The sequence below is a fragment of the Falco rusticolus genome, chromosome 10 (genome assembly GCF_015220075.1).
Source record: "Falco rusticolus isolate bFalRus1 chromosome 10, bFalRus1.pri, whole genome shotgun sequence".
Lineage (NCBI taxonomy): Eukaryota > Metazoa > Chordata > Aves > Falconiformes > Falconidae > Falco > Falco rusticolus.
This window is the reverse complement of record NC_051196.1, coordinates 28,340,371-28,443,201: the sequence shown is the minus strand read 5'-3', so window position 1 is coordinate 28,443,201 and position 102,831 is coordinate 28,340,371. Positions and strand designations below refer to the sequence as shown.

Sequence of the window (102,831 nt, the reverse complement as noted above, 5' to 3'; positions counted from 1 at the left end):
CTCCAGATCCTTCCAAACACAATCCTGACTAATTTTTCTCCATGCCCTTCCACAGGAAGAAACAGTGACAAAACCAAAAAGCAGCAAGGGTCTAGAAGCAAGGAGTCGGTCGCACTGGCTATACCCTGGCTCCCCCCAGCAGCTGCAAGATGTTGCAGAGAGTATGAATCATCATTTTGTCTAGACACATTCTTTAAATTTTTCCTCTCCCTGAGGAAGATCAAAAGAGATGCTATGTAGCACATTCTCTTTTTTTTTTTCATCTCAGCTACTGGATGTCATCCATCAGTGGCAACAGTTTCATATGCTTTTGCAGTCACTCTCTACATAGGCTTGCTAGGGCAATAACTGTGCTAAAACAAACATCCCGGCCATAATTTTATAGTCCAGACATGGGCATGGGCAGAATGTGTTATCTGCATTGCCCTGCCTGGTTTTCCTCAGCTTGTCTCAAGGAAGATACGGTGCAAGCTGAGAAAACAGCCTGGGAAAAGCCAGAAAGTGGTAGTTAGGTGAAACACGCACGTGGGGATTATCCAGGACGAAGGAAGAAAGGCATCTGACAGGCTGAGATAAGCACTGAGGGTGAGAATGGATGGATCCTTCATTTCTATCCAGTGGCACTAGATAAATCTGGAAATGACGGTACCTGAGGGGAAGCGTCTGCCTGCTTTTAAGCAAGTACAGAGTTAATTTTGAGTCAAACACTGTTACCTGGGCTTTTAAAATGTCTACCTGCTTTAAGTCACTAATACTATAATACTTACAATTTCTGTGCAAGCTAGGAATATTGTTGTGCGCAGGCTGTTGGAGGTGGTTCAGAGGACAGCTTTCCCCGTGAGTGATGCTGCCAAGCTGCAGCGTGGTCCTCCACGCCAGGTGTCATATAAGCAAAACTCCAGCTCTGGACTAGCAACTGAAAATAAACCAGCGGGTTCTGTGTGCACATGCTAAGACAAGAGCGTGTCGGAAAGGGAGTAACAGTTGCACATTTCTAAAGACTTAAGTGTTACCCACATACCATAAAAAGGTGCAACCTTTGACAAAAGTCCAGTGCAGAGTTTTCTCATGAATACCCTTACTCAGGTCAATGGATATTTTTTTTCTGCTAACTCAAACAGGGTTTGTGTGAAGACTTGCGTGTGTCTGACAAGCATGGCTAATAAACTTTTCCGCATCTGATCACAGACTGTGTCTCTCTAGGGTCTTTTTGGCTGTATGAACAGAGAAAAGCTTCGCGGGGCAGGGTGTCTATCCAGTCAATCAGAATTTTGGTGCAGAAGGAATTAAGTATACCAAGAGCATATCTGTGGAGGTGTATAGTGTACCTTATTTTTTCACACACACAGAGTATCAATAATTTAATCAGCATCTGCAAAATTTCAGATGGCTATCATTCATGCTGCAATCATTAATCAAAGAGTAAATGAGCATTTACCATATAGCAGAGATATAAAAGTCTTTTGTGGAAAGGATGTGTTTTAAAAGCAGGCTCAAGGGTTTCTTGGATACCTTCTGCTCAGAGTGACTTTGTCCCAGGTTTTTTCACAATTTAGTGTTAATTGGGCCTGATGATGCTGTGCCTGAAGATGGTTGGAGGGAGCTACTTTCTTAAAATCAAAACATGCCGTGAGATTAAGGCAGTTTTCATGAAATGGCCTTTCAAGATGAAAATGAAGAGTTGTTGACATAATAATGTTGAAACCCACCAGTTAGGAGCTTGACTGAGAGAAGAATCTTTGTGCCGGCATAATTTCTTCTAACAGCACTATTACTTCTTAAAAAGAATTCCAAGTCTTTTAGAAGATTTCTTTCCATAATATTTGCATTCACCCCATGTATTTTCTCTCTCCTGAACTTGATTTTGTTAAAAAGGTCTTCCTTTTCATTTCATTTCATTTCATTTCATTCAAATTTCCAAACACAAAATAATTGTAAGTTTCAAGATGGTCCAAAAATGTAGCAAACCTCAGTCCCATCCTCCTTCAGCAGCAATGAAAGACACTGGCCCTGTGCAAGGTGTGAGGGCAGCGGGCTCTCAGCTCCGGCACACAGTGCACAGAAGTGCAATGCCCCTCCAGAAAGCAGAGCACCAAGTGGAGGAGGTTGAGCGTGGTCGGCGTTAGGCACGTGGCTTCACAGGGCGGCACAGTCACCTCACTGTCCTGTTTTGAGCATCCTGTGAGGGAAGACAGCAGATGTTTGTGCTTTGACTAGCACATTACGGCTGTGGGAGCACGTTTTTTGGCAGTTTAACTGTCCCTGTGTGCCTGTGCCATGCAGGTCCTGCGCCACCTGCCTTGCCAGGGCGTCCTGCCCCCAGCCAGGCGATGGGAGCTGTGGGAGCTCCCAGCCCCGCTCACCGAGGGTGCCCAGGCTCCCGCGCTCGGGCTGCTGGCTGGGGCAGGCAAGCACAACATCCGTCTCCTTTCATGATCCCCAGCATTTTTGTGCTGGATCTCTGTTGAGACAGGCATGTTAGCGATTGCTGTGTGATCTGTCTGAACACCCTCTGCTTTAACTTCCCTTATGAGCATGTTATTTCCATCACACAGAATTCACAGCTTTATTTACGCAGGAGCTCTGATTTTCCCCAGGACTGCCAGTTGCTCCTTCTATTGTTTTCCCTTGGATCCCATTGACTTCTGTATATAACACAATACTCTTAATGTCCTCAAAAATCTGTTGCCTTTTCCAGTGAAGTACACTGGGTGCCAATGACAGCCCAAGAGGGGCTTGGAGGAAGCAGTGAACTCCTGAGGGGCTACTGAATATGCAGAAGAATGCGTGCTCTATTTTTCTAAGGGCACCTGCCAGAACCCTGTTGTTGGATGAAAGCACAGATCACATATTTGGCATCAGCCATACCCCTCCCCAAACATCTCCACTGCAGGTAGTATAATATGTTATTTTAAAATATTTATTCCGTTCATTTGTATCTACGCATAAATAGAACTTTCCCCCCATGCAGTGAACGGTGAATATCCGCACGCCGTTGGCTCATGGCTCTCTTTGATTCCCCAAGGAATGAGCTGATCTAGTTTCTTTTTTAATTCTGCCTTTGGGCAAGAAAAACTTTGCAAGAGTTATGAATCAACTGTATTTGAAGCTACCCTCCTTTCTGGAAAATGTCCTCAAGCACATGTTCCCATGCATCAGCTGCCAGACTTCCCTCTGAGTGTGACCCTTTGCTGGAAGTTTGTTTTGCTGTGGCTCAGCAACAAGGACATATTTTGCAATTCGTTCTTCTTTTCTGATTTGTTCAAAACAGAAGGAAACTTCTTCCTGCGAGGTTCTTCCAAAAATTCTTCTGGATTTAGATGGCTTAATTTCACCTAAATATTTAAGAACCTGTGGGTCTGCATCTCAAATTAAATGATTCTGCACCCGTATTTCTCCTAAGAGTGATCTTGGGAATCACTCCCTAGGTTGATCTGTGCAACAACAGCTACAGTTCCGTGGTTCCCTTGACTGGAGCTCAGAAAGAGTGGTCTTGCCCTTTCCAGCTCCATGGTGCCATCCCCCAGATTCCTGCCTGTGCCATTTTCCTGCTGTTGACTCTAGCAATTTTGTAGCCAAGAGCTGAGTCAGAGCAGCTCTCTGATCCTACTAAAACCAACTCAGAAAAAAAGGGTTTTGTCTGGATCAAAGTCTCACGGTTGAGAGAGAGCAGGAGACATGGTCATGAGAGGGGTGGAGGACAACAGCCCATAATTAGTCTGTGAACCCACAAAGTTCCCTTGGGGCACAATCTCCATGGGGCTTTTATTGCAGGTTAGCTAACCACACCTAAAAAAATTTCACACAACTGCCCTATCTATTTTTTTGAGCTGGGGTGAATGGCTTCTAGGGACAAGTCTTTCCATTTTCAGAAGAGTCTGCAGAGCTTAACTCTCATTGACAGCTGGTTAATGTAATTGAAGCCCTAAGTGTCTAAATCAATGATCAAAGCATCATCATTTATAAAGAGGCCCCAAAAAGTAAAATAACCTTACAATTATGTAAATTGTTCTTCTTCTAACTCTACTGCACTTTTCCCCCCTGAAAAGTCTTTTCCAACCTGCATGTCAGTAGGTATTTAACAGACAGGTAGGTTGAGCAGAAGCCTCCACAAAGATGCAGCACTGCTTCTGGACTTAATAAAGCTGATAAAGCAGCATTTACTTCGCTGCAAATGTTTCCTACGCTCTGCACTTTTCATCAGTCCTTTCTAGAGAAAGCACCTAGATGCAAACTTTGAAATATTAAATTTCCTTAGGGAAAGTAAATGCCTGATACCTTATGAGCCAAATTCCCATCACACGTCTTGAGTAACACCTTTCAATTTCTCTCTTTACTGCGAGTTGCTGAGAAAAAATTAATCTAGTTATTCTTAGTCTAATTAACTTTTTTTTTTCTTTTATTCAAGCTTTGGAATGGATAAATCATGTTTATTGAACATTTGTATGGAGTACTGTTTTGAATTGAGTTGGTTTCCATTAATACCAAAGTGTACTTGGATCCTTGTTCCTTAGAATGGTAACATCTTTTCACTAAATAAATCGTTCATGGCCAGAAATGATCTTTTCTTTTGAAAATGTTTATTCTCAGGCTTATCTTGAGGGAGGTATAGTTTTGACCTCTACCAAAATTTACTTTTCAATACCTTCTTTGATGACAACCCAGCAATATTTTGCATTCTCTAACAAATTTCTGTTTCTCCTATGATTTGTCTATGTTCTTCAAAGCTAAATGTCAGACGCTGCTGTACACTTCCCCCACTAAAAACAATGACCTTCAAAATTCCTTTTCATCTCACAAGTAATCTCTTCCTTATTTACTGGTAAATAATTTGTATTAAAATGTAAAAGTGAAAATTTTTAGCAGAAATTCCATTTCATAAAAAATTATTTGGACACTAGCCTTGCTTAGAAATATCCTGAGTTTTTACCAAGTATTTTTAGGGATGTTATCCATGCTTCATTATAGACCTTCAAATTTTTCATACACGCACACAAACACACACGTTTCATTGACTGTGATTTTCAAAAAACATCATCAGTGAAGCACTGTTATGAGACAATATGTCTGCTTCATCCTGTAAAAATATTAAACAGAGCATTGGTTTCAATTTAATTTTAAAGTAGAAAAACTATTTTTTCAAAGCTAGAAATTAGAGTTAGCACTCAGAATTAGTATGCTGTTTAATGTAGTAAATGTATATTGCTGTGGATCAGTCATCATTAGCAATTCAATACATGAAGTATCTTTTTTTTTTTAAAAGGAGCAGTTAATTTTGTCCTCTTTGAAGTTATTTAAAGATTTCACAATTCCACAAGCTGCACAACCTTTCTCCATCCAGTAGAAAATCCAAGATGGTCCAGGGTTTAGCCTTTAATGATTAAAACCACCTTTCTATGGCATTCCAACCTCTTTCACACTCACTAAAAGGAAGAAGCTACTGTGGAAGTTCCCAGTAAGAATTTAATAATATTTCCAGGGTGTCCAACTACTTGAGAAATATATCTCAGTGTGTTCAGTGAATGCAAGCCAGATGTCTCTGGCTTTTGTTGTCTTGTTTGTTTGTTTTTAGTGGAGTGTGCTTTGAAGATTTTAATTTGCATTGAAATGAGATACTCTTTGTCACAAGGAGCAATGCAGAGTTAAAGCTTTTCTTTCCTGTTGCTCTGACTTTCAAACATAGCCAGGGGAAGACAGGATCGTTCTGGAGTACCAAAGCTTGGCATCTCCTGAACAGAGTGAAAGATGCGTATGAACCCAGCTACCTTCGGGTCATCCTGCCAAAAATCTTGCTCCCAAAGTCTTGTCTTCCTTATTCTACTTATGCTCTGCAGGTCCCATTTAAAATTACTAAAATTTAGATCTTAGCTAAGGCTTTCTCCTGTGCTTTATGGTAGGACAGCCAGTTTAATCCTATCAACTTGCAACCTCAACATAATGACTGTGTTGACAAAGTGCAGTTGGGTATCTGCAGCCTGTGGTTGAATGTTCCTGCAAAGCCACCAAAGCAGGTCCCAGATTTAGGACTGAGGATGGCCTTTGACCATGGATCGAGCTGGCTCTTGGCTGACCCCCGATCAGATATGTGGGTACCTTTGCCCTGAACCAGGTGGGACTGAGCTTGATTCAGGTATTGACCTCATCTGCAAATCTGTTTGTGATCCCCATTGGTCTAACTGAGATAACAACAGGGGCTTTTTTGTGGGAACTTGAAAGTCTAGATAAGTGCAACCCGTACTGCCTGAGGTATGAGTTTTTCAAAGACTTCCTTCCATTATTTCCATTAAATTTAGAAGAAGTTTTTCCTTTCTTCACCTTCAGCCAACTCCAGGCTGCTGGAAGTCCATCTGGCAGTGAGGAAACCCTTTATTTCAAGGTAAGCAAGGCCTGCACCATTCTCCTGCTTCTCTCCTATCTCCTGCTTTTATGTGGAACACAGTTCAATGGCAGAATGAATCAGATGTGATTTGTTTGATTTACTATCAAGCTTCTAGGCACCTCAGTTGATAGCGGAGGGTAAAGTATCATAAACGTGCATACCAATTTGGGAAGACCAAGGGGTAACTCTCGTACTCAGAGTTCCCCTTTATTGCCTTGTTGCGCTCCCTGCCAGCAGCTGCCCCTTCCCTTCTCCTCCGACACGCGGTGCCTGGAGTTCATTCAACACACTTAACAATAAGAGGCAAAGAGTTCAAACTTGTCGAGAGGAACATGCCCAAGAAAGCAAAGTATAATTTACCCTGATTATAAAATGCATTCCATTCCACACTTGTTTTGACATTGTCCCTTGGAGAAAAATATTTTTAAGTCTCATCGTTGCTTTCCTTGTCAGGAGGAGGGTTGCTCCATAAGTGTTCAGCTCCATCCAAACCCCACAAGGTAAAAATGTCTAAATCTCCTTCTGGATCCAAACATTACAGCTTAACTTTAGCTTTTTATGTTGTTCCAAAGCCACAGGCTACTGATCTTACAGCTGAGGCAAAAACTGTCGACAAGAGCTGAAAGTCAATGTAGTCCTTCCTCTGCTAGCAAAGAAGGATATAGGAATATAGGTGAGGTCCAGATAGGTATTGTATGCGGTGTCAATGCACTTCTGTATAAACAGACAAGAAAGAAGTGAACAGTAATATCCACACAAAGAGTTGGGCTGTCTTGGAAAAAAAGTACACTGTAACGCTGAACCAGATCCAAGCGTGGTCTCCAGCCATACCCCTTACACTTCCCTGCCCAAAGAATTGGACCGATTCTGTAGTGGCTGATACCAGTTTCATGTTAGTTTATATTTCTCACTGTCAACAAATGTATTCCTGATTTTTTTTTAATACCTCACTGTACAAAAGGGTTTAAGGCAGTGGGGCTGCAGCCCTGAGCTGCAGTAAGAGAGAGCGGAGAGTCAGCAGTATTGGCAGGATGGTCAGGACTCGTGCTGTTTCTGTGACAAACCAATTCAGCATCTCCTTCTTTTTCACTCCCTTGAAAGCTGATACTCAGAAATACCCAAGGATAAATGTAAGTGAATAAACACAATTCTCAGTTTCGTAATATAATATTCATACTTTTTCCCAAGCCATGCCTGGAAGGACACATTAAAAAAATATTTGAATGCATCCACCCACACTATGGTACATCAATCCACAAGTTATCAGCACAACACACACATCCAGGGTAAGAGATTAATGAGACTGTTTGTAGTTTCCACCTCAATGGTCCCTTTGTTTCAATTAGCTGAAGTAAAAAGGCAGCTTTTTCTTCTAAAGCTACAAACCTTACAGGAATTTTGAATATGTGTGCCACAAGTGACATGCTGCAAATTGTTAAACTTTCTCCTTTTATAAAATGTGATAATGCATTAAGAAACTCACACATACACATGCAGTCCCACTGAGGTCAATACAAAGTTTCACATATTTAAAATTAAGCACATGCTGAGTTGTTCTCCTGAAAGTTGTTCTGAAATGATCTTTAGCTATGAACGTTTTGCAGGATTCATTTTGTGGAGCTTGGGTTATTTTGCCCCATCAGTTAAAGTCAGCATTGACACAGAAATGAATTCTCCTGGTTGAGAACAAAGATCCTTCTCAGTATGGAAGAAGACAAACTAGAACAAATTATCTGTCATCTAATCACAGCACCAAAAGGTGTATGCAGAGACTGACTCAGAGCTTACTGTATAACAACCAGCTTATAATGAACAGAACATATATGAAAAATGCCAGATTGTCAGTCCTGAAAACTGGCATTCTTTATTCATAAAAAAAAGCACAGATTAGTTGGCTCCAACTTTGTCTATATCATTCCCACTGACATGCCTAAAGCCTGAACAGAATTAACTTCCCATTGGGTAGGTAAACCTTGTTCACTTCCTTATTGAGAAAGTTAACGTGGAGGCCAATTAATTCCATTCATTTTACGATCCAACCATCTTCCTCTGAGGAGTAACTGTAGGAAACGATAACAGGGAAGAAGTGTTGTCTTTTCTTTCCAATAAGTAATTCTGAATGAGCAAATCATTTCAAAGCAGCGAAGAACTGAGGTTATCCAGCTGACCACAGGCAAAAGAGTTCATAGAGATTTATTAATCTCAGAAGCATCGTGCTGGCTTTTGTACTTCTGAATGAAATACCAGAAAAAAAAAGCCATACGGGTTTCTTAATGTGAAAGTCTGGCTTGGTCATTCATTATCTGTGTAGTTTGATAACTGCTTTGGACATTTACTTTGGGGTAGCAGATTAACGAAGTTCTTTGAAAACTTCAGGACTTGACAATCTACAAAGCTTCCGGAACAAAATTTTCCAGGTCAGTGGTTATTGTACTTTTAGAAATCCAGAAGGCAGCACACAGTTGTACCTCAGCTTGTACAGAGTTGGTCCAAACCTTAGTTAGAGCAACATCTTTGAGTCCACTGAATTTAAATAGCGAAAATAAGCAGCCCAGTAAGCATGAGTCCACTGAATTTAAATAGCAAAAATAAGCAGCCCAGTAAGCATGAACCTGTGATTTACTATACAGAAGCAATAAAAGATTTCGAAACAGCTGATAACTAGGCTGTCAAGGTCAGTTCAGCTACATAGCACCTCTTCTCTTTGGTTGTCTTTAAAAGATAAACTGTCAGAACATTTGTGAGCAATGTGATACACGTGGAGTTGGACAATAGTCCTGACTTTCTATTAGAGCTTGCTTCATGTTGGCACAACTTCATTGTCTCTGATGGAGTAATATTAGTTTATTAGACTATAAGGAGAGACTTAGGGTGTATTATTGTTGTAGCAGCTTGAGTAGATCTCCCCACAGTCTTGCACTTTAGCACAAACGGCCCAAGCTCCCCAGATATTGGGTGAGCTCCGAGGGTCTCCCAGCCCACCCGCCCTGGGCTCTGGGACCCAGCGCTCCCAGCTGTCAGATTAGTTTCAGCAGCACAAGCTACAGTCGCTCTGAAGTGCACGTTACAATATGATTTTCAGAAAAGTGACATTCTCACACAGCGCTGTACGATTTTTCTTACACCATCGTTCTCTCAGCCGGAGGCAGCCTTCACTTGGCAAGGACAGCATGGTTTTGATAACTGTCAGATTTGCTCTTTGCGCAACCATCAGGCTGTCAGTCACAGTGCTGGGTGGATGGCATTCTTTTTATATACAGCATTTCTTTTGATCCTGCAAAGGCTCAGACTATTTTCATCCCTCCTCAAAACTTTATATTGATTTTTATCTTGTCATAATGGCAGAGCAATGTAACAATCCCATCCCTGGGGACCTCAGTACTGTGCATGCCGGGGAGAAACACGTTCAGACTGCATTATGGATGCAGAAAGTCTCCTAACATTAGTATTCACTGAGGTCTCATAGGATTATACAGAGGGAAAGTAGGGCTGTAGGCACGGATTTAACACATTCCTGAATACTAGGCTAGCCTGGATTGAAGGAATGGCAAGATTAATGGCACAAAAGGAGTTTGGCATCAAAGCCCTGTGCTGCAGGGTTTAACTCCCCTGGACTTGCTAACCTGGGATCTGCCTGGCCGCAGCAGCGCCCACCGTACCCTCCCACCAGGAGCTGGGCTTTGCGAACTAGTGTGTCATTACAGCACAACCAAGCATTTTGGGGGTAGCATAAAGCAGAAGGTTTTCACTGTTGAATTAAAGTAACTTGATTTTGTAGAATTTCAAGTTCCAGCCCGTTGAGGCTATTAAGCAGAGGGATGGGAGTATCACAGCAACACTTTGCAAGAAGTTACGATGAATGACAAGATTTTTGTAATGCTACAGAGACTTTATAATAAACTATGAAAAACTGTTTATAGAAAAAAAATAGAAATCTTTATTTTATTACAAAATTGACTATTATCAAACTGACTAGAAAGACGCAGATAATGCACAAATTGCTTTACACATTGTAATATGGCTACATTTACATGTCTTGAGTATAACAAAGGAAAACAAACAAAAAAACCTGCAGGAAACAGACCAAGAAATGCTAAGAACTTGTATCATTTCAGAATGTAAAAAATTAAAAGTAACCATTCATGATTATATATTTAAACCTGTACTTGAAACTGCATTATGGGGAAAATACACTAGTGACCATAACAGCTAACATACAGTATTACATGCAGGGCAGTGACAACTTTAGACACAGAAACTGAAATCTCCACAAGAAATAGACCTATTTGAAATGTTTAGGATCCTTATTTCCTGTGGTTCTTTGAAACATACATTCTGTATTTCTCATCTGATGAAGTAACTATCCTGTTAGGATAATCATCATTTAATAGTGACAGAACCCATAGGATTCCAGTGATTCCATTTATGGATAAGGCCTTTCATGCAATAAAAGACCACTAAGGTTTTACAATAAAGGTGCGATAAAATGGCTTGTGTAGGAGTTGGAGGCATGAGACGCTGGGTATGAGCAGAGTATGTGGCAGGCACAGTACTGCAACATTTCAAACTGAAGCACTGTGCAAGCATAAGGAATAAATCCTGATGTATACATACCTTTTCCCTTATTTCCCTTTTGTTAAGGAAGTGAATAACATTAGGGAAAGTAAACTTTTTAAATTATCCTAATTTTTAAGCCCTGTTGCTAGCCTTATTACAGGCTGCTATCTTACTTCTCGGTTTAATTCATGATGTTGATAATTTGTTAAGTGAGTTTCTTTTCCCTGAAGTGACTTCTCAAAGCTCTTCAACTCTGAGCTAACATGGCCAGTTCAGATGTGACAGTTGTTCCCCCAGGTGTCCTATATGACACCCACAAACTGGAAACCAGCTCTTTCCAAGCTAGCCTGTTGAACAGCTTGAGGCTATAATAATTTCAGTGTACACCAACAAGAACTGTATGTACATAACACGCCACAGCTCATTATCAAGCTCTATCCTGTACAGTCCCCCAGCTGCATTAAATCAGTGTATTTGCATAGGTATATGAACGTGAATGGTATTTTTCTATCCCTTTAACATTGCTAAGTCCAGCTGAACTAACTAACCACATTTTCCCAATAAAACAGTATGGAAGATTTCCTTGGTACTTTTTCTGGCTCAGCAATTGTTCAAGGGACAGGTGTTGCCATTTATCCGCTGGTTACCATAGGCTTTGACTTTCCCAGTCGATGTATATTTTTTCCGAGGAGGCAGCAGCAGGTTTGTCATTTATTTTCTGCAAGGTGGATTAAAGAGAAAAAGAATCCATATAATGATGATTATTTAAAAGCAAATAGCACTGACTAAATTTCAGTTAAAGGAGTTACTACCCTTACTCAGATTATATTGGGTGATTTTTTTACTGTGATGTTGGCCAGCAAAAAAATATCTCCCACTGTATTTAAATGTCACTTGACTTCTAACTTGAGGACTTAGTTCTAGGTCAAATAACCAGTTTTCCAATTTAGATTCTTATACAAATAAGCTTTTTTTGTTAGCTTATTTTTATAAACCTGGGAGCAAAGAAAATCTTACATTCTTTTTTATGAACCAAAAATGTATAGTAAGTTGCAGCATTGCATGAGTATTTACAAATAGATAGTTCTTTTCTTTGTCCTTCTGCCTAAAACTGAGTTTTCTTATCTAAACTCTGTAGTGCTGGTGTACTGGTGCAAACTGGTGTAATGGTCCTTCACTAGGGCATTTTCTTTTTAATCTGTACAGTGATGCTCAAAATCAAATGCTATCTTTCAGGAAATATCTTCTAGAAATGCAGTGGAGAAGTTATAATAAAATAATGGCTACTATTTTCTCCAACAGTATATACATTTTGATTTCCCCATTTCTGGTCCGCATCATACCCAGAAGACACCTCTCTTGGAGTTTAAAACTAGACAGCTAACTTCATAGCCATAAGCTGCACAAAACTTGTCTTCTTAGTACATGGAGTCTTTCTGTTAAAAGTAATCAAACATGATGGCACTTAATATATCTCACATTGTGAGAATAAAGCTTAGAAAAGCACCTGTTCCTTTACACTCACAGTTTTATGAAAATTTCTAAATGAGGTTCAAAGAAAAATCTCATGTACTCGGGAGAACCTTCTGCACGTACCTTGTCGTCTGTGAAATGCAATGGGAAGCTCCCGACTAGGAATCAGTATTCCCGAATGGAGTGTTTCTACTGGTTTGTTGTCAGTTGCTACAATTTGGTATTTGCGAATGAGCTGAAACACAAACATTTCAGTCAGCATCCTTTAGCTTCTAGATCTTCCGATTAGGTTACATGGTGAACAACCAGGCACTGTGTACAGAATGCCTTTTAGAGTATTTACCCAGCAAAGGGCCAAGTGAAGCTGCAGCTCTGCTATGCGGCGTCCGATGCACATCCTCTTCCCAATGCCAAAAGGAACGTGAGAAAATGGATTTATTAAGTCCTTCTGAAACCAGCGCTCTGGTTTAAACTGAGTCCAGCCATTAAAGTACTCTTCATTGCAACCCAGGGCATGGCTATTTATCATTAGTACAGTCTATAATCAAAGCAAGAGAGAGAGTCTCATTACAAATTGGCTTAGAGCTACCAAGCGAATCAGCTTGGTAATGGAAAAAAATAATGCAACCATAAAGGCGAGGCAGTTTCCTCAGAAGATGTCATGTAATTCTCTGAAGATTAATTCAATTACAGAAAAGGTCATCGTTGCCTCCAAAAATCATGGGAAAGTTTGAAAAACATTTTTGAAATAGCACACCAAAATATTTTTGTCTAAAACCAACAGCAGTGCAGGCAGGTATGGTTTTCAGTTTACGGGAATTCTTGGCGTGAATTCCTCATTCCTTATCCTGGGACTAGTCGTTTGGCAGTCATTTTGAGACTAAAATATGACCAGCTTCAGTGGTTTACAGGACAGTTAATCAATGACAAAATATTGTGGTAAGCTAAATTAATTGACTTACCCCTTTGGGCAATACGTAATCTCCCAGAACCATTTCTGTGTGGATGGTGCGAGTGGTAAATGGCACTGATGGTGTTAATCTACAGTGAAAGAAACAAAATGGGTTAAATTTCCAGCGTTTTTTCTTCCTGCATCTATCATAGTTCACTTTAAACACCAAGGTGAATAAAATATATACTAGAAAATTCTTTCTCCCTAGTACATCTACCTGGTAAAAAAACTTTTTGTTCATGTTGCTTTTTGCAAATTATTTGAGAATTTTACCTCATAGATTCTTTCAGACATGCTTTTACGTAAGGCATATTCGTCAAGTTCTCAGCACTTGGACTCTCATTAGCAGCCAAAACACTCTGTATTTCCTGGTAAAGCTTCTGCTGAACATGTGGATTGCGCGAAATGTTATACAAAGCCCACAGTAAACTGTTGGCTGTCTGAAACAAACCAAAAAGAAACACAAGACCTCCACTTGGTGACAGAAACAAGAAGTTGCCAGAAGTTCAAAGCAATATTTACAGCTGGTCCCTGCCTTATATTTTGTAAGCCTAAGGGATTATGAGCCATCCCAATTGCTCTCTAGCAGTAACAAACAAAAGAAAGAATCTAGTGATTACAGGTAAAAATCCATTTGCACTTAGGCCACTGAAGCAGCTAGAGGGTTAGCTTACTCGGGTGTGGAAGAAAGCAGGGAGCTGGAAGGATGCTAATTTTCACAAGCTCTTGGAAAGTCAGGTTTACCGTTTCAACTCCTGCAATCTGGAGCTCTGCGATGGCAGCGTACAGCTCCTTCCTGGAAAGTTGTCCTCCAGCATAGATGTCACACAGGAAATCCTCCTGAGGGTTTGCAGAGTGTTTTTCCAGCCGACAGTCAATTGAGTGCTTGGCTGAGGAGGGAGGAGCAAGAGGTAATTAATGGTTGGACTTGATGATCTCAAAGGTCTTTTCCAACCTAAATGATTCTATGAAAAATGCTATAAAAAAAGCAAAAGTATGTCTCACATGCAGGATTTTGAAAGAAGATACCAAACTGTGCTCTTTTTTCAAGCAATGAGAATGATACTGAATAAATAATAGTATTTTTACTTAGACAAAAAAACTCAGTCACAGAAATCACTTCTGAACAGAAGGAGCTCCTGCAAACCATTAGGAATCTGCTTTCTTAAATTAGGAAAGGAAATCAGTGATGTGTTGAGTGAAATATTTAGCAAACAGAAATACAAGTGTATAAAATCTATTAGCTTGGCTTTTCAAAGGGGATCAAAGTGCTAAAAAAATCAAAGAAACTTAGCACCCAGACTCCCTGAGGGGAAATTTAAGCCTTTGATTTACTGGGAGAAGGCAAAAATAGATGCCAAATTTCTACATGCTGTTTTTTTGTATATATGTATATTTAATAAAGAGGACTAGATTTTGCCCACCCTTTCTCATGAATATCCCAATTGTCAAGACCAGTTCCTAGTAAGGAGCTATTCATGTCACGTGAAGGTGTCAAACTGGCTTTTCTGAACAAAACTGTTTTAAAACATCTTTCCTAAAACCTGTAACTTAAGCAGCAATAAAATAAATGCACATGTGGCTGGCATAACCAAAAGTCCTGAAGTATCAAGTACTCAAATGCCTAAGAGAAATATATCGTTCAGCACTACAATTATCCAAGTGCCAAAACCTTTCTCAGTCTTTAGCTAGTCCTGTCACTGTCTAGCAAGGCACTGAAAAATATAAACTTAACTTCATACCTGGAGTTAGTTTTTGTAACCTTGAAGGCCAATTCATCTTAAATAGACAGAAAATGTTGTCAAAAAGCCAAACTGTACCTTATGATTTAAATTGCTTCTGTTTTTAAGACTTACGACTATATTCCAGGTTATTCAGAAAACCTATAATTTCTTTTTTATTCTTGTTTCTCAAGAAAACAACTCCGAGGTCCCTTTTCTCACTTGTATACCCTGCCTTTAAAGAGATTACACACTTTCTGGCTATTTACTTTTATGACAGGTTAAAGTGGACTCATGACATTGCTGGGTCCAAAATTCCTACGGCTTCCCTGGGGGTTGGGTACGGCCCCACAACCAGACCTAAGTGTTAGCCACAAGGAAACAGAGCTCCCGTGCTTGGAATAGGTTTGTGGTTAGCTGCAGCAAAGGGCTCTCAATCTGTGCTGAAGGCAGCAATTAACAGCAGTGTAGGGCAGTAGCAAGTATGAAGAAAGTTAATTCCATGAAGTAGGAAACAGAGACAAAGAGAAAGGAATCGTGTTTAAAACAATAACCTGTTTTAAATATGTCATCCCATGCTTTAGTATGAGCTTGCCAGACTTTTGTGTTCAGACCCTTGTGAAGTTCCACAGGGGTCACCATCATCATTCCAAAAGTAGACATCATCTGTGGTGGAGAAAGAGCTTTTGAAACCTTTCTTTAATCTTATCTACTTACAATCTCTGAAAAAAATTAGACTGTAAAGTAGGAGGCAATTTTCAGGAAGTCAAGATTTTGGCAGATGTTTCATCCTGGGCAGAAAGTATGGGTCTCAACCTACTTCGACCACATCCAGCTAAAAGTTAGGGGCATCCAGTGGAGAATAGGAGGCTTCTCCAGTGGGTGATTCATCCTATCTATTTTAGGCACTTGTTTTAGAATGGGACAAGACACCTTTTGGCAGTGCCTCTCTCTCTCTCCCTTGACAACAGATGGAGCTAAACTGGGCTAGGCTAGATGCCCATCTTTTAGGTGGCTAAAATTAGGCAGATATGTATCACCAGAGTCCAAGTTGCAGCAAAATGCACAGGAGGTGTGCCTGCAGGAATGACTAACCTAAAATCCGGCATATTTGCATAATCCCACACAACTCCAGGAGTCCCACCCAACAAACAGCACTGTTGCACAACAGGTGTCTCAGAGGGAAAGTTAACCAACCAACCTGACAACTCTTATTTCCAGGATTACCCAAATGTCTATAGAGCTTTTTTCCCCTACAGATTTAGGCATTTCATAAATGAGACAGTCAGATGTTCAGTACGAGCTCTGCACAGTTAAGTGTCACTTTGAATGTGCAAGGCTGCCAATACACATGTAGTACAGAAGCTTAAGTTTCTTTTTTTAGGTGACCCATTCCCCCTCTCATTAGCAGTAGGGGTATAAGATCCCTACAGCCCCAATAAAGACTCTTCCATACCATTTTTACAGCTTTGATGAAGTTCAAACTTTCTTCTTCAACATCCTGCTGTAGGAGACCAAACCTCTTTCCATACAGCACCAGGCAGATACCTGTTGTTAAGCAGTATTGTCATTAAATGATATAAACAAAAGGGTGCATGGTGTCCACCATTTATTGTCAAGGAATGGCTTGGATTATCCTTCTGAAAAACATTCTATGATACACACTGGTGAGAGCAGCACTTCAAAACACCTTCTGCATGTTTGCCTCCGACCCACATAGCTGTATATCTATCTAAGGTGCCCTTTGGTAGCAATTTCTTCAAAAATAAGAATCATTGCTGATCCCTTCAGAAGCAGCGGGACCATTCTGCCAAGCAGGGCTGGCATATTAGCTAAATAAGCTGTTAGATAAAGCTATCGAACAGAACTGAGTCACAGGAAAAATGGGCCTGAAAGAGGCCATCTATTCCAGCATCTCCTAGCCCCTTCCACAGCCAGAAACCACTTGCAAACAAACACTGGCAGCAGCATCCCACACTCCACCAGCTTCCACCTCTTTCCACTTGCCTTTTTATTTTTTTTTTAAGCTGTCACTTCCTATTTCTCCCTTTCCAAAAGCAGCCATCGTCACTGACAGTGGAAAGAAAAACCACTTTCAGGAACTCACTGCACAGGTTGTTGAGATGAGCCAGCCAAGAGCAGACAGGTCTGGCAGAGCTCGTTCAGTTAGGCAGTTACACACTATACCCAGCTACGCCTCCCCTTCAGGAAATCACTGGTGCAGTTTCTTCTGCCCTAAGTCATTCCTGGCAGATGGCTCTTCAGTGTACTCTGAAAGGTTTCTAGAGATGGAGGCTTCTGTTTTGGTAACTCATTCCAGTGTTTCTCAATCCTAATGTAACATTTTAAATGTGATTTTCCAACCCTTATCTAAAATGACTACTCCACTGTTATTGGGTTGTTGCATTGATCTTGTGCTGCTGATAATTAACAAATATTGGATGGACAAAACTGGTCATGTACTATCTGATCCCACTCTAGATAAATGCACTTTGATTCCCCCAAGTTTTGAATTTAAAAGTCACTATCATGTTTTAATTTTTTTTAGAAGCCATACAGATAGCCAGAGCCAGACAGAAGCATTTCTATAGCTGCTGATGAATTTTGCACTTGTACTGATAGTCCCCTGGCTTTTCTGCAAGCCACTTTCCATGATAGGTGGTAGTCTGGAAATACTCAGTCTACACTTTCAACCCTGATTGTACTTTAACTGAACCGCCATGGCAGGTACAAAATGCATACTGTTCCCAGGCAGAAACCAACTTACTTTCAAAGGACCATTTGTTGAATTCTGAATAGACGTCTTCCATTTGCCCATTGTGATTACAAACATCATCTATTCTGTGCATGAAGTCCTCCAGGACCTAAGTGGTAGAGAGGGAAAAGAAGAGAATAAAATCACATTAGCTAATAAAAAACTCAAGTAATTTAGCATTTCAACTATCTTTTAAATAGATAACAACCTCACATAAGAGAGGAATACTTATGTTGCCTGTTCTTTGAAAAGTTTCTATTTCCCCCTGTGTTAAATTATGTTTGGGTTTTACACGACTCGTATGCTATTACTGCTTATGGTTCAATGAACTGAGCTTTCCTCCACAGGGACGAAATGCTTCAGTCTGATGCTGGGATAATACTGGGTTTTCGCAATAAAGAGGATTAAGCTGTTTATTGCAGATGCTCCTCAAAATCAATGAGGAACACAGAGGTTAAAGAAGGATGTGTTCCCTGACAGAAGGAACCTAAGAATGAAGGGGTAAAGGCAAAGAAAACCTGAACGCCAGAAAAGTAAGCAAAAACTCTGTTTGCAGGAGCCCGTATAATTGTGAAATAATCTTATTCTGTGGAGACAATCTAAACTACAGGTTCCTGTGTGGTCTCACATTTGGTCAGACTCTGATAATCAGTTTGTACTTATTATTCTATGAATGATTTCAGGGTATGAACTCATGGTTGTATCACTGGTGAGCAAATCAACAGGTAAACTGGACCATCTGATCTGCTTTTGTTTCCCAGGTTTCCAGTGGACTGGAGATGGATAAGGAGTTTCCCAAAGCGCAGTACCTCATTGATGGTGGTATCCAGTTTCACAACTTCCCGGGGTTTCATTAGTTTCTTTTGAAAGGCACTTCTCACCCTCTGCCAGTCCTTTCCTTCCCTACATTGAATGAAAACCAGTGAGGCTGAAAACAGAGAGGCTAAAAGAAGGAAGAGGGGCGACCCCCCGACCTCGCAGCATGTGAGACGAGGTACGTCGGGCAGCGCCGGGCTCCGGTGCCCCTCTACCGCCCCGACGGGCGCAACGGTGCCGCCGCAGCCGCTGCTGGGCGCAGCGGGGATAACGGGACCGCCGCCCCGCCGGAGCAGAGCCCCGCGGCATCCCCGCAGCATCCCCGGCCGCCCTCCCGCAGCTTCCCCGCAGCATCCCCGGCCGCCCTCCCGCGGCATCCCCGCAGCATCCCCGGCCGCCCTCCCGCGGCATCCCCGCAGCATCCCCGGCCGCCCTCCCGCGGCATCCCCGCAGCATCCCCGGCCGCCCTCCCGCGGCATCCCCGCAGCATCCCCGGCCGCCCTCCCGCGGCATCCCCGCAGCATCCCCGGCCGCCCTCCCGCGGCATCCCCGCAGCATCCCCGGCCGCCCTCCCGCGGCATCCCCGCAGCATCCCCGGCCGCCCTCCCGCGGCATCCCCGCAGCATCCCCGGCCGCCCTCCCGCGGCATCCCCGCAGCATCCCCGGCCGCCCTCCCGCGGCATCCCCGCAGCATCCCCGGCCGCCCTCCCGCGGCATCCCCGCAGCATCCCCGGCCGCCCTCCCGCGGCATCCCCGCAGCATCCCCGGCCGCCTCGGAAACAGCCCTCGCCCACCCACCACAGGCTGCAACCGCCCCCTCTCCGCAGCCCCCGCGTCCTGCGGGTGCCACTCACAGGATCAGCAGCCCGTAGCCCTCGTTGCGATAGTCCCGATAGGCTTTCCAGGGCTTGATCTCCAGGCGCTGAGGGCAGGCGCTCTCCCGGCGGTACAGGGCTTCCAGGAGGCAGGGGGCTGCGATGTGCACCGAGTCGAAAGCCCCCAGCTTCATGCGGAACATCTTGCCAAACCTCCTGTGGTACTCAGCCTGGGGGTGCAGAAGAGACACACACACGCCCCCCCTCCGCGGTCAGCGCGCGGCGCTCCCCGGCCCCCCCCGCCGCAGCATCCCCATCCCTCCGCCCGCCTCACCAGCGTCTCGTGCTGCCGCTTGAGCCCCCCCTTCCAGAGCACGTCGGGCAGGCTGCCCATCAGCGGCCAGCGCGGGGGGCCGGGCAGCGCGGCCAGGGGGTGCCCGCGGCTCCGCAGGGCGCGGAGGGAGGAGGCGAGGCGCTGCGCGGGGGCGGCGGGGCCCATGGCGGCGCGGCCGCAGGTGCGGGCGGGGTGCCGGAGGCAGATGCCGCCGCCTGCCATAGCGCCGCGGCGGGCCCCGCCGCACGGATGCACGTTTATAGCAGCCGGGAGCCTCGCTGGACTTTCATCGGGGCCAATGGGAGCCCTGGGTGGGGTGAGGTGGGGCCGGCGGCACGGCACGGCCCTGCCCGGGGAAGCCAAGCGCTTCGCCCGACGGTTCGGCCCGGCGCCCCCCCGCGGGGCTGCCCGGGGGCCCGGCGCCCAGCGCGGCAGGTAGCGGCGCCCTGCGCAGGCTGCGGAAAGCCGCTGCTCCCCTCTGCCTTTCTTTCTGTGCTAAATTCGGCTTTTTAGAGGGGTGAGGTGGCCAGGGTGCACCCGCACGGAGTGGGGAGGCAGCGGGGCTGGGGGGGGGGGGGAAATGTGGTGTTGACACCACAACGTACAGGTGGCTGAGGCTTCCCTCACTATTTGCACTTTGAAGTGATGGAATAAAAAATGCAGGGAGCTGAGGAATAACACGTTTTGGCGGGCGGAGCACTTGTACCCTCTCTGGCTGACTAACCACCTATTTATGAAAAGGGCATGCGAGTGCAGCACCTGAGAAGGCAAAATTCCCTTCACTGTTAGTGTTGGCAGCCGTGAAATTTAACAAAAATCAGTTATTGCTATGAGTCTTTTAATCTGGAACTGTGCAATAACCGGCAGAGAGAGCCAAAGGTTTTCAGGCTAAGCGGAGGCCGAAGAGGTGCTACACAGATAAAGCAGCTCAGGTCACCTGGGTGCTGGGTACTGGGTGCTCTGCGGGAGCCTCTCCTTGCAGGGAGAAGTCAGAGAGGCTACAGGTCTTGCTGCAAGACAAAAGCTACCCATAAACCAGAGGATTTCCAGGAAAGACAGGTATGCTACAACAAGGACTTGATTTTCTCCCATCCCACATTAGCTTTTTTCATCTTTCCCAAGTTGCGTTTTGTGACTAAGCTCTTAATTCCCTCTAAGCCTCTGACAGTGAGAGGCTAGGTGTGTGAGATAAGGGACAAGCAAAGGGAAAATCAGGAGATGGGTTTGACGCGGAACCTGAGACGCATAAAGGCACGTGTCTCAAAGTCAAATAAATTAATAACAATAAAAAGACCAAGGTAGCAGTGATCAATACACAGAAAAATGTACAAAAGCATGACATCTCACTGCAGACTTTGTCTGTGATTTTTGTACATCCTTCCCAATCTTGCCCCTCTATTTCAGTGATTTTCTTCTATGGGCTCATGCTCATGCTATGTGGGCCACAAGATCAGAGCACTTTCTGGACAGGCTTTAAAATTGAAGTGGTTCAAAGATTTGCAAACTTTTTTTAGGGAAACACCATAAGAAGTTGATATTCTTGTGATATGTTTTCTTTGAACCAGTCCTACTGAAAACACATCTTGCTGTCCTTGTAGGGCGAGTGCACTTCGGGCTTCGTTCAATGATAAATTCTTCTGGGAAACTAGACAAGAAGAGACAATTTGTGTGCTCTGTGGACACCTGTCTATTTAAGGAATCGAAACGAACTCATTTAAAGGGTCACAGCTTAGTGCCTGTGAAATGATCTCTTTGGAAGAGTCAGGAATAAGCAAGTCAAGACTAAACTGGGCTCAGGTCATATTTTCCATGTTCGTTGCTGCTATGGGGAAGAAACCACCCTTTTAATACGAAATGTTCTCTATTAAGCTGTTTTTAAATTACAGAATGGAAAAGGTTTTAGTTAACTTCCGTGGTCGTGATGTAAGTCTCTGGCAGGGAAGCTAGTATATTTGTAGCTCAGCTAGGCCTGGAGCTGGGAAAGCTAATGATTGCCTCAATTTCTGGTAAAGTGCAGTTCTAAGGGCACTTTCAGCCTTCACTTCTTCCTTCCCTCCCTTTTAAGACATCTCAAAAACAAGCCTTTAATTTTCAGCAAGATCTTTTCTTGTGACCTTTAGAATGTATCAAGGGTTATCTTAAGAGTAAAGCGACACTAGTTACAGGGTTCCTGAACTGAGTATCGGGGCATATCCTCACAGGAGTATCGCTCCACCGAGGTACCTGTAACAGTGAAGATGTCACCATTGTCCCCCAGATGTCTATCCACAAGACTTCCCAATATTTTCTAATAATTGTAACAGCTAATTGCAACTGTGAGCAAAAAGCCCTCTTCACTTCTATACAATGGCAAGGAGTATTTTTAGGTCAAAGACCAGGAAATACCTAAAAATCAAAACTAAATAGCTTCTGGTACATATTCTTCTATGCTTCTCTTTTGCTACTGGAAAAAAAAAAAAAAAAAAAAAAAAGGTTTTGATTTCTGCAGTCTCAGATGTCAGGAGAGAACGTTGCTTGAAAAATAATCTGCCAGCATGATGCTTCTGTAGAAGACCTGACGGGGACTGATGTAGAGTTACAGAAAGGCTGGATCACAGCATATCTTTTTCATCCCTAAAATATTTAATCAGTACCTGAAATGCAAGTTTTAGAGCTGCTTCCCAAGCAGAAGTAATTGCTAGTTCTACCTCTTGGGAAACAATAGTAACATATTCTTTAGATAAAGCTTGGAAATCCCATCAAGCTAAGAACTCCTCACCAGGATTTAAGAGACCGAGGTGTGCTTGGAAATCTCATTGAAACACAGTGACTGCACTTCCAGTAAACGTATCAAAAGCATTGAGCTCAGGCAAAGGGAACTGAGTGTTTTTCACACAGTGCATTTCAAATACACTAAATATTACCAAAATAATTCCTCAGTGGGAAAGAGCTTTGGATTGGTAGTTAATTTTCTTTCTTAATATCTGTAATTCCAGGAGGTTTGTTTTGTGACATATTGCACAATTCCTGTCTCCTGACCTCTATTCTATCTCCTTGTCAGAAAAAGCTCCTTGTTATTTTTGCCCTAAAATGCTGTGAAGTCTCCTGCATGTTCTAAAATGTTGCCATGTAAAAGTGCCATAGGGGAATGTGTAGACTACACAGGGAGTATCTCTGTCACAGGCAAGGTATTTCACAATACTGAGGAAGACAAAATGCAATTAATAAAGTCCAGTGTCAAAACACAAAGTTGTTATTCCAGGTTTTTGCTTGTGTTTGTTTATACACTTCAAGTTCTATGTCTCTTTCCAGCTGAGGATCTTAGGGTTTTGTAAATATTGATGAATTTATCCTCAGCTTAGGAAATGGGAAAGTACAGTGATTCCCATTCTACAGAAGAGAAACTGAAACGTATTAAAAAATTGAGATCTCAAAGTTGTTACGTAGACACGCACTGTAAAATGAAATAAAAAGAAATCTTTATTATGTTTTTACTCAAAGGGTTGGTTTTTAACACCAAACTCTTCCTATCTTACTGCAGACTAGATGATTATACTCCTACAAGATGGCAGTAGCAGTGCAGACATAAAGGTCTGCTGAGCAAACTGACACCAAGGTAATCCTTGGAGAGTGATCTAGAAAAACAGAAAGCTGGATGAACAGCTCAAACTCCACCAGCCAAGGAATCTTATACCTGGCCATGACCTGTTTGAGGTATCTACCTCTGCAATAAACATTGCGACATTCAACTACTGAAGGAGTGTCTAAATAAGTAAGTATATGATTCAAGAAAATTAAGACATTTATTGACTTAAATTAAGCACAAGTAATGTTTACTTAAAAAAAAGGTGGAACCATCTTTTCTGTGAATAAATATTTATTATCTGCTTTACATGCAAAAGGCAATGTTCCATGCATACCTTATTCTTGAGAGAGGTAAAGTTTATAGGGGGATAAGTCAGGGAGAAAGTGGTGAGCACAGACCAAGAAACTGAGGTCCACTACAAGATGTTCTGACAGCTTGGAAATACTCAGGACTTGACTGGCTCTTCCCTTTTCTTCTGATAACTAGAACCACCCTCTGGGCTTTTCAGTTTCTTGTCTCTTCTAGCAATCTTGTCCTCCTTGAGCAGGGAAGGAAGTTGTAGCAAAGGGCTTGTGCATTAGGATGCTGCAAGAATGAGTTTCTGTCCCAGGCTGAATTTTCCTCCTTGGAGAGAACTGACGGAAGTCTAGAAGCTTTCTTCACCTTCCACACAACACTAGTGAAAGAGAGATTAATTTTAAAAAGCAGTAGCATTTAGGAATCTGTCAGAACACTTCATTTTTCAAAGCATATGGTTCAGGTTCAGGAGGTAGGAATTTCACTAGTGGATATTGTATATGCTTCCATGGATATTGTGCCGTGAAGGCGATAACTGGAAGTCCTGGTTTCTCTTTACTGGTCTTCAACACTTCCAGGGGAAAATTGAGGGAATTCGGAGTGAACTAAATTCCTCAAGATGGCTCAGAATCTGGAATCATGATTTATGACTGAGCAACAATTGTGGGTGGATACCTTATACTAAGCTAGTACAGGACATGCTCTGTTGCTTCTCTCAGTCTTGTTTCTCCTAGATTTCCATAACCCATCTTTTTCCAGTTGACACCCATCTTATTCTTCTCTGTTCTGCAACTAGTAACAGGCTTAATGTACAATCTAACTAATTTTACATTTGTCTCAATGAGTAGGGATGTAATTTGGTTATATACTTGCAAAAGAATTATGTACGTTTATGACAGTGTAAAAAAAAGTGTCAATTTATTGCTGATGTTATCAGCACAACATGATGTGATGCAAAGTAAATCTTAGAGGATACAGAAAGGTATAATGTAAATAGTATTTTCCTCACCACTTGAACAGAGTGACTCTTTTATGCTGACTAATGATCCATGACATGTAAGCACTGTGCCTTTAGATCTAGTCTTCACTGAAACATTTATAGTTTAGCAGTATCAGCAAAAGTCTATAATTATATAGATTCCATAAATTGTCATTAAACTCCTTTATTTTTTGTGGTGAGTGTTGGTAACTTCAGGTGATGTATCTAAGAATAAGGCCAGCTTGCATACAATTCAGGTTAGATGTGCAAACAGTCCTGTGTAAATGCACGGTATCTAAATACCTGTATTTATTAACTGATCCTAAAGGTGTAGAGGGCAGGAGGGTCCTGGAAAGTATTAGGAGGGACTGTGAAAGATTCCATCAAAAGTCTAAAGAAGCATTTGTGTGGTCAAGTTATACCCAAGACTCAGACCAAAGAAGACAGTTTAAATTTGCTGTATCACATGGAGACATGGAATGTTAGATCTCTATACAGTTCAAAATGCAGATCTTCAGGCATCCCAGATCCAAAAGGCACCTACATTCTGTAGGTATTTATGTACTTATGTTTCTGTAAATATGTTTACAGCTATCCATGTTCTGAGACAGTAATTCTTGATGATTTTTGCCCATTGGGAAATTAATCTTCATTTTAGCTCTTGCAGAAACAGTGTACTTAAGAACAATTGTGTATATTGATTGTTATGTGCCATTATATTTAGCCTTCTGCTAAGATATTTTACATGTGCAGTTGCCTTGTTCACATACAGTTAACATGCAAAATAGCACTTGTATTATGGTTCTGAAAAATTATGAAAATATTTTCAGTTTTAGTGGCAATAATAACTCTACAATGCAGATAAGTAACCAAACCCTGTTTGCTAAAAACAAGGAAAGCTTTCAGAAGCAGGAAATGTTGAGTGTCCCTTTAGTTCAAACAAGACTTGGAATTTAAAATAAAGATCTACGAATCTGAAACTTTTAGTTGTTGTGTGACTGTCTTACTTGCCTGGAAAAATAGTTGTTATATGACTTCTTGAGAGAATTTGCTAAAGCTGGTTATACAAACACATGAATCAGACTCAAACTCATGCAATTTACTGGATTTGTTGATTAAGCCTGTAATCTGTCTGCACAGATTACTTTCGGTTTGATGGATGTGTTTCTGCTGAGGTGAAACTAACCTCATACCAAGTCTTTTGAAAGCAAACAGATGCTTGTTACTTGCTAGGATTTTGAAGGCTCTATTTCTGTGAGCTACTAGCCAGTTTGTCAAAGAAAAGACAAGACCAATATTATTCTTACACATTTTGTTTACATTTGTCTTATAATAATAAATATTTATCTTATTGTGCCTGTACTATGTTGTTATAAAATCTCATAAAGCATAATTGTGTCAATATAGTATTTCATGTTATTTTTGTATTATACTGTGTTATAGTTCTAGAATAAGTTTCACAGATAATAATATTTGGTCTCTAAATTCCCCTGAAATACCAAGATAATAATTGATGCTCTCATGAGGTTAGCAGCTTGAACGCTTGCCAATATATGAGACAGATGGTTTAGGAGACTAAGTTAGTGACCAAGTAAGTGGTGTCTCCCCTCTAAGCCAGTACAGAACTCAGAGCCCCAACAAGCTCTTAGTAGCCTCTATGGCATTTGCAGCCAATTCCTTCTGAATGATATACAACACCATGGCTACAACCATTTGCAAGTGTTCAGAGAGGAAGAATGCTGGTTATTACTATTGTCATCATCTTGTCCATGAATACAGTTTGGTAATAATATCTGGTCTCAAAATTTCCTAGGAATGGGAAATAAATAGGAGATTTTAAATTTTTTTTACTATTATGGAGCCCTGCTGTTCATCGCAGGGAGGAGGTCTGTGAAACAATCCTTGTCTACGGCCTTGGAGTATTTTCTGATGAAAGGTCTAACAGATATGTAAAAGATACTATTAATCCAGCAGTACTTCTGTAAAACCACAGAGATGAGTTTGAACTTTAACTAGTGAATTGCTGTGAATTGCATGCTTTTTGCTTCTATTGTCTTCATTAGAGCCGTAAGAAAATATGAAATCTCTATCTCCCTTCACCGTTAGTCAGGCAAAAGGCACTCAGGCTATGCTTCACTGAACTCAGTACCCTCTGGGCCACATCCTGGTTACTCCTATTCATTGCTTTTGGAGGGATTAGGGCAGACTGCATCAGCAGTTCGTCTGACAAAGCCTTTGCCTGAAATCCCGATGTTTATTTCCTTTCAAATGCCTGGCCACAGACCTCCCTAGGGAAGAGTTTAGTTTCCTCAGATGTATGACTGCTGAATGCAACTGTGGCCCTTGGGAAAACATTTAATATATTTATTACTCTATTTGGTAAAGTATCAAATGAGCACATCTGATACTTCCCTGCGGAAAACTCTTCTCCCCAAACTCCAGTGTGGTTCTGCCCACACTCCCCCCCCCCCAAACAAAACAAAACAAAACAAAACAAAACAAAACAAAACAAAACAAAACAAAACAAAACAAAACAAACAAAACAAAACAAAACAAAACAAAACAAAACAAACAAATAAAAAAGACAAACTTGTGCAGGTTAAGAACCGCTGAGTAACACTACAGACTTGGCACATTACTGACAGTAAGTTTAGAACCAGCCACCAGATTCAGTGGCAAAGAAATTTGTAATGCTTTAAGATGAAAGAATCCAGCAGGGTGACGGCTGAGGAGGAAACAGGACTCTACTCGTCTTTATGTATTTTTCAAGAAATACATACCAACTGGCATGTATTGAACCTGACACTAACAGTGCTACTTTTAGAAAATAAATTATTTCTACCTGTACAGGTATAATTGAAGACCTATTTTCAGGTAGTTTGTGAGCAGTTCTTATTGAACTTAGTGTTGATACCGAGACACCAGGTAGGATGAGGAAGGGCAGGGTTGCAGAGATAGCTCTTACCTTTTATTTTAAATAAAACTAGCATGAGACAACAACTGTTCTGCTGGGCCAGGACTATGGGTGTATAAAGCACTATGCTTACAAAATAACCCATCCACAAAGGTGGAGTAAGGTCTTCTACTGGGCTTAACCAGAAAGGGATTTCCCAGCAAAAGGGAATCTCCAGGTTCCAGCTCAGGCACAAACAGCCAGCAGAAACTCCCCTTGGCTTCACGGGTCCAGCTGATGCTGCAGAACTATCTGCAAAGTTTCCTTCACAGAGGGTGAAGTTCATTGGGATGACTTGCAGAGAGGAGTTAATGCAATTTAATAATTCTAATGCTGGATATATAGGAGCGTAGGGGAAGGCTTGAATGATGAAATGTTGATGTTGCTTTTGACTAACAGGAGGGTTTTCTTTCTTTGGAAGGACAAGGTTAGAAATCTGAGAAAATCTGCCTTCCTTTCCTCAGACCACAAAAAAAGAGAAAAACTAAGGGGGATTTGTCATATAAATACTTAAGACTTGTATCATTAAGAGCTGGCATGTTTTTATGGAAAAAGAAGAGCACACCCTTAGAAGGGGATTATTTTTCTTCAACCTCCATTCCCCGTGCAATGCTGCTACAAGAAGGACAGACAGGCATTCTGGCATAAGGACCATTATACCATAATAAGTCATGTTGTGTAATATTGGAAATGCCATGCTACTGCCAGCTCTGCACCTACATGACATTGAAGCTGTACCCCTTTGGTATACTGGCACAATTAAAATAATACAACTTTGTGCAGCTTTTGCTAATAGGGATCCTCTTCATAAACACTAAATCTAGATAAACCAACCACTTCATCCCCATTAAGATTTCTCCATTTCTAATGCATCTTGTATTAACAAACACTGTTGATATGTGGTGTTTCAAGATGCTCAAAGACTGAGAAAGAACTCTGTGTAACTTCAGGGAAAAGGGCAAAGAGTTTGGTAATTCAAAACAACTCACTTAGGCAGCAGAGATCATGGGAAGGCTTTCTCACTGAGCTGTATTGCAAAAGGCTACAGCAAGTAACATGAAATGAAAATGTGAAAAAGAACCACAAAGAAGATGTAAGATGAAGGGTGTGCGGGTTATACACACCATGGAAGGGATCCCACCAAAGTGCAAGGTGAAGCTAACCACACTTGCAACAGTAACAAGGACCAGTACAAGAAAGAGCAAGTTCTTTTATGCAACTGAAAGAGAAATGATGTCACTGAGTTCAATGAGTTTATCTTACTCCACCACTAGATGTTTGCACTCGTGCACTGTTTTCACTTTTATTTACATAGGAAAGGTCTGCAGTGAGTTACTCTTGGCAACATGCTCACACCACAGATCTTGCCTGAGCATGTGGGAGAAAAAGATTTATTTTCAAAACCTTCAAGTCATCACATTCTTACGAAATCCACTCCTTTTCTCTTGAAGGAAATTACATTGGCTCGGACCTAACGTGTTATTCAGCTAACTCATCCATGGAAAGAACCATGGTTTAGGCTATATTCTTTCATACTAGAATCTTTAAGAAGAGAGAAGATAGCTGACTTAGGGAAGAGTAGGAGAATGGACAGAGACATGAAAGTTTTTTCTCTGAGAAAAAGAGAGAATTACCATTATATTTTTACATAAATTAATAATTTCTAGGAAGAAATTTTGTGATTAATTTTTTCCCTCAGTGGGAAACAAGTCAAAATTCTGCACTAAAATAAAATGTGATGGTTAGTCTGGGGGCCATTCAAAATATTTTCTTTCCTATTCTGTTTTTTCTACTAATTTGTAACAGGAATTTTGAAATGAGCAGTTATTCTGAACTGAAAAAAGCAGAACTTTTTTATTCAGTAAATATTCATTATAGAATATTTTGATAGTTCTGAAATTTTTGCCTCAACTAATTTTTAAGCTAGAAACCTGCTGCAATCTTTCACACAAGTAGTGGTGACTTTCTTACATTTAGTCAGCAAAAAGCTCTGTACTGAAACAGAGCTCACAAAGCAGCTCTACTACGAAATGAAGAGCTTACCCTTGATGTAAGCTCCATCTCTGTAAGTAATAAAGCAGGAACCCAGACTTTTCATTCTAGCAGGCAGTAGGGCTGCTGTACTTTTCCATCTATGATGGACAAAGTCAAGGACGAGAGAGAATGATGTTAGAATATGCGGTAAGACTTGAATGGAGCGTGCCGTATTTCAGCTCTTCCTATTAAGGCCTGATTGCAAGAAATTAATAGGAAACTTGAAATACACACCTCTTCTTCTGTCGGGTGTTGTCTTCTTTTTTTCTTCATGGATTCCCTTTGGAATGGACTTTTATGAGCTACCATGGAACAACGACTCCTCTGCAGCTGCAGGGCTGTATTCTCCCTCAGCAACAAGAGGTTCTAACAAGCAAACACTAGCACTGTTCCATTCATTGTTCCTATATTTTCATTAAAATGGTCATTTGATAACATGCAGTTATTTATGGTTCAGGTGATAGGAGAGGGGTGAGAGATGTCAATTTGTATGCCATCAGATAGCAAGGAAGTGTACATCAGCATCCTACATTGTGAATAAGTATTTGAAGAACAAGACCATTGCATGCAAACAAGGTATTAGGTTTTTTAAAGCGTGGCTTGAGAAAGAAAGGTTATAAATTTTGCCTTCAGGAAATGGTTTTGATCTTTGGACTCCAAACTGGTGGAGGTGATTCTCGGCAGCTTTGAGGAAAGGTTCAGCAGTTTTGGCGGCTGGGACTGAATGCGCTGACCCTAGACAGCTCCTTGGTTGCAGGGCTGTTTGGTTTTCTTTCTGGAGATCCAACTCTCCCCAGACACTGCTCAGTGAGCTGCAGACTCTCACTCAGCTTTCCAAATTCCTTTCCAAAGCAAGACTCTTTAAAAGCACGCTGCCCTGGGCCCTGGGCTTTCTGCACCCAGATACTTTCTTTGGGTCTAACTCTAATGCCTTTCAAGCGCAGCTCGCAGGAAGGCAGAGTGAAAAGATGAATCACAGCAAAACACCTGAAGATGTTTTTAAACACCTTTTTCGATCTTACAGTGCAGGTTTGTTGCCATCCCCACCTGACACTGGCACAACAGTATCACTTGGAAATCTTTGTAGCTGAGGTGTATTTAAATTTTTGAAGGCTGCTGGGTGCCGAGGATGCTGATCATTCTTCAATAAGGTTTTGGCAGACACAGGCAGGAGCTGATCACAGCCTTGAGGAACCTCCGCCACCGCTGCCAGCAGAAGCAGCTGGACCAGCCTTGGTCGGTGTGATACCTTCAGGAATCCTGTCAGTTTGAGCCCTCATGTCCTGAATATCCCCCGGGCCCAGGACTGCGGGCCATGGGCCTTGTACTGCTGCAGCCGAGCATCAGGGACACGCGGTGCCAGGCCTCTCCCCCGTGTCTCTGAAATGCTATGATGATCTGTTTATTTTGCCCTCATTTTTGTTTTTTTTTATTTTTGCTAAACAAACTGAAGCATGTGGAAACAATTACACAGCATAAATGCCAACGATCCCCGTGTCTGTCCAGAAGCTGTCAACCAGCCTTTGCAGAAAAACATTTATTTTTGCTTAAAAAGTCCCTCTGCAATAATTTGAACGTGAAGGCCTCTGCCATTTCAGAAAGGCGCCTGGTTTGGCTGGCGAAGGCTGGGGACAGCTCGGACGAGGCCCCGGCCCCGGCCTCAGCCCGCCCCTGCCCGGGGCCGCCCCCTCGGGTGGCGCCTCGTACCCTCCCGCGCTGCGGCCGCTGCCCCGGCCCGGCCCGGCGCGGGCCGGAAGCCGAGGCCCCATCTCGTGGCGCCCCCTGGCGGCAGCGCGGGCAGGCCGCAGCCACAGCCCCGTGTCAGCGGAGGGGCGGAGTCGGGGCTCTTCCCTTTTAAACAGGACGTACCAAGCGCTACCGGGGGGTGGTGGGGTTTGAAGATTATTGTGTGTCCTGTGGTCTCTCCGCGCAGCTCTCCCGACTAGGGGTAGATGGGGAAGGGGGAGAAGCCCCGAGCCGCTCAGGGCTGGCGCCGCTGGGCGTTTTCTTTCGTCTTGCCTCGTTCCTCCGTGCCCCCAGCTCCTCCTCTGTGGGGAGGGTGAGTAGTTCAGTCCTACCAACATGGCCGCCACCATGAAGAAAGCGGTGAGTGTGGGCGGAGGGTACCGGGCGTTGAGTCCCTTCCCGGCCGTTCTCTCCCGCCGCGGGCTCCCCCCGAGGGGGGCTCAGCTCCTCCCGGGGCGGCCGGCCGGGCCCTTCGGCCGTCGGGTGCCGTCGTCTCTCGGTGCTGGGGCGGCGCGGCCATGTCGCCTCAGCGCCGTCTCCCACCCCTCGCTCCGGCACCCCCGAGGCACCTCCCTGGCCGCCCGCCCCCCGTTGGCGCAGCCCCGGGGCGGCAGCCCTGCGCGGGCCGGCGGGGGGTCTCCTTCCCTAGGCCGCTGCCGGGCCGGGCCCGGCCCTGCCGACAATACCCCGGTCCCCTGTCGGTGCATTAAGGCCCGGGCGCTGTTATCCCGGCTCTACCGGAGCCGCTTACCGCGCCACCGAGCGTGCGAGCGCGGCGCTGGTGGCACCGGCGGTCGCGGAGGCCGTGCCGGTGCAGGGTGCGGTGCAGGGTGCTGTGCACTGGCAGAGGGGCGTCCTGGCGGCACAGGCCGCCTGTCACGGGGGGCACCCGGCCCTCCCGTAGCCCCGCCGCCGCCCCCGGAGGTCTGGCGGGCTCTGTCGGCTTCGGATCTCTTACAGGGATCTCTTACGCACGTGACAGCTAATCAATTACCGTTAATTGATGGTGCTGACAGGTCACATCGACGTGGTACACGGTACCCTGCGCTGATCTTGGAGCAGAGGTGTCCGGTGCAAGGTTCAGCTGTCAGTGTTGCCAAGGAGACGACCTTTGGCATTAGGATGCCATGGGCAGCTGATGCATTAGGTGGGTGTTACTAGCACCTCTGCCCAGCTATTTTATTTATTTATTACTGATGCCCTTGAGGAGGCGCCTTAAGGAATCAAGTGTATAAGCAGGATGTAGTGGCTATAAGACTTTTTCAGAAGCTTTGAAGGAGTAACCTTGGAGTGAGCTTCAAGTTTCGGTAGTGTAAGAAATGAAGTCTTCATTTTGACCTCTCCTCCTTGCAGGCTGCAGAAGATGTCAATGTTACTTTTGAAGACCAACAGAAAATTAACAAGTTTGCAAGAAATACTAGTAGGATCACAGAGCTGAAAGAGGAAATAGAAGTGAAAAAGGTATATTTGCTTCAAATAGCACTTATTCTTCATTACCCTGAATTAATTTTCAGCTGTAACGCAGAAAATGGGGGTTGTGGATTACTGTAAGTAATGCTTTGCTTCTAATACGGGATTTCTGATGCTTTGGAAATAGCCAGAGAACATGAAAGTGGAAAAAGTCATGAGAAATAAAGGCCAGTGGTATATTTCTGTGTGCAGTTCTTAGAACTACTTAGTTGTCATATATGAAACACTATCTACATATGTAGTGGCTGTTGATGTTCCCTTGATGGCTTAAGGTGTCGGGTGTTTGAGCAGTCCTACTTTAGCAATAAAGTAATTGATATTTGCCATCTTTACTACTTTTTTCTGTTCTCTAGCTAAATTAAAAAATTCCTGTGTAAGAGCGTATCAGGTACTAGTGAAATTTAAATCTGCTGTATTTCTCTCGCCATGGCAGTTAATTATCCTGTTAATGACAGATAATGAGCGTAGATTAGAAATTTCTACTGGTACAGCTCCATTGAATCTAATACTTATGCTAAATTACAGCTCTGGAACTGTTCTGCTAAACGTATTGATATCATGCTGGAGAGTAGGATTTTTGCCCAAAATGTGGACTCACTGAGTCCGTTATTCAGCTGATAGCATGACAATGTATCCATTGAAATAATTTACCTAATACAAAGTGATCACTGACCGCCTTATGTCTTGATAAATAGAAACAACTTCAGAATTTGGAAGATGCTTGTGATGACATCATGATGCTTGATGATGGTGATTCACTTCTGATACCCTACCAAATTGGAGATGTCTTCATTAGTCATTCCCAAGAAGAGACGCAAGAGATGCTGGAGGAGGCAAAGGTTGGTTGGGGCAAAAGGGAGGTCCTTTACTGTACTGGCCGCTGTAGTGCAATGAGCATTGGAACGGGATAACCTGTTCATCTTTTGAACCTTTCACTTTCTAAAGTTCTGTTTGATTTAGGATTTGAGGAGGGGAATGTGCATGCACAGTCATAACTGTGATGGCAGTATACAAAGTCATGCTAGCCTTTGTTTTGCCCTGTAATAAGTCTTACAGCCTGACTTAGCGCAAAGCTGGCAACGGGGTACCTCTGTATATGTTACTGACAAACATGACTCTGCTTGTTTTACGTAACTGGTTGATTTTTTTTTTTTTCTTTTCAGAAAAGTTTACAAGAAGAAATTGAAGTATTAGAATCCCGAGTGGAATCAATTCAGAGGGTGTTATCTGACCTGAAAGTTCAGCTCTATGCCAAGTTTGGAAATAACATAAATCTTGAGGCTGAGGACAGTTAAAGGTGTTCTAAATATACCATACAACTTTTCCTTGTTTTATTAAATATTTTGATAATATCCTTCCAATTACGTTTTTTAAAAATCCACCACTTTATTTTCTTTTGTTTTTCACTTTCCTGTCTTGGGATCCATCTATTTAATGAGAGCTTTCTTATTTTGGTTATTGCAGTTATTTATTTGTTCAGGAAAGAATTAGCTTCATACTGTTGGTAAAGCATCAAGATTGGAATATTTGCGTTGTTTAATAAAGTAATGGTCAGGCACATGTTGTAGTTTCCTTGGTCTTGATTTCCACTGATGAAAATGCTTAAGTATAGAAAAAATAGAAATGAGGAATTTTTGATTTGCACTGTAATGGCTGTTTGATAAAAGCTTCTCTGTAATATATAGGGCATTATTTAGCTGGTTTTAGCAGCCTTCCTGGAAATACTAAATCTATCCTTTGTCTTTCAGTCTTAGCTCAGATAGCATAAACACTGTTAGCTCAGTGCACAACGTGGCAACAAGTTGACAGGGGAGAAAGGAGGGCTCGCACTGGTATTGAGGAAAAGCTTTTGGAGTTACAGTCATGTTCAGTGATTTACTACTTTGTATTTGGGAATCACAAAAGATGCTGTAAGTCAGAACGGTGAGTCTTAACTTCTTCTAATTTTCCTGAACAGTCATTTTCTAAATCCACATCTATATACCAAATTAATGCCATAATTGTTCATTGATGATATTGCTATGTCAGTGTAAATCCCTGAAACTATGCCTCTGTTGCTGTGTGGAGTTGAATGTAATCTTAAAATGTCTTAATTTGCTGACTACTTAATCCTTAAAAAAATATGTACTGTCTCCTTGTAATTCTGCTTTTGGATTTTTGCCTGCTTTGATTAATGTATTGTTCCATGGAAATACCTGCTCATTATGACTTTGCTTTTAAAAATTAAATCTTAGCATACTTTTTAAGATATTTTCCAAAACAGTGTGGACAGAGAATTCAGTTGGCCCAGTATTAATCTACAGGCATTGTCTTAATATAAATAATCAGAGTGTGACATGAGTATATTTTTATAAACTGATTAATGCCTAGCTATCATGTCAATTGCATATTATCTCCAAACAGTGTGAATGTGGAGAAAAACGGCCCCTACACTTGGTTTCTCTATTGTTGAAGTAGTTTTAACAGGGTAGTGATGCTGAACTTGATCTTCAGTGCACCTGAGCAGCAGCTCACCAATGCGTTGTTATTTATGGATTACAGCATTGAAACTTACATAGTTGTTTACGTAAGTTTATTAACACTGTATATAAGTTGTAGCAGAGCCATAACAGAAGACTCTTTGACAGTGAAGATCTAATACCTCAACACAAGCACTTAAGATACATTGGATGTAATACAACTGATGGCTGTAAATTTCCAAGGCTGGGTTAATGTTCTGTTTACCCCTGGCATTTCCCAGGGTGTGTGTGTAGGGGTTTTTTTTTTGTATAATTCCAATGGTTTATATGCTTCTGCTGCTGGACATGTGTATAAATACCCTGGCTATAACTGTAGAGATTTTAAACCTTCTTTTCTAACTGGTTGTGATTCCAATTCAAACCTATGTCTCAGGAAAGAATTCAAGGTTTTCCTTACTTCCTGAGTGAATACTCCAGCTACTGCTGGGTAAAATGTGGATATGGGCGCTGTGGCAACTCTGCTGCTCTATCTGCCAGCCAGTGCTTGTAGCAAATCGGGTGTGTTGGGCCTTCAAGGAGGTATAGGTGTTCCTTTACATAATTTCTGAACCCTCTGTACAATTAGGCAATTGTTTGGCACCAAACTACTTACAGCAGTTCTGGGTGGACTTGGAGTTGTTATTTTAGTCACGAAAGGAAGAAGAAGGTACCCAGTTATTTGATAGCAGCTGACAGGAGTATTGCGGACTTAGGTGACTCAGCTTCATTATCTTATCCTGCTTCATTAGATACAGCTCTTAGTCCAAAGCTGTCTGAGAGCAAAGTTATGGTCTTAGGAGGTGCTGGTATCTTGAGTGGTTTTCGAAACAGCAAAACTACTCATTGGGTGTGTTAAAGTAAACCATCCGATGCACTCGCCTTTATAAACCAAACTAAATGTAAAAGACTTTTTCCGGGTGAAAGCTTGAGCTAGGGGTGGAGTTTGACCTGTAATGAGAAGCAGCCAGCAGGTGGCGTCAGAGACCTGGGGAGCCTGTTCTACAGGGCGCCCCTGCCTAGGCGGTGAGCGCCGGTGCTGGTTTTATTAAGGTGAAACTTTGGCTGCAATGATCACATTCTCATTAATTGGTTGGTAACACTTCAGAATTCACTCCTAAATGACTGTTGTGCCAGCTTTGCTGTTCTGAGCATATTCGTGGCTGTGCAGACTGCAGTTATTTAAAATTATTGTGATTTCTAGATAGGCCATAGTATGGATGTGGCTTCATTATCAAAAAGAAGGCAGCTAATAAGATCTAACTGTGATTCCAGTGGCAGCTATGAAACCAATGAGGACTTTAGTTCAGTAAAGGACCCAAAGGGAGAATGTTAGCAAAGTGTGGAGAGCTTGCAATATCCCTGCTGTTCTTTGGTATCCTAGAAGTGGAATTGTCCATGTATGTATAAAAACCATACCCTGGTGTTTATGGAGAAAAGAAGGCTGTTGGAGCATTCTTGGGAACGCCAAAGGTCTTTCCTCTCTGGTGCTGGATTTCAGTCCTTTGGTGTTGGTTTTGTAGCCCTACCCCCTTATTTTCTTTCTTTTGTGTCTGGTTATCATGGCGTTGGTGTATTTTAGGCCATTTCACTAGGGCTTCCTACACTGCTAGAGGTTAGGCTTTTATGTGTATCCTGTGTCTTTCCTGTTGGCTTAGTCCTTACTACAAATTGTATGTCCATGCAGCCTTGAAAAATCTAGGTGCCTTTTTGCACATGTAATTATAGTTTCCTTGTATGATTTGGACAATTGTGTTTGCACGTCAGGCAAGTAATTCTCCAGAAAACTTTTTCAGATTAGTCACTGGATTTTTACAGAACTGCTGTCCCAGGCTATCATTTGGTATTTTTTTATGCATAAAATAGAACATGCAGGAAATGCCTTTTTGTTCTTCAGTTGTCATTGCAGAAGTTAATTTGCAGATCGTCCATCAGTTATTTGAAGGTATCTGACAGAGTCCTAGCTTTTGCTTTTAATAACCTTTCTCATTCCTAGTGAATATATGCAATTGTTTTCCAGTTGGCATTTACTCTGTGTAGGGCCTCATTTTCTAAGTGCTTTATATTTTTGGTAGGTTGGAAATTTCTGTTATCTCTAATGCTGTTTGCCTTACAGCTGTCTTGTTCAGATAATACAAGTCCATGAGAAAACCCTGATCCTCTGTGCACCTCTGTACATGCCACAAATCATTTAGCTGCACTTGACAACATAAATTTTTTTAATGTCGTTGTCAGAATGCAAATAGTTTACTGTCATTCTCTGTATTGTCAATGAGTGATATTTGTAAAGCACTTGAAAGAAGGGATACACTGTAGAAGTGTTAAGTGTTACTTTAATCTAAAGGCTTCATTTAGAGTGTTGGGCCAGTGAACTTTTATGATCTCTTAGTGATGGAACTTGCTCTTCAGCTCCATCTTTGTATTAAATAAAAGACAGTTTCCATACTGTTTTTGTTTTGCAAGTTGTAGAGCCACCAGTGGCTGGCTTTTCACTTGATTGCAGCAATTAAAGCGGGTAAACTAGCAAAAATGCAGCCAGTGTAATACAGCTCATTTCGGTGCATGTTGTCAACGAGACTTAACTTACCAGTTTTTCAAAGTAACCTGCCAAAACGTCTGTAAAACATAGTAGAACAGAATTATTGTGCTTATGATATTTTCAGGGGCTTGGTTGTGACTCGTATCTTCTCAGTTTATATGAAAACGTTTTCCACATGATGATCTCTACGTTAACCTTCTCCAGTGGAACCTTAGTTATTGCTCATTGCTTCTGTATAGAAGATCCTCACATACCATTACACTCCCTGATACAAATGTGGTTGATAATTATTCAATAATTTTAGGAAGTGGTGTGTAGCTGAAGTACAGATAATTTTGTGGTATTAACTGTCACTTCGAAGAGCAAAAAGATTGAATTCTGAATACTAAAGCCATATTTTCTGCAGGAGCAACAGAATTAAGTAATTTGGTTTGCATGAGTCAGTGGTTCAGATAATTCATCTAATGTTATTCTAATAGTCTGATTCATGAAAGAAGAGAAAAAATGTGGATGTATATAGGCATGATAAGGCCTGACAGAAATTATTTACAACCGAGTTTGTCCTTATATTGATTGTATGAGTCATACAGAAAAACAAATTATTTTGTAATTAGATGTTAGCTGCTGATCAGACTGCACAGAATGCAGTGCACCAAACACAGGCGTAAGTGGCTGTGAAGGATTTCACTCAGCAAGAGATGAAACAGGTTTACAGTTAAAGGGGACTGCATTCAGCTTTTAGAGATGTAATAAAAGGAAAAAAAAAAAAAAAGATAAACCTGAGCAGAACATCAGCAGTTTATTGCAGATTTACAAAAACCTTTTGTTTGCTTCTGTTCTCCAAAGCTGGTTAGTACACTGTGACTTTGATCTCAATTAATAAACTGCAGGTATCGTTAAGTGGCCCTCTATACTCATGCCAGCAAACACCATGCTTGGGGGTGCTGAGTGGTGTGGTGCAGGGTTATAATGTAAGGTCGCCAAAGGATTGCTTCAGGATAACCTGTGGTCAGGTCTGGCATTGTTACTGCTTGTACAGGGGAGAGGAGGGACAAGATGTACTTGATGTTGAAATACAGGCTTGGCCAGTACTACACCTCGCGATTTCCTGAAGGTGTTAGGAAAATTTCGAGTTTGCTTTCTTAACACAGCCCAGCACAAGTAAGGAAAAACATTCTTCAGTGGATTTTTAGATTCTGTCAAGTTTTACCCCTTCAAGCACGGTACAGATGTCCATCATATCGCCACGTTTTGATGATTTTCTTGCCTTGTTAATTGTAGCTAATATGATTGTGCATACCAGACTTGTAGTGCTCTGGTAAAGTTAAACCGTTTAAAAATTATGTTTACAGTTGAAATTTCTATTGGCTGTTAGGTATCTGGATAGAAGTGTGAATTAAACCACCCCCACTGGTAAGGGCTAGTAATTGAATAACAACAGCCTATAGCACACATGTATAAAACCTGACTCTTGACTACTTTTGGGTACACGATAGTGGTAAATCAACATGGATAAAAATTACTAATCTCATCACACATTGCTAAAGACTGATGGCAACTCTACACACAAGACTGTTTTTTATTAACACTTTTGGGGGAAAATAATAAAACTTTCAGTTTCATTCCTATTGTGAAAGTGCTTTCTTCCACAGTTGCTTAATGTTGCTATTAAGATTTCATCCATAAAAGCTTTAATTTGCTTTTGAAAATGTCTCCTAGCATCAATGTTAAACATGTCTATGCTCTCAAACAGCCTCTGGGGAAGCTTTTAAACTTGAGACTTGTCTCCCCTTTGTAGGGATTAGAGAAATGTTCGTATGTTTTTCATGCATGTGCTACCTAAGACAAATATGTTACGGTAATTCATGCTCTTGAAAAGGAGAGCAATGGATGTGTTTGCGGTGTTCAGGATAGCATTTATAGTGGTTGACTTTTGATGAAGGAAGCAAGGATAGTGTCAGCTGCAGATGGATATCCTGGCAACTCCTGTGCTGGTTATGTAGATAGCTGCGTTAAACCTTCTGTATAAAATATGCCCCAACCATTTTACATTTATTTTTTTTTCTTTTGAGGTATAAAGTCAAAATTGTATTAAGGATGACAGTACGTTTTCCCCCTCCTTGGCTTGTACAGTTGCTTACATGAAAGAAACAGCAATTGGGAGGTAAGAATTGTAAACAGATACATGGTTAAGTAGGTTAATAGGTTAATACAAACATCTCCCTCAAAGTCGGTAGTTGTCATGCATAGTCCTTGCTGTATCTGTAATTATTCTGCAGATAGAATTAGAAAACTGTTAATTTCTTGTTTGTGGTCAAGATCCTTCAAGAAGGCAGGCCTCTTTAAACTCCACAGCATTTCTGCTACCTCCTTCTTCCCCCTCCAGCTGTTTTTCCTGCTGCTGTAGAGAGTAAACCTGGTAGGCTTATTGAAGCAAAGTAGGAGTACGCAAATACTTATAGACTATCTAAGCAGATGGGACCGTGCTGGTACAGTATGCACTTTGCAGAAAACTTCTCTACTGTGCAGGTGCAGACAAATACAAACCTTGGGAATTACTATTTTTGAAAAAAAGGAGCAAAATGGACTTCACTTCAGAAGAGTTTTGACCATGAATACACATTTTATTATGGTCATGATCTTTGATTTTACGAAAGTGGTAGCAAAATCAACTGTAGAATTTATATGACTAGTTAATTTGTTCTGCAGCATTTGATGGAGCTACAGTTGAGGATTCTTCTTTCCGTTCTCTTCACCTTCTAGCTTTGGACACTAGGGATATGGAATAACTTTATGATTGCTTGCAGATGTTACTGTGAGATCACCATTGCAGAGGTTTTGCAGCTATTCTCTCCCAGATTATCCTCCCTGCAGTTCATTCCTATGTGATGTAGCTGTCGAGGAGGTAGAAGTATTTATTAATAGCCAAGGAGTGCAATATAGCACTTGTGTTTACCCATACAGTCACTTCTCTGACACCTCACTATTGCAGGTACAAAGTATCAGGGGATGAAGAATTGGATATGGTACAGGTGTGTGTGGGTTGGTTGGTTGTGGGTTTCTTCTTTTTGTTTTTTGAGTTCTTGAAGAAAAAGTAACTAGAGGACATAAAGTACAGGTTTATAGTCAGATTTGCATTTGGATGCAGTAGCTGTCACACTTTAACAAAGTTCAGAAACCCAGTATTTTACCTATATGATATTGTTACTTTCTACTGTGGTAGCCACCTTTACCACAAATGAGTATGAAAGCTCCATTTCTACTTTTAAGGCTCACGAACCAGTATTTTGCATTTCAACCACATGTACTATAAGTGACACTTAGCTGGTGCTTTGCATTTTTTACATCTAGCTTGGGCTTTGTGTGCTTTCACTTTTCCAGACAACAGACTGCTAAGTAGCTGTATGTATTTATAATGCTGTTTAGTGACATCAGTGCAAGAATTTCATATCGGGTTGACTTTTATTTATTGTCATTGGCTAGAACTTCTTGACACATAATTTTATTGCCGTTATATTTGATATGACAAACATCTAATAAAATAAAATTGCATTTCATTTTATATCAAAGCAAAGATTTATTTAATATCATCATGAAATTTCAACTGATGCTTGTTGCTATGACAACATGCAGGAACTTTGTGGTTAGCATAGGAATTATCTCAAGAATTTCCTGAGTTTGATGTCAAATATGAATAGCCTTGCAAAGCTTTCCTTATAATTAAACAGGACATGTGGGAGAAAGATCACAGGCTCTTTCCCTCAGCTCCTTAAATGCTGGTTTCAATTCCCAGTTATTTCAAAGGTGAAGTTCTTGATCTCAAAGTTGATACAAAAGTTAGGAAACTTTGCAGAGTAATTTGTCTGTAACCTCCTATTTTCATTTGTCCTTTGTACTGCAATGGCAAATACAAAGTTTGCTTTTTATTCCACAGTAGATTTGATGCATTGATAACAAGGTCTGGATCAGGCTTGGCTTTAGTTCACACACTTCCTGGCACGCTGAAAAATTTGCATTTAGGCTCTTACGCTTCTCTGCTTACATGATGACCTGTAGCTTCCTGTTGAAATGTTTATATTTCAATTAATGGAGGTATAATTAATTGATTAACACAATTCACAAATTGGAAAAGCAAAACAACAAAAAAAGTAAAATGAAAAAGTGATTAATTTGGAGCCAAAAGAAATAAGTTCCTCTTAGCTGTCATAAATTCTGGAAGGAGCAAATAAGAGAGAGTCTCTATAAATGCAACTTTTCTGAAAAATCTCAGGTATTGCCAGTGACTACCTCTTCATTATTGTGTACGTCTAAGTTTATTCTGTACTATTTTTCAAATAAGGCTACAGAGTTGGTTGTTAGCATCAATGTACCAGTTACACCTAGCTGAATTATATGAACTAGATTGTGTCACATTCTGTGCTGTTAATCATCATAATGAAAGGAGAAAGTTCTAGTTCAGCTCTGAAAATGCTGTGCTCTCGGTCTTTTGGTTGTGAAATAGAACTGAATTAATGAGCTATAGTAGTCTGCATAATTATAAAGGAATAATTTAAGGCACAAAGCAAACATGGTAATTTGCAACAACTAGAAAAATTATTTCCATTTCATAGTGAATATGGTTCATTTGGAAGCAGTGGATAAGAAAGATCTAAGAATCAACGTACAGCTTGCTGTGAAAAGGTGACACCCGCAATGTTTGAAATGTCTATACTGTCTTTATAGACTACAGAAGTGTGGTGGGGTTTTCTTTTCACAGTGCATTAATGAGTTCCATTCTAGCTTTTTCTAAAGGGGTTCTGAGCACACGTGATAAAACAAACAGTGCTTTAGAAAAACACCTGAGCTTCACTTTTACATATACTTGTGCAGATTTCCTGAATTCGTTGCTGTTGCATTTGTACAAATTTACCGTGTGTGGAATTAGGGGTTGAAACATGATGAGAAAATGTTTCATTTTTGTTTGCTGCGTTGTCTATTGGGATTTTGTATCAGTGTTAGTGCCTTCAATAAAAGTAATTGAATTTCACAGCATTTGGACTTTCTCCCACACAAAGCAAGCTGTGGCATGCCCTCTAAATTCTTTCTTTTACCTACCTAGATGTGGAATGTATAGAGTTTATAGGGAATCTTTTGATTGTAATTGGGAACAGGAAGAGTTGATATATTTGGACATCTAAGCCTTTTGTATGTCTGAAACAGTTTTGCTGATGAACTTAGCTGTTACAGGAACAGCAGTGCAGCGCAGGAAGATCCTCAACAATGTCTGCTTTTCCCATGGTTAACATTTCAGTTTTGTTGAAGAATTAGAGTTGACCCCTATCTGCTAAATCATTACTGAGTGCCCCAGACACTGGGCCAGAGGAAGGAAGTGAATTAAACATAAACTTTACTACATCTATAATGTGGTGAATATAAGACCACAGATGCAAAGATCTCCACATTAGTAGAGGCAAATGTCCTCAACTCAAAGTGTACAAAAGTTGGATGTGATTTGCATTGAGCAAACTGTTTTTCCTAGACTTTGTATTAAAGTTGACTCAAAATTAGTACCAAAGCCTGTGAGAAATACTGATATAGAGGAAAAAGCACTAATTGGTCTTATCTCTTAAGAGACAAGACAAAAGCAGAAATTGGAAAAAAGGTGACTGGCATATGTATACATTTTTTTTTTATTGTCTCTGCAATGTATTTTTCAAGATTTTATTATTATTTTTCACAAATGGAAAATCTGAAAAAGCACATGTCATTACTTACCATGTTTTATTTCTTCCCTGTGGCTTAAAAAGGGGTACAATCAGTAGGCAAGGCAACATCGCTAAGAGAAGAAGGACACAGCCATTTTATAAAGAATAATGAGATGAAAAATACAGTAAAGCCTACAACTGTCCCTTCCTTGCTTATTGATATTCAGCTTTATTAGAGCATTTAAAAGCTTGGAAGGGATTACAGTGATAGTACTGGCTACCATGGAAATACCACTTCAAATGATAAACCCCTTAGAGTGACACTGGTATTTCAGAGGATATCACAAGTAATTATTCAGGTGAAGAAATGAATTTTTAGTAGCTCTTTGGAATTGATTTTTTTTTTTATTCTCCCCTGCCCCCTTTTCTCCTGCCTTTAAAAAGTGCTAATCTTATTTCATCTCTTTTTTTGTGTGAAGCAGGTATTTGGGATGCTTATCTCGGCTTTCCAAAGCAGTATACAGTACAGTGATTGCAGCTAAAAACACACCTGTCCCTAGTGCCTGCAAAATGTTAAAACACAAAACCGTGATTGTTTCATAGTCCCTAAGGAGAGGGAAATTCTTTAACTGTTTTAACAGCATAAGTGGAACAGAGCCAGACAGTGGTGATGTCCAGTCTATCATAGCTAAAGACATAAAGTGCGTATGGTTGTCCTGGTTTCAATTAGCCATTTGTCCGGACCAAGAAAAGCTGGATTTTGAACGTGAAAGTGTATTTGGAAGAGCTGGAGATTTGGATGCCTTTTAGCCAGAGCCTACTAGGTACAGCAGTCATTGAAAGAAAGGGCAAGGTGAAGACATGCTGACATTTATAGACTAATCCTTTCAGGTTTACTTTTCAGAGGAAGTTCAAATTGTGTTATATTGTATCTAAACTAGCTCATAATGATTGAAGACAGGTAAGTATTTGGGCACACAGAGCCTATCCTTTTGAGTACTGTGCAATTTATAAGCTGAGAGAAGTTTAAGGTCCGTAATTCTGCTGGCCTTCTCTTAGAGGTTGCATCCATTATTCTCAGACAATAATAACAAGCCTGTCTCTCGCATAAGGATCCAGTCAGTGCTAGAAGCTTCACTAAACCAAAATATTTATACCCTGTGTTGCAGGGACATCACAGCAACTGTCCAAGTATTTTGTGAAGCAACATATTCACATTCTCCAAACCAAGAATTAGTCATGAAAAAGTAATTTTTAGGCCAGAATTGCAGTTAAGAATAAAGAAGCTAAATCCACTGGAGTTATCTATTTAACAGTAATGTCATCTGGTAACTTAGAATTGAAATACGTGGATTTAAATAGAAAGGATAAATCTTATCAGAGGGTCTTCCTTTCTGTTATTAAACACAGTCTGCTTGCAGATTGTGTAAGTGTGGGGCTGAGAATTCACCATTGTACAGAATTTGGTAAATTAAACTATGGAAATGAAGATCCTCATGGGAGGACTAATAATTCCTCCATTACCAATGCAATGAAACCAACACTTGAAACACAAATGAGACCTCGAGCTCCTTAAAGTCTATCTTGTGTCCTCAGCAGAGGATGAATTCCAGCCATTTAACCAGGAGCAAGGACAAGTGTGTTCTAAAACTTCAGCGGGACTTTTGCCTGACATGTACCGACACAGTTCTCTGGACAGTTTACCCACAGAGGATTCAGAAATGTTGCAGACACTCTTTTTGACACATAAAGTAGTTTTGGTGTATTCGCGTTAGCCATTTCAATAGAGACTACGTAGGATGACAGAAAACTTTTAACTTCCCTCTTTAGTTATAGTAAATACAGAACTATGTGCTGTTTTAATAATGTGTCTCCTTACAATTGACACAGATGAAGAAAAACAGCCCCATGCAAAGAGTTACTAGAACTGAATAAATAATTCATAATGAACAGTTTATTCAAACACATTGTTTCCCATTCTGTTCGCAAATTGGCCACAAATAGAGTGAGTTTTTTATTTGTTCAATTATTCAAGAAATTCACTAAACAATTCTTGGTCTCCAATGCTGTTGTGTCAGCTTTATTAAAAATGGGAGAGGTTTGTGAAGCAACCTGTTTAATTGGGTACAAATCTCGTACCATAGTTCTTGTTTGAACGATGGAAGTGTTTTAGTGGTGGACTTGGCAGTGTTATGATAACAGTTGGACTCTATGATCTTAAAGTTCTTTTCCAACCTAAATAATTCTATGATAGCAACCATTAAGTCTATTAGAATCAGGGTTTTAGTTAAAATGACTTTTTTTTTTAATCTGATATTTGATTTTTGTCTAAGCAGTTCTGTAATTTGCTTTGAATTTACTTCTTTTTGTTTAGCTACCAGTATTCCTGAAAATAAACTCATTCCCGGTGGTGGCCTCCAGAGGAACACTGCCAAATTCTCTGAGATAAGAGTATTACAAGTGGAAGACAAATTCCCAGTGAGACTGCAGAGTGTGCTATCAACAGAGTCAGTCCAGCTCTTACCATTAACTTCATGTTTTAAGGCATAAGCCAACCATTACCACAGAAAAGAGAAATTTTTTCTACAGATAGGTAATTTTAGTAATTGACTAGAGATTTTTAAAAATCACAAAAATAACACCTTTGATTGAGGAAGTCAGGGCAACTGTTCTCCAGGCTGAGAGGCTATGCAAAGAAAAAGTTGCCACAGGTTAGTTTTGTTCTCATACTCACCTGTGTTATGACCACAGTGGATTGCTCTCCAAGGGGTGACATGGGCTAGAAGGATTTTTAAGCTAAGCTGCTGTGGCCTTTCTGAGACTATCATGAGCCCAGGGCATTTCAGGACAGCATTCTGACTCACTATAACCATAACTATTCATTGGATGCTATGAGAACATAAAATAAGCTTAATCTCATTTTTGAACATTTAGCTAAAATTGGTATGGTCTTGAAAATTTTTAATAAATTTCAATTTTTAAAATGAAGTTTCTGTTCAGTTCTTTTTCTCTTTGTCATATTAGCTAGATTTATTTACTTATCTGTGTCAGCTGTTGCAAGGGTGAACTAGTCAGTGTTTTCAGAGCTTTGTAAAGCATCATGTAGGTGTCAAGATTTTAAATAATCTCTCAGCATTATTACTGTATTTAATAGGCTTTCAATTAGAATGCCAATTTAAACTGATTTGTTTTAAAGAAACAGACATATTTTTAATTACAGCATGCACACTCAGACTTGTGTTTAATTGCAACAAGATTGCTGAAATGCTGTCTTTATTCGTAGATGCACAAGGACAAAGCTTTTACTCAATTCTCTGCAATTAGGCTGAAGTAGGAGCATTATCTCAGCAGGTGCGGAATAACTGAGAAGGGAACAGCTAGGAGCAGATTTTTGTGTCCCTGCTGGCTGAATGGCTGTAATATTCTAGAGATCTGCCCAAAACCAGGATCTGGTCGCTTGCATTTATTGTGCTAAAGTCCACAGACAGAGGCTCAGGAGAAGCTGGAATTGTGATAGCTAGATCTCCCTCTTCTACTGCAGGGTTCACCATCCTGTGTTGAAATTCTTCACAACCAATATGACTAATGCCTCAAGAAAGCGACACTGTTGCAGACAATCACAGCACAGATCCTTGGCTCCCCTTCAGTCTGCTCAGCGTGACTTCTGTGGGACCATAAGGGCGTGATGCTCTAAGACAAGAGAAGTATTAATTTTGTTCATCTGGGGCTAGCATCTGCTTTATGCAAAATGCTCTTGACCCTGCTGGAAGATAATGGTGAACTGGAGGAAGGGTTTAAATGAGACTGCTTGGGTTATACTATATTATGCCCCAGAGGCAAGAAGGGCAGGTTCCAGCCCCTAGGTTCTGGTCCAACAAGGGCCTGAAGGGTGCATGCAATCCCAGCCTGTAAGCAGTCCCACTGAAAACAATAGGACTATAAAATATTTCAGAAGTTTGATAACAGCAAAATGCTTTCCTAAGTCAGGTGTTTGATATGCAGTATCTGCAAACTAGAGTCCATCTTCAGTATTACTTCCTTTCCGTCATGCTCTCAGATCTCACTTTGCAAGTTCTATCTGTATTTTCTTTTCCCTTGGAACACAGTATACTGGTATTACAAGGTGGTCTGATGTTCGGTTTAGATTTTCTTGTCCATTTGTAAAGCACATCAAGTCTTAATATGTCATGTATCAGCACTGTAAATCTCATGCTTCGATATTCTGATGTCAAGGCAAACTGCAGTCTTTGAAGTTTTAATACAATAAACCCCTTACCAGTGAAAGGAAATGTTTTGATAATATCAATTTCCTTCAGTTTTTCAGTGTGTTACGACTATACATAAAAGCTGTGCTCCACTAACTGCAGTTAGAGGAAGTGCTCCTCTTACAGCTTATAGCTAAGGATTTTACACGTAGATTTGGAATATAGCATTATAGTGACACTGATCACTGGTGTGATCTGAAGTATCCTGTAAAAATAGTTAATTATCTTCTCACAAACATAGGAGCCTGAGTTTGTCTTAGTGACTTACCACTTGTCAGCCAAGCCAGGATAACTATGTGTGGCATTTTGCAACAGCAAAAATAAATCATTAGCTTAAACCACCACAGAGCTTTCACCATTGGTCATTCACATTAAAACCCATTTGACTTCAGGTTAGTCTTCTTGCTACTTGGTGTTAATATTCTCATATTCCTTTAGAAAACAGTGGTTAATCATTGAGTTCATAGGTTCTTAAAACAATGCACAGCATATTACGTATAGTAACTGTAATGGTGGTCCATCCCCACATAAGTATTTTAAGTACCTCTTTTCTGTAAGATCTGAAGTAAAAAAGCTGAAGATCGAAGTAATTTTTGAAGCAGAATGTGACAAATGTCTGGACTGTGTGCCATATGCAAAATGGAATAGAAAAAGCTTTTTAGCCACTACTATAATTAAAGTCAACAAGGCTAAAATAAATCCAGAGTAGAAAATAAACTGAGCTGAGGATATGATTACATCTAATTTTCATGGGCTTCGTTTCATTCTACATTCACAGCATAGCGTTCCCCTCTAGCACAGCTGTAAACATTTTGTTGTTGACTGGTCATTGATTCCTCTTCTCCTAAGGCACAACTTTATCCATAAGCATCAAGAAGAATATGAATGTCCAGCCCCTCTCCGTGATAAATGCCATACTTCCGCGGAAGAGCTTCATTTGAGCTTTCTCCCTGCTGCTGTAATATTCTTAGCACATACTCCAAATTTGAGCAAAAAAGACAGACCTAGTCTTATGAGTCATTTTCTTGATTGATCTAATTTACCTTGAAGGTTAATGTATTCTAAACTAATTCAGAGATTAATAACCACTTAAAGATATATGAAAGACATTTAACTGTATACCCGACAAGTGTTGTAACCTAGTTTATTATCTCTTCAATGACTTTGGGAGTTCATTTTATGAGATTTAAGAGTTGTTTGATTGTTTGATACACAGAGTGGCAGGTGCAAAGCAAAAAGGTGTTTTCAGAGCTCGCTAGGTTAATTCTGAAAACAAGGATGTAATTCTATTTGCTTATACTGCATAATTCAAATAAAACATTTATGTTCAAGGTGATAACTAAATGTTTTTTCTTACAGCGCTCATTAAAATTCTTTCAGTGATTAAATAATTGCTTGGATCAAAACAATGCTGGATCTGTCCATTCTCCAGCCTGCTTTTGACTTCTAGGACATCAGAATTGATGACGCTGCTCTTCCACTTTTTTTGCAAGACTACACCAGAATACCAATACAGACATTTGCCTTTCTCTTAAGGAACCATGTCAAGGTTAGGTGTTACCTTTTTCAAATCTAAAAAAAAATGCAATTCTGTTGCATGACTAGTGGTTTTGGATATGTCCTCTTTCTGCCGGAACAAAATTGTCCGGTAATTTTCTGAAGAATTTGTGGCTGACCTGATAGAGCTAGCAGATGGAAATGTGAGACAGTACTGTATGTGCCCAGGAGCTCTCACTGGGCTGCCGTATGTTCCAAAGTCTCAGACATTTTCCAGTGTAAGTGGAGGTGCTACTTGTTGCTTAGAGGTATTTGTGCTGAAGTTCTGCATATTAAGTCCAACTTTTGTGGGAAGCTCTGTACATCTGCACTGAACAGAAGCATTCTTGGCTGCATCGTTATTTTGATCATATATTGTGCGGATAAAAAAGAAAAATTATATGACATATATGCAATAGGTCCAACTCTGGACAGAAATATTCTACGTTGGGTCTATAACATACTGTGTTTTGGCTTGGCTGGTCTCAGCAGAAGGTCAAAGCCACTGAAGGCTGAGTTCTATAGGTCCTTCGGTAGTCCAGTTCCAGACTTCTTCCTACCTGGGGGAAGGAACATAGGCTGCTTAATCTGTGTTACATAGATAATGTGAGAGCTTTACACATGACCTTGTGGCCTAGGTACATTTCTGACTGGTGCTAAGGATCTGCTTCCAGACCAGGAACTCTGTTCTGTATAAACAGGGGAGAGAGTTGTTTGATATTTACAAATGCTGAACATCTTCCGCTGCCAGAAATTGGTGAGAGCTGCAAGTAAGGGAGTAAGCAGTAGAGAACAGATCAGGCAAATAGTGTCTGTTTACTGTAAATATCTTGTTTTATATTTACAGCCAGATAACGTACCAAAATTGTGAGCAAGCTGTTAGGCACATTAATACCTCTGAATATTGTGTGTGTGGTTACATTCACTGACTTTTAAAAATAACAAAGAAGATATACAAGATGTTTTGTTGCCAAGAGTATAGTATCCTACTGTTTATAGAGCTTGTATCATATTTTATCTGGCTTTTTATCTCAAACCATTGTTGCGTGAACAATGAATTCAGAATGAGCCCTGGCTACCTGATTTATGTCTGCGAGCTCCTGATGACTTCATGAGTGTCAGAGCAAAACTGAGCCCAGATTGATTTATGAAGGGTAATCAAAAAGAGTGGAAGAAAAGGACTGATCCAGAATTAGGGCTGTTTATGCAACATTGGGCTAGACAGGTACACAAATAAAACTGATTTCATACCTAATCTAAGCCAAGCAAACAGTTACAGAGTTAGAAAATAATTATAAATGAAGAAAACCCACCAAAAGGCTTTGTGGAGCTTCAGGTAACATGGGGATCTGTGCATTAAGTTCTATAAATATTACAAAAGCTTTTAATTTTGAGGGTCTGCTGAGCTGTCAGAGGGACCTAACAAAAAGAGACAGGTATGTTCAGAGTCAGTAAAAACCTCAACAAATACTAAGAAAGAATCAAGTGCATGAACTGATGAATAGATATACAAATTTATTAGAAAATGCAGCGTACTGGTGCCTTGCTTAAGACGTATCCTGTCAGCAATGGCTGTTAGCTGTATGTATCCCCCTACTCCCTCAAAATGGCCTATGAGGGCTTGTGGTGCCCCTTCAAACTGGAAAACATAAGAAAGGCAGGATTTCAAAAGTGCCATTTTCATTACCATTGACAATTAAAAAAAAGAAAAAAAAGGCAAGAATTATCCTGTCTTGGATAGCACACTACTGGAACGCTTTCTGGAGAATAATATAGCCAGTACATGCTGTTTGACTCAAGATATAGCTTAAAATACAGAGGAGATGCAGCCCGTGAGGTATTTGTCAGAAAATTATAGAATAGCGTATTTGTTCTGTTTCTTACCAGTGAATTTGACCAAAGCATTGGACACTATCAAGACTGGGACTTCCACAATGACCTACAAGTTAGGTTCCTCAAGAGAAAAATCCAAAACACCTGTAAAATTCCTTCAGGAGCCTTGGGGTTTTTTTTAGCATGCCCCAAGAGGGAGAGGATTGTTTCTCAAGAATGCAACCAGACACGGAATCAGATGCAAGCCAGGAAAGCATCCGCAGTGACTTGAGTAGCTGTAAACAGTATCATAAGATTGTTCTGTGACAGAAAGCCTGGCAGATGGTGTAAGCTGATCTGTGTATCATCGAGGGGCCTGCAGTGTTTCGTGAACACAGTTGAACAGACTATGAAGTTTTACAAGCACTGAATCACATCGATTTGCTGATAAATGCCCCATGGAAGTAAGCACATACAAAAAAATATCATGAAGCTGATGACGAGCTTGGTTTGAGAGGTATGAACTCATAATAAACTTGGGGAAAAAGGACATTATGCATGCCATTTTGTATCACTGTCTGTCATTAGTCATTTTAATGCACAACATATGTTGGCCATGAAGATTTTTGTTTTTGAAATACATTATCGGAGGGTGTTCTTTTGGACAAAGAACTGTCAAATATCATTAGCACAGTCTGTCCATCTTTTGTGGGTTTTTGCTTTTTGCTTTTTTTTAAGAAATAAAGCTTAGAAGCAATGGCCTATCAGTCTCTAGATTAAATTAAAGGTCTGCAAAGTAGATACTTTATCTAATTTTCTATACAAGAAGGAACAGATTTGCTGCTGATAATGCATATAGCTGAGGAGAGATTTCATCTGCTCACCATACTGTGCATTCAAGGTAGGAAGAAGTTGACTTTTAAATTATTTTAGAGCATAGCAGTCTTCTAGGGAGCTGCAACTGCGATCAGTACAGTAAACTTCACTGGGCTGGTCTTATATCTGGGATGGAAGACAACAGTTCTAGAAGGTTGCCAAGGCACATGTATTTGGTGTACTAAAAGGAAGAGTATGTCAGCAGGGCAGTCAGATGAAAATCTTCAAGGAAATACTGAAGCACAACCTCAAGCAACATGACCTTGATACCAACACAGCTGGGAATTACTGACAGCAAAGAGGGCGTGTGGTGTTGGGGTGGTGGCAGTTTGTGTTGGGATGGTTTGCTCTGACCAGCAAAACATAGCTGATGTCAGAGCAAATGGCACTGAAAACTGACACATTCGCAAGGCAGAGGTTCCAAGACTTTCTGACTTTAGTTCCACCTGCTCATGGAAAGGAATGAATGCCATTCATACACTGGCCTTGTCAGGATTTGGCGACCCAAGATGCTATAAAAGAGTGATTAAAAAGTACTTATTGCTATAATGCCATTGATTACTGCAGCGTGTCCAGATGCAGCAAAATACAATGTGATGCTTATCAGAGAGGGCCCTTCAGATGCCACCATGCACCTCTGAAGCCCGAAAGGCTTGCATCTTAAATACTTCTTTTTCAGTCTTACCATGATCCAGCGTTGCTCTGCACTTTGAGTTTCTGTGCTGAGCTTTTGTGCTGCTATCTTGAATGCTATTAGCAACAACTGTAATGATCAGATGGAGTATCAAAAGATCAGTAGTTTCTGCTTCCAATTCATGAACATACAGTTTTCGTTGTCAAAAAATCTTAATTTATCATTGTTATTTTTTCCCGGTAGTATCAGTTTGGTTTTGATGGCAGTTAAACTGGAAGCAGACAAATTTCTGAGTGTAGAATGTAGCTGGATACAAAAGCAAACCTATTCCCACTGTCAGAAACAGGATTAGATGATGTCTTTCATCCTGCCTTCGGTCAGCCTCCAGATCAGTTTCGTACTTTTAGATTCTTTATAAAAAACTGTTACAGTTTTTTTATGAACAAATCCCTTTTCAGTGAGAAAAAGGCAACTTTCTGAAAAAGTGAGATCTATTTTTGTGCAGTTCTAACAATGTGATAGTGGCTGGCAGCATAATTATGAAATCAGAGTATCATTTGTGAGGCACTATGGACCTAACAAAAAGACTTTCACTGTATAATGTCAGTAAGAAATGTGTTACAGTAACACATGTAGTAAGACTTTCTCTAATGTCTGTGGACTCCAGCTCAAAATCTTATTTTGACTTTTCTCAAAATAGTTACGCTGCATGAGATCCATGCACTGATATATAAATTGCGGTTCTGACATTTCAGCATTAACACTGAACATTCTTGACTATCTCAGCTTCCAGTTTGAGTTCATTATTTCACAAACTCTGTAACATTTTTTTCCTTAGTGGCTGTAGTCTCACAGCAAGTTCATTGATAGTCATGAAACGTTAGGTTCAGGGAGCCTGTAGATAGGATTGATTTTCTGTTTGAGGTCAAATATTTTAATTGCCACTTTAAAAATCTGTCTCTCTTCAAGTACAGAATACTTTTTTTTTGTGGGGTTATATTTTTTTTGGTGTGCAGAGCTTTAAAAAAACCCAACAAACTCCATGTACATTACTTGAATTTAATTGAGGCTAGCAAGTCTGTTCGTCACCTCCAAATTGTAAATAAACAGGCAAATTTTACATCTTTAGTTACAGTAAGCACACAACATTTAGCAGCATGAAGGTGATAGAGGAATCTCATATTTCACCATTTGTGCTGATTGGTTGAAAAACATGTTTAACATTTTCTGTAAAATAGAAAACGCCTTCTTTTCTTTGTCTTTCCTCTTTGATTTGCTTTGGTATCTATGTCCATTGCATTTTTTTCCCATCTAACTTCCCAGAATGATTCTGTAATTCTTATGATTAAATGTGCAATTAAGGCTTAAGCACTATTAGCACAAGGGATTTTGAAATTCGGATGAGAGTGTAACATTGACATCAAATTTAAATGTCAGCGCTACTGGAATAGGAAGTGTGACTTTCAGTTAAGAGCTATGTAGCTCTGCCATGCAAATTGCTAACGGGTATAAAGCACGATGAGGCGTCAGGACTCAATGTACCCAGCAGCAGTACTTAGCAGACCTATAATGGATTTACCCACGGTGATTTTTGGAATTATATGTACGCTGACAGCATACAAATGACGCAGTGCAAATTATATTATTTTAACTTGTTTATCAACTTGTCATCATAGCCCCCCCCCCCTTTTTTTTTTCTTTTTCCAGTGCAGCATTGTAAATCTGACTCATGCAGAGAAAGTCACCAAAGATGCAGTGACCTGTCTAGACTTCCAGCAATATTATTATGAGAAATGCATTAATTTGTCTGTATGGAAAGGATTTAAAGGTTGTTGCATCCATTTGTTACCAGAGACTGAGCACTTAATCACACAGACTCAGTTCAGCAAGAAAATTGTCTCTTCTTCTCAAGTCTGTTAACAGTACTTTTACAGAGTCTTGAGAAATATAAATATTGGAGGATATTAATGAAAATGACATCTATACCTGATGTATTGGTGCTCAAAAATGTGATTAAGTGCCCTGTTAATTAACTTTTTCACTATGATACTTGTAAAAGTATAGTCATTTTTTAAAGCTAACTGAACTGCTTAGAAAAAGGCCAGTGGGCTGATCTGGGTGAAATGTTTTCCCATCAATGACTGAATTTTGAATAACAACAACATATAGCGTACCCCAGATATGTCACGCTATATAAAGCAAAACACTGAAGTCAGTATTTTATTACTACAGCAGCTCCTCCATGAGCACTCCTCCTCTTAGTATTTTTCGGCCACCGAGCAGAACTTTGTGGTGGCAGTGACAGAAAAACATGTATTTTCCCTTTAAAGATTGGAATTTTAGGCATAGAAAAATGAAAGGTCACACACACACACAAAAAATAAATACAAAGACCTCCCATTAAGCAGTGATGTTTTTCCTGATATCAGGACAGTGGGATTGGAGCTGCTTTGAAGTTCTGGCCCTCAAGAGCTTAGGAAGGATGCTCAGAAGAAACATGAGATAGCCAGGGACTGACCCCGTGTCTCTTGAACGCATCTGTAGGGCCATCCATCTCAGTAGCAGTTATTTTCAGTCACTCCCCTGGCCTCAAAAGGACTTTTAATAACAAGAGGAAATCAAATAGCTCTGAAATACTGTTTTCTTTATGAGATCTGTTACTATTGAGGTTTTCAGTGAGTTAAGTGGAAGCTGAAGGACTGCAGGGTTTGCACGACCAGGTGACAAGATGCTTGTCTTGAACAGATTGCTCAGCTGGCCAAGCAGACCTGAGGTTTGAGGAAAAACCCCTCTGATGTACAGTATATTATGCAACTAATTATGCATAAATCATTCCAGTTTTTCCACAAGTTTTTCTGTCTAACCTCTATCCATGTTTGTCAAAGTTCTTTTAATGGGATAATTTCGGTGAAAAGACACAGGCAGTTTTTTCCTGTAGTACAATAGGAAAAAAAAGGGCAAGATCAGTATCTATAGAAACAGCCCTTTAATTCAAAAAAGAAGAGACACTAACGTCCTGAAATGTATCTTTTAGAATAGCAGTTAATTCCCTTACCTGTCTGGTGGCTGGGTTTGCTATTTAATAGGGAAATATTAATTCTTGTTAGCTTTCATAAATTATTTTTTTTTAGGAGCTTCTTTCACTGACAGAACCACTCTAATAACAGTTGTAAAAAATTATCACCACAGCATTGGAGCATACTTCACAACCAAAGAGACATTAAATTCACTCTGTGTCACTCCATTTGCATTCTGTGGTTATTAATGAGTTAATGATCTGCACAGTTTTAATGAATAGAACATAAATGAAGAGACAGGAAAGGATATTAGAGTGAGTGAAGTCCTGAGTGAAGGCCTTAATTACACTCCCATCTTCAGGTCATTAGCTGCATAACTACCTGTGGACAATCTGATAATTATTCTTTCATGGCACTAATAAATTTGCTTTTTGTTTGGATTGGTAAAAATGTGAATATCCTTTCTATGAACAATTAAACTTACTGACATGAGGTGTATAAAATACTGCAGGCAACATGCTGGACCATACTCTGCATGTCTTCCTTCACCCCCCATGCTGCCGCATACTAGTTTTAATTAAATTTTTTCCAGAATCACTTCTTATTAATTTTACTGCAGTTTGGATAGGAAATCTTTGTAATGCCTTGCAAAAAGATAAGCAACAAGCATTTCATTTTTCATAAAAAAGTGTTCTGGGAGAATTTATAGATACCAAAAGTGGTTACGTTATTCTTGAACTTAAAGACACCTGTTTGTTTTCTCCCATAAACGATAGGGGCATACCTGATGTCCTTTTTTTTGGAGGATATAATGTGAGGACTACTTAGAAGCAAGTTCTCTTTGACTTTGTGAATACCAATGGGTATCACTCAGCTAGCATTGCCACATGCCAAAGGGCAAACACGTTTAAACATTGGATAAAAAAGCCAACATGTTATGTGATGCAATTTCCAAATACTTCATAGATTTTTGTGGGTTTTGTTTTTTAATGATTAAATACCTTATGGAATTCCTAGGCACATAACAACTTGGCCTGAGTAAGGAAAAAAGGCCATAAAGAAAAAGCCATGTCTTCCACAAAGTGACGCCCTTATGCTTTGCCACAAAGAGCATATTTTAGTGTCGTCTGGAAAATAAACCAGCCATACTGGTCTTTTGTAAGATATTGTTCTATTAAGCAGAATACGTATTATTTTGTCACTGTTACGATAGAAAGTGAAAAGACAACATTTAGCAGGCTTATAAAATGCTTGGAGATGGTGAGTCCCAGCCCCGCCAGGTGAGAGCTGCCCCTGCATCGCTCTCGCAGGGGTCCCTGTCCCGGGGCACTGACAGCCTTAAGCCAAGGCGCAGCTGCCCTGCTGTGGACCGGTTCTCCTGTTGCAGTGCTTGGCCGACGCTTGCAAAAGGTTGAGCTCACTTGCCGCTCATAAATTAGCACCGCGTACACTGAATTCTGCATCACCTTTTTGTGCCAACTCCAAGTCATAAAGCATTTGCTGCCTTCAGAAATTACTTTTTTTTTTTCCTAAACAGACTCGGTTTGAATTCTTGAGGCTTCAGACCCTGGCAAACTAAATTCCATCAGAAACTAGAGGACTGTTACCTTGGGGTCAGTTTTGAAGACCATGAAGAATTTCAATAACCAAATTAAAGTTTTTTGAGCTTGAAAGAGAGGTGTTATCAATCAGGATGCTCAGAAAATTAAAAAATGGCTGGCAAATCCAAACCATCACCTTCCAACTGTTGCATTTATAGATGCGCTATGTTCTGCAGGCACTGAAGAAAATTTCTTAATGCTTTTTAAAATAGCTTCCATGCTATGGCAGGCCTACTTTGAACTGAAAACTGGTGTTTCATCACTCATTTAACACGCATCAGAATTAGATAGATCGTTTCACTAGCCTTTGATCTCGTGCTGGATGTGTTAATTTTAGATTAGAAAGGACAGGAAGAAGGTGTGCGACCCATCAAAGCAGGGTCACTGCAGCATTTGCAGATGACCTGGTAGTGTTGAATAACCCATAGAAAAGCATAAAACATAATGTGTGATTAAATTATTCGATACACTGACTATATAAAAATGCAGGACAGAGCCTCATGGCATTTTTGCTGTCTCATGACTTAGGTCCAGTTAATAACTGAAGCAGATTATCGCTCTTAGGAGTGATACCTGCACTGGACAAGAAAAGACAAGTGTTATTTCTACCCTAGAAATTGGCCTAGCCAAAGAGCTCTTAGTCCAAATTTAGAAGGCTTACTGACATAATTTCTGAAGCTATTTTGAATCTATTGTACAGTACACTTGTTTCTGCACTAGGGCAATTAGAACAGAGTTAAAGCAAATACCTTCCCGCCTGTCTCCATCTATTTAAGTTTAAAGTTTTTTTTTCCTTTTTAAAAAAAAACCTTTTCTGTTTAAACTGTTATTCTGCTTATTTTACTTCAGCGTTTTGTAATGGAGCTACAAGTTAATCATGCTGAGTACATCAATTTTGACTACAGTTAATAAGGCATTTGCGTAACCCCGGTGACTCAAACAAGTCCCCTTGGGAGTCCTACCGTGCCTGCCACCAAATGGTACGAAAAAGTATTCTTCAGAAAGGGAAATGGCAGTATTAGCATGAAGTTAAGCATATTAGGCTTCATTCAAAAGAACTGTAAACTTTAGCAGCTAGCTTTTGCCCAGCCACAGGGATTCTGTATCCTCAAGTTGCAGGGCTGACCTCCCGGCTTTGACACACTTCAGTCCAACGTTGGGCTGAGGAAGGGGGCAGCAGGTTACTGAACTGATGGGACATTTGTTATGTGGATACTGGAAGCTCATATCAAAATTTAATGTACACTTTCTTCCATAACAAATATGTATTCATAAATAATCATGACATAAAAGCCCACTGTGACCAAATAGCCTTTTTGTTCTTTTGAGACCGTGTTCTGTGTAGTATTTTTATGGTTATGACAAGCAACAAGCCCAGACAGCTGTCTTGTCTGACCAGTACGTTTTAAGTCTCAAGATATTTTACTGTATATTGTTTAGCTTTTCTTCCTGAAAAAATAAAGACTACCTGAGAGGTTCTGACTGCTATAAATTTCATAATGGTTCAAGTCTGTATTGATTTTCAAATTTAACAAATGCTGAAGAACACAGCCAAAACGTTGAATAGGTTATACCTTTTCTCAGGAAAATCCACAGGCAGTATTATTATGAATTTCCATAACAATTTTTTGAATCTGGATTTTGTAAACCAGAACAGAAACGAGTTCCAGAGAAAAATTTTTGAATTTATAAAAAAAATGAATATATGAAAACCAAATTAAAACAAGTGTATGTCTGTGTGGTTTGTGTATTTGATTGCTCTTGGGGTAAAGCCGGTTGTGTTGTACAGACATACGGGATGCAGCTGACTACAAAATAAAGATACAACTGCAGCATATAGAGATGTAGCTGTCTTCTGAATCTGCCTAACATAAGCTAGGCAATTTTAACCCTTTCTAACTGAAAGCATCACGAGTCACCTAGAAATGTAAAGACTTTGATCAAGAGAAGCTTAAAAACGTAAATTACCCACTGAGATGAGAATAGCTACACACTTGTGAAAACAGTTACTTAAGTGAGCTTTTAAGAAGACAGATGTTGCTCAGGCCAATATCAAGGAACATAATCTATACATTTTATATTTTTTATTGCTATAATTAACTCAGTATCATCATCACAATACCTCGTTTGTCTGAAGCAGCCAAAGCTTTTTTGAATTACTAAGCTTCTTAGTACAGCAAGGTCTGTGTAATGCATCAGTTATATTAAACAAATCAGAAGTGTTTGCTTACAAAAAAATGAAGTCAAAGTGTCATAGAATAGAAATTTATCACAGGGTCTTGGTTCAATAATTCAGAATATGAAGCATAAAAAATACTAAAGAGTTCATTGTATAATAAAACAGCCTTGAGGAGATGTAAAATTAAAGTAAAAAATTGGACTGTGGAGTAGGATCATCAATTTGTGTAAGCTGATTTAATTTTATTACAATCAAAATGCAATATCTAGATTCATCAAGAAGCAAGCATAAAATTTATATGGACAAGTGGCTGCTTCAGCATCTGTAAAATGCATTCCTGGTTCAGTGTTAAGAAAAATATAACCCAGGAAAAGAGTCACGTAATCACAAATGTGGTCACACTTAAATACATAGTTTAGGATGATCATCTCGGTCCACTTAAAAAAAAAAAAAAAAAAAGGTAAAATATCAGTAGGTTATCCAAAGCTAAGCCAGAATTAATCCAGACAGTAAATCTCCAGTAGATTCAATTGCATTATTTAAGCGAGCAGAACAGTATTGCTTTAAAATCTCTACTAAAAGTCAAATAAAACATTCATGTTTTGATCAACACCAATTGTTAGATTTTACAGTTTCAGTCTATATGTTTCTAATTCCTTTGTGCCCAAGGGAGCAGAAAGTTGTATACCACTGACTTACCCAGCAGATGGGAGACTGACGTCAGGTCCTGTCACCTTCAATAATCATATTGATAATACAGGACTCCAGTCTGCTCCTTCAGGGAATGGTGCGTAGCGTACTCAGTTACTCCAACCTCTTTTTACTTCTGGGGAAAGAAAACACTTGTCTAGGCAAAGAAGAGTCAGAGTTCCTTCATTTTGTCTGAAAAAATACCTGTATCAAGGGAGAAATTAGATGTTCGTTTTTCCTAGATCTGGAAAGCATCTTGTACTTCCCTTATTTTGTTTCCCAGCACCCTTACAACGTGGTTTCCTTTATCGGACCTGCAATGGTTTACATTTGTTTTGTGATAACTTGAATCTGTATGTGGTTCCAGTGTTTGAATAATTTTTGGCATGCAATTCTCGTATGTGCAAGTGCAAATATTCTCACGCGTGGCCATTTTGCAAGCAGACTAGTATTGCCCCATGTTTTCTGTCACACCAACCTTGGTCTCTATAGCTTTGGTAAAAGTTCACTTTTATGAATTGTGGTAAATGGTTTGAAGGAGGCAAAGCAACAGGTAACTTCAGCACTAAGTATAAAGAGCAAGTACGAGCAGCCGTAGCTAGGACATTAGATGTCTTCACCTTAGTGTTCTGGTGGCACAACAAGAACTAGGAGCACACGCAGCAGGGCTTTGGTGAGGAGATGGAAGATAAAGTTGACTGCTTCAAAAAATTGTCATGGGATCTTTAATGTCTGCTGTGACAGGAAGAACATCTGTTTACTTCTCAGCCCTGAAGAGGTAAATTATAATGATATCAGCTTTAGCAGCATATTTGGAGTTTCATAGATCCCACTTCAAAAGCCCATGTAGGGAAAAATAAATAACAGGAGTCCGAGGGGAACCTATGATCTAGAATGCAGCTCTGGTTTGTAGGTTAATGTTTTTATTGAAGAAAATGCTATATATGTAGAAAGTGTCATCGCTGCACACAGCTGACACTGTTGGAGCCTAATTACATTTGGGCTGTTAGTATTGGTTCATCCTTATTCTTTCATACAAGAATCTCAAACCACTTTAAGCATTCCACAATTATTTGTTGCATCAACTGAGGGTAGAAATTACTTTTCTACTTTATTCCTTTGATCTTTTGTTTACAGAGAAAGAACAAAAGAGGTTCATTCACTCTGCTCAGGCTCACTCAGAACAATGGAGAAGAGCTCAGACATTACAGCTCCCACGGTTCCTCTGCTGGATAATTCTGGAGAGGATACTTGGTAAGTGGAATACATTTGGGTAGAATCTATCTGTTCTGAAGAGGCTAGTTTAAAACACACTAAGGGTGAAATTTTTTCGAGAGGCTCCAAACCTGCTTGATGTGATTTTCCCTGCACTTTACACATGTAGTTGCACTTGCATGCAAACTAGCATTTGAGTGAACGCGCAGATCAAATCAGCTGACAGCTCACATACACGAATCCTGTTTGCTTCTAATAGAGCTACAGGGCTAAGTATTCGCATGCACAAATATGGCTGATTTTTAAACGTGCTGAAGTTACACTGAAATCAAATGGTATCAATCACATTCTTAAGAGCTAATCATCTTCTCTGGTCTCTTTCTCTAAAAAGCCATGGGATATTTTAAAATTATCCTTACAGAGTATCAAATATTTCGACCAAAGAAAACAGGCAGAGCACCAGGTCCTGTAACTGATCTGCCACCTTTGTAGCTCTGTTGGTTGTCTGAAGGAAATGTCAAGGACTGAACTGACTTAGAAATTGTGACAGGAATCAAAGCAGCAGCCAAGACATTCAGTACACAACCTTCATTGTAATATAACAGGCAAGAAGCAGGTATCACACGAGCCACTGCACGGAGAGCCACTCCATGCAAAGTCATTTGATTGTAGCGTCATCTTCCCATCAGCCGGAAAGAAAGTCTCTGGTAACTACACCAGCTCCTGACTGATTGCAGGTCTAGTCTTTACATTAAGTAAATTATCTTGAAGCCAAAAATAAATCTGGATTAATTTGCCTTCCTGAAATGGTTGCCTGATTAGTAGAAGCCACAATTTGTCAAGTTGGGGGAACAGGTTAAATTAGAATACCCATTGCATTTCACTAAACTCTTTCTGGTTCACTGGCTCTGAAGAAGCAGTGATTCTCCAGACAGTATCATCTAAATTTAGATACTTCTGCCTTATAACTCTTACTGTAACGCTCCCCCTGATTCTATCATCCAGGGTGTGCCTGTGCAAATGTGATCTTCCTCTCTACAAATTTATCTTTTCCTTTTGTTTACTTCAACATGAATTTACTATCTGTTTGGTTTGCCACTGTGCTGGATATTATATAAGCAATTTAAGTGAAGTATTTAAAGATCAGAGCTGGGTAAGATTTTCCAGGTCATAACATGAAAGATGGAGAGATGGTGACTGTTTCCAAATTACATCTAATTTTGACTACATCTAAGAATGACACTAGTTTAAAGCACTGAGAATTGATTCTTCAGATGAACTGAAGTTAATGTTTAGTATGTATTGAACATAAAACACAGGTGATGCTGTGTTTGTAGGTTACATCTTGTAGATTTGCACAGTGCAGGTTCTGCCCTTATTTTTCCTGCATTTCATAGATCTCTTCAGCAAACCAAAGAGAAAGAAAACAGGCACAAGTTGATCCTGGCTGAAAAACATAACCCTCTGGAAAAGGGAGAACAAAACCTTTGGTTTAAAAGCAAGCAATCTGAAGTATGTTCTTTTTAGATACAGTGACTCCCACTTTTCTGTTTCAAGATGTGAGAGTCTGCTTACTGTCTGAATTTTAAAGAGATGCAGCTGCATCCACAGATGTAGTTTTCGATAAACTAGTATAGCGTAAATAAGACTGAAAGCAGATTCCTGAGCCTAGACTCTTTCTGCCCTCTTCCACAGCCTGTTCTACCCAAGCTACTACTTCCCAGCTACAGCCAGTAGTAGCACTAATCTTTTTTATCGTTTTAGGAAATTTCCCTAACAACCATCTAAGATTTTTAAGAATAACTCTTACCTGAACTCTGTTGCTACTCTTTTTGACTTGTTTGTTGGAAGGCTAGCAGGCTTCGTATTCCCACTAGGAAGATTTGATAGGAGATAAGTTTCTTATTTGTCTTTTAGCATTCATTGATTGACTTAGTAAAACATTATCAAAACTAATCCATATAATATATGCAGAACACATATTTTGGAAGAACTTCTTTAAATAAGATTAGTGTGTTTGGATTTTTGCATACCTGAAGGTGTGTGTAGTTACTTAAAGGAAGATGTAGATGCACAGCTGGAAATCAAAACAGCTTATTTCTGAACTGCCCAAATGGAACATCTGGGTTTTTTTCTAGCAGATATTATTTGCCAAGCTCAGAATGGAACAAAGTTTCTTACTCTGAAAATATTTTGCATCACATAATAGCTAGATAGCTATAGAAAATTCATTGTCAGTTTAGAAGCGTTAAAAATATATTAGCAATATTTTCTGAAGGCATCACTTATTAATTACATAAGAGCAGAAAGTGCTCTTGAAAAAGCAGTATTAATTAACTGAAAAAACTGAATATTTTTCTTTATACTGATTATCTGACTTTTCCATAAAAGTATTTGTTTTCTTATTAGGTAGGCTACACTCAAGCAAAAAAATAAATAAAAAAAATAAATCAATTCTTATCTTAAATTAGCTTACCAAATACAACAGTCTTTTAATTGATGCTCTACTCAATACTGCTGAAGCTCTTCCCTACATTTCTATAAACTTAAGATATGCAACAACCTCAAATATAAGAGTTTTTTTTTTAAGGCAGGATGTATTTATAATTAGTCCCAAGTTAAGTGATCCCAGCTGAGCTTATACATCACCCCACCCCACCCCACCTGCTTTATTTTTGCCCCTATAAATTATGGTAAGATGAGTTTTAGGGGTTTTTTTGGTGGTGGTTTTTTTTTTGTTTGTTTGTTTTTTGTGTTTTTGGGAGATGGGTGAGAATGTGTGGTGTGGTATTTTGCTCTGAAGAAGAATATAAGGTAATAATTTTTTTTTTTTTGAAGCAAAGCAAAAATAGAAAGAAGTTATTAGTATAGCTTTTGCTCAATTGAAGAGGATTTTCTTTCCTGAAGATGTGTCTTTCAAGGGTTGGATATAGGTCTCAGATTGCTTTTCTTCTGCATAATGGGGTAGTTTATAGTTAGGTTCTTCCATGTAGATGTTCAACTGTGTATTTGCAGTCTTTTCTAAAGCCTTATAAATACAAATGCTTTACCATATTCTTTCTATGTCTCTAACTAAAAAACAGCAACATGTTTCAAAGCTGTGGTATAGATCTTAAGTGGAAAAAAGAAGACAAACAGTTCACTCTATCCTTGCATGAAATTCTGACTACTATCAGTAAGGAAATGTATTGATTTTTTTTTTCTCACTTTTTAGCAGAAACTTTTGCAGAAGTTCTCTTAAGATATTTTTTTACTGAACAATCACTTCTATAAACTTTAAGAATTGTTAAAAGTCCCCTTTCTATTAGCTGGTGCGGGTACTCAGTCTGGAGTTTGTGGAGCCCGTCAGAAAGCAAGAAGGGAATAAAAATCACAACTTGGATGTGGGGGAAGATGATTCCAGATTTTTTGGTCTGCTTTGTATGAAGCTCCTTGTTATGAGATAAGGGCTAGGGGACTTTTTATTATTTGAAAAATAAGTCTATTTGTGTTCTATTCTTCTGGCCTGTTTTGAAAATACATGAAACATTTCAGCTAACTGCTTGGCACAGACAACATCTGGAGCCACATATATGGAGGTGCCATATAGTTTGTGCTGTCTCAGTCTTTTTCGCAAAATATATAGTACTCACTCTCTTACCAGGGTTATTTTTGTCTTTTAACGAGCATTGCGATATACCCTGATAACTATACTTGTCTCCACTGATCTCTCAAAACATAGACTAGAGCTATTAAAGGCTTCTAGTACAGCAGTTGGACCTGCAGGGGTGAGGAGGCGGTGCCTCCCACGCATGTCAGCACAGTGGGGCTTCGCTGACTCTTGAATAATGGGCCATATACGATTTATTTAAAGAACGATGTGCTGATATTTGTCTAAAGGTTGAAAAACATCTAGACACCCTTATTGCTGACTTAAGGATGTACTAAATCAGAGACCCTTATTGTTAACTTGATGATGTACTAAATCCTTGAATTGGTGACATAAGGGAATGTGCTAATTGCTGAGTCCTTGGATTTCTGTTATCTTTAAAGAAGGCCATCTGGTCCTAAGTTCCTGTTGTTTGTACAGCGGGACAGAGACAAGGACTTTAAATCATGGTCACTGGTTTATCAAGGAACAGTCTGCACAGAAACAAGAGGTAAAATGTTCATGAGAGGAAGACTCATGATCTTCATCTTGAAGAGCCCCGGAAGACCACTCCTCAAGGACATTGCGCAGGCAGGCGTGAGATATGTTAATGAGTTCCTGGAATTGCAATGAGTATGTAAATGATTTCCTGGAAAGCTAATGAATAGACATGAGTGACTTGTATAAAGAAGGGGCTGAAAGGTCCCCTTGGTGTGCATGGCTTTGGTGGAGCGATCCCCCATGCACCCAGCACTGCCAAATAAAGCTAACCTCCGCTCGCTCGTATATTGGTGAAGTGATACTTTAAATCACTCTTAGCAAAAGATTTAGTTTTGTAGGTTTGAAATCCTAGTCACTTGAGGCTAAAGTCACACTTCAGTCTTAGAATCACAGAGTCATTCAGGTTGGAAAAGACCTTTAACATAGAGTCCAACCGTTAACCCAGCACTGCCAAGTCCATTGCTAAACCATGTCTGTAAATGCCACATCTACACATCTTTTAAATACATCCAGAGATGGTCACTCCACTTGCCTGGGCAGCCTGTTCCAGTGTTTGACAAACCTTTTGGTGAAGAAATTATTGCTCATATCCAACCTAAACCTCCGCTAGTGCAACCTGAGGCTGTTTTCTTTTGTCCTGATGGTGATGTCAAGTATTGAGCATGTGAAATAAGTTTTACTGGGGGATCAAAAGCTTGAATTTGAGTAATTATAATGCAAATTGGATGGTATCTTAAATTTTTTCATGAAAATCAACTGCCTTTTTGGATCTCCCCCAGCCACAGCTAGGACCCTTTGCAATTATACTTCGTGCAGGATGTAGGTCTGTCACTGCTAAACCTAGACAGTTTCCCTTAAACCAAGACCTGCTGCTCTAAATAGGCTGGGGAAAAAGGTGGAGCAGGGAGGCGCCCAGTGTCACAAAGGAGGTCAAAACAGTAAGAGGGCCTATGTCATCTTAGGTAACTTATTTACTAACTGTACTGATATTTGAAATTGCTTTCTGCTCCATAGGGGAGGCCTAATTACTCACTCAGGCCTCCATTGCTAGTGAATTATGAAGCCATCTGTATCTCATGAATATAAATTCCATTCTCTCTGGTTTAGTTATATATAGTGATATCATTAGGGGGATGGCGTACTCCATATATATGGAGAGAGGATAGAGGGACATTCTTCTCTTTAAAAAAACAGGAACAATTTTCTTACAACACAAATGATAATGTGTTCAGAAAGATTGATAATTTCATTTTACTCCTGCTGACATGCAATATGTCTATTAAAATATTAACATTTTTTTAATTCAGCAGATTGGTTTTCACTTTGCCTTATTTTTAAAGTCATTCATCTTTGTTCGCTGCCTGACAGAAACGTGGTGTATTTATTCATCCCCCGAGCCCAAATGGTGACCACTGCACTAAATGCTTGCTCTTATCCTCTGCTGTGTTGCCCCAAAACTGACAGTGCTATCGGGTTTTACTCCTTGGAGACAGGAAGCATAGCAGAAAAAAATATTTAAGGTATTGTATAATGTTATAGTTCCGAAAAGTCCTAGCGTATATGGGCAATATGCTACTTTCATGGCAGTTTTCCTTGCTGAGAGCCCATCAGAACTGGCAGGGTACAATTGAGCTCCAACCATTATGCTTGAGATGGGCTATCTTGTGAAAATAACCCTAAGAAAGGGCTGCTTTTATGCAGGCTTTTGTGTAAGAAAGAGATTAATGACATGAGAAGCTTCCAGGCAGTGGAGCAGGAGGCAGGGAAAGGGGATTCTTAGCTGAAACCGCCTGGTGGGGGCCAAGCAGGGAGCTTGCTTTGGACCTTGTGTTTTGAAAAGTAAAAGAGGATGCAGCTTTATCACTTCACAGGACATGAGAAAAAAGTGTCTCTGCTCCTGTCTTCAGTCCCTTGAAATGTCTGTGCTGCTTCTGAGCCTTTAAACTTGTTTATCACTGACTCAGTGAGACCAGCATTGGGCTGACATTTTCCAGGGCAGATTTCTGAAGCTGTGCAGTGAGCTGGCACTGAAATAATTGGCCTAATTTTTCAGAAGTGACGAAGATCCCACTGACATCTTCATTACATCCTAAGACATTTAAGATGATAACGCCAGGCACCCACATCTGAAAATCCTAGCCTTTTACCTCACTGGAGGTTTTACCTCAGAAGGAATTTGTGAAGATTACCGGGTATCTAATGCCTTTTGAAGTCCCTAAAAGGTTTTGCAAGTGAAGAGTAAGAACAGCAGTGGTGTTACAATACACAGTCTTCAGTGGCTCTGTTTACTCATCAGGTCAAACCCCGTGCTAGCAGCCAGCCATACCATAAACCAGAAGCTGGGAGGTTATAATATAGGGGAGTAGGATCTGCCCACAGAATTATGTGTACCAACGCCTGCAGGTTCTGTGATAAGCTGTGCTTTGAACTAAGTGTTACAGCAGCAGCACTGACTGGGCTTCTCTGTAAGTCTGATTTCTAAGGCATATTTATTCCCTTTTGCCAGACCTGGAAGCTAATGGGAAGTGACTGGTTTCAAGTGTGAACGGAGCACACAGAACTGCACTGCCTTTATGATATGGCAAGAAGGGTATTAACTGGAAATATCAATGAAGTGAACAACAGATTATCCTGTTTTCCAGTCAGAGCTATTTATCATATATGTATGCAGGATTTTATTCCATGTCCATTGAAGTCAAATGTTCTTTCCATTGCTTGGTGTGCTGGCTGTGGCTGGGATAGAGTTCATTTCCTTCCCAGACACTAGTACGGGCTCTGTTTGGATTTGTGCTGAAAGTGTTGGCAGTGCCGAGATGTTTTGTTACCACTGAGCATCGCTCACGCAGATTCTGCCCCTCACCCCACCCCGCCTGCCAGGAGGCTGGGGGGCACAAGAAGCTGGGGCACACAGCCGGGACAGCTGCCCCCCCCGGACCCGAGGGATGTGCCGTACCGCCTGGCGTCATGCCCAGCATGTCAGGCTGGGGGAAGAAGGGAGGGGGACGTTCAGAGGGATGGCGTTTGTCTTCCCAGGTCACCGTGCCACGTGCTGGAGCCCTGCTGTCCCGGGGGCGGCTGAGCCCCTGCCCGCCATGGGAACTGCTGAATGACCCCCTTGTCCTGCTTGGCTTGTGCGCGGCTTTTGCTTTACCTGTTCAGCCGCCTTCCTCTCAGCCCACGAGTTTTGTCACTTTTGCCCTTTGGATCCTCTCCCCCACCCTGCTGGGGGGGCAGAGAGCGGCTGGGGGGGCTGAGCTGCCAGCTGGGGACACACCAGGACACTCGTTTGCACAAGCCAAGTAGAAACCTCAGAATTTGCATCCTCTGCATTGCAGAGTTTTGTTTCCATAAACTACAAGCAAAAACCAAAGGCTATTGTTTATAATCTGTCCCATTAGTATCTATCTTCAAATAACGTTAATTAAACTAATGAACATCTATGCCCATTGCTTTTGTTTAGCTTGTGTTACAAGGAACTCACTCTTTCAGACATCTGAAAAACTAAGCACAGAGATTACTCAACAACTGACTAACAATTTTGATCTGAACTATACTTCACTTTTAAAAGCAATTATGAAGGTTCTTGACAGATGTAATATTCTAGCTGTAATCTTATTAGAAGAAGCAGCAATGGTAAGACAAGTTGCAGTCTGGATGAATTTACTGCCAAGGCTAAACTATTTATTTTTGGCAATACTCATTTTTCAAAGAGCAGATGGTTTAATTCTCTGAACCAGCTGCTAATAAATAGAGGGAAAATCGGAGGTGGGGATTGAAATAACTGTTATTCACTCTTCAAAATTCAGCAGGGTTTAAAGGTATGCAGGCATTCCAACCTCAAGTAATGGATTTTTCTTTTAGTTTCTTCAGACTGAAGTACTTACAAACTGAAGTGATAGAATATAACAAAGTTTGTAAAATGACCACTTCTTCAAAACTAGCCTAAGGAAGCAATGAAAATGCTCAGTTTAGATGCTTGGCATCTTGATTTTCTAGCAAAACCTCAAGACTTAGATGTATTAAATAGCCAACTAAACTGTATCTACCTTTGGAAAAATGGTAAGGTTTTAACCAGTCAACTAACACTGGTTAAAGACATTTACTTCTATCACTGAAGTGGTTCAGTTGCAACTTCAGCTGCAATATTTGTTCTGACCATTCTGTTAGGTGGAGCCTTTTTAAGTAATCTAGGATATGCTGGGCAAAATGCAACGGCATGAACCTTGAGGAAAAAAACCCATGAACTTCAAGATCTTGAACTGGTGAATGCAACTTCTTTGGCTCAAATTCTTCTGAAAAACAACCCCACAAACCTGGTATGCTCGGACTGCACAGGATCCAGGCTTTGCTGCTAGCAATAAAACAGTTTAGGAATTTCTAAACAGATTCTTATTTCCTTCTGATTAGGCAAATAAAAACATCCTGCAGTGAATTCCAGCTGCATCTGCTCATGAGTTTTGTTTGCTGAGTGCTCCCCAGGAAGCCCACACAATGCTTATGATTGTGCGCAATTTATATCTTGCTCCTGGAAAACAGTAGATGCTGCCAGAGGTTTATTTGCACAAGGTCTGAGAATGTGTGGTGAGGGCATGGGAGATATGAATGGCTATTGCACCATTGTGCAGAAGAAATGAATGGGCATTTGTTTTTTTTTATATGATCATAGAAGATTGCTCAGTATTTTTCTTTCACTTGCAGGTTTCTCCTTTTTTGTTCTGTTTGGATGCTAGGGTACCGCACACTTGATGTTAGCTCATCCACCACTTTATCTGTTCTTGTTCCCTGTCATGCAAGTATTCAGGGGTAGTATGTACAACTGCCTCCAGTCAGGCTTCCATTTAATCTTAGTTTGGCAAAAATGTGGAATGACTTCCTGAAAATGGCCTTCCATGGATCCTTGAAAAAGTCTGTCTTGAACATGTTCTCATCTTTGGTGGCTTAATAGTCAGTGATAAGTATCTTGTTTTGAAACCTAAGTTATTAGAAGCAGTAGTCCCTGTCTTGAAGTAACTTGTTCTGAACGTCAGAGCGCTGCTTTGGCTAACAACCAACTCTGCAACACTTGGTTTCATTTTGCTCAGTGATAGATCCAGTGGAGAGCAGGCAGCATGTGATCAACGTGTGCGTGTGATGGATGAACTCCCATAACAAGCTCTCCTTCCAGCAGACTGCAGTAATTCTGCTTTGCAACTTCTGTGCAACTGACTGAAAAGCTGCAGTACCCCAATGCTGCTGTGGTGAGAGGCATAGCAGTTCCTCTGTGTAACACAATCTGAAGACCTACAGATCCAAGCAGAAAGGCCAAGTGTATAACAAGCAGGATGGGTGCAGAGTGTATGCAGTACTAGGAGCAGTAATGAATTAATCATGACTAAAATACAAAGCAGGAGCCTTTACTATGTGATGCCAGAAGTTTCAGCCTTCAAAGAACAGGTTATAAAGGGTAAAGCAAGAAGGTCACTTAAGGAAGCTGTGCTCATAGCGATTCAGGTAAACTGAAAACAGCCATTTGATGTTCACTCCGGTCTACATAATGAATCACCATTAGTTCCTATAAAATCCCTTGGCTGTCTTATCATCCCCTGTGTTGCCTTCTACTGTTTTCCCATGTTACCACACCTCCATACTGACAGCTATTTGCTCTTTGCACACAAAGCTTACAGCAGGTTCCGAAGACTTTTGACTGCTGCTCCTGCCAGCAGTAAAGCTGAGGAGTATGTTGCCTTCTGCTTGGTGTCCTGTCCTCATGATTTGGTGGCTGACAAGAGGAGGGTATTGCTGGTGCCTGTTAGGATGGCTGTTTCTCTTATCCTCCTCTCCACTGTTGTCTTGGCAGCCGTGGCCTTGGTAAATGTGCTCCCCGTGGAACAGAAGCAAGCACGATGCATCTGTATATCAGCAAAAATCAGCATGCAATTGGAAATGATGGTACTTATGATGAAATAGAGCAAACTTTAAGCTGCAAACAACCTTTCTGGAGCACTAATGGTATTTCAATCAAAGCATCACAGCTGCAGTAGTGGTCTGCAGTTTCAGGCTTTCCAGAAGTAATGGCATGCAGCTGGTTGGTTCCAGTCCCCATGGCAGCAGACTCCCTTCTTGACATTTTCTTGTGCATTTAATAACCAGTTAGTTAAACAACTCACCAATATAGGACACCTGGCCTTCTTCATCCTCTTATTAATCAAATAATGGACCTGAAGAGAAGTGGATGTATCTATTGACTTTTTTTGCCTAAGCAGAAACAATTAAAGTTTTCTGGCTCAGGGACAAAGCAGACTAGTTCACTGTGAATCTTTGGCAGCAACGATAATCCACTCGGAGTAATGAATAGCACAGCCTGGATTTCGATGCTCTGTCTGAAGGGCTGTTGAGGTTCCTTGAGGGTTAGAACAGGACATGGCCTAAACAATATGACCATCTCACAGCTGTAATCAAATCCATTATGCAGGTTGTCTGATGATGGTGTAAAAAAAAAAAAAAGAGCTAATTTGCATAAGCTTTTGGAAATAAACTTTAACAATAGTTATATTTCCTTCACCATTTTTCAGAAATAGGAAATTGAAATCATGTCTCATTATTACTGTAACTCAGGAGTTCTCAGAATATTACATTGCCACTTGGACTTGTAGCTCATTCCTGTTTGCATCTCACTGGGTACTCGAATATTCAGGAGCATGGCATAGCTCCTTTTGACTTTGTTTTGCTGATGCAGAGAGATGCATAGGAAGCCAGAAAATATGTTCCTTCATATCACTTTATTCAATAAAATGTTATTACTCAAGAGAAATCTGTACTTGTTGAACCATTGCCTCAATGGAATTGAAATGTGATTGTGTACTCACCTGAACTGAGATCTAAACTATTTACACTTTAAATATTGTTCATAGCAGACTGAGATTCAGAAGCTGTAAGACCTTGTATGTTTGATTAAATAATACACACAGATCTTTTAGTTATACAGATCTTTTTTCATAATTGCTTTAATGTCATTGTGACACTTGCTGCCCCTGTGCTGGGTCTGTGTACAATAGACAGATTTAGGAATAACTGATGTATTGTGTCATTTTCTGTAGAGCAGAGACAGTGTTGATGGCAAATTTTAATTCTCTTTCAGCAGGGAAATGACAAATGTGGAGACTGCATGGTTCTCAATGTTCCTTTCTGCAAATAAACCACACAGAAAACTAAGCAACACTCCTATCTAGATACTACCTGCATTGCCAGTCATTCAGTTTGTGAATTATTAGCTACCTTTTTAAACAAATAGAATATAAGAGCATAAGTGAAGACTTTAATTCTCTTTTCTGTTTGCCTTTCTTCAGTTTAATAACACTCTACCAGGATGAGTACTTTAGTTTAACCTGAATAACGTCTTTCCCTGTGGAATGTGTGTAACTGCATCCCTGGATAACAAGCAAGCCTGGTAAAAATGAAAATAATTTAATGTCCATTAATCTCAGAGTAAGATGCATAAGCCCCAACCTATGTTTCAATTACATACAGCAATTTACTCAGATGGTATGGTTGCACTGCCCCTGGGTTATTTTTTTATACTTAATAGATTAGGGATATTTAAGAAGATAATGAAATCGGGATTATTTAGCTGTCAATAGTTCTGTTGAGAGATGGACTCCTTCAGAGGAAGGGTCAATAATGCCACGATTTCCCTTATGTCATTAATTGCATCTGTGTCCTGCCCACTTGGAAGACAAAACTCATTACTTGTGGAGCAGGGTAGTGGCACACCCAAGTTTAACAGCATCATGGGGAGCAGTGCGGAGAGGAGACTTCAGCTGAATTACACAACAAAGGTTATTTGATTCATTATTCTCAATTTAGGGCTTTCATAGTTGGGCGCCTGTTATAAAGGGGCAGGAAATTGGAAAGGGTAAGATTGGCTCAAAATGAGTATTGCAGTAGATTAAATTGGGACTTTCTCTGCTTCACTATTCTCAAATGCAGTTTTGAAGCTCTGTGGATAGGTTGGCAGCATTTCTTTCCCTTCTTCCTGGGAACTAGAAAGAAAAATGGTCTTTAAATTGTGTAAGCCTAATTGCCACAAGGCAGAAGAACATAGACCCGGCAGTAATTTTCACTAACCTGCCGGTGGTGAGAAGCACAGTTTAGAGTGAGTTCTGTGTGAAATTGCACAGACAGACTTCATTAGGAGGAAAGTTCCTGCTGGGTAAAACCGCACGCATTCATTCTTTCTCTGACTCATTTTCTTTCTGTTGTTATGAGCGCATCTTTCTTTCCCCCCACAGTGCCGGCGGTTTTGCACACAGAGCTGGGTCGTGTCTGTGTTTACCCCTCACATCGCTCCTCTGCCGCTGGCCTTCGTGCCCCGTGGTGCGAAGTGGTCCCCGTAGGAGCGAGGGCTGTGCCACTGGGAAGCGGGCATGGACTGAGCCCTTTGGGTCAGCTTGCCAGCCCACTCCACGGCACTGGCTGTTCCCTGAGTATTCTGGCCTCTTACCTCACTGGCAAATAGATCAATGGGGGTTTTTATCCCATGAATTGAGCAATACACAAAGCATGACTGAATTTCTGGCTTTTTTTCCATTGTTAATTTTCCAAGAGAAAACTAGGGTTGTCAGAATAGAAGTATTCCACTGGCTGTCTCAAGTATGGCAATGTTTTAGTAGGAATTGATGAAAACACTCCATTTGAGCTTTCTTATTTTGTTCTGATAATCTTTAATTCCTTATTTTGTTTAGTTTCAGACTTTAAATGCCATAATTAATATTAATCAATGCATATTGAATAAGACATGTCATAATTAATTTTGACCTTTACTGTTTTAAACATTGCCTACATGAAACAATATGGCATTCTTAGTCTGTGAAGAACATCCAAGTGTTCACGTTGTTCTGAAACAGAACAAAAACAAATGTCAAAATATACAGTACTCCGTGGAATGTATGGTTGCTTTTCTCAACAGATGTGATAATAAATAATATTTCAGGATAACTTAACTTTGAAAAAACAAACAGCTTCATTTTGCCTTCAAAGCATTAAAAAAGATCAGTCATAGATTTGTCTTATTCATATGCAGGCTTTTGGTTTTTGCTGTTTATCTTCCTGTGATTTGAGATTACTCATAGGTTAAAACAAATCTAGACAGGGAATCTAAAATGATTGTAAGTAAACCTTGCATAATAAGGAAAATAAGACTGCGGAAATTATTCTGAAGTAATCTTACTTCATTTTCAATGTAAAAAATCTAGACTTTAAATTTGATTACAGGGATGAAGCAGTATGTGTGAAAGTGGCAGGCAACAGTGTATTTAGCCAATCTGGATTTGCAAATTCTAGTCTATACATTCACATTTTGGCTCCTCTGGCCACCATGGTAGAGACTTTTTTGCTTTTACACTAATACTTTGATATTTGTCAATGTAAGTTCTACTTAGAAACATTATTTTTGTTCCGCAGCACACAAGAATAACCCTAGAAATGCAGATATTGACTATTTTGAAATATTTTCATTTTTGCAAGTACAGGAAACCACTGTTACTCTAGGGCATATCAGAAAAAAAGACTGGGAAGCTGAGCGAAAGGAGGAGACAGATGGATTGACAGAAGGACTAACATAGTAAAGTTTATTTTCTTTTGGCTGAGTATTTGCTTGGCATCCAATAGTGTGTTTGATTATTATTCCAATGAAACACAGGCTTTTTCCTCTTGAATGTCACTGCAGAATGTCTTGGCCTATTTTAGAAGCTATTTTCTTTGGTATTTGTTTTGCAAATTCTTTTCCATATCTGTGTTTATTAATGGGTTTCATATTGGTTTGAATATACATCATTTGGTGTCACAGTGTGAAAGTGAGGAGAATTGCAAATAAGTTCTGAAGGAGCAGGTAGTGGTGCTCATGGTAAATAGTAACTAGGATGCCAGTAAATAATGACAGGTGTACGCCAGCTTCCTGAGATAATTTTTCACCCAGGTATGTAATGGGAGCACAGTGCAGGAGAGCAACAGCCTGCAGCTGTGCTTGCTCGTGGCTGTGTACAGCCACCGCCATAACCTCCTGGGTAAAGGAGGTTCCTCGGGCCTTAAGTAGACAGATTCAGGCTTATCTCAGCCTAAGTAGCTGCTGGTGAATGCCTTCAGAGATGTCTTGGCTTTGTGGTGAAATAGGCTTCTGCTTCAGCAGGGGCTCAGGCAAAGTCCTGGAACAATGTATGGAAATTATCCAGAGGGATCACCTGAAGCTGGCCTGGCTGCGAGAAGATGCGATGCCCGGTCTGAGTGGCACCCGTAGTTTGAAAAAAATTATTAGCAGTCCCAGAAACCCTATTGTGTTTTGTCACCGCTGCCTGGAATTCGGTATGGCCCTCGCTACCAATGCTTGAAAAGACAGAGGAAAATACTTTGGCCCTTTCATCAAAGGGCAGATCACACGCAGCATTAGCCAGGCAGTCACGTGTAGCTTACAGGTTAATGTATCCTAACAAAGGAGGCAGGGGGAGAGAAAGGTGTGTTTGTGAAGCTGAGTCCAGTGAGGAACATGGGCAGAGCAGGCAGCATGTCTGTCTCCAATGAGCTAAACTTCCATTTCAGTATTTTTTTTCCTTTGATATCTGCAAATCCTGGGAGACAGTTCTGAAATGTGCTGTGTTTTGATCCCATTGTACATTTGGAGTAGTAGTTTTGATAGCATTTATCTAGATTTAGCATGGAGTAAATGAAAGCTCTAATATTTTTTTAATCTATTCCCACTTCTTCAACTTGCTATGTATGTTAGGCTGTTTATAAAATGCTGTATGGTTACAAAAAAGATAGGATTAGCAGAATGCTACAGTCATTGCTCTCTAACTTCTAGGTCAAATTTGATCAGCTTACAAGTCAAAGAATGCTTTCTGCCATAGCAGCAAACACAGCTGAGATCGAAAGTCAAGCTGTTGGGAGAAAAAAAAAAGGCTCTAGTCTCTTCTCTTCTCTACATCTTTGCCTCATGAAGTTACATTTTCAGCTAAATTCTTCTTTCAGGCTTTTTATAACTGTTTGTGATACTTGGATGAAAGAGGCAACTTTTTGATTTTAGAAGGCCAGGTTGCCTGAGCCCCAGAATAGTATGTGGCTCCTGTCATACATTGATCATTCCTAAGAAATCACAGCTCTGCAAATGCTAAGGGAAAAAAAATGTATTTCTTCAGTGAAGCTCAGAGATATGAATCAAAGGTATGGAGGAAACAGATTTATTGCATAAAGTGTTGTGGGTTTTGTCATGGTCTGGTTTTCTGACAGTAATCAAGCCTGTCTGCAATATTGCCGAAGCTAATAACCCTTATAAAGTCAGCAGAAAGTTGGTCATTTATCATCAGTTTATCAAATTCTTCTCCTTGCTTCTGGTGTACACAGTCCTGATGTGGACTGGTAAACAGTGAGGCAGGAAAAAGGTGGTGTCCCATCTCACCGAGAGAATGTTTTTGGATTGATTCTAATAGTCCCAGTATTAGGGGAGAGACTTCTGTCACTTCTCTGCATTGAATGTGATAAGGTGCGCTCGATTCACATCTATATCATGATATAGACTTCATAGTGGTCTTCTCTCTTAGAAACCATGAATGTCAGTGAGAAATGTAATTAATAATGGAGATGGAAGGAAATAAGGCAGTGTTATATAGTTGAAGATTAAGGTAAACATTTTCTTTTGCTGTGGGCTGTGGAGAATTTGTGCACTTTTCAAGTGCATCATGCACATCTGAGTTTTCCATTTAGTGTTCCATAATGATGAAATAAATATGGAAAGAAAAGACCTTTCTGTACAATATTGATTAGGAAAAGGAGTGGTACGGTACAGAAATTTTCACGGATCTTCCTTAATTCTGACAATTTCAATACAAATTCTGTGAAGGGATCTGTTTTTCTCTTAAAGAGTTGGTTGCATTTCACAAGAAGATATGTGATACCAAGGTAATATGCTTTTTCCCAAATGTCCCATTGTGCTTTCAGCCGTTTGCATTTCTGTTAGCTTAATGTGGACTATTTGCTTTTGAAATTAATGTTTCAGATGATTTTCATTAAAATCATTCGATACAATTATAATTTTATCTAATTATATATTCTTTTAGTTGTCCCTTGGAAAATAGTGAGCTCATTATCTTATTGCTATGATGATCTAGCCATAAGCGATTTTTACTTTTTTTTTGCCTCTGATTTAGCTGCAACAGAAGAGCTCTGGAGGGTCCCAGTTTTGGCATAAGCTGTGTCAGGGTTTATAAAACATCAGGGAACTTCCGGACCTGCAGAAGGAATGGGAAGACAATTTTGGTCTGAGTACATCTACATCTCCAGTTCAGGTCTTGGCTTGGAGGCAGGGAATGCACTTGGGAAATGCTGGTCATTTGTTAGCCCTTTTTTATAGTCATGTGGGCAGAAATCTTGAGAAGCAACATATTGGAATACAAAATAGTAAGAAATGAAAAGGCAGTCCAAGAAGGTGCAAAGTAAACAGCCTTGTTAAATTCTTACCACCTAGCAAATTATGAGATCTTGCCTCTCTATCTTCAGCTTTAAGAAAATGCTGAAGTTGCTTAGAAATGTGACTCTTACTTTGACATCAGTGAGGAGCCAGCCAGTGAAATAACCATCTCTGCACTTCTCTTTGTTTACTCTTTTGGCAGGATTGCTTCTTCATTAAAAAATGAAGGTTCATTTCATCCTATGGGCTGCCAATAACCTAAGCAGGCAGACAGTTCCTTTTTGTAAGCTTATCCGAAACGAACAAAACACCACATTATTTACAGTCTCAATTGTTCTAAAGCTGTCATGGCATGAATTGACATGAATTGCATCTGAAGGACCTTGTACTGAGTGAAGAGCAAGAACAGATCAAAACCCATTTCCTTTAAAAATTAGGCTTTTTTTTCAGGCTGAGCAGCAGTGTAGAAATTAGACTTGAGCAGATTTCTACTGTTTGTGCTTATGTTCAGTCTGGGAATAGCAGGAACTTCCACCTCCTCTGGCAGCTGGCTGTTGCACAGTTGTATTTAGTCCATGATTTTGTCAGGTTTGTGGGAAATCTGCTCGGATCACATTCTCTCTTCTTGATGCAAGGAACTAAAAGACCTCTTCTGTTCATGTTCATTCTTTGTGGTGTCCCAGGCCACACAGAACTAGTGCTCCTGAAATGGTGCTGGCCAAGACCCTGCCCTGATGCCCCTCAGTGCCCTGGACCTTTGGCCAGAGCGCGGCCATCAGTCATTCAAAAGGAGACCAGTGAGCTGCCAGTGACTGCGGGAGCTTTCCCCATCTATGTGCCATCTTCTCCCTCCTATGCCCAGCAGTTTTGCTGCTGGTTTTGCAGTCCCATCATTGAAATTACCCCAAAATCTTAAATTTTGATTTCTTTAGTCAGAAACTTATCTAGGCTGTACTGAAGTGCAAACTGAAATTTTATGCTAGAGTTCTTTTAAATGCTCAGAAATATGGTTTTTTTTTAATGACAAGGTTAGCATAGCTTAACTAAAGGAGAGCAAACAGATTCATAAAGTACTGCTGTATTAATTACAACTAACATATTACAGGTAACATGGTGAACACAAATCTCATGGAATAATTTCACCAAAATTCATGAGGTTCTGTATTCTTGCAAACTTCTGTTACTGTCTAAATCAGAAATACATATATTTCTCTGACCATAATATATTTTTTAAATTGTTTGTAAAGAAATTAGTTGTACAGCATGTTCTGAATATTAGAAGTCACTTCCTCACTTGGCCAGAAGCCAGTAATAAAAAAATTATAAGTAATTTTAATTCAAAATGAACTCATTCCTATGCTGGCTGCTGAAAATGCATGAGACAGGCATTGTACTGGCAGAAGGAACTTGGATTCTACCTTCTTCTGCCTGTCTGCCCCCAGTAAAAATCCAAACTGAAATATTTCAAAACAAGTGGGTTTTAGAACAAAATTAACAGCTGTTACAGTATTGGCCCATGGCATTCTTTGACCTGTTTTCTGAACTCCTAATCCATTCAGAGTGCTTTGAAAAAGGTTAATAGGCGCAAATGCAGGAGTATGATTCCTTACATTGCATATAAAATACAAACAGGTTGTAAGGCCCTAGGAAAACAATAGTCCATACCAGAGATTGGGGGTGGGGGGTGGGGATGGGAGTTCATGCTCTCTGGTGGAATAAACCAAGAGGCCACAGAAGAAACACCTGAAATAATCACTTTGAACAGGTGTGGATTAGCTGTTGTTTGTATTTGATTTATATCTGAAACAGCAGGAAGAAGGGCATAAACATACTTAAAGCCTCTGCGCTGAATTCCTCCTCCTACAATATCATTTTGGATACTGGTAGCTAATCCTTTCTAAATTGCAGTCTGTCTCTGAACAAGCTTTTGTGCCTGTGAACCCAACGAAGTGGATTACCTATTTTATATTTTTTCCCAAAGGACAAACTCTGCCTGGACCTCCCCAAAAAGTTCATTTGCTAACTCGCTTTCAAGCTTCCCCCTTCAAGCTGCCTGATGATGTGTCCTTAGGTGGGGGTAGAACTGTTTGTGATATCCCCCCTGTTTCTCAAGGGAAAAGGTTTTCTAGTGCAATACATCTGTGAATATCTTTCACAATCACAACACCGCTATGACCTTGGTGTGAAGAATTGTCTGGATGAAATTCATTGCCAAACCTGCTGCCACACAAAAAGCAGCACATCTGAATGATGGGACTAAGGCCTTGCTAAATATTGCCCTCAAATGGGAGCCAGTCAAGAAAACATCTCCCTTCCTCTATTACAAAAATTAGAATTATTCATGAAAGCTGCAGAATACCTCTGTGCTTTGTTATAAAATTGCAAAGACTGGGTTAAAAAAAATAATTTCACTATTCCTTCTCTGCTCCCATACTCCCAAGCTGTTTTGAAGGAAGTTTATCAATCGGTATTTAGTGCTGCAACATTGACTTTAAATGCCTTGAGTTCTTACAAGATATATTTAATCTTATTTTTAGTTTTAGAAGTCTTATGGCAATGAAAAAATGAATATACCAACGTATATGGCAACGTAGTCTATTAAAATGTTAGCAGGATTGTACTATATGGGAGAAAAAGTAACTGGAGCTTGCTGAATTGGGTTGTAATCACAACTAATAAAAACTACTTTTTCTAAGCTAGAGCTCTGTACCAAGATGTCTCTTCCTATTTCCACTTACCCCAGACAGTATTCTCCACTGCTTCTGCCTACCTGCCTTTCCCGTTTAATTCTGGATGCTTTTAAATAGATACTAAATAGTTAATTTTTCTAGAGCATTTGAAAATTCGATTCATTATTCCCAACTGCCTCAGGTTTCTCAAGCTAAAGATGGGATAAACCTGATTATTTTTTGCGAAGCCAGTAATTGGAAAACTGATTTTCTGTTAGCAGCCCCAGTTTACTCTGCTCAAGAAGAAGAAAACATTGACCTTTCTACCTGTCACCATGAAGTGAGTCACGTCTGACAAATGTTTGAAGCTGATGTGCACTATTTGCAAGATAAATCAGTATTGCAAATCACTCTGTTTTATTTTTGTCTTAGTACTTCAGATGGGCCCAGAAAAGTGCCTCAGGCTTCTCCTGTCTCATCCAATTATTTGCTAGGCCCAGTCACGTTGACTCAAAATAACTTACTAGACTGTTCCTTGCTTTTGAGGTGAACTGAGATCCCATGGCCATGACCCATGTCTTCTCCCAAGCACGTGGCTGAAGGTGCTAGTTGGGCACTGGGCAAATCTGCTGAGACAGCAGGAAAATCCTCCCTGGTTGGTGGGTGGGATGGGCACCGGTCCCACCTGTGGTGTCCCCATAGCCCAGGAGCTTCCACTTGCCCTTTCCTGGGTGTCGAGGTGGCAGTGGGTGAGGAAGCTGAAGAATTGTGTGGCTGCCTCTGCTATTGCTGTCGTCTCTCACTGGAGATCAGAGACCCTTTTGAAGAAGGGACCATCAAATAGTCTGGCCATTTCTGCAAGAATACATCTGGGTAAAAAATTGGGCAAAAATAGCAGAGAGAGAAATTCATGGTGCCAGCACATGCCTAGAGCAAACCATAACACCCAGAAGATGCCAAAGTCACACCATGCTGTATCTCTAACTGGCCCAAGCAGAGCATCCTGCTAGGTCTGGGGTAAGGACCTGGCTCTGAACGCATGAACCTACAACATGTGTTGTGGTGAAATCACTTTCCCTCTTCTTGCTCCCAAAATCTGTGGTGTGTGACTGGGCAATGTGCTGAGGCTTAAAAACTCCTGTTCTGGCCAAGGTGAAGGATTCTTTGCTTAATTTCTTCTAATTCAGCTTAATTGCAAAGTATTGGGTATGGTATTGTTTGGCTTGAAACTGGTGGTATGGTAATGGTTTTAATTTTATCTCTCAGCTTGAAGACTGACTTGTAAACATTAGCTGACAGGCATATCTTTCATCTCACTGACAGTAAACCTATCTGTCAAAAATCCCAATTAATATTCAGAGAGGGAGAAAAGTAATGCAATTCAAATTAGGTTAAATCACTTGAGTTAGGATTTGGAAGTTCTCCCTTTGAATATCTTAGATGTTTCTTCAAGGTATTATTCTGCATGTATGATGTCCAACTGCAGTGAAATGGTGGCTGTTTGATCACTGCCTTTGTGCCTCTAGAAAGAAGTGGCCAGTTCAGGGTTTTGTTTTGTTTTGTTTTCGGTGTCCTTGTTCATGCTTCTGCCTTGCCAGTCAACAGCTGTGCCTTAGGCTAGGAAGCGACTTGTTTCTTGGTCTGTGTCATTCACTACTGTATTCATTTGTGCGTTTCCTCAGTGAAAATAAATATTTTCTTTCCGCACATTCCATTAGCTGTAGATATTTGAGTTTCTTATTTACATTTTAAAAGACGTGAAGTCAAATACACAGCAGGTCAGCAAGCACTGTCTGCATCCTCTGAAGAGTGTTTTCAATGTTCACATGCCAGCTGACCTTCACAAATGAATCTGTACAGCCCCCCAAAGGCACATCTGAATAAACACATTACAATGCCATTTGAACGTGTAACTTTGACATGCACAATAAATCCAACACATTCTGCCTATACAGAAGTATTAAGTGTATTTGTATTGATATTTCAGTTATCATTGTATTCATCTGTTTACTTGATAGTCTTGAAGTCAATATTCAGGTCTTAATTTGACAGTTTTAGAAATCAGTAGGCAAAAGTCTTTGTCTTCAGCTCACCTTCCTTTTGAGGCAGGCATCGCTCACGTTTATGTAGGAGATACTACTGAGGAGTTTTGATGACGGTATGAGTCTGAACTGGCATGTTTGTAGCTGGAAGTAGCTAGACTAGGAATGCAGCAAACTTGTCCTCCTATTTCTCAGTGCACTGAGAAACACAACTGTCCATGGTTTTTCTCAGCCCTAATTGAAGTTTTTTGATAAGTGGTTGCTTTGTAACAGTGACTCATGACTACATCTGTATCAAATGTGAAAGGTGGTTACAAAAAGCCGGTATTACCCAGCTAATGACATGAGCCATGTGGCATTGAGTAGGAAATGACAAATGAATGCCCTTAAGTGTGGATGTCTGCTATCTGCACAAATGGGGCTTGCTTGAATGAAATCCCTGTAAAGAAAGAAAATTAAATGAAGTGTTTATTCTTAAGTGGATTTTCTTGCTGTAGGAAAAACTGCTGGAATGTTTTCAAGTAGCCTAGGAAACAGTATTAAAACTTTTTGCATGAGAGGTGGAGGTGTTGGGCTTAATAAAGAAAAGTAAAGATCTGAACTCCAGCTTCTATAAAGTACAAGCATAGTCATCCCCATTCATCTGTTAATGTAGTGTGATAGCGGAGGGCAATAGGCAAAACACCTTTACTTGTTTGACCTGCTTCAAAGTTCAGTGAGATCAAAGGCAGGCTTCTTGGTGACTTCGGGAGAGGCTGAGCACTTAAAAACAAAGCCAGCCCTTGTGCAAGGTTTTAAATATTTCTAGCAGAAATTTCTAGGTACGAATGCAAGAAGCTTAACTTCATCTTTGCTGCTGCCTCTTTCCTTATCCTTTTGGTTTTGGTGATCACCAAAGCTCTGCAACCTGTTGCACCCAGGTCTGATTCTGCATTGCATCTGCTACTAATAGGTGCTAGCATAGACATACTGTTGCAAAACCTTTCTGTGCTCTGGTATTGCGATGTTCTCATTTGAGTATGATGTTCTAGCTTCTTTGCTGTTTGTCAGGGATCTAGTTCAATTGCTTGCTTCTCATTTTGTATTGTATCTTTCTGGACAAGTTTTCCAGGCTGTAGGTCTCACATACTAAATGAGCAACTATTGCCACTTTACGGGGATGAATTTTGCTCATGTAACCTGTTAATGTTGTTGGGCAAAGTACCAGACAACTCAGCCCGGAGGCTTTTTTTTTAGTATGTGTCACTGACAACAGACACACAGTTGTTCTTCCCTGGGACTTTTTATCTTAATGCACTGTCAGCCCAAGCATGGGTCTTTTCTGATGCACAGATCATGTAAAAGCCTCTTGCTCTGTGGGTTTTCTATACTGATGACTCTGTGGATGAGCTTTTTCTTATCTCCTTATTTCCGTTTGATGCTGCAGCCCTCTTTTAATGCTTTTAAGGGAACCCAAATTTGTCACATAATTCTTTCTGCAAGTTCAGGGAAAAAACCCTTATACCTGGCAAAGTAATGACAGAAGAAACAGGTTGTCCTTTAGAATGAAACAAATATGATGGTTCTCTTCATAATTGTCTCTACAGTTGATATAACATATGGAGAAAATACAAACCCATTCTATACCGAGTTTTAAAACTTGTCTGTCATCTGTTGAATAGAAAAACTGGGATAAACACCTGTATTTCTACATTATAGAGCTTCAGTAAGTTCATATAATGTATTACATAAAACTTTTCTATGATTTGATCTCTGAAATTGTACATTAGTGCGTAGGTAAGCTGGAAGATAAAGCGAAATCATGCTCCATTGAAAGAACTTTAATTTGCATGTAAATTTATTGAAAGATGGATTCAAGAGGGGAAAAAAGGTAGACCTAAGTATGAGACAAAAAGCATTTATATCTGGCATTAATAGCATTTCCCTAACATTAGAGCAGAGAACAGGTGCGCTTCCCCTCTGTAAGGATGAACTGTTTCAATAGTAATAACGATTTCATATAAGTGAAAACAGTAATTGATCTGATTTACATTAGAATGTAAATTATTCATTTGTGAACCACATGGAATAAAATTAGACTAGCCAGCAGAAAGACTTATGTCTGTGTGTGTTCCTGCCCTAGGTGTGTGATATTCACTGTACAGCTAGCAAATTCTTAAATAACACATAATTCCAGCAAAAAGCATCTATGTAGATGATACACATGAAAACAACTATAGGAAATGTCATTATACTTTGTCATATATTTCACAATTCAAATGGAGGTATAGCCAAAGTTCTGCAATTCTTATGCAGAAACTTGATCGTAACCCCTTTTTAATTCTATTATCCCTCATATGTCTTTTGCTTAGTAAACCTTAGTTTTGCTCTTTTTCCAATGGAACAGCAGTGAAACTGATTTCATGTTTAGGTATTAGTCATTTGCCCTCTCAGAAGCAGCAATATTTGCCACACCATTTTTCTAACTTGTTTTTGGGAAGGGTTGTTTGTAGAGGCACTCTGGGTACGTGTATGATATAACACTCCATTTCTTATACTCATTTATCTATTTCACTAATGGCTCAGTCCCATGGGAGGATCCACTGTTCAAATCGGTGAGAACTGAATGTCACTAGCAGCCCTTCAGTGCGAGTCTGCATCCATTTGGGTCAGCCCTTCTGCTCACCAGGGAAGGTGTGCAGGCTCCAGGGCTGTAGTTGTTCCCTACGATGCTTTGGCAGAGATCTGGGGCAGTGAAAACCAGCAGGGTACCTCTTCTGGGTCGTAGCTCCTAAAGGATGTTATCAGAAGAGATGTTTTTCAAAATGATGTTTTCTACAGGGACCTTCATCCTGCATCCAACTTGCTGACATGTTAGAAAATAAACAATAACACAGAGCTTTTCTATTGAGCTTTTCTTTAGAAATCTCAAAGGGCCTTGCATAACATTTGCATGTACTAAAAGCCGAGAGATAATTTAATCCATCACTAAGTACAGCTAACTGAGGAGTGGGCTGCAGCAACTCTTTGACAGTGACAAGATTACCGAATGGCTTTGGGAAGAGAACGCAGAAGAATATCCAACTGAAATTGTAAGGGTACTTACGCTGGATGTAATTACGTGTAATACAGTTTTCCCAGAGCACAAAAAGCAAATACAGATGCCTCCTGAAACCCGTCATCGCTGCACGAAGTGATGCTGCGAGGCTGCAGCTGCAGCGGGGTGTGCTTCACGGAGGATTCAGTTCAATGGCCAAACAAAAGCTTAACACGCTGTCTGCGAGGAAAGCCAGCAAACCAGGGATTAGAGAGACTAAGTGGGCCTTGTGCACAAGTCCGTGAATGTCAAAGTGCTCTAAATTAATCGCATTAAATCTCTATAAATGGGCATTTTTTCCAGAAAAGTTAATGAAATTAAATAGATTTAGGTGATGTCTCATGGGATTCAAGAATGTCAGACTCTACTAATGAGAAAATATCTTGGTTTACATTTCTGATTTTTACAGAAGCATGTGAGTAAACATGATCGAGTTTTAACTGGAAAATCCCACTGGCTAAGCTTTCAACTTAAGTCACTCTTAATGCAGCCTGGGAAGGGAATCCATGAGCTAAAAGGAAGGATATGTGGGTGTTGCTTTTTAGGTGATATTAAGTAAAACTCTAAAACCAGAGGAAAAAGTAATCCAGCAGATAACATGTGGGGGTGTTGTGGTTATGCAGTCATGCTGAAAATAATCATCAAATTCAGTACAGTCATTTCAGCTAGAGTTATAAATACTAGGATCAAATTTCCTTCCTCTTTATTTGAGAAATTACTTGTAGAGAGCAGAAGTGAACTATTATTATTTTTCTAAATGCTGTTGTGCTTCCTTTCATTGAGGAGGTCTTGGACGGAAGAGTGGCTGCACACAGAGTACTGGTGGGTGCCAGGCAGCCTGGCGGGCTTATTGAGGCCACCAACGTTTCCATTGGGTAGAAAAAGTTTCTTGACAGAAAAGAAAGATGTAGGGAAATGTCTGCATTAAACATCCCCAAAGACTTTGTCCTTCAGCATTTTGAGCAAGTTCCCAGCCACCTCCTTCACCCATGATTTCTTCAGAAGCTCGGAGTGGAGCTTCAGCGTGCTCTGCCGAGTGCCTTTGAGTTTGCCTGCTCAGTGTCCCTTGCCAGAGTTTCATCCACTGAGTGTGATCAACAGTTTGGCCAAGAGGATTTTCTGATCAATACCTTGTTGCTTCTTCTGTGGGTTGGCTGGGTTTGGTTGTGGTGGGTTTTTTGTTTGCTTTTTTTTTTTGTTTGCTTGTTTTGGTTTTGGTTTTTTGTTTTGTTTTTTTTTTCCTCAGATCAATTTACTACAGGTAAACTGGGCTCTGTTTCCTCTTAACCCCACCTTCAGTTGTTCCAAGCAGCATAGAATGAGACTCAAATTCAGATATGAAACTATTTCCACTCCATTACTTCTTTGCTAAATTGCCTGTGGTTTAAATGCAGAAATTGCAATGGGCCAAATGCTGTTCCACAGTAACTTTTCTCATCTTGTAAAGCAACTGAGCAGAGTTTGATACAGTTTCCCTGTTGTTAATCACCATAATGGTAAACAAAACCTAATGTTATGAATGCATTAAAAATAAATGAAAAACAGCATTGCAAAGTGAAGTGGCGGGTAGATGCATTTGCTCATTATATACTAAATAACCCAAGCAGTTAAGGCCTTTGCTGGTTAATTGCTTTGCTTTCTCTTTTAGAACAGAAGTCATATTTGAATATAAATTGGGGTGCCATGTTTATCATGTACCATTTTTTTATGACTAATTAACTTTCTTTTGCATTTAAACTACTCAAGCCAATTGAACTTCAGACTCACAAGAACCATACTCTCCATTTGGGAACACATTTAAAATTCCAGCAAGGGATTGCAGACAGTCTGAAATTCATTATTGGCTGTTACACCAATACTTCAGATCACTGGAAGAACAAAGTGGTACTGCAAAGATTATTTGTTGTGCAATCACTTTCAGAGCTCTTTGCTATTTGCAGAGCAACCTAATGAAATATGGACATGTTTATGCAAGATTGTTCATAGGAGATCATTTCAAACACTCTAGTTAAATCTTTCTATTTGGTACATTAATTGGTCTTTTACAACAACAGTGGGAGTTGTAAACGAATTCAAGATTCATTTTCAGATCGGAGGGATTTATTTTTTTCTTCCCCCCTCCCCCTGTAAATATCCACGAAGGTAAGTTGAATTACTGCAGATGGTTTAGCCTGGGGGAAAGTATGTATTTTTAACAAATTGTAATTGCAAAACACATTTCCATGACAGAGAGCTCTTGCACCATTGAACTATTGAACATGCTTTCTTATTTTATTTAATATTTTGATAACTATCTTTTGCAGCTATAAATGCGTAATGTTGAAAATCCTTTCAAATATGATAATAGCAAATGCTCTTCCACACATGACGCCTGAGTTTTGTCACTCATGAGTTTTACTAACCGAATGGGAGGCTTATGCAGAAGGAGGGTGTCTATCTCCAGCAGTGCTGGTGTTTGCGGAGAGGCAGTGTCATCTGGGGGTCTGCGACTGATCTGGCACGGGTTCCTTTTATTCTTGAGCAAATCAATCTCTCTGTTCCAGGTGACTACCTGATAAATAATATGGAAAGCTAAGGTGCCTTGGCTGTGTTGTGTATTTGCACTTACTTAAACCCCAGAATACAGCCCAGCATAGCAAGTTCTGAATTGGCCTGCCAATTTTATTTTTTCCTGGCTTTCCTTGGGAAATGGGGGACATGAGGGGAAAAGCAAACTTCTTCTGTTCAATCTAGTTCAGTGCTAGCTAAATTCCAAGGTAATTCATGGCAGATATTTCCAGAGAATCTGCATCCTTACGCAGGACTCGCCAACCTGTCTCAGTGTGCAGATGTTACGGTGACTGCATGCCAACTTACTGAAATGTTTTCTCTCTCAGCCTGGGTTACTAAGACAACAGCTCCACTCGATTCTTTAAAGCAAATCCATTATCTGAATGAACATAACAAGTCCTTCTGCCACTCCTTGCATTTCTCCAGTCATTTTCCGCTCTCACATTGCCTCAGGGTAGTTGCAGGGTGCTGACTGGTTAATTATACGGTCTCTATTCTCTGAAACTCCTAAGACTCTGATGGCAGATGCTGCTGTACTAGTTCTCCTTTAGAACTGGTGTAGGGCAACTGCATGGTGATCAGCTTTGGCCCAAAAGGCAAGTGCTAGGTTTCTGGTACATGTTCATCAAAAGGATGCGGCAGCATGTTGTGGTTTCAAACCACTGTGATTCAAATCACACCAGTCCTTGTAACGTGCACTGGCCTGGGAATCAAACAGTGGCATGAGAAGAAATGGATTTGGCTTGAAAAGAATTTCTTTGTGTCCTAAAGGAAAAGAAACCCAAACGTTAATGGTCCTTAAGTAATCTAGGAATGTAGATCAGATGCAGCATTACAGAAACGGAGCATTACTGCAATGTCGTCAGTGGTCTGTGTGAGGTATTAGTGGCATGGCATAGATAGATGTTAAATTCGCACTTCCAACATTTGTAAGACTGAGCAGTGAAATAATTTTGTTGTCTTTATTCCTTAATTTGAGGCACTTTTTTTTTTTAAAGAGCTGAACATTAGCTTCCTAGAGATTTGGCTATTGCTATAAATTTTGCGTTGACAGTGCACCAGTATAATGAAGATGGTTGGCAGTAGAAAATCTGAAGACGGGGAGAGAGGTTAGATGAAGAAAACATCCTAATCACATAAATCATTACTCCAGGGCAAAATGTAATGAGCGTTTTTTAAAACATGAGCTGTCTGCACTGTGACATCCATTTAACACCGTACCATCATGCCACACCAATAATTTGTTAACTTTAATGAAATCCTCCTCCCCTTCCACGTCACCCATGCTTTTGATTAGTCTGAAGATATCACAACAATACTCAGTATTGATTTCCCTATAAAGACAGAATCTTGGTGCCCACGGATAAATGTGGGAGCAAGTGACACTTGTGACCGTGTGGATTTCAAATTAATGGGCTACTCTGGTATGACTAAAAGAAATGATAGGTACCTTGTGGTATTAATCATTTTGTGACAGTCCATCCTAATTGCACCTTTTTTAAACCACTATAGAAAATCCAGCTTTCAGGGTTAAAACATCCTGTTGCATATCATCCATCCTCAGTGACATCCATGTCTTCAGTACAAAATGTGGAATAAAAATGGTGCAGAAGAAGAGGTGCAAGACTGAGGAATTTTTAGGTTTCATATCACCTTTGACTTCTGAGCAGACATAAACAAGCTCCTATACAGAAAGTGGCGATAGAAATTTCTTTGCAGTCATAAGTGAAAATCTGGAGCAAAACTAAAGAGACATTTTTCAAAACTAAAGAAACATTTTTATTCAGTAATGACCTCGTTTGAAAGAATGATTGCAAGAGAAGGATCTGTCTGAGAGGCCATATTTATCCACTTGATGCATATGTGTGTTTACTTACATTTACATAGGGAAAATAGTCTGACACGTTCCTCTTTTACTTCCCCATAGGAGAAGTGCAAGTATCCATTTAGCTAAATAAAATATGGCTGTCTTTGTGATTGCTAACATCTTTTCCTCCTGATCTTTCATTTATAGTGCACTTTTCAATACCAGGATGTTGATCACTAGAATCTTGTTAATTCCCCCGTGGGGAATGGGGCTTTTACTGACTTGCAGCCTTATCAGCAAGGAGACAAATGAAGCTCTTTGTCTTATTGTTTTCTCTTTTATTCAACGAATTACAGGTTTGATGCAAATCCCATTAAACTCCCAGTGTGTGCAGGATCATTTTTCTATTGCAAAGCTGCTCTACTTTTTCCTTCTGTTAGCTGTGAGGAAGAGGTGAGAGCCTCCACCAGCTGTTGTCTGGGCTTGGTGTCATGCTCCTAATGCTCCTTTATCCGCTAGCCAATGTCATTTGCAGAACTCATAATGCCAACATAGCGAAGTCATACTAAAAAGTGGCTTAACATTTTGCCTGCATTTCAGTCCCTGTAAACTGGAGAAAAAAACCCCAACAAACACCTAAACCCCACAGCCCAAAGTACCCAGCAATTTGCTTATGTGGCAGAGGTATTATGGGGCTTCACAGAATGGTGCAAAGGGTAAGATAATTACTGTGCAGACATACAGACGCATGTATACAGGCATGCATTTCTCAGTACGAATGGCACTTTTAACTCTCTTGTACTCTTTATCTGGCAATGATCCTTGCAAGCTGTTTCTTGTAGTCAAACATGCTCTGAAGCATAAAAGAGGCATGTTTCCCTCATGAGATCTTGCCACCGGGACCTCACAGCGTGCTGGAGGAAGGAGGTGCATGTTCTTTTTTTCCCCTGTGCAAACTCTGAATCACCAAGAAGCTTGTTTGCACTGGGGCTTTGTGGTGGCAGGTCCCATATGTTGCCTCTCTTTCTGGCTCTTGCTTTCAAACGAGGTGCTGCGCTGAAACCAGAAGAGGCTTTTTCAGATGACAAAAGGGCAACACCATTTCTGCTGGGATTTGTCCCAGTTTTAGCATGGTGAGGTCGGGACAATAACTGATTCCGCAGCTTAATGATAAAAAGGATAATGCTGTTAGGGTGACTGTTTAAAGGAAAGGTAGTGGGCTTTATCTATCAAGAAGTTTAACCACAGACAGTTCAACTCCTGCAAATCCTCTTACCTCTGGAATACTAGAGATGGTGATGGGTCTTCTCACAGTCCTTCCTAATCCCATCTGTCCTGGTTTCAGCTGGGATAGAGTTAATTTTCTTCTTAGTAGCTGGTGCAGTGCTGCGTTTTGGATTTGGCATGAGAAAAATGTTGATAGATGGGACACTGATGTTTCTAGTTGCTGCTGCGTGGTGTTTATACTAAATCAAAGACTTTTTGGTTGCAGACTTGTGCCCCCCTGGACTGGGTGGCTGTAGGGGGAACGCGGAGCTGGGGGGCGGCACTTCTGCCTGCTGCTACAGCCTGTCGGTGGGAAACCGATAAAGTCAGGTCTCCTTACGTGGTGGCTGCCGATCTGCTGCTGCCACAGGCTGAGTCAGTCTCATTAGCACACCACTTCATTAAGTTTTTCCTTTAATTGCTTCATTGGGTTAAGCATCAGTAAGCATCTAAGGATATTTTTCTATTCAGCAACAGAGAAAGGAGGAGATGTACAATACGTGATGTTTTTCATGGGTTGTCAGTGAGAGATGGGAACACTTCTGCTTTCACATACCAGATTCTGGTTTCTTTCCTCCTATTTATGATTAAAAGAGCAAACATCAATCAATGGCATAACAATGAATGACAGCTACAGGGAATGGACGTGAAGAACAAACATAACTTTTTTGACTTTTTTTTGTTGTTGTTTTAATTCTTAATTTTACCGAAGACCATGAAGATTAATCAGATCCATTGAAACTGCAGTGGCTACATCTTCCAAAATACTGCTTTTTTTCTAATATTAAAAAAAAAGGAATTAGTCTTTGACTGATTCTAAAATTCTTGTCGTTGAAAGACTTAGGAGCTGTAAGCAGTAGTGTAATATTTGCTCTTATCTGTCTGTCACATACATACTCACTTACTCTCAGTTAATTTGTCGCATATTTTGTAATTACCATTAACCATATGAAATCTCTAAATGAAATGCATTGCCGACATGGTCATTTGCAGTTATTCAGTTTCAATTAACCAGATCTTTTTAATAAACCTGAAACTCTCTTTTAATCTTATCTGTAATTTCAGGAACTGCCTTCTAACTTCATCATACTGGATTCTGGGTTCTAGTTCATTAGTTTTGAGCAATTTTTTTTGCCAAATATCATTAGAAATATTGTAAAGTTCCCATAGGTTGTTTTAATTTATATTTTTTATGTGTTAAATTACATTTTTTAACTATTACTTTATCTTCACCCCTCTTTCCTATATTTATCAGTAAAAATATTTCCCAAGTCAATTCATTCTTTACACTAGGTTACAAGGCACTATTTAGTTTCCACATGTGTGCACACACACAAGTTATAGCGTGACATTCTTGCCTGGAAAATGGGTTTGTTGGTCAAAGAGCTTTTTACGCATAGTATGGCTGTTCACATGATCTGCCTTTGGGAAATGAAAGGCAGCAGGTTTCCTTGACTTTATCAATTTCTCTTATCTGTACGTGAGACTGTTGCAGTGGCTTTTCACCATCCTGAGCAGGTAAAAATTGCTGTCCTTGTAGCTGAGGTTGCAGACAGTATTGCCCCTGTCCTGCCTCTCTGTTCATATGACAGAGGAGGCAGAGAAGGGGATGGATGCCTGGACCCTGCCAGCCCCAGTGAGAGACAGATACTCTCAAAGTAGCATTTCTTTTTTTCTGTCCTGGACCATGTCTCATTTCTGTTCGTTGCCCAGTTATTAAGCTGGTTGCACTGATGGTTTGTTCTGGTATGGGCTGTGAAGTGAGGCAAGTCTGGGTAGGGGCTACCTCCCAGCGCCTGCACTGGGGGAGAGGAGCTGGGTGTTTGACTCACAGCATCCTCAGGAATGGCTCTCTCTGCTCCTGGCTCTTTCAAAATAACTTATTCCTGATAAACTTTCTCAAAGACTAATTATATTTTGTTTAATGCAATTTTTTTAACATAGATGCACTTTGCATGCAACTGTATGGTTTGTGCCTCCTTAAAGATCAGGCTGCATTTTATGCTTGCTCAGTTATTAAAGGCTAAAAAAGCGCACACCGTTTAGTACTGTGCCTTTCAGTTCTGAAGTACAATTGTTTATATTTTGTAACATTTGGGAAGTCTTTCACGAGCAGATAAGGTAACATCAAAGTCTTAATAGTTTATTTTACAAGGATATTTTTGAGTCTTTCTAATCTTCTTGCATGATTGCTTATCTTCTCCACTCAACTTGTTGAATGAAAGGATAATCTTCCTTTTGGATTAGTTTTGGAATTTTAGACCAAAAAGTCCACAGTGGTTTATATATGAGAGTATTTTATTGTTGCTCATGGTGCCTCTGTTTGAAGTTCAGTGTTACAAAGTACACACTAGATCAGTTTTTCATTTTGCTTAGCTGATAGCATTAAATGAAAGTCCTTAAAAAGAGTCAGTAAGTTAAATCAACATAAATATATATAATAATTTTTCTGCCTTTCTTCTAGAAATCAAGGTACAAGCAAAAAATGTTCAGAACCTACAGTGAATCAGTTGCAAAATTTTCTGAGATGATTGAGGTTGTCTGGGCTGAGACATCCATTAAGAAATGTGCAGAACTGTGTGAAAACCTAAATCAAACCTCCAGTCATACATGCTCAGACTATGGTAAATAAAAGATGGTTCAAACCAGGCTGTTATTCAGGGTCATGGTTTTTATTACCCTGAAATTAAAATGCCTAGAAATGTATTTGACAAAAGAAACTAGTGATATTATACAAGGGGCTGTGGCTTTAAAAACGTTCACATTTTCACATGTGCAAGCCAGTCTTGAGAGGTGGCAACAATATCTGAACATATCTAAAATGTCTTTACAGATTCCACTAGATATACATTTTATTCTATCAGTGTTTTCAAGGAACTGTTAACAATGCAGTATAATCAAGTTCCTTAATTTAAGATGGATACATACAGAAAAAACCAGCTCATGGGGAAAAGACCTTTAAAACTAGTAATTGTAGGTATGTTTTGCTCATGAAAATAACCAATTGGCAAGCACATTTATAAAGACAATATGTGCAATTAGATTTGCAATTATGCATTTTGTTTATTGGCAAACATTCCTTCTCCAGTTTGAAACAAAGAAGAAAATGCAATGAGTAGCTTTCAGATGACACTAAATGTTACATGTAAATGTGTTTTAGCAAATCTACCCCAAGCAAGTCTAATAGAAACTGCTGATTTTCATAAAGGGAAATAACATTTGGTTAAAGTTTAATGTTAAGGAAATGAACTGTCACAAAGTATAAGGCTTGAACAGACTGAGAAGGGATGACAGCAATGCCAGTTTCAGACCCAAATGCTGCTCAAGTGCCATGGTAACACTCATGCATTATTTATTTCCATGACTAAATATAAGCATTACTTTTGCTATCCCAAACTGAACCACAGCTGGGAATTAAAGTTTTCTCTCGGTAAAACTCATCAGTCTTACTTGATCTATCAATCTTGCCAGGCAGGCTTTTCAATTAGCCAGGCAGCCATTTGATCCACTTGCACCAGCACAGCTGTGGTGGGGGGTGCAAAGAGCCCCCAGGGGCTTGCACCACCCACCACCCCATCCAGCTGCTACGGGAGAGAAAGGGCCCGTATTTTCATCATGACGAGTGCACTATTGGCCCTATGCGTGGGTGCAGCACGTTCAGAAGAGAAGGAACAAGCTGCCAGGAAAATGTTTTAGTTGGTGACACCTGTCCAGGTCTAAGGGATGGTGCTGCAGAGAAACTGGCAGAAAATGTGCTGATGGCCAAGCGCGTAGCCCTGACAGCCTGCAGGGCAGCAATGCTGCCCCCTCCTTCTGTATTAAAGTTTTGGATCTTAGGTCAACTTCTGCAGTAAAAGATTAATTGCAGGCTGTTACTTGACATCCCAAGTTGGCAGCATGTGTTCGGGCTGGAGACGGGAGGAAAGCTCCCAGGACAGAAGATAAAGACCGACATGTCCGCTAGTGTGAACTGGCATGGTTCAGCTGCAGGGAATGAAATTCTGCCAGTTTAGATTTACTAAGACTCCAACCAAAAGCTCATAATAAAGTTACAATGAGCAGACACCAGTTTCTCCAGAAAAAAAACCTCAAAACGAGTGTTGTTGAGAGAGAGTGAAACAAAGGCCTCAGACTTGCTCATCTGTCATTCAAGGAATGAGGACTTGTGACGGCCATCGCCTGGGCACATGGCAAACGTTACTACATGAGTAAGGCCATTAATTTATCGTGTCACTACGGAACAGCTTTAGATTGGGTTCACAGTTGAGGCTCTTGATGAGTCAGGGCTGTAGCAGTTTAGTGCTCGTGGTCCAAAATTACCAAGAAATTTGCAGGAGAGAAACAAATCCTTCCCTCTCTCTAACCCGAGGGACGGACGGGCTCCCTGGAGGAACACGGACAGGGTGCGGGAGTGTGGGACCCCTGTTAAGGACGATGCAGCTTCCCAGCCAGGCGTGAGATTTTGCTGCTGCCAGAAGCCCTGGAGATGTCTCTGGAGCAGGTTTGCTCCTTGCCCTGTTGATTGCACCTTATGGCCCTGCCTAAAACCTCCCAAGTCTATAGGGGAATGGGAAAATACTGAATCCTCCACCTGTACGTTGCAAAAGCTTCCTTCAAAATGTAATAAACAAGCTCTTGGAGGACCCTGTCAGAGGTAGGCATCCAAACCCCACTGAAAATTCATTAAGAGTTGGGCTTCCTTAAGCTCTTCTGAAAAGCCCAATGCACACAAGTGATTTCTGAAGCATGAAATCGATGCTCAGTTCTGCGATAGTGCCAAGAGCAGAGTACACTGCCAACTTCTCACTCCTGCTTCAAGCTCTGGCACTCTAAAGGGACAGGTAATAGTTACAGCAAGGCTAGTTACAATTTAAAAATTACTTTCCTTGCCATTCTTTTGGCCACAGTTTGTTATAGAAGAGAAGACTCTTTGAACTTGAGCATTCAAGGAGTCATCCTTAATGACCACAATTTGAATTTCAATACGCAAAGACAGATGGCAAGTTTAGTTTGTCCATAAATTGTACATGGAATCCTTCTATCTAATTTCCTGTTGTTTCCCAAAATGTATGGAAAAGGATCACAGGTAATTACCAGGATGACTGGTCATTAGCTGAGGCACAAAGTGGCCGAAAACTGCATGCACGCGAACTACCCGTGCTATGTGGCAATCCTTGGTTAGTCTTTCAAAGAAAAAACCAGTATTGCCTATTTTTGGGAAAATTAATTGTGGTTTGGATTTGTGCAAAGAGTACGAAAGGCTTCAGCCTTCTGATGTGTATTTTGCAAAGAACTGGGCTGGATGCAGCCTGGGCTACTGTGCGCCACCCTCTTGCCATGGAAGAGCTCTGTCCTGGCGGGTGGGAGCTGGAAGGGCTGGGAAGCGGCACGTCGGTGTGCTTCAGAGGGTGATCCCAGTTACCTTAAGAGTCACGCATAAGAGTCCTGTATACAAAGATATACACATTTTTAATACAATGATGGAAGTTTCAGCAAATGGTTTGTTATGGGTTACGGAGTACATGGGTTGTGCAGGAATTCCTCAGCACGCTACATTTTATAACTTACAACCTTTTAGCTTAGTGCTTTTTACCACCCAGGTTCATGTATTGTTAGTACTGATGTAACATTTTTAACATGTTGTAAACTACTTATTGAAAGAATGTTAACATACAGTGAGATAGATGTGTCTGGCCACAAGTAACGACAAAGTTATATTTGAATTAATCTAACATTTGAATATCAGGAAGGAAACAAAAGCACTGCTGATAAGGCTTGTTAATGTTGGGCAATGCATGTTTTTCGAGTTGTCTTTGTTGGTTTTGTTTACGAATGAGTGCTCTCTGTACATTTATGCCTGTGCTTTCCTCCCCCTCTCTGCTCCTGCTAATCAATGTGTATATCCACCATTTAGGACAACTGAAGAATCCCCAGAGCCAGCTGAGCCTTGGCAAGCAAAGTCACCTGTGTTAATGAATACTCATTTGAAATAATTTACATGAGAGATGCAATTTACAATATTTTCTGTGTAAATTGCATGAAAATCAAGGATAATTGGGCGTTAAGTCATTCTTCTTAGTTCCTCAGGGAAGTCGCTGCATGGGAAAGGTCTGTAAATTCCACCCAATATAGCCAGATGCTCAATTTACAGCAGCTTTGTTAGAAAACTTGTTAAACTTTAGGTTACAGTAAACAAATATTTTTATTGACACATTCTACAGTCGAAACCCCTGACTTTTTGCATTGCTTTTGAGTGTCCTGACATAAAATGGAAATTAACCCTTTGGTAAACTTTTCCTGTTTTAGTCTGCACCTGTGCTGGAATTTGCTCCTCAATACTGAAAAATATTGAACAACAGCAATATTTACAGCCCTCGGGAGGTGTAAGCACGTGGAATGAATTTCTGACCATGAATGAGTTCTATTTCTGACCAAGACCCTGGGAAGTCTGAGAAATCATTTAGCCTTTGAGAATCCTTTCCCATTTGTATAGCAGGCTGGCTGGTGCAGTTTAGCAAGACTAGGAAACACTGTGGCTGAACCCAGAGAAGTCCTCTTAAAGCTTCAGTAAGGCTTTAACTGTATCATCAGTGCAAATGCAATTAATAAATGGTGACACACAAAGTCAGGTCACAAGTGACTCAGTTTAAGGTCCCTGCAGTTTCTGGGCACTTAGCAGAAGTTTACAACATCTATATTCTACACAGCGCCTTTTGGTACATGGTGTTACAGAGACACGCGAACAGTTCTGATCACTTCTTGAGCAGGGGACCTGTCACTTGCATTTTACCACTCTGAAAGTGTTCATAATATTTTTAGTTCAATACTGAAATACAAATTCCAGATTTGTTTGCATGCCATAAAAAGAATGACTCGCTGTCCTGGTGTCTGCCTTACTTGAATCAGTCTTTGTTTTATAATGGCTGTTTTGAATTTCCACCTTCTTGGGCTGCCTTTTCAAAAAAGTGACATGCGGGTTTTCACACATGAACCGAATGTTTCCAATTGCATGTGCAGGAGGCTGATTGATGCAGTTTTTTGTCTCAGCTCTAGTTAAGGAGTGTCAGAAAGTACATCTTTTTACTTAGCTATCTCTTGTGATACTTTGGTGTGCAGGTACTGTGATTCAGTCGTCTTTCTTTCCTAGTAATTTGTCTTGCTTCTAAGGGCTGATAACTTGCTTTAGCCTTCTAGTGCCTTAAAAAGCACAACTCGTCTCCCACCGTCTCCATCCAAAGGGATTCCTGTGTTGAGAGAATGACATGGAGAAGAAAATCCACTCTTTACACCTTCCCTGTTCAATAGCTCCAGGGTGCAGGACGTTGTGAGAGGTTTGGCTTTTCCCTACCTGCAGTTCGTGCTGTGATGGAGAATGGTATTTGTTTTCATATTAATTCATTTTATGCAGGTGCCCAGTTCTAGTAAATGTTCGTGCAAATTTGCCCTTGCAACTGCATGATGAAATGTAAATCCAGCCCCCAAATCTACTGATTATATAAGGCAGCACTTGCATTGCACTTACTGCATTGTAAACTGGCACTATTTGGTATCTTTTCCCAATGCCATCTGCAAATACTATAATTAGAATATATACTATAATTAGAATATATACTTTCTTCTACCTCATTTAACAGCAACAAAAAATTTTCAGGTGTAAATTTTCAGTAGACATGCAGCAATAAATACTTAAATATACATTGAGTCAAGATAAGAATTCGCCTTGCAGATACATTGTTAACACAGACATCAAATTAGCTTGACATTGGCTCAGTAATGGGTATTTAGGGCAAAACAATGGAAAATAAATTTCACTAGAATCAATCAGTATTGGAATATCTATAAATATATACATTGAAGTCTAATTTGGTAACAACTTGTTTAAAATTGTGATGTAATGTAAAGAAGTTTCTATTTGCATTTTCAAGTGAAACTTCTTTACATTTGGGTGTCAACTGAAACAGCTGATGTTTTTCTTGCAGTGTGATAATAATAAATTATTTATTTAAATACACTGTAATAGCAGCCAGCATCATGTTACAGCACTGATGAGGCATACTGCAGTCTGAGTGCTAACAGTAACCCCAAACCCTCTTCCTAGACAACATTTCCAGAGACAGGTTTAGGTTCCTACAGAATGTTCTTCTCAAAAATTTCAGATACTGTTAATTATTGACCCTGGCTTCAATATTTCCCTGGGCACCGTTAATACTTTCCTCGTCAAGTTCCTTTGTGAGCATACAACAGGCCAAACATCCATTTATGGTACTGTTTCTACATTTTTTTCTGCTAAATCTTACAGCTTGATGTGGGCAATTTAAGTCTTGAGATAACCTTTAGCAGGCTCGTCTTCACTGCTTGGACAATGCTGCCTTACCCCAGAAGATGGTGATTGTGCCAGCAGTGGTGGTAGTTCCTGTTTTGAAGCATCTTTTGGAGGAATTATTCAATGTGCTGTGGGGTTTAGCTGGGCCAGCCCCAGTGGCAACCACATATGCCGTGCAGCGAAATCCACCTGCGTGAACAACACAGTTCAGTCCAAACGCACAGATGAATGTGAACGGGTCTTTCATGTGCACATGGTGTAACCCCGATGCAGCCGTGGCCGAGGTCTGAGTCTTTGGCGCTGCTGTGCTGCCTACTCACGGCTCGATAAAAACTACGGTGGCATATTTTGGGACCTACTCTGGCATTAATGTTCGTGTGCTGGCTCAGATGGGAAATATCAAACGGACAGTCAGGGAGACTGCAATTGCACAGGCTATATTGCTCCGGCTCTGCCATAGCCAGATCAGAGCGAGCTGCCGGTCCCAGAGCTGTGCTTTGATACACTGCAGGCTCTGATAAATTACCTATAGGAAAAGGGAGGATGGATGGTGACCTTGTGACCCACCACTCAGTCCTGCTTAATCCCTCCAGCCGTGTTCTGCAGATGCAGGAAGGTCCCTTGATGTATGTCTTCAGGAGAGCGAGGATGAAAAAGTTGCTTAAATGCTTGTAACTGTCACAGAAATACAAAGCAAGCAGAATGGATGTTGGGTTTTTCAATAGTGAATGTTACCCTGGATTCCCTTTGCTTGCAGATTCAGTCAGCATATATTTATTTCTATCTTAACATTCACTGTGTTGACAGTAATTTTGTTAGGGACAAAATATTACAATCAGAACCAGAGTTTCCAGTAAAAGGATGCATTCCATTTGCAGCTTCCCCAGCCCCCATCTTCTCTGCCTTTCACCATCTTGGTCTACACGAAGCGAAATTATTTGAATGAATCATGCAGAAGCAAGGTAATTTCAGTGCCTGATACTGCAATATTACTGTGCAAAATGACATGTTAGCCTGGTTAATAGATTATTTATTTTCATTAAATATTGATTATCAGTGGCTTATGCTGGCAGGCAGTTTCCTGTTTACTGTGCAAGTAGCTATATGCCTCCATTCTGTTATGGTAGGGTTTTTTTTTCAAGTTAACTGTTCAGTCTCATGAATTTTCATGTTTTGGCACTAACTGACATCTGCATAGCAATCCTGCCAATAAGTTATATGTGCATTTCAATAATGCATTTTTATACCTAATGTATTCAAAAACCCCTGGAGCGAATGAGGATGTTTTGTCCGAGAGCCCTGCCCTCACTTCACCAGGTAAGCTACCTCAGAAGGCTAGCCCTGATTTTACGAAGGTTTACCGAAATCCTGTGACCCAACACAACGCTCCTCTGCCTGAAGCCTGGCGGCGCTGGCCATTGCTGTCTTGCTGGCACATTAGGAACAAACACACAGAAGAAAATTAACAGCAGAGAAAAGTATCTGAGAAGTCTTCATTCCTGCAGAATTCATTCACTCCGGATTGATTGGCACAATGATAAGGGTGCGGAATGGTGAATGGTGAAAGAAGAGAATTTCTGAGCAGTTTTGTGCTGTGCATCCAGTGTATGGTTTTGCATCAGCACCAGCTGTAGTTGTTGCCACAGTTGTAAGGCAACTATATACCAAGACTTTTAAGACTATTCAAATCCCTGCACTGTGAAAGAAGTAAGTTCAGAATCAACCTCTTTTTTTCTTCTTCCAAAATTAAATATGGCTGGCCTAACATTCCAAGGCAGCACTACAAGTCTGGCTTTGCAAAAGGGAAAGTAAGGGATTTCAAGGCTTGCAGTAACATGGGTAAAACCCCACACCACTACTTAAAAGAATGACACTCTCTTATTTTTGCTCATTATCTGTTGCATTTCCTTGCAGCTAGAACTAGTCAAGATTCAGAATTTCCATTGCAAAAATCGGAATGAAATGTCAAAAATTTATCTCACACCAAAACAAAATTAGACATAGGAATACCAAAAAGCTTTCCGTGGAGATACTGTGTTTGAAATACTGCATTCCAGTGACCTCAAAGTACTTGATAAGGTCAGAACACTTTATTGTGATGTTATCGTTTCTAAACTCCTCTGAAAAGTCAAAACAAGAGTGGAAAAATGTTGGCATCTTGACCTTAGGGAGACAAAATGTTATGGGAGCTTTTCATAAAAAAATATTGATGAATCATTTACATTTTGAGAAAGTAATTGCAGGGTGATCAAATGAGAAACTTTTTTTGTCAGGAAATGCTTGACTAGTACCAGCTCCATCTGTTCAAGGAAATAACTTCCACAGAAAATCCTGCTTCCTTAAAATGGCCTCTGCAGTTCTCTTGTTCTTTAACTTGGTAAATCTCGGAGATGTTTGTCAAATTCCGCCTGTAGACTGCGATGAAATAATATCATGGACATGGGGGATGACATGCTGCAAATATAATAAGGTGAATGCAACTTCTTTTTAAAATGTCAGGATGGCATTTTGAAAAAAAACGTGATACCTTCCTTTTCAGTTAAAATGCGTAGCAATGACTCCTGTTTGCAGAGCCCTAAAAGCAAACGAGCTCATTGTAGGACAATACACTGATAGTTATTATGAGATTAGTATATAACAATAATCCACTTAAATTATTGACAGCAGGCTAGTACTTCAAAGTGACCCTTGACTCTTATCTTCGGAAGGAATAATAGCAATAGCATTGTCATTAGAAGGGAAATAATTTGAATTTCAATGAGAGCTTATTAAAAAGGTTTTATACAGTTTGGAATACAAACAAACATGCGCAGCATTTCCTTCTAGGGAGTGCAAATGGTCAGCAGACCCCCAGGGAAATGAAAGGACTCCTGTCAAAACAATGAGAGCACACATTTGCATCGGTATTGAAAACCTGGTAAACAAGTTTTTTGCTAGGGATAGTGTTGGGTTGAAAACCTGAACAATGAGATTTTCTGGCACATTCTTGGAACGTATTGCACACATGGGAATTAAAATGTATTTTCTCTTTGAACCATAGCATGTGTAAGGGATTTATGTTGTTCAAAGTGAAAACGTAAGTGGACGTTAATATCCTAATTCATCAAAGAATAAGCACAGGCTTAAATCCACCTTTACTTAGCAAAG

At 40.3% G+C, this 102,831-nt stretch overlaps 2 protein-coding genes and 2 long non-coding RNA genes across 4 annotated transcripts; 2 read left to right on the top strand and 2 right to left on the bottom strand.

Moving 5' to 3' along the window:
* Positions 1-6,151: 6,151 nt before the first annotated feature.
* LOC119154268 lies at positions 6,152-18,683 on the top strand. The gene is made up of 3 exons (XR_005106416.1): positions 6,152-6,376; positions 6,833-6,879; positions 18,599-18,683. It is a non-coding gene; the product is annotated as an uncharacterized LOC119154268 (long non-coding RNA).
* On the bottom strand, positions 6,886-23,552 carry LOC119154265 (1,25-dihydroxyvitamin D(3) 24-hydroxylase, mitochondrial). Its single transcript, XM_037401601.1, has 11 exons — positions 19,803-23,552; positions 19,508-19,698; positions 18,647-18,740; positions 17,850-17,946; positions 16,539-16,630; positions 15,637-15,748; positions 14,106-14,251; positions 13,635-13,801; positions 13,372-13,450; positions 12,753-12,947; positions 6,886-12,644 (listed from the first exon to the last, which is right to left on the bottom strand). Exons 1-11 carry the CDS (start codon positions 20,022-20,024, stop codon positions 12,489-12,491), a joined length of 1,551 nt encoding a protein of 516 aa, XP_037257498.1. The 5' UTR covers positions 20,025-23,552; the 3' UTR covers positions 6,886-12,488.
* A 7,954-nt stretch (positions 23,553-31,506) lies between these two features.
* PFDN4 (prefoldin subunit 4) lies at positions 31,507-34,406 on the top strand. The gene is made up of 4 exons (XM_037401602.1): positions 31,507-31,736; positions 32,730-32,837; positions 33,542-33,685; positions 34,010-34,406. Exons 1-4 carry the CDS (start codon positions 31,713-31,715, stop codon positions 34,139-34,141), a joined length of 408 nt encoding a protein of 135 aa, XP_037257499.1. The 5' UTR covers positions 31,507-31,712; the 3' UTR covers positions 34,142-34,406.
* LOC119154269 lies at positions 34,213-52,556 on the bottom strand. Its single transcript, XR_005106417.1, has 2 exons — positions 50,679-52,556; positions 34,213-49,925 (listed from the first exon to the last, which is right to left on the bottom strand). It is a non-coding gene; the product is annotated as an uncharacterized LOC119154269 (long non-coding RNA).
* Positions 52,557-102,831: the final 50,275 nt, after the last annotated feature.

What these genes read in the sequence shown, in the direction of transcription:
- LOC119154265 (XM_037401601.1), bottom strand. Translation starts at nt 20,024, where the DNA reads ATGGCAGGCGGCGGCATCTGCCTCCGGCACCCCGCCCGCACCTGCGGC. An exon ending in AGCGGCAGCACGAGACGCTG is followed by an intron (nt 19,699 to 19,802) that starts GTGAGGCGGGCG and finishes CTGCACCCCCAG; the next exon opens with GCTGAGTACCACAGGAGGTT. An exon ending in ATTACGTATTGCCCAAAGGG is followed by an intron (nt 12,948 to 13,371) that starts GTAAGTCAATTA and finishes CTTTGATTATAG; the next exon opens with ACTGTACTAATGATAAATAG.
- PFDN4 (XM_037401602.1), top strand. Translation starts at nt 31,713, where the DNA reads ATGGCCGCCACCATGAAGAAAGCG. An exon ending in AGGAAATAGAAGTGAAAAAG is followed by an intron (nt 32,838 to 33,541) that starts GTATATTTGCTT and finishes CTTGATAAATAG; the next exon opens with AAACAACTTCAGAATTTGGA. An exon ending in AGATGCTGGAGGAGGCAAAG is followed by an intron (nt 33,686 to 34,009) that starts GTTGGTTGGGGC and finishes TTTTCTTTTCAG; the next exon opens with AAAAGTTTACAAGAAGAAAT.